Here is a 124,658-nt window from a genome sequence, read left to right as displayed (position 1 = left end):
ATTCTAACAAAAAACCAGGTAATAACAAAAAACTTCAACAAACTAAGATAAACTATTAGTATAAAGGAAATTAACACGTACAGTATATTGAAATACTTTTTAAACAACAATAATCTGGGAAAGTATTTGAACTTCTCTTTACTTCCTATTTGTCTTCTCTCTCTATGGTTTCTTACACAGTATAAGGGAAACCATGCAATATTTGAGCTTCTGTGTCTGACTTATTTCACTTAACATCATGTTCTCAAGTTGCATCCATTTAGTTATGAATACCTCAAGTTTATTTTTCTGTATGGCAATGTAATACTCCATTGTGTATAAATACCATATTTTCAATATCCATTCATCTGTCAATAGACATATCCACTGTTTCCAAGATGTAGCTGTTATCAGTTGTGCTGCTATGAACATGAGTGTGCATGCGTCACCATAATATGATGATTTTAACTCTCTTGGGAAGATTCCTAGGAGGGGAACAGCTTGATCAAGTGAAATTTCTACTTTTAGCTTTTTGAGGACTCTGCACTGATTTCCATACTAGTTGTGCTAGTTGACATTCCCACCAACAATACAGAGAGCTCCTTTTTTCCTCTCATCCTCGCCAGCATTTGTTATTATTAGATTTTTTTATGGTAGCCGTTCTTTCTGAAGTAAGATGACATTCATTTCTCTGATGGCCAGTGATGGTGAGAACTTTTTCGTGTATTTATTGGCCATTTGTACATCTTCCGAGAAGTGGCGTTCTCGTGGATGGCAGTTTTGAATGGTGTCTCATTGAGACATAGAGCATGAACATCTGGCTTTGCGGGCACTGAGGCAGGAAAAAGGCAGCTGTGACAGCTGGTGACAGAGGTGTGACAAGTGGTCATCAGGGAAGAAAACATCCCTCTGGAGGCAGACGACTGACACCAACTCAGCCATTTCACTGTGTGAGGTACAATGAGCAAAGTTGCAAGCCTTACTGTCCTCCACCTCCCACTCCATTATCGTAGGTGTAATTAGAAAGGTATCAAGCCTGTGTCTCTTGCCTCATTCTTTGCTTAAAATAGAAAATAAAACAGGAGCGTTCTGAGCCTGTACGAGGCTCAGCTGCCCCAGAGAGCTGATCAAAAATATGTTAGTATTTCTACAGAAAATATATATAATCTCACTGTACCCTGGCCACGGGGCTGCTGTATGGGAAAGGATGCTGCTGTGTCCTGTGTGATTGTAATAAACTCTTTCTTTGCTAATTCTCACTGGTCATGTTTGATTTTCATCTCTCATGAGTCAAAGAACTCATAAAGCCAGTGACAGACTTTTTGACACCCCCTGTGGGGCTGTAGGGAACAGGGGAAGGGGACGTTACCAGAACCTCTGCAGTGAGTCCTGGTCTCCTGCGAGCCACGGCAGCACACGGCGAATTACAAGAAAGGTAAAAAAATGACACTGAGAAGAAGCTGAGCTTTGGGTCTGATCAGTGCTGCTCTGGGCAGCAAAGACAAAAGCCCCCAGCTTACTGCACCTTTTATTCAGTACATGGGGAGAAACAAACGTAACATATGACTTGCAGAGAGTTCAGTACATCGGGAGAAACAAATGTAACAAATGACTTGCAGAGAGTTCAGCAGTTCACATTGGGATAAACAAGGTGTAACAAAAGGCTTGCAGAGAGTTCAGTACATCTTGGGTAAATAAGATGTTAACAGTCCAAGAACAATGAGGAACTGAGCAGATGTTTGTTCTCCCAGGATGTTTCTTGTCCTGGAGAATCACAGCATCACTGGATCACTGAAGTCTCAGTTGTGACCGGAGGCCAAACTGGAGTTATTCTGTAGCTGGGCTGTAGGCAAGAGAACTAGGCTAACCAAATGATTTTTCCCTAGAATTATGTAGCATTGCTCCCAGCATGGGGCCCACCTGGGATTTTTAGAAAAGAGCCTTTTACAGGTCAATTGCTGTATATGATCCCATTTCCTAGGGAGTAATGAGCCCCACAGGCTTCCCAATCCATTTTCTTCCATTACCCATGATTCCTCTTGGCATCTGAGAATCCCAGGAAGATCCCAGTTGTCTAGGTGATTTTCCCTATTGGACAAGGGAAATCTGGTTGAGTGCTTTGAGGGCTGGTAACTCTCCTGTAGTTTTTGGGAATACTTTGGCTCTGTTCCTGAGCATCCTGGAATTGGAATACCAATTTTTTTTTTTACGGTTCTTTGTGGCTCACAGTTTCTTGGGTTTATAGTTCATCGCCTCAGTTGTGTGTCATTTGTAAAGTCCAGATTTGCTGTGTTTGTAAAAGGCATCTTCATTGCGAATTGTTTGTTTGTTTGAGACAAGGTCTCATTATGTAGCTCAAGCTGGCCTTGAACTCACTGTATGTAGTCCAGGCTGGCCTCAAACTCACAGCAATCCTCCTGCTTCAACCTCCTGAGTGCTGGGATTATAGGCATGCACCATCACGCCTAGCATTCATCTCCAATTTTAAATATATCCTTATTTAACTCTCTTTTCTCCAAATTTCTCCCTCATTCTACCACCATTCCAAGAAAAGCAATGGATCATGAGTCCACCAAAATTTTCCAGTTAATCTATACTAGCTCTTGTTGCCATGATCGAAGAGAGGCCAAACTTTACAAGGGTCTATAGAAATTTAGTATTTAAAAAAGATTTGCTGGATTATTTGAATAAATTGATTCAAAAAACCTGGCTTATTGGCATTGCTAGAAGTTAATGCTGCTTGGTGCAAAGGTTTGTTTTCCCTTTATATCTTAACTTTGTGTCTTAAACCTGCTTTATTCTTTCATCTCTTTCATTTCTCTGATAGCGTTTGCCCCTCCCATTGATGTTACTGTGGTCTTTTAGAGGTGGAGGAACTCTTTCTAGTCCCCCCTTCCACAGGCTAGGTTGTTTAATTAAACGTCTGACTTGCTACAGGCTTTGCAAAGGAGCATGGCTCACAGGAGCGAGCTCACCTCCTGGATCTCATCTCCTCCCTGCTTTCCAGCCTGAGAATCACCATGTTCTGGATGGAGCGCCCAGTCACTACTGTAATATATCATATCACAGAGTCACTTTTAATGAGTCAGAACCAAGAACTGGGCAGTAGCCAGGTCTACCGGGGCCAGACCTAATTCACACCAAGGACAGGAGCTACAAAGAATACCTCAAGTGTCTCCTCGTTAGAGTGCATTATACAGTATTGGGATAAGTTTAATTAAGGAGGAAAATTTAAGAAGTTAAACTTCTGTAATGTGGCCTGGCCCCCTACAAGCTTGGAGAAGGAGAAATCTGGCCTCTAAATGGGTCCCTGAAATACAATAAGATCCTTCAGTTAGACTTGTTTTGCAGAAAAGAAAGTAAACGGGGTGAAATTCCCTGTGTACAAATGTTTACGGCCTTTTATTAAGAAAGACTTGCTGAATTTGCATGTTTCCCCCAGAAGAAACAAAGATGACAGCCGACCCAGATGACACAGTGAGCACCCCGAGACCTGACAGCAGCTGTGCAGAGCCTGTTTTCCCCTTGAACTTCTCTGAGCTCTCAGATGACCAGAGCCCCACATCTGCCCTGTCTGTCTGGCTCTCTGTCACCCGTCTGAGAGGTGCCCCCAGAGACCGATGAGACTGTAAGTGCAACGCCAAAACCCACTTCTGCTCCAGAGGCCAAGCCTTGCCTCAGATGGCACCCACTTGCCCCTTCTGGCTCTGCGGCCTCCTCTCCAGCTGACCAAGCCCTGGCAGCACCTGGAGCAGAGCCTCCTGTCAAGTTCTGGCCCTCTTGCCACCTCTGAGGGAAGTGGCAGGGGGAGACGGAGCCACTGTGCTCGGGGTGTGGGACCCCTGTCCAGGGCGGGAAGGTTGCAAGTTCAATCCCTGCCTGAGCAACTCAGCCATTTAATGAGACCCTGTTTCAAGAAACATTTTTTTCAAATGCTAGGGATGTGGCTCAGTATGCAAGCCCCCAGTACAAAAACAAAACCAAACCGAAAAAAGAGAACGTGTTTCTTTTTTGTGCCAGGCTTAAATTTCAGTAGAGAAAACTTCTGTCAACTTTCAGAGGACTCAGGCCATTTTACTGAAAAGTTTAAGAAAGTAACATTGATGCTTCATCTGACCCGGAGGTGGTGGGGAGACATACAAATACCACTTTCTACTGCCACACAACAGAGAAAAAGCAAAGAATTTTTCTGGCTGTCAGGGAGTATGCAGACATTCTAGTGGTCCACAATCCTAAACATATTTTCCACATAGGAAAACTGCTGTCCCCAGTGATGATCCCCATTGGAACTGCTCAGCAGGCCCTCCAGAAGGGAGCACCATACCATTTGATTACTTGCAGAAGGAATGAAAAAGTACACAACAGCCTGATTAAGTATGATAAAGTTAGGGAACCAAATAAAAACCCGCTTTATTTTAAGGTAGATTAACACAGGCCCTCAAAAAATATACTAACATAGATCCAAACACTCAGAGGAACAAACCCTCTGGCCAAGCATTGCATTTCTTAGTGTGCCCCTGATATTATGAGGAAATTACAGAAGGTGGCAGCAGGCCCTCAGGCTCCCATTAACCAGCAGTGTAATTTGGTTTGGCTGTATTTAAGATGAGGGAGAGGAGACTGAGGAGCGGAGAGAACTGAACAAGAGGCCCAGCTTTTGCCAGAGGCTCTCTCTGTGCCCAGCCGCCACCCACCTGCCCTGAGTCAAATCCTGACAAATCCAGTGGGGAAACTCAGTCCCGGGACAGCGCCTGGTCTGCAGCCCCTAAGAGTGACCGGTGGGCTTCTAGACACCAGCAGGCCCTGGAAGGATGGCATTCACCTCTCGGGTGAGGCGGGCACTCCTAACCTGTGACGGCAGCACTGTGGAAGAGGGGCCTGTGGTCCCTGCTGCTCCAGCAGAACATGATGTAGTAGCAGCCTTGGTGACTGCAGTGTGTCAGACGAGTGCTGTGGGAAGCCCCTTTAGAACACGGAGCTGCTTACCGGGGCCTAAAGGAGAGCCTCGATCCTTTAATCTCCTCTTGTTGCCATCACAGATTAAAAGCCTGACCAACTAAGACTCACCACTGTATTATGTCTGGCCCAGGCTGAGGCTTGACTTCACAGTTTTCCTGCCATGCCTGATGTCCTAGCCCACTGCTAGGGCAGGACAAGCTTACTCAGCGAGGCACTAAGGTGTATTACACAGCATGTGTGGGCTATGGACATACCCGGAAAGACTTGGACAGTTGCCCCCACTAAGACTAGGCTAAAATCTGATGCTCTGGACTCCTGGAAAAGACACTATCTGACTCAACTGGAAGCTCTTATGGGAACCACACCTGTTGCTGGGCCAGGGATTTAGCTCAGCGGTTCCGCCACCTGCCTCAAAAGCACAAGGACCCGAGTTCGATCCCCGGTACCAAAAAACAAACAAAAAAACCACCTGTTGTTAGTCATTACCTTCTGCGTGGATTGCTGAGACCCTGTCAGGAACAATGTAACACACACATATCCCAGTTAAGAAACCAGAGGGTAAATATAGGTTTGTTCAAAATTTAAGATTGAACTTTTTTATTTTTATTTATTTATGGGGGGGGCGGTGTGCCAGGGATCAAACTCAGGTCCTTGTGCTTGCACAGCAGGCGGCGAAACCACTGAGCTAAATCCCCAACCCCATGATTGAACTTTTTTAAAAGATTAAAATTTAAAAGATTAAGCCATGCCTGATGGCACAATCCTGTAATCCCTGCTACTTGGGAGGATGAGGCAGAAGGATCAGAAGTTCAAGGCTAGTCTGAGCAATTTAGTTAAGACCCCACCTAAGAATAAGGAGGGGTTGCTGGGTTTATAGCTCACCATCTCTTGGTTCAATCTCTGGCACCACAAGATAAAATATAAAATAAAATAACATCTTAGCAAGCTGAGTTTAATCAGAATTTTTTGAAGGATAATAGCTAAAGAGCAAGTGGAATTTATTTCAGTGATGCAAGCTTTTTTTTTTAACTTCTGAAATTCAGCTAAGTAATTTATTGTATTAACAGACAAAGAAAATTAATTTCCAAAAGGTGGGGAATCGTTTTTGACAAATCCAGCCTCTGCTTCTGACCAAAACTCTAGACCAGGGATGGAAGGAAATTAGGGCATACAGGGAACTTTTACCAACTTGGCCTTAGACATCCAGCCTCCTGAAAGTCTTTTACCCTTAACAGTAGGAATGAGAGACCCAACATCCCTGCCTACATTCAACATTTTACTGGAGATTTTACTCAGTAAAAAAAGGCAAGACAAAAGGCATTGCAAGTGGAAAAGAATAATGGTTTTGACTTACAAACAACATGATGAACAATGTGGAAAATCCTAGGGAATCTGTAAAAAGGCTAGTTCACTCAGGTTGCAAAATATAAAAACATGAAAATATCAATATATTTCTATATGGTAATAATGAACCCATGGAGACTAAAATTAAAGAGTCATTCAAAAATATGCTTAGGTATAAATAAATCTAACAAAACATGTGTTTTGGGACCTGTATGCTGAAAGCATACCACAAGAGAAATCAAAGAAGATCTAAATAGATGAAGAAGCAATGTTCATGGATTGAAATTTTAAATATGTAAATCTCCCCAAAATGATGTACAGCATGAGTCAAATACTTGTCAAAGTCTAGCAAACTATTGTTGATATAGACAAGCTTATTCTAAAGTTAATGGAAATACACAAAACTAGAATAGCTAAAGGCTTGAAAAAAGACCAAAATGGAGTGAATGTGTGGTACTGGTGGAGAAATAGCCACAAAGATCAAAGAAGCAGAGTAAGAACCAAGAGATGATGGGTTGCCACAGCCAGGGCCAGCTGGCTCTCAAGAAAGGCGCAAAACCCACTCAGTAAGGAAGGACAGCTCCTTCCAACCAGTGGTGCTGGAGCAATGGGATTTCACCATGGGAAAACTTTGGCATAAATCTCACAGCTTATGTAGAACTAAATACAAAAAGAATCATACCTTTAAGTGTAAAATATAAAACCAGATTCCTAGCTAGGAATGGGGAAAAAATAAGAACTAAGATGTATTATGTAAAGGTACAATTCCCAATGAGAAATGTAATTGTGTTGTATACTTACAATGTACCAATAAAAGAATTTTTAAAAAAAGAGTTGATAGAGAATAAAGAGAAAAAAATATATATAAAACCAGAGACTTTTATAAGAAAATTCAGGAGAAAATCTTTGGAATCTAAGGATTGGTAAAGAGTTCTTAGGCATGATGTCAACAGCCACACCCACCTTCAAAAATGGATGAATTGGGGCTGGGGGATTTAGCTCAGTGGTGCCACCGCCTGCAACACAAGTGCAAGGTCCCGAGTTCAATCCCTGATACCCTCCCCAAAACTGATGAATTGGATTTTACCAAAAGTTTAAAACTTTTGCTTTGTGACTGACCCTAATGGAAAGATGGCTGGGGATGGACCTCAGTAGTAGAGCACTTGCTTAACACACATAAGGTCCTGGGTTCGAGTCCTAGTACTGAAAAAAAAAAGACTAGGAGAAGATCTTTGCAAACCACATGTCTGAAAAGGGCTCGTATCTGAAAAAGTTAATGTTATGGACTGATTTACGTGCCTGAGAATTCATATATTAGAGCCCATCTGCTTGGGGGTAGAGCCCATAAAGGTTAATTAAAATTAAATGGACAATCAGAGTGGGGTCCTAAGCCAGCAAGCCTGGTGTCCTTACTATAAAAGGAAGGAACAAGGAGGCATGGGCACAGAAAAGCCATTGCGGAGGGGACCAGCTGCAGACCCCAGAGAGGGTCCTTCTCATTCATGGAAGCACCAACCTGTGTTGGCAACCTGCCTGGACTCAGCCCCCACAGCTGTGCGGAAGCAGTTACAGTGGACCCTTGAGTTTCCACTGGCCTCACATATGAACAACTTGGGTTACGACGGGAATTTTAGTTTTAACTTACAACCAGTCTTGAGTTATGACCTGAATGCCAGTCTTTCCTGGGTGGGGTTAATTGAGAAATCCTGGGCCAGTGTCTCTCTAAGGACACTGAGATCTGCCTGGAAGAAAGTGTCGCCTAAAATCACACAGGAGAGAGACATTAAAGGCTGTGTAGAGGAGCCCGAGCCTTCAATTGACCCTGTGATTGAGGACACTGTCACTACAGCAGAGTCCCCAGGCTTGCAGGTAGACAGTGGTGATGTTGAGGAGCTGGTGCAGGACCACTCAGAGGAACTGTCTACAGAGGAACTTCAGGAGCTTCCAGCTGAGCAGCAGAGAACGGCAGCTGAAGTGCTCTCCGAAGAGGAGGGGAGCATCAGCAATCAGTGCAGCAAAGTCCTTCTTCCGGGATAAAGGAAATCCTGAAAAAATGGACAGAGCTACATTTGTAGAGAAGACCCACCCAGACAGAGAAAAAGCCCATTGTTGGATTCACTTGCTTAATGACAATGTCACATCACACTACAGAAGAGTGTTAAAGACAGAAGCAGACAACCTTAGACCAGCTTTTAGTTCTGAAAAGGTTGAGCCCTAGCGAGCCAGAAGCAGGTCCAGTGGGCTACAGACTCTCCCAAGGAGAGAAAGGACACCAGGGAGCCAGATTCCCAATGTTTCTATGGAAGGGTCCTCTCCTTCCAAGCAGTAATCACCTTTTGTTTCATCCTTCCTTCCTGCCAGCCAAAGACGTCAACTTGAGCGGCGAGTACAGTATGAAATTGTTGTTTCTGGTAAACTAGGCACATTTTATAACTTTTTGGTGAATACACTAGGAAAATTATTGGTATTTCTGGTAAATTATGCACGTTTATACAACACTTTTTATTATGACAAGGTTAGTTAGGGGTGCTTTGGGAGGTTTGGAACACATTATGGGTATTTCCGTTATTTCTTATGGGAAAAATAGTCTTGACTTACAGCCAACTTGAGTTAGAATCCTCGAACGCATTGAGCTCGCAAGTGTTTAAGCTCCAGGCAGGGGAGTTTTGTGAAGGCAGCCCCAGCGAAGTCATGCCGCCTGGACCCGCTTCAGAGCAGTGCTGAGAGGACAAGCCTGGGGAGAGGGCAGGCCAGTGACCGCCAGGGTGAGGAGGGAGGGCCAGCGCCAAGGGCCTCGGGCCGCAGGCAGCTGTGTGGATGGCAGTGATGCGCGGGACCCACACTCAGACACATGCACGTCCTCCTCAGCGCGAAGCTCTTCTAAAAAGCGTACCCGCTGGGTACTGTATGAGAGGTGCATGGGACATTTTCTATTATAGAGAATGTGACTCTAGGCCAGCCATGGCGGCACAGGCCTATAATCCCAGCATGGGAAGCTAAGGCAGGAGGACACCTGAGTTTGAGGCCAACCTGGAATGCAATAGCAAGCACCATACTCAAAAAAAAGAAAAGAAAGAAATAGAGCTGTGCATTTCTCAACAGGGAGGTATGCACATTTTGAAGAACGTGAGTTGGTGAGTTTGTTATTGTGCAGACGTATGAGCTGCCCTCACTCAGCCCTCCATGGTGCAGGGCAGGCCCGTCATTCAACGCGGGCCTTTCTGCATTCAAGAGATGCAGTAAAAATCAGACGTGTGAGGGCAGCCGCAGTGTCACGTGGGCCTCTGTTGTACTCTAAGCTTTCATTATAAGTGCAGGGACTACACTAAAATAATGCTGAAGTCACTGTAACAACTAAGCCAGTAACGTGGCTGTCGTCACCAGCAAGTATCGGGAACCGCACAGAGCTGTGCGCGCTGGGCTTTCTCAAGACTCACAGCGCGGCAGCTTCCTGTAGACTGGCACGCCACGCGCCGAGCAGCACTCTGCTGAGACAGCTCTGACGGCTCTGTCACACGGTTGGGGACCGCACTGACGGAAACAGCATTACGCTGTGCCTGATTGGACTGAAGAAGAAACTTAACAGAAGGTGTAAAAGGCCTGCATGATGAAAACAAACCCTTGTTAAGAGGAATCAAAAGCTGATGTGTGAATGGAGAGATATCCCAAGTCACGGATTGACAGGGTCAACAGCATTAAGATGTCTATTCGTCCCAAAGTGGAAGTAGCTGATTCCAGTAAAAGCCCAGCACTGCCTCAGTTAATTGAGGCATGACAAAGCGTTAGACTAGATAGTTACAAACTGCTCACAGTTCCTGAGGTTGGGAAGTCCAGGAAAGGCCCTGGGAGCCCCAGTGTCTGGCAAGGCCCCTTCCTCACAGGCAGGGGCTTCCTGAGCCCCAGCCTGAGGCTGGAGGGGACTAGGCTCCCCTATCTGTCTGATGGGCACTGAGCCCACACACGGGGACTGAACCCGCAGGCCCAGTCACTTCCAGGACATGGCTGCAGAGTGCATGTGAGGCCCGAACCTCCAGCCCCACAGCAAGCAGGCTCCTTGTTTGGCCCTCGGGAGGTCAGCAGGCGGGGTCTGGGCGCTGCTGGAGGGGACGCCTATGCTGGCTGTCCCGCTGTGCCCTCACTGAGTGGCAGCTCGCCCCTCCTTCCCCCTGAGCCCGTGGCGTCACTCGGCAGGGCAGCCAAACACGGGGGCCGGGGCGGCGCAAACTCTGGATGTGGCTTTATCTTCCCTGCCTGCAGCGCCTCCCTCAGAGCCGCCACCCTCTCTGACGCTGATGCAGGAGTGACTCCTCCCTCGCTCAGCCCTTGCTATGTGATGCCAAAGCCTTTGCTCCCACTTCGCACCTTTGGGTCCTCAGGGCCCCAGTTCCTAGGAGAAGAAGGCTGCCGTGGACACAGAACCGCGATTTGAGGCTGCAGCTAGCCACTGGGATGTCCTCGCAGCGGCGTGTGGACGGGCAGGGAGCGGCACGGACCCGGCTGGGGAGGGGCTCTGACCGTCAGGGGGCTCGGAGCTGCTGCCGCCAGTGAGGGGAGGAAGGGTACACCAGGGGGCAGGAGAACCCCGGTGCCCTTCACCCCCAGGTTCTGTGAATAAAGTCATTGAAAACCGATCTCAGACCCTTCAGGAAAGACGTGAGACTGTCACCAGACAGGGTCTGAGGGGTCTCGCTAAGGAGGAAACAGCGTGTACGTTTTCCTTGTAGGCCACCACGTGCCACGCACAGTGCCCAACCCAGCAAACGTCGGCCTTACTCAAAGGGGGCGCAACTCGGGGTCTGATGTTTCTGTGCACAGCCAGCAAGGCCACCCTGCATGCTAACTGGGCAGTCAAATACTCACAGGCGGGGACATCTCCATGGCCTCCTCGCCCCTGGGGCTTGAGGTTTCCTCACTTTCACTCCTGCTCCCCTGGTCGGCCCCGGACTTCCGCTGGCCGGCCCGTCTGCTCTTGCCCTGTGTGTCGCCAGCACCTCCGGATCTGCATCCAGGCCCCTGCGCATCAGGGGCTTCTGACGTCCTCTCCTCCTGCGCTTGCAGGGCGGTGCAGTTCAGGTCGACGTGATCAGCCCCGTTCCTCTCCAAGAGACAGCCCGGAGGCTCAGAAATGCCCACGCAGTGAACACAGAAGCACTCCTCACCGTGGTCGGGGCAGATCCTGAGAGGACAAAGTGACGGAGTCTGGATGGGGAGCAGCGACCACCACTTCCAACACGCTCGGAGGCCGCGCTGCCTTTAGCGCTCTGTTCCGAGGCAGAGTGCAGCGCACGGCACTGACAGACCCACACGCTCTTTTGCCCGAGCATTCATACCCAGCCACACGCGCGCCGTCATGTTCTCCAGCACAGAACTCTAACAGTGATCGGGGGCTTCCATGTGCGTCTGCACGCGACAGCACCGCAGCCACATCCCCGGCCCGGCCCCCAGTCCTAGCAGGCCCAAGGGCGGTCGGGTCTGCACACCGGAGGCTCTGGGCCCACAGCGCCCCTCCTAGGGACCTGGGACGGCAGACGCGCTCCCGCCGCCCACGCCACAGCCCCGCGTGCCCTGAGGTCTGCGGCCCGACGCGCACCGTCAGCAGGCGTGCGGCTGGCGGCAGCGGCGTGGACAGCGTGGTGGCAGCAGCCACCTGCACTCCGGCCTCTTCCCTTCACGCAGGGACCGGGCAGCTTTTCCCAATCAACCGCTTCCCAGTCCAGCCGGCAGGGGAGGCGGGTAGCGTCCCAACAAAGGGAAAATCCTCTCGCCGCCCCCGCCATTGGCCCGTTAGCCCGTTAGCCCGTTAGCCGGCTTGGGCTCTTTGCGACCGTGAGCAGAACCAACCCCCCCCCCCGTGACCTTGACCCACCTGTTGCTGTGAGGCTGGCGGCAGAGGGCGCTGGGGGCGGAAACCTCACACTCAGGCCCAGGTTTGCCCGGGACCCCGGGGTCTTTGTCTCCAGGTCCCTGAACCGCTACTGCCTCCAACTCCCACTCTCGGTCAGACCCCCGAGCAGCCTCAGGGTCCTGCCTGCAGGGTGGTCCCTTGCGGCCGGCACTGCCTGCCTGGACCTCCACGCCTTTGCTGGGCTCCTCCTCCGGACGCGGCTTCCGTGGGCCACTGCAGACACCCTTCGGGGCCCTTTCTGCTGGTTCTTGCTCTGGCTTCCTCGGGAGGCGATTCTGAAGTCCCTCCCCAGTGAAGCCGTCGATGTCACTGTCGGCGCTGTCACCCTGCTCATCCCGACCTCTAGGCCTCACGCTCTCGGAGCCAGGCGCTGGTCCACGCTTCGTCTCAGAGCTGCTCTCGCTGCGCCCTTCCAGGGCGCTGTGCACAGGAGACCCTGGGCGGGACGCTGGCTCTCGGGAACCCTCCAGGGACACAGCCAGGGAGTCCCCTCTTCGCCACCATCCTGTGCTCTGGGGCTCTCCGACCTGCTGGGGGAGCTTCGGCCGCCTCCCGCGATGTTGCAGGGAGGGGCTGAGTGGCTGCTGCCGGGCAGGGTCCGCCTCGGTGTTCCCGGCGCCCTCCTGCTGTGTGATCATGGTCCTCCGGATGCCCCCGGTCCTCCAGAACTCTTCCCTCATGGGACTGAGGGCCTCAGGCGCATCTGCATTGCTCTCGTCCCCGGGGTCCTCCATCCCTGTGTAAAAGGCAATCACACCGTGACCACAGACCCCTGAGTGCCTCCTCATGCCCAGGAGCCGGCACCCGCTGGAGGGAAATATGAAGGGCACTGAAATAAAACAGGCTCCTTCTCACAAAGGTGCAGCTGTCCATAAACCGCGGGCTTCTGACCTCCTCTCCTAAGCTGCGGTTGAGACGACTCTAGGGGACTCCTGAACTTCAGTACACAGCAAATGCTCGGCAGAAAACTCTCCGGCCTCCAACGCCATGTACAGTGTCCCGGCTTACACGCTTAGGACCTGCCTGGCCTACCCAAGGGAAGAAGTAAGGAAGGAAGCAGCAGGCCAAACAGGGTGAGGACAGGACCGCCGCCCTGAGGCTGGCTGACGCCCGGTGTCACCTAGAAGCCCGCCCTCCGATGGCACTTGACGTGGAGCAGGCCGCCCAGTGCTGTGCCACCTCTATGCCTGCTGCAAGAGGACTGGCCAGGGCCCCGGGGCTGTGGAGCGGAGCTCGGACACACGCCCTCAGGGCCCGCACAACAGACACTGGTGGCCGAGTGTAGACACCGCCTCAGGCCGTCAAGGGAGGGGACAGCCACTGCTGACCATGCGCTGTGACATGGAAACGGGCCTTGTTTCAGTCCACTGCACTCGGATGAGGCCACAGCTTCAGCCTCTACTCCTGGTCTCTGTTTCACTTCCTTCCTACAACACTAAAGGGTGCATGCCAAACTTTAATTCTTAGTTAAAATGACAAAACTGGAAGAAAATGGTACATACCTGGATGATTCTTTCACATGCTACCCAGGTATTAGTCACACATTGATGCTAATTATGTTTCTGATTTTACTCCATGCCCCATCCTAGGGGAAGGACTGTAGAAAATGAAACCCTAAAAAGGCAAAATACGTAAAACTAAAAGTTAATAGCATCCATTTTTTTCTCCTGAGTGCATTCTGTCCTTCAGTAAGAGATGGCACAGGAGAGCGACCTCTAAGCTGTGTAACCTCGACCCACACTGGGGTCAGTCAGGAGCTGTGGGAATCAGGAGCCCACCACCGGGTCACTTCAGGGGACCCCACCACTGGAAGGACACAGCCCAGCTAAGGAAGCAGAGTGCAGGCTCGGGGGCTGAGGACCTGTGTGCAGCCTTCGGAGGGGTGCACAGCGGGCTCCTTCAGTGGCACTGAGCTGCTGTCCCCCAAGAGGGCTTGTTCACGTCCACTCTGGGAAAAGCCAAGACTGGGGACTTATACAGAGCACAGCCCACAGAACGGCAGCCACAGTTACTAGCTCATCCTCACCAGAAAGTCTTGTGAGGAGAACTTCCTCCACTCATGGAAACCAATGAATTTGTACCACACTTTTACCTTTTTAAAAATTGGTGCTGGGAATCGCACCTGGGGCCCGGAGCACACTAACCACACGTTCTACCCAAATCACACCCCATCCCAGAGGAGGCAAATCTGATAGCAGCTGGAAGAGGCTGAAGTCCTGTTCTGCACAGAGCACTGAACTTCTTCTTGAGTGCGGTTAGAGGGGCCAGCACCAGACCTCACCAAGATGGCCCGGGGCAGGCAGAGTACCCACACCTCCAGGACACCAGGAAGCTCACTGAGTACCAGCTGCCAGCCAAATGGCTTTCTGCAGAAGAATCCTCTTCTACAACACGCCCTCACCATCGAGAGAACACACAATATACAGTGTGAACACATAACACAGCCAGCAGGGGAACCAGGGAATCGAATTGGGAAGAGATGATTAGACATTCAAGTAATCACCTTGGGGTAATGTTTATGACATTGCAAATGACCAGGAAGGCTACTTGGGTCTGTTTCTTTACAAAGACTGTGACTCTGGAGGTAGGAAATACAAATACATCACATTGACTTATTGCTGCTGTTTCACAGGACTGCACTTTACCTGCCCAGCACTGAGCATGGAGACCAGGTCCTGGAACCCCGAACACAACACGAACCGAATGAAGAAGCCGCTTGGTGCCCGCAGTGGCGAGGCCTCAGCTCTCCACAGTCAGTCACCACTCACAAGCGAGAGGACAGAGTTTCTCCTGTGGAGAGCTCCTGCAGGGAGAGAAGGACCTGCTACCGATCCTAGGCAACACCAACAGTGACAAATAAAAGGAGGTACCAAGCTTTCCAAGTTCTCCGTTATTCCAGTGATGGACACACATCCAGGAGGTCTGGGAATGGCCCGCAGGGTCTTTCCAGGACTCTGGCCAATGGGAGACACGCCTGGTGCACTCGAGAGGGGATCTGGTCAGCCCAGGGCCAGCGGCAGGCTTGTTAGCCCGGGGATCTGGGTGGTGGCTCCCACAGGCTGGCCTGAAGGATCAGTAATGGGCAGCAGCTCCTTCCTGGCGATGAGCCTGCTTGTGAGGGGACCCAGCTCAGTGAAGCCCAACATGGGCGTTGGACACAGGGTCACAATTAGAGAGCACAAGTGACAAAGTGATGTTCAGAGTGACTTACAAAGTCTTGATACTGTGGCTATTTCATCACTCAATGAAGATCTGATGAGTTCAGAAAGCCCGTGTTCATGGTAACTGACCTGCAGGGTGCTGGTCACCTCTGTGTATGGAGGGACACTGGTCCTCCCAGGTCCCCTACAACAGCTCCAGTCTGAACACTCACTCAACACCCCTCTTTCCAGCCACTTCCAGAATATTTCTTTTCACCACTGGCCCCACAGCCCGAGCTCCTGAGCAGAGCCACCTCTCACCTCTGCCCCTGGGCAAACAATCCATCTCCCATTAAAGGGACAGGGACCACTCCGACCTCAGCATCCACATGAAGCCACCACAGTCACCTCAGGACCTCCCTGTGGACCTGCTCAAAATCCCTTGCTCCTGATCCCTACTTCAAGGGTTCAGCAACCAGCCAGGCATGGTAGTATACACATGCAATTCCCTACTTGGAGGGTAGGGAAAGAGAATCACAAATTCCAAGCCAGCAAGATGCTGTCTCAAAGTAACAGGCCTGGGGATGCAATCAGCCCACCCTGGGTGCTGCAATCCCCAGCAATGAAAACAACAGCCAAACCCAAAGACTTTAGAACACACTCTGCAGGGGAAACTGGAAATAAACATTGTATTTCACAACACCAGTCATTTATAAAGGCAGAAAGAAAATTAAAAGCTGGGGTTAAGGTTGAGGGTATAAACTTTATGTCTGGGTTTGGGTTTCCTTTTACTAATTAGACACAGCTGCTGGGGGTCTGGCTGCATCCCAGCCTAGAAGCAGGCTGGAGCTGGACTCCACATTTCTAGAAAGCCAAGCACAGTGTGGCACATGTGCATGCGCACACACACACATGCACACACGCATGCACACGCGTGAGTGCGCACATGCATGCTGGGTGACATCGGCTGAAGGAGCTGGGGGCTGGTCTGGGAGGGAGGTTGGGGGAGTGTGTTGGCTTGGACAGTGGGAAAGGGCAGTGGAGTAGGGTTTCCACAGGGCTGTGGGGTTGGACGAATGAGACCCAGTAACAGAGGTGTGTGTGCATGAAGGGTTGCGTTAAAGGGAAGCACACAGTATTTCTCCAGAGACTTGAGGGAAACTACTCAGAGGCACTCTGCATACCCAAAATGGCTTCGATGTTGTGTAGCTGGGTGCTGGGCCGAGCACATCTTGGTGGCAGAATTGTACTACAGTATTCAACAAAGCCTCTGACGTGGGAGCTGCCTACAGAGTGACCCTCCCCAGGTAAGGGGGAAGGGAGTCCTCGTGGTCATCTGGTGCTTGGCACATGGGCTTTCTGAGGTCGTGGGACATCATGGAGGTGGTCTCAATGTCTGCAAGTGGTCTGCAGGTGGCTGACCCCTACGCCAAGGGAGGACCCCTCCTTGTCCTTGCTTTGAGGTCCGATTTGCTGTTGGCTCAGCTGGGAAAGAGGCAGCCAGAGCCTAAGCCTCGGGATGAAACAGCCCAGCAGTTTCTGCTCATGGCAGGTTTGTGGACACAAGTGCTTGCTGAACAGCTGAGCACTCGCCTGCTACCAGCAGATGGCGCTCCAGGGCAGGCCTGTGTGTAGGCACCTGGAGCTACTACCAACTCCGCCTGATCAGTGGCTTTGACAGATTGCCCCTCTTAGGGCAGAAGCCAGGGATCAAGGGCTTGGCTTTGGGTGAAACTAATGCCAAAATGACACCTGCTCAGTCAGTCCCTCCTGTAGCTCATAACCTCTTGCTTCAACCACGTGTCACTTTTAGTGACTTGGCACTCCTGTGGCAGCCTCAGTGTTCCTGCTGGTACAGTTCATGGATTTGGCAGATGGAGCCTCTCTGTGGGTCCCTAGCTAACTCCAGGTCAGGTATGTTACTTCCCCATTCATGCAGAGCTGGGGCTGGCCTGGCAGGAAGAGGGAGGACCCAGATCTTCTGAGGTGACCCAGGGGCCCAGGCCTGGGCCCACACCCAAATTCAGGGTTGAGACCAAGTGAAGAGCTGAGACAAGAACTCTCTGTAGATATTTATTCTGCTTCAAGTAACAAAACCTATTAAGTCCTGTATTTCAATGTACAGTGATATAACACTCTGCAATACAAAATAACAATTTACAGAAATTCCTATCAAGTAAACCTAAAGAAACACACTTGATCTTAACATTTGTGTATTTAAATTAGAAAAATTTGCTTTATAATGTTAAAAAAACCTTTTCCATCAATGTTAGATGTTGGAACGTGACCCTACTTTAATTTAACCTACTGATGCTTGATTTCTAACGCCAAACACCCCAAATTTCTAAATTCTCAAGGTTTTCTTAACTTAGAAATCTGTGCTATAAAGTGAAAAATCTGTAGTGATGTACAATACAATGGATAAGACTCCAAAGAACAAATGAAACACTAATTTTATATCTGCAAAGTTTATGAAAATATAAAAAGAATTATCAAAGCGTATTTGTACAGTCAAATAAGTTAACCAGGCTTTCTCTATTCCGTATCAGAAGTACCTGACATGGGACAAGAAGCAGAACACTATTTCAGGGAGAACCTGTTTTGTTGTTGAACTGATAATAAATCACTCCTGTCCTACTCAGACTCTGTACAAATTGACTCCATTCCAGTGGCAAACGCAAGCCAACACCTGAAGTAGGCAGCCAAGGGAGTGGGAGCTCGGGATAGGGAGAGCCACTCATGGCCAGAACCTGACGTCATGTTCCTGACTGTGCACACTGAAGAGACCTCTCCTGCCCTCTTTAAGGTGGTAAAATTGAAACATGTTTGAATAAATTATTATTTCAAATGCAACAATATCTACTAGGCTAGATGTTGCTTTGAATTTCTTTTGAAAAAATTCAAAACTAAGAAAAGTATTTTTGTCTCTGGATTGAAATCTGTAAGTTAAATTTCTTCACAACGAAGCAAAGATGAATTCACAACGTTCGGGTTTCTCGACACTGCAGGGGAGCTCCTGAGACCTCCTCCCACAGCTCTGGCAGCACCCGAGCTCACCCACCTGGTCACCCTGGCCAGGTGGCTCACTGTCCCAGGCCAGCCCTGGGAGCAGCTTCAGAAACACGCCAACAGACGAGGAGCTAGCAAAGGTATGGCTCTGAGTCCACTGGAATTCCCTTAAAACTTACAACAGTCAAGCTATTGGAAAGATAACTATAATCTGAAAAAGCAATATGCTTTTGTAGATATTTTCCCACTTCTGTAATTTTAAATGGAAATACTAAGTTCTGAAGTTGTTTTTTAAAAAAGCATCAGATAAAGATGTGAAATTTTGTAAGAAACCAGTATATACAAAATTACAGCAATTTTAAGTCCAGAATATTCTTTCCGGCATCTAAGTTCATCAGAGCAATTTCAAAAACTTTGCACAATGTTTTAAGAACTTAGCTTTTTAAAAAGATCTCTACCGGGCTGAGTCTCAATGAGACTAGCCAACGCGTCTGACACCACGCCCCGGCATGGTGGCGTCTAGGCCTAAGCAGAGGTGCTGCCCGGATCAGAGGGCTTCGTGGCCTCCAGCTTCAAGTCCCTGGTGCTCTCTTTGCTCTTGCTGCGGTCCTTGCGCTCTCCGGCTCGCTCTCTGTCCCGGGCCCTCTCTCGGTCACGGTCTCGGCTCCGGGACCTATCCCGGTCCCGCCTTCTGTCTCGGTCCCGATTTCTGCTTCTCTCCCGGCTTCGGTCCCACTCCTTGGTCCGATCTGCCTGTCGCTCTTTGTCCCGGCTTGGGTTCCTCTCGTTGTTCTTGTCCCACTCGCGGCTGCAGTCTTTCTCTCTGTGTCTGTCCCACTCTCGGCTCCTCTCCCAGTCTCTTTCTCGACTCCAGTTCCGGCCACGGTCTCGATCTCGCCTCCTGTCCTCAAATGCCCGGCCCTGCCGACTCTCTGGCTCTTGGACTTCTGGCTCCTCCAGTGCTTTTTCTTTGGGCCCGGCTTCAAACCGTTCTCTCTGCCTCCCTTCAAAAGTCTGGTTCCTGTACTCATGGCCTTTGCCCTCTCGGAAGTCGGCTGCCACAGCCCACTGTCCATCAGCCTCAGGGCCCTGTCCAGACGAAGCACTAGGAGGCAGGGCTGTGGCCGGGCCAGCTTCATCCCATCGGTCCTTCCTGTGCTGCGGGGGGTGGCTTGGAAGCTCCAGGAGGGGTCTGGGGGATGGTTTCATTGCTTGAGGTGACGGGCCTGGGCCCGGAAAGTGAAATCGGGGAGGTGTCTGCTCGTTTTTTTCAGAAAAGGGCGCAGAGACCCTTGGTCCCCCAAATGGCATAGGTGCTGGTGTCCTCTGACCTGCAAACCTAGGCGGTGAGTTTACCCTCTGCTCTTCAAACTGCTGAGGCTGAAGGCCCCGGGGCCCTGGCATGAAACCTGGGGCTTGGCCTCTGGGTCCTTCAAACTGATTGGGATGGGGCCCCCGGGGGCCCACAAAATGGCCAGGGGGTGGTCCTCTCTGGCCGCCAAACTGGGCAGGTGGGGGTCCCCCTCGGGAACCTTTTAGCTGAGTCAGGAGAGGCCGTCTTTGGCCTCCAAACTGGAAAGGTGAAGGGCCCCTGTTTCCCATGAACTGAGCCTGCTCTGGTCCTTCACACTGGGCAGAGGGACCTGTCATCTCACTGTACAGGGTGTCCTGGAATTCCCTTTTCTCCCCATGGGGATCTTTGTGTTCCTCAAACTGGGCTGGTGCTCCCGCTCTGGGCCCAAGGTAAGAGGGAGAGGGACCCCTATTGTCTCCATAAGGCGGCCCATGTTGCCCCAAGAATAAGGAAGGGATGGGTGCCTTCTGGGGCCCGAATCTGGCAGGTGGAGGTGCTCTTGGCCCATCACTCTTAGGAACTACATTATCTTCTGGAAACGGAGGGACTGGTCCCCTGGGTCCTGGGAAATTTGGGCCATGAAATCCAGACATCCCAAAAGGGCGAGGAATGGATTCACGCTGGCCTGGAAACTGGGGCTGAAGGGCTCCCTTTTGCCCAGCCTGAGGGTATAGGGCAGTGCCTTCACCAGGCCTGGACAGTGGCTCTCTGTCACCCTCTGCACCACTGGCTGGGCTGTCACTCTTTCCAGCACACTGAGTGTTTCTTGGGTCCTCATACAGAGGTGGGCAAAGAGATTTTTCCTGAGATGTAAATACCAGGCCTGAGAAAGGCTCTCTTCCTCCAGCAGGATTAAAATTCTGTACATCATTGTGCAGGGTGAAGCCAGGCTGAAAGGCAGTGCTCGGAGGTGTAGGCAGCAGCACTCTCCGGGCAGGTCTGGCTGTGCTGTCTCCGGCTGCTGGGGGATGAATGTTCTCCAGGGGCTGCGGAGCGGGGTTTCCAGGGTGCTCACACCCCTGGCCATCCTGCTTGGACATCAGTGCAGCCTTTTCACCTGCACCCCAAGGAGCCGTCAACTGCTTTGATTCTGGGGCTGCTACAGGCACCTGGACTGCTGTGGCCCCACAAGGAGCCTCCCTGGTAGCCAGGGCACCCTGTACTCCTGGAACACTGCCTGCCGGACTCCTGGAGAGGGGCTCATTCTCGCTGTTCTCCGCCAGGCGTCTGGCCTGCCTAGGGTCTCTATTCTGCCTCAAGTCTGAGCTTTGGTTTGTCCCTGGGACTCCCTGATTCTGGTCTGGGGCCTGCTGCTCCTGGGGGAACAGCTCTCCCTTAGCCAGTGATGACTTTGGAGGTGGCGACATCAATGCATCTGAAACGGAGAAGTGTGCCATGGAAACCCCCACGGCAGCTCTCTGCTGCCTAAGAGCTTCTTCTTGTTCCTCTAGCTGCCGCTTCTGCTCCTCAATTTGTTTGTTTAGTTCCTCCAGCATTTTCTGCTGTTCAACCAAGGAGGGAGTGGGGACGTCAGTGGTATACTCTGTAGGCTTCTCCGTGGAGCTGCTTCTCACGTCTGCACACATCCTGTTGGGCAGGTCGTCAATGGTCACCTTGGCTTCCTCTAAAATTGTCTCATCTTCAGGGTCATAGGCCACCTCTTCCCTCTCAGCCGCGTCTGGAGCCTTTTCCACATCGTGGGACGTCCTTGTCTCAGGAAGTGGGGCGTCGAAGGCTCGTTCTGGGTCATATTCTTCTTCAGGGTCATAGGGCCTGTCATCTTCCTCTTCTTCCAGAGCCTTATCTTTTGAGAGCTGACCAAACTGCTGAACGATGGGATCTAACAGAGGAGCAGCGGACACGCCTTCCTCACCCTTGTTTTTGGAATCCTGCTGAGGAGCTAGAGGTGGCCCAGCAGAGTCTCTGGCCCGGGGTTCAAACACCTTCTTCTTTCCGAAGAGAGTCTGCAGAATGTGCTCCAAGGGGGTGGCCGTCTTGGAAGCTGATGAAGTGACAGGTGAAGCGGGAGCTGCCGTGGTAACTGCTGCTGCTGAGGCAGGTGCAGCACTGCTGGTGGCTGCCGGTGTGAGTGATGACAGCGTCTTCAGCACTGGGGGCTCAGGGAGAGGGGGCGGGGGTGGAGGAGACCCAGGGGGCGTGGTGCCCACCACTGCGTCTGCAGAGTATAGCTGGTACTTGGGGGGCTTCCTCTCAGACTGTGAGGCTGCCGTGACTTTGGGATAGACTGGAACATCCATTTCTTCCTGTTGAACTCGGGCCCGCTTCTCCTCTGTCTTGTCTGCCTCTCCAGCATTTGAAGGACGTTTTATTTTCTGACAGATCACTAACCCAAGGATTATATTTGGACGTGGAGACTCAAGACCTAAAAAACAAAATATTTGTGAATTTTTATAATCTAAATTCAATTTTCATCCTTCACACTTAAATTTTATAAAGGGAATCTCAAGGGGAATGGTAGGTGAAGAGATTCTGGGGTAAAATAAAATCACGTTTGAGAAGACCAGGTGACTGCAGTCCCTGAACCTACCTGCACATCTGCCTGTCCTGAGAGCAGGCGAGATGCACCCCCAATCACAAACTACAAAGGACACAATTCTTGAGTAAATTCATTCCATCATCAGAGATTATGCCCGATGCTCTTAAATGTATAATGCTAATACAGGTTCAAAGGACACAGAAGCCCAGAGATCACAAGGGTGGATGGACTAGGAGTTTTAACTTTTATTTCTTGCAGTACTGATAACTGAACCCAGGACCTCTCATGTACAAAGCAAGCACTGTACCACTCAGCTACATCCCCAGTCCTGTACTGGGACATTTTAAATAAAATCTGACCTGGACTCTATTTGCCCCTTGGTAGGTACCAGGAGGTAAACAACCACTTTTGTCTTTAATTTATTACTCACAACACACAAATAGAGCTAAATATACTAAGTAAAAGCTGTTCAGGAAAAAAAATGTCAGAATTATAATTAATGGGAAAAATGAAGCTGTCTGAAATGGCTAATTGATCTAGTTTAAGAACAAAATTCAGTGAGGATTAGCTTTTGAAGAACTACCTGATCCTCAAGTCTTCCTAAATACAGAGAACAGTGCTTACTTGAAACACCAAGACATCAGAATTGGGAGGCAAAGATCACATCACAGGGAGGAAACATGGGGAGGTCCAGAGCACAGTTTATTAAAGGTATTTAGTGCTTGACATAGGACTACTCCAAACATTCTAAGTTGTGTAACTTAGACCAGGAGTATTCATCTTGCAATAATGATTCTTCCATCTAGTACTCATAAATAAACCAATACCAAAAGAGGGATGAAATATCCAAGACATAAAACACTAACATAAGTTACAGTAATATAGAAGGAACAGAATGTGTTTCAGTAACATGTACACATCTAAAACTCAATGTTCAGGTAATTTAACATTGCCATGGTACACAAAAGTATTCATAGTATTTTTTCCTTATAATTAAAACCAATACTAAAAGCAGATCATGGTGGTGCACACCTGTAATCCCAGCACTCAGGAGGCTGAGGCAGGTCAGCCTGGACTACACAGCACAATCCTGTCTCAAAAAACCAAAGCAAACAAAACAAAACAAGAACCAATACTAAAGATTTTCTTCCTGTTGTAATTTTTTAAAATGGCCATTAATCATTTCAAATAGCTGTCTCTGGATACTATTATGTAGTTGTAACTGTGTGTGTTCAATCTTCTTAATCCCAGGAAGATACTTATGACAGACAGCCTGAGCACACCATGGGGTCCATCCTCTCACCCCTTCAGGGAAAAGAGCAGGCCTGCCAGATGGACCTGGCACCCACCCCCCATCCGTGCATACAATGGCTGCTCTCCCTCCCTCAAGGCCTCCTAAGGGCCTGTTCCTTCCTGGGCTAGAGTCCAAGAGCTGAGATAAGGCCTTAACTGTCATGTAAGCAAGGACCTTCCCAGGGTCCTTTCACTAGAGAAATGGCATAGTGGATCAGAGGAAAAGCTGACAGAGGAGCCACAGTAACTCAAAAGACAGGCACACCAAACATGACATTCAGATTTTTCCACACAGCAAATGTGAAATGCAATCTATCAAGTTTATTTTCTAACAACCATGAATAAAGGGTATTTTAACTTAAAACACCACCTTTCACTAATAGCTATTTACTTACTACTTTATTCAATTCTATAGTTCTGGGGTATGTTGTTAAATGGGCTACTGTGGTCTTTCGGGAACAAAGGTCTGTCTAAATTGACCACAAGGTGTGCAGAGGAGGTTGGAGTACTGAGCAATCAAAATTTAGGCCCTCAAGATGAGATTCTAAGGGAGGCCAAGCTCTCTAGAATCTGACGCCAGGAATGGAATACAAACAAGCTCTGCAGGCTGAGGCAATAGGGGAGGAGCGATGGACAGCAAGAGATGTGTGGGCTCAGGCCTGGGCAAGCCCAGGACAGATCAGTGCCAAACATTTGCCCTCAGCTCTGATGGAGTGAGCTGAAAAGCTCCAAAGGCTTGTATCAGGGCTTCTGCTACAAATCAAGTGCTCGCTCTATGAGACCCAAGGGCTCTGCCCTTGTGGAGTGTTCCTCTAACCATGGTTCATTTCCTGGATGAACTACTGAGTCCTAGGCCAGGAAAATTCTCTCGACCCTGACCTGTGTGGTCATGGTCCTCATAGTTAGATGACTGTTACATTACTTCACATCTACACTGGTACTGGGCAATGTAGATGTCTGGAGGTTGGTTCCAACCAGTAGCTGGTCTTCTGAAATGTTGTCACCTCTTGACCATCCTATCCACAGTGTGTGGGCTGATCAAGGTGTAGACAGGCCAATGTGCCTTGAATTTCCCACGAAACTTCAAGACTCTGAATTCAAACTAAGCTGTCCCATGACAGACACCCCAATTTTGAAGGGCACCCTCACCACCTGACTCAGGTATTGATGCCACTGTGGGATGCTGCAGGAATATCTGAAATAGCACCCTGGGAGCAGCTTCTATTTAAGAAATAATACAACTCACTTATTGGTAATCTTGGAAGCATCATCAGGGAGGGAAGGAGGAAGTGTATGTCTCGAATTTAAAGATGTTCCACACTGCCCTAAGAAGGGTGTCAGGCGGGAAAATGTCAAACCAGGTCAGAAGGTCACCTGAGTCTGTCCAGCTATTCCCTACACCTGGGAGAGGGGCAGTAGAGGCCTGTTTCTCAGGGCTCACTTTACAGGCTTGCCCCACTTAGCTGCCACAGGAAGAGTGCTAACCCCTGAAGCATGCGGTGCGTCCTGAGAAACAGTTGCCTCACCAGCTGTGGCAGAGACTGAGTGTGGGACAGGTGTCAGGGGCCAACACTGGCCACAAGCATGCTTACCAACTGACTTTCTTCTTGAGGGCAGTTGTGAGGTTTTCAACTATCACAGCGGGTAAAAAGAAGCAACTAGGTGTTGGGATATTGAAGTAGCAGTTGCAATTAACACGCACCCTCCTTCATTTCCACAAGTGATAAGGACACAGGTACACTAGGGACCTGTTTTCCTTCAAAATGTAGCATATGTGGTACAGCCATGTATGCAAATGAGCCTATTAAGCACCACATGTCACCCTTGAGCTTGCAGGGTAAGAGTCTAGTCCCAGACCCAGAGCTCTTAGACCAGACATACAGAGAACAGAGAAACCAGGAGAAGCCAAGTGGTGTAAACTGGAAAGGTGTGTGCCGATTAATTTCCTGGGACAGGACCAGAATTGGGACCTGTATCTAGATCAGTCAGCAATAAACTGTGAGGCATGGTGTGGCCAGGAAAGAAGGTCCCCCGTTTCTACAGACACGGGGCAGTGGCACTCTGTGAACACCCCACAAGTATCACACAGGAACTATTCATTAAGATGACAATCCTCTTAAGGTCTGAATCTGCCAGAAGAAAACATTTATACTTGCTGGAACAGAAACTGTGTGGAAGTTAACAAACAACAAATATGACTTGGACAGAGATTTGGCAAACACGGGGGAGAGGCACGATACTTTCCCCAGTGTACCAGCCACACACACGTACACCCCAGAACCCTCCCACTTTTCCACTCTGAATCCCTAAGGCTTGTAAAAAGCCCCCGGCCCAGGGTATATTTCAGGTAGGAGGAGGGCACTGTCCTTCCAGGTGCCCAGTGCAGGACCTTGCCTGAAGCAGGCCAGCCCAGAGTCCTCTGTACTATCAGAAGCAGGTTACCCCGGCTTATAAGAAGCAAAGGTAAACCAATGACAGGTGGCCAGGAGCTACGAAGTGGTGCAAGTCAAACAAACAGTGACCAGTTTCCATGTAACATTTTTATTGATTTAGAGAGAGAAATTAGTACATTTCATTCAATACTATATTCTGACTTTGATTACAATTTCTGGGCAAAACTACTGATACAAACATATGAAAACCGAAGAAGTGCTTACCTGTCAATATGTGAAGACACAGTACTTTCCAGCTAATTAAGAAGCAGTTAAAAGTGATCACAAAAAGGCACTGTAGACTCTGACACTTTTCCAAGGATGCATTCTCGAAGTAAGTCAGAGATCGCACCCTTTCTCTTAAGAGTGTTCAAGGAGGGGATGCATAGCAGAGACTGCACATCTACTTGTAACCTGGGCTACACAGCAGGTACGCATATCAAGACCAAGTCCCACTGTTCTCTCAGACTAGGTGGGCCACACGGGCCCCCAGTGAGTGCCAGGTGGGCATCTTAGCTTCAGGCCCAGCGCTGTCTGGGCCGCACAGAACAGATGAGATCCCCTTTCCCCAACTACTCTTGTTCCTGTGCTTGAGGCCCTAGACTTGCAGGCTCTGAGACCTCAAGTCCTCTCATTGAGACCATCAGTGGCTCGCTCTGAAGTCCAGCTCAACTGAGGTCTAAGTGGCGAGGACCCACATCTGGATAAGAGGACCCAGGCTTTCCTGCTGTCTTCTGAAACAATGATGATATAACTAAAGTTGTCACTGTCTCACAGAACAAGATCATCCCGTGTTTCTGTGGAGGGATCATTGCAATGCACAGAGACGAAGATTTCTAGAGGCACTCAGTAGGTTCTGCTCTGGATGTGCTCTGAACCATGTGTGAACATATGGTGTATAAGGAGCCTATGTGGAAGCAGGTCTACATGGCCATGGCTGCCACAGCGTGAGAGAATCAAGTGTGAGCCAACGGGCCAGCCAACTTGGGTATTCCATGAGGGCCCTCCCGGGGCAGCTGTGGGGTCTTTGTTGGCTTCTCCAATGTGAACAGTGAAGCTTGTGAGGATCCTGTGCTATCAGAACCTACTTTGGCTCTGAGGCACACAGATGAGTGTGGTCGACCTCTCTACCACTATCATGACCTTTTGAGTATGCCCTCCACTCGACTGGCACACCAGTCCCTGCCACAAACTGCAGCCTCCAGCCTGGATGCTACATGGCCTTTAGACTTGTGCTTCCTGCACTTCACAGAACACGGAGGGGAGCAACCTTAGCACTGAGGGCAAAGTTTTAGGTGGATGAGAAGCCCAGTCCTACTACTTCTAGGAGCACACTGGGAGCAAGTGACACCATGGGCAGTGCAAAGACCCTGGCTTGCCATGTGGCAGTTGCTTAGACAGGACCAAGGGACTGCTGAGGGGACATGGCCGCCACCTTTTGACAGGGCCTGAGCTACCCAAAGTATTCTGCTGAGACTAGACTGTGAGGACAGGAACACTGAGTTGGGAGAAGGGTTCCAGCTCAGATACACACACATGCACGTACACACACACACACACACACACACACACACACACACACACACACACTAGTTATCTCGAAAACGCCAAGCCATCAGTGTGCAGGGTATCCCAGCCACAAGCTCACCTGCCGCCAGTGTGTAAATACCACACACACATTTTCATGTCCACAGTGGTGTCAAAAGAAAAAAAAGGCACAGCGAAGTCCTTAAGTTGAAAAAAAAATCTTGCAAAGTTTGTGGCAATATTTCATTCCCTTTCTAAGATCCCCCCCTTCCTACTTTAGTAAACGCAACTGTTATTTACTGTAGACGGACTGTCTTTTGAGCACCCTCAGCAGGGTCATGGCTTCAGGATGTGCCCTGGCAGCGAGTGTGATGCCTGCGTGTTGGCACTAAGTGTGCATCTGGGTCAGTACCAATCACACTTGGTGGATGAGGTGAGCCCTGCCCCACCTAACCCGGACCATGGGAGAGCACAGCATGGCCCTTTTCCCCTGTGCTCGCCGGCTCTGCAGAAGCACTGCACTCGTGTGACTGAGTTTCACGATGGAGCCGCTACTCCTCTGGCGGCCTCCTACCTTTTTGCTGTCCTCTACTGAGAGCCTCTTTCAACTGTGCTTGACAGAAGCCAACGAGCAGCCCACAACTGCACCCACTCCAGGCATCCCCAGTGCCCCTGGCAATTGTTTCTCCTCTGGCACGCCCTAGCTGGAGACTGTGCAGACTGAGGAGCTTAAACAAGGATGAAATGCTGCTTTAATCATTCAGCATAGGGAGGCTCAGGATCTAACTCATAGTTTTCTAAGAAAAAGTACGCTTTCCACCCAAAAGAAAGGCGGTTTTTATTCTACTGAGGCTCTATTATGGGGAACCATATGCAGACACTTAACTCCTACCCACGAGCTTACTCACAACTGACCAGATGCTGCTCAGTGTCTGTGGATCTGCTTCTGCATCTTCACCTGCAGGACAACTGGACTTCTCCTGCCCCTGGTCACAAAGATGCTGGGCAGCACTCTTTCTATGGCTGCCACCAGGTACTTCCAGGGACCCATGAGGTAGCATATCTTTACCTCCAGGTTAGATTTGAAAGGACATCCCAAAGCACTTTCAAAATGTGCTTATGTTGAAGTTAAAGTAACATAATTTGTCATGTCACTTAATATTTAACCTCACAGTTATCGACACCAACCAACACTTCTGGGGCACATAACTCCAAACAGTAGGCCCAGGCGAGCCCAGGACTGGCAGTAATGACAGAATGACAGCTCCAGTTATGTTCAGGCCTGTGACTGGGGTGATGAGTTCCTGCTCCCACAGGATGACAACCTGCTTAGGGGTAGTATGAGTGGCACATGGGGTTCTGAGCTCTACATGGCTGCAGTAGGAGCTTTTGCTGAGGCTTGGTGACAGGAACCAAGGCACCAAAGTGCTGGGTCTAGGCTGCACCTGAACGCTCCCAGCATTTAGCAGATGTCACTACAGTAGAGCACTTGACAGTGCACTCAGCATGTGACAGACACATCAGCTTGTGGGAAGACCAACCCTTTGAGGACGTCATGGCCAAGGAGACACATTCAGGTACTAAGCTCCGATTCCCTACTGGAGTCACATGAACCTCCTCCATGGCTATGAAGAGCTCCAAACCAAAAGACCAGAACTATCTTGGAATCACCTCAAATGAGGAAAATTCTAGATTTCTTTTTTGGTTAATTCACAAATAACTCTTTAAACATGCTACTTTCTAAGGAAAGAGCAAACCCTAAGTAGTTTGCCAAAGTTGAAAGAACTTATGAAAACTTTAGCTGTGGTTTTCAACATAATTCTTTCAAGTGGTGCTTTTTGACATCGCTATGTTTCCTGTCCCCAGGAATCAATTCCTGCGAGAGGACCTGCAGCGGGGAGCAGCCATGCACTGAGCCCCACTCACTCCCAGCTGGGCAGGAGCCATGAGCCGCCTGGACAGCAGGGTGGGCCAGTCACCAGGTGAGCAGCTTGTTCCTCTCCCCCAGGCTGCTTCTCACCTGCTGGAGATGAGAAAGGACCACAGATCTGAGGCTGGATGGGAGCAATCAGCTTTTTCCCTTCTTCCTAAAACATCTGAAACAAATTTTGCACTGACTGTGTACTTTTACAACTATGTCTCCACATCACAGAGGATAGGACCTCCTGTTACACGTGGCTTTCTGCATGCTAATTCTGCCTACCGGGATATTCAGGGTTGGCGGAGGCAGGAGGTCTGCCTCGTGAGATCTCAGCAGGACTTTGTCAGTGGGGAGGATACACAGGGTCCAGATGTGCCTAATGACCTCCCAGAAGGTGGTCACTTACCTGGTCCCTCAAAGGGCAAGAGTTTAGGTGGCACAGGGTCCTTAGCACTCAGTGGGATCAAGTAGAGGTCCTTCACATGCCTGTTGTTATTAGCTACAACCCCAAAGCGGCCACGGCTGCTAAAATAGGAGTAGAGAGAAATGTAGGCAACCTCTTCCTCCTCTGTTGCCGGGTGGAAACGAATCAGACAGAGCTCCTGCAAGACAGAGCAAAGGGTAGAGCCTTCACCGGGGCTGCCCCAGTACAAGCACCTATTAAAGGCTATGCCTAAATTTCAAATGCAGATCTCAAAAAGGGAGGCTTTAGCAATTCTGTGATTTTCTCAGTCCCCTGGTTCAGTGTGGGAAAACAAAGCCTCAAGCTTCAGACTGCCAGAATGAGAACTCACTTTCAGCACTAGGAGCTCTTTAAATTCCTTCCCCTCAACTTCAATCTCACAGGGCTCTCAAAGCAGTGAGGGGATCTGTGTGCAGGAACAGCCAGCAGTGTGCCACACAGAGGAAACTTCACCTCCAGAGATCAGGACAAATGGCCTTTGGGACCTGCAGAGGGGTCTGGGTATCTCCCTATCAGAGGGCAGATGTGCATGGGAGGGTCAGTCCCTCCAGGGAGCCTGATGGCAATGACAGACACCCTTACTCCCCAGGAGGAAGCCACACACTTGACACCTCACAGCCACAGCTTCTTCTCAGGGTTCCAAGAATACCAAAGCTGGCTCACAGCGTCAGGGGAGCAGCCGATGCAGACTACCTACACACTCCCCTCTCCTCCCGCCGTCACAAGAAGGTAAGGCACAGTGCACATCTTCTTACTAACCCCAACTGTACACACATTATCTATCACTGTACAGCATTACTCACCCTAAAGCAGAATATCTATTAGATAAAACATTCTTAGTATGTACCATGTTACAGGGTGATAATTCAGTGTTAGCCCATCAAGAGAGGGCACAGAAAGACAGACGGAAACTCTCTGCCCCTGGGCAGAGGCCGGGCTATGGCTGCAGATACCTTAGACACGGAAGACTTGAGCTTGCCGACATAATCCCACACTGTCTTCGGAGCAATCCTCCCACCGATGTGGATCGTATCCGGCAAGTCCTAAACAGGAAGCACTCAGAGTAAATGACCAGGGAAGCTGTGATATTTACAGAGGGACTAACAGGGAAATTTTAAGGCACAAAACCAGCCAAATCTCAAGAAAATCACAACTAATTCAGGGAAAATGTACATAATTTTATTAAATGCTGACTGGTTAATTACCATGGAGGATAGGAGTGTCCTAACCTAAAGGTGGTAGGATAACCACCCGTGCCCAATGGGATCACGTTCGGAAGCTACTGCTTCAAGGTTTTATGTTCCACTTTATGGATACACAGTAATGATTCCAGCATTAGCCAGGTGGACTGAACAGCTACTGCTGGCTAAGATCACACCTAGTCACTTCAGACTCCTTTTGAAAAATAGGAGATCTGTGAAGGTGTTGAGGCATGTTACACACACCTGGTGATGCTTAGAGCATACTCATTAGGTAAAGCCCTAAAAACAACCAGAATGCCTGAGCCCCCAAATTTCTGCCACACTGCTTTCTTTACCTCCCACCTCACCTCAGCTACCTCTCCTTCACCTTGAGAGGTGCTGACATATCAGGACACACCTTGCTAAGTGTCAGGTGCTTACAGAAACTCCTAGGACACACACACACACGTGCGCGTGCGCGCGCGCACACACACAAACACGGCCTCGGTTCTAACCTCACTGAGATAATCGAAACACCCAGAGACGGGATATGCCTTAGTGACAAATTTGGCTACACTCTGCATGTTAATAAATCCTTTCCAAATGGTGTTGAGGCGAGACAAAAAGAGAGTCGTGTCTCCTTCTGGGGGAGATCGTGTCTCTGAGGCACTGTAAAACAAAACAATAAAAAAATGTTAATAATCTCTTTTTGTACAATGGGAATTACAAGAGTATAGACTTTCATATTTAGAAGCAACAGTGAGATAGTTTCCTTTAAGTTCGGCAGCTTACTTTTGCCAATAAACTATGTTCATTGCAATAAATTAGATATATATACTTACACAAAGAAGCCAAAGAGCTAACAAACCTAGATGACCATAAATTCAAATTAAAATTTTCAAGATTTGTGGCTCACTGGGCATGGTGGTGAACAACTGTAATCGCTACACTGGAGGAGAGGCTGAGACAGGAGGATCTCTGTGAGTGCACGATCAGCATGAACTACATAGCAAGACCCGTCTCAAAAAATAGAAGCTCTGTGCCTCCAAAATGGTACAGTATGACCCTAAGAAGTCACAGTTCAGAGTGTGCGGCCTCAGCTAGTCTTGGATTTTTCCTTAGAACCTATTTAATAACTGTTTCCGAAAACCACTGTAATTTCACAGATACCGCAAGTATCCCCTGCAATTGATTTTTTTGGTGGGAGGCTTGCAAGTAGCCAATCTGAGAGGATTATTCAGTTCTCCTTGCTGACTGGCTGTTGCCCTGTAACCTTCCTCTGGCAGATGTACCAGCATCTGCATCATAACAGGTTGCTGTACTCCATGTAGCTATCTCTGATGTTCCCAGTTTTGTTTTTCCTAAAGCCCTAAGATTCCTAAGGTGCTGCCAAAACGCACTGCATCTTCTTTATTTTGTTTTTTTTTGGTGCCAGGGATTGAACTCGGGACACTGCACTTGCGAGGAAGGCGGCAGAACCACTGAGCTACATTACATCCCCAGCCCCGCACTGCATCTTCTAAGGCTTTATTATTTATTAATACAGCATTTTACTAAATTACATAACTACAGGACATAGTGTATTTAGGATTTAAACTATAAAAATAGGCATTTACAGGCATTTTTCTGACTATAGCCGAAATCTGGTTTTTCACAATTTGTGGGTGCTCGAGGAATGTAACCCTTGTGTATTTTAGAGATCCACTGTAATTAGGCAATCTCAAAACAAAGCCTTTTTAGGCTACACAGGTGTGAGGTTGGATTTCGGAGTAAATCTCAGACCTGAAGTATTTCATCACCTCCTTCCCCTTGTTCATCTCGAAACAACAGGACCCCAGCCAGCTCCGACCCCGTCTCACATACCCACCTGACACTTGGTGATGGTGGAACTGACAGATGCCTGGGGTCAGAAGACGAGGACGGCTTAGCAAGTATGGACTTGGGCAGTGTCACAGAGGGCAGTGTGGGCTTTAGCAGGTCTGGCTTGGCTTCAGGCATGTGGGTGCTGTCCGGGTGGGCACAGGACCCGCCCACAGCAGTCCTGGGGTCTCGGCCTGACACCGTGACCGTGGTGACCACCCCAGCCCCGCAGGAAGCTGGACAGGGAGAAGAGCTTTCTGTCAGGGAGGGCCCTGGATGGCTGTCCTCTGGAGGCCCAGGGACACACTTTCCCTCTGGCGTTGGACCAGACGCCCTTTCCAGGTCTGGCTCCGAGGCATTTTCTGGCAGAATCTCTGCAGAGCCTTCCTCAGACAAGTGAGGAACTGGATCAGGTAGAGAGCTGTCGGGCTTGGGCTTTAGGTCTTCTTTCTTAACAGAAGTTGATAATTTTTGTTTTTTAGGAGCTGGTTCATCTTCTGACAGAACTTGACCTGAGGAATGTGAAGACAGACTCGATGAGAAACCCAGCACCCTCACAGCTTGTGGTGAGCAGGTACTGGGAATCGAACACAGGGCCTTGCACTTGCCAGGCAGGCACTGCATTGCTGAGCTACATCCTTGGCCCCAGGCACTGACTTCTTAAAGGAATCAGAAGCACAGGATGAAGGTAGGGCAAACTTCAGAAAACCACTCCTGCCTTGTTTGTCTTAACGTGTGCTGAGTATTATCACTTTTGGGAAGATACATCATTTCAGAATCCTCAAAATTTGTCTGATTTCCAAAGTTGTACCCTAGGTCAGGCTCACCTGTACAAATTTTACAGTTTAGATCAAAAAGATGGGCCCGGTGCTGACTCGTTGTGTCTTCCAACATGCTGCTGAACACATCGAGAAGGGGGGCTGTGCTTTTCTCAGGGGCAGCTCGTACGGATTCCTGCTGCTCCTAAAGGTGACAGAAAAAATGACCAGGTCATTTCCTTTCCAAATCATTTCCAAATGACGGCACATAGGATGCAGTCTCACTAGATTAAGAACCACTGCTAAAGAGAGAACACTGACTGCAGGTACTGGGAACCACTGCAGCTAGATGCCCACAGGCACCTGTTTCCAGTTCCATGTTTTAAGTGCAGACCCTGGGAGCCTTTGGAAGGAGCTGACCTCACTCTCCCTGTAATCACTAACATCCCAGGGCTCACATCTGAGTCTGACACAGGTGGAGAGTCCTCCATGTCAGGAATGGTTTCTGGCTTCATGGCAGCCTTCTTGCTTTCATTCTGCAGTTTACTTCTGGACTCCATTACCTGAAAGGAGAAAAATAACAAAGTCTTCAGCCCCAAACTCTAAGCACAAACCACATTTCCCTGCAAGCAACAGATTATTAACTTATGGAACAGTTGAGCTTCCATGGACTCAAGCTACCATTTGCCATCCGTACTCACAGGTTTCGTTGGCTTCTCTTTCCACATAGAAAGTTCTTTAGACACAAGTTCTTCTGGCTTCATTCTCACAAGTTTTGCCAAAGAAATTTCTTCACGCAGAACTCGATGGAAGAGTCCCTATAAACAAATAACTTTCAGTCAGTAATTCAAAAATATTGATGAGCACCTGCAAACACCAACATGCACAGATGTGGGTAAGCAAAGCAGCACAAGTCCTATCAGAGGGCAAGGGCCATAGGCACAGACCCTAAGTTTTGGACAGAGGGCAGCACTGGGCCACACCCTAGAAGGGAGACCCCATCCAGCTCCACAAGAGCCTGTCAGCCTCTCAGAAGGAAGCATCAGCTGGGCCCAGCTGAGAGCTGACTTCAAGGCCATGAAGCATGGACTGGGCAGAACATCCAACAGCCTCAGGAAACAGATCCCAGACTCAAGGTGGAAGACAATTCAAAAAGGGTGTTAGGAAGAAAGCAGGAAATCCATCCCTTAGGCCAGGGCTTGCTGACCATGGAGTGGTGCAGCCAGAACACTTGATCCTGATCCTAAAACACAGGCAAATAGCACTTGAGTTTTGTGGGGAAAGATGCATAGAAAGGTACAAAAAAAATGCATCCACTACTGCAGTCCAAATGTTGTCCAGGATGAGTTGATACATGTAACAAGATGATGATACTTAAGAAAATATGTGATGGGGGTAGTACTGATAATCATTACAGCTGATTCTAAGACTAATGCTTTGAAAATTAGAAAGCATAGGCCCTATGGAAAAACCCAGCTATATTGATTCAATATTCCAATCTTCATGCTATTTCAAGACAGGTTTTTTTCCCCCCCTGAAAAGAACCTATCTTGAGAATATGGGGTCCAGAGCCAAACATACATACTCCTTTGAAGGTCTGGATCATGCTTGTTTAAATTGTTAGCAGAACATTATGGAATATAAAGAACTATGTTTAAATTACATTAATGTTAGTAGAACATTAAAAGATTGACTCCACAAGTTTCATTTTAGTAAGGGTTTTGTCACTTTCAAGAGATACATAAATAATACATGGGTAAGGATTCAGAGGTGAAGGAGAGAAACCCAGACACCCTTGGGGGCAGGTGGTAGGAATGGCTGAAGCGGACTTCTCCAGGGTGGTTCACATCACATTTTAAGGAAGCCTCAGCTGAAGAGGGATGTGCATGTGATTTTATGGCAACATTTAGAAAGATTCATCTAGTAAGCTGGATAGGTGGTGGGAGCACCAATGAGATCCCTGACAGTACTGCAGGTAAAGAGGAAAGGATCCATGAATGGGGAAAAGTGTATCAATGCCTCTAAATACTGGGTCCAGTGTATTATGTTACATAGCTGACAGGAAACAGCATGTGCATCACCCCACCAGGAATGATCCCACATACACATGATAGTTCACACACCTGATTTTTAGGATCCTTGAGGTTGAACATGATACTGCGGTATTTACTCTTGTAGCGATTATCTGTTACTTGAAACAAGTTAAACATCTCCTTCTCAATGTGGAGGGCAATTTTTCCCACTTCATTTTCCGTCATGATTAAGTCATCACTGTCATTGACTCTGAACAGAATGAAAAAAGGGACCAAGTAAAGCACTTGGTATGTGTATATGTTTCATTTTCTTAAATGGTGGAACAATCCTGACATGACGTTATAAATGAAAACCCTCACTTCCACAGGTTAAGACACAACGCTGAACAGCCCACCTTTTCCATAAAATCTCTTTCAAGGAGCGTCTTATATTTTGCCGTATTTGTGAATTTGGTTGTGACTGGGCCGAGCCTGTGCCCCCGAGGCGTCCTGTGGCTGGAACAGTTGTGGGGGCAGAAGTTGCCGCTGGCTTCCTTATGGATCCGACCAAAGCAGCAGAGCCCAGTGCCTTTTTGGAAGCAGCGACCATAGCAACAGGAATTGGTCCAGCTTGCCTGGCAGCTGAGGCACCTGATGGGGCAGGCAAGAGCCAGGGCCTCTTGGGGATGGGGCCCCTGAATCCTGATGGTGATTTTTTAACAGCTGGTTTGGCTCCTGCCATGTTAGTGAAAGGAGGCAGCTTCTTTGGAACAAGAGTTCTGGACGAAGGCTGCCTGCCCACCGAGGAGCCTGGAAGGGCTGTTTTCTTCGGGCCTGTGGCTGCTCCCACCGCTCTGTCCTCCACTCTCCTGTCGTCCTTCACGGCTGCAGAGCAGAGCACAGGGACACTGGGTGAGACGGGCCAACACGAGAGTGCTGCCACCTGCCTCTGAGCACAGTCAACACTAAGTTCTAACGTACTTTCTGAGCATCACTAAAATGCACTCGGATTAAAGAATTTTAAAATCTTAAAATTCAGAAAAGGAGGTTGACTAAGGCTAGGCAGAAGTATTTATGATAGTCACAATTTATTTCAGAACTGCTTGATTATATTACTCCGTTAAACATTCTGTCTCAACTCCTAAGCTTATAGGGCTCCATTTTATCACGAAGTTGTGAAACTGAAGGACAAATCCCACATAATTAAAAATAATTTTAAAATATCACTTTCACAAGGAACTCAAAGACAAACTTGGTGAAGCATTGTTTCAAAAATTTTGTCAGAAAGGGGAAATGGGGCTGGGGATTTAGCTCAGTGGTTCCGCCTGCCTTGCAAGATCCCAAGTTCAATCCCTGGCAAAAGAAAGGGGTGGGGGGGAGATGGACAAGTCTTCCTTCCATGCACAGACAATCCCAAGGGCCGAGGAGGCTGTCAGCAGCATGGAAGTCACATGTCACTTCACTGTTTTTGTGGACAAGCCAACCAGAGACAGTATTTTCACACCAAGAAGCAGATGCTGAGAACACAGTGAGGCCATTCTACAGATGTCCACACACACAACTCTGGAGCTGAGATTTTCTCACTGTGATGAGGTGACAACTTGGTGTTTTTAATTCAAATAAGAACTGCCATTAAAACTCCCCAACTTCCACAAAAACCTCTCCATGTTAGGACAGAATCAGTTATATCAAAATCCTGTGTGGGAGCACTACTCCCAGTCATGTCTAGAAACAGGGCCCAGTGAGCACAGCAGTTCTGCCTGCCTCCCTGGTACCCTTCCGGCACAGAAAATGCCTCCTCTAGGGAGCTTTCTATTTCAGCACCCTGCAGCTCCAAGCCCACAAACCCTATATGGGGGTCAACAGGTGCTGCAACCACGCCTGTAATGTGACCAGGGATTAAAAATTATCAGCCATTCTTTGATCACCATGCCAATGACTATTCCCCATATACCAGGGAGGGTTGAAAACTCCAAAGAGCTGTGATTCCACCTGCAAGCAAGGCCTGGTGCCACAAACTGCTCCACAGTGGTTCTGAGACCAGGGGATGCAATGCAGCCTTGTCATAGACATGGCTGTGTCCACAGGAGCTGAGGGCACTAGCCTTTATCCAGCAGTCTGCAATGCTTCCATGTGGCCAATCCACCAAGTGTCAGTAAAAGGCTAGGGCTGTCAGTTTCCCTAACTTTGTAAGATAAAAATAAATCTCTCAATTTTACCAAGTGTACAAAAGTACTATGTGGACACACGGTTTGGCAGTGTTTCAGGGATCAAGGCCATTTTAGGTTTTTGTAGCCCCAAACACCCACAGTGTGGGTAAAAAAATTTATCTTCATTTCATACCACAGGACAGCTCCTTGCCAAAGACCTCTGTCCCAGACCTGTGCCCAGAAGCATTTCCAACTCCCAGCCCCCAGGTGGCTTTGGTGATGTGCACACTATGCTGGCCCCATTCATCCACAGCCACATCTCTGGAGCTTCCTCCTGAACAGAAGGAAGAGGAAAAGCCCCGAGGGACCTGGATTTGTACACAGTGCACTTCAAAGTAATGGCAATGTCTGACGAGGAAGCAGGAACACAACCGAACACTGCGAAAGTACTTTTACTGTTCAGGACACTTGGGTTTTACATTATGACATGTAAAACGCACATTCAACTTGTAACTTCCTGCCATTATTACAGTATATCAGAATACAACCTTTTCTAAGTGACAGAGCACGTGGTGATTCTGCTTGTACAGTCGCTGTACTTAAAATCTGGACATTTATTCCTAACAAGAGTTAGCCCACAGGCTCTGTTGCAGTTTGGGTTAAAAACAGTGGAGTGTACTCTTCTTAGGGGGCAGCCCTGCCCTTTCAGACCACAGTGAGGAGGAAGTGCTGTGACAACAACCCGAAGAGTTTTGAAGAGAGCAGGGGCATAATAAATCTACACTAGCTGTCAAGAGTGATGAACCTTACCACCAGCCAAAAAGCCAGCCTCCTGGCAGTCACAAAAAGCACATACCTGTCACAATTGAAGGGGAGGACAAAAACCTGTTCCACCATTGCTTTTAGATACAGAAACTTTTGAGAATTTGATATTGTACTGCTAACTCTAAACACTGGCCTTAGGCATTTTTCAGAGCCTTGACAAAACTCCTATACACCTGTGTGGTATGACCTTAAACCGTTAGCAACATTAATTTCTGCCTTGTTTCTGGTTACAAACATATGTGAGTTAAAAAACAAACTCCTATCTCTTGAAACCTTAAGCTGTAAAATGACATGTTGAAGGTGAGATCCAACCCTCTACTGATCTACCAGCATATCTGTCCTGAGGGAAAATCCAAGTTGAAAGTACTTCCAGGACATCCTCAGTACACGTGACTAAGGGCATCGATTACCATGGAATGGTCATATACCTGAATGGCATCCACTACAGCAGGCATGGCTCCCTAACCAGGTTGCAATTTTATAGACCAGTGCCTTCTGCCATCTTAAGGCCAACTTCTGTGACCCCTTGCCTGGGCTTCCAGTAGTACACAGGTATAATTACAGAAGCACACAAATTGGCCAAACAATCCTTACTAGTGGATGTTGAGAAATCTGCCTCAAGTTCACCCGTTGCTAGTGTGTTGTTATATCAAGGCCTCTCGTACTTTAAAGGGAGGTGTTAAAAATACACACAGTTCTACACAGCAAGTGCTCCAGGGCCCTCACACATCTCCGTCCCCTTGTGGAAACCAGAGTGCTGGTAATAGGCTGGGTCAACTGCTGCTAGAACGGCAATGACAATGAGAAACTTGTTTTCTTTTTTAAGTAGAACTTCAAAGGAATTTCCAAAATTCTCATCCAAATTGTGCTCCGTTGCTGATGATTGAACCCAGGGTCTTATGCATGCTAGGCAAGCTGCCGGTGAGCCTTAAAACTCAGACCCTAATTTCCCTCTTTACAGTATTATGTACTTGAAAATTCACAGAAGGGCAGAAAATAACAGCCCCCCCCCAACCCTTCAGAAAAACAGCAGCAAACCATTCAGAATATGACTGTTTGGAGCCTGTGCCACCTGCTGCTGAACTCTGCTGGTCAGCACTGCATTGTCCACGTAGCAGGCACTAGGCAGAAGAATCCACTGCACACAGAGGAGCAATGCTCAGTTCCCATACCCATGATCAACTCTCCTACAGAGGAGCCATTATGCCAGCATAGACTCCTTCAGCTCGCACGTCCTTGGCCTTGCTTGTGGGGAGGAAAAGTGCTGCTTCAGGAAGCATCACCAGCAGCCTAGGCCACTGCTCCAGGTGAAACTCATGCTGCCAGGTCTGGCCATTTGTTTGGAAATTCCATTATCTGGAGTTCAGTCCATTACAGCAGGCTGCTGTGCACAGATCAGTACCCAGCTGTAACTAGGTGTCTCATACGGGAAGGCTGACTGTGGCGCTATGCCATCACTGGTCATTGGGTGGCACTAGAGAGCCACAAAGGGAAAAGGGTGGAGAAAATCTGGCCTTCCCTGGAAAAATCACATCAATGTGTTTTCTTCAGAACTCCTACAATTGCCAAGATGGAAGCTGCAGCAGGACAAGGGGGTAGGGCCTCTGAAAGGTGCGTGAGACAAAGACTACACATCCCCAACTGCCCCAGACACCTATGACTGGTGGTGAGTGCTGTCCCCAAAGGGTCTTCACAGGCAGACTAGTGAAAACCACTGTGCTATGCACAGGACTTTCCTTTCCATCAGGCACTGATGGCCCTCCTCAGTTGCCTTAATCCTTGCCATGCATTACTGATGCAAGGACTCTGTCCATTCCCTCAATGGCATCTGCTCTCTCAGAGCCTGTGCACAATTTGGCTTTCGATTCTCAACTGTTTCTTCGGTGTTCTTTCCTACTGTGAAAAGTGAAGGTGACAGGCAGAAAATGTTCTGCTTCTGCTCCTTACTATAAGTTTCAAATGAATTATACATTAAAAAAGTGTAAGTTAATAATTTGCTTTTATATTGTACTAACATGAAACATGGAACAAGCACAGGTTACATGACAGAAGCTCCTGGGTAGATGGCCATTCTGACTGTAGTGTTTTGTAGACATCCACAGCCAAGTTGTTTTAGGGAATGAAAAAGGTTTCCCAGGCAACTTATAGTTTCCCAGTATTTTTGTGTTTTCAGTTTAATGGAGAGGTTCCTAACCCTACATAAGAAACTTGGATTGAAAAGAAAAAAAACCTGTTAAGTAAATTACCTTCCTTTGAGCAAGTTTCACATAGATTACCCTGAATAGTAAAGTAGTATAGTTCATGCTGGGTTGGTAACAGTACACAACTGGTGAAATTACACTTCAAAGTGAGCCACTCAACTGGCGTGTGATGAGGCCACGCTCATGTCCACTGTCTGCCCAGCCAAGGGGCCACTTGCATTGCGCTGCCAAACCCAAGACTCACAGGAAGTGACCAGCTGCTTCTCAGAGACTTTCCAGTCACCAGGAGGCACTACTGTGGTAATGTTAAATTTTAAGAAACATCACTTCGCTATTCCTGAGTTGTTTATTAACATAAATAGGAAGCAACCTGTTAAAATAGTCCACTTACCCTCCCCGGGAACCTCAGACCCAATGGATCATACTCAAATGTGTAAAACCACAAAGCGGATACCTGATGTAGACCCTAGGTGAGGAGTATGCTGCCCATTACCTTGTTTTTCTCACCAAGCTTTCAGGGTTGTGGCAAGATAAAGTTGCCTCAACCTTCACTGAAATAAATGAAGTAGGAAACATTCTCACTGATCTTCTAAGTTTACTTTGCTAACTTTCAGAAACTAAGAATTTAACTACATGCATGTTGATGGTAACAGCAACAAAATCCTAAGTATTTTACAAATGTATACAAATATACCTGAAGCTAGTGAGGAACTACAGCAGGCATCTTCAGAGGGGATCTTTGCACTTGATGACAACTGCAATGCTATCAAATTTTCCACGAGTATTAATCTTCAGGAAGTAACAGAGCAGATCCACAGCTCCAAAAAGTTGCAGGAAGGCCATTGGTAGGAGGTGAATTCAAAGACCAACCCCACCGGAAACTTCCACCCCTCTCACCCTTCCCCAAGGAGGCTGAGGGACACAGAGGTTAAAGGACTCAGAGGCCAGGGCAGCCGCAGGACAGACGGGAGGATAGTGCAGGATGGTGCTGAGAGGTCCACCTGGCAGGTTCAAGTTCGTAAAATGACCTCATTTTCTGAATAGGTTATTTTCTTTAAAATTATAAAAAGATAACACACTTCACAAAAATGATGTCATGCTGACAACGAAGATAATTCCAGCTATACTGATTGAAAAAGTTGTCAAGCTAAATCATTTAACCTGTATAAATTTTGATTTTTCATCAAAATGGGAGAAGACTGGTTTAGTTCCTCTCACCCTTATTTTATTGCCAATGACATCTCTTGATATAATGGCTATAATGGCTCATGTAGCTGGTATTTAAAACATCATTTTTAGATTTCTAAGAAATCTTAGATTCTAGTACCCCGTAGGTATTTATTATATGGAACTGGTTCCCCTTGTGATTTCACCGAAATGTGTGCTGGAGCCCACACTCTGAGTAAACCAGTGGAAACCCGTGTTCTCTGAAATCCAGTTCACCACACCATTGGGACCATCCGTGTGGTTATCAGCAAGAGAATTCTTCTACCTAGGTAAGGTGAACAGCAAATGGCTGGGAGCTGGATCTATAAGTGGTTGATTTTCCTTTTTAATTAGACAGATGAAATGCTTTCCCATCAAAATCTATGCAGATCCCCTGTGTTTTATGTCAGTTAATGATGATCCATTTAGGGAAACCAAAATGCTATAAATCGTGTCTATAAATATCAAAATTCCATTTATAAATGGGATGGAACCAAAAATGTATTACAAAACATTCCCTGACAAGAAATAAAATGCTGATTGGCATAAACTCAGAAAATTGTACACAAATCCTAGAAAGTAATGGTAAGGAGTGAATCACAGGCACAACTGTGCGTGAATCATATCACCTGGAGAACGGGAAGGAGCAGCAGAGCTTCCTGTGCAGTTAGGTCCACACACCTGCCCATGTCTACCCTGATGGCAACACCAGGGATGTGGGAGCAGGATGTGGCTGAGGCACCTCCAGGAGCAGCTGTGGCAGCTTGGGTCTGCCATGTGGTTCTTCTCAGACACGTGAAGCCGTAGGTGGATCAGCCCCCAAGAAAGTGGACTGGAAGCATTCCCAGTTGTCTTCCCTCCAAGCCTCATCACCCCACCCCTGCCCTAGTTGAAGTGAGCCGGGAAGGCAGGGCTGGGGGCTGTGGGTGCTGCCCGTCCCAACCCTGCCCAATCAAGTCCGGGGGAATGTGCTCTGGTACCCAAAGATGAGGAAATGTTTGGGGCAAGAGAGGTAGACATGGTACCGCTATTTGGATTGCTTTACCAATCACTCTACTGACCTCCCAATCACTGAGAAAATGACATTTCTGGGAAAAGAGAAATTATCAGAAGCAACCAGCTCCATGTTTGTCCCTTATGGATGTTGTAGTCTGGATGTCCATCAATTCTGAGATGTGTATGTGCTGGGAAGATTGTCCACTTGTTCATTTATCCCAACTTCCTGCCACTGGAGCCCATGACCTCCACTGAAGTGCCAGTGTGCAGAGTAGGACAAGTCAAAGCCAGACCTCCCACCTCTATACACAGAAACTGACCAACCGGTTGATCCTCTGAGCTCCTTCTGTTCCTCCCTCCCTGTATGCACAGGACACAGCAACTGACTGTAGATCTCACATTCTCACCTTCACCACCAGTGTTCCCTCCCCAGCACACAAGGTCTCAACCCCCTTTTGGAGTTTCAGGGATGGTTTTCCACTCTGAGGGATGAGTTGGATTGAAACCCGGCACTCAGGTATCTGGGCTGTGGTTAAACCCTCGGTATTTCCTTCTTGTATTATGTGCTTATCCTCAACTTAAAGCACTTAGCCCCCTACCATCAAGTGGCTGCCCTCTACCCATTTACACATAGACGCTGCTCATTTCTGTGTATTTGTCAGCTTTACAGATGTACTATCTTAGAGCTCTATAACTTGACATGCTAGCCATCTGCTAGCATGAAATTTGCTCCTTAACCCACCTAAGGTGTATTAAGGTCCACCAGGATGCAGCAGTTGGTTCATTCAACTTAATTGTGATTCCACTTCCTGTCTTGGGACTTGGGATCGCAAGTTAACCATATGACATCTGGCACCTACCTGCATCAGCACCTTCCTCTCATATGACGTGCTAAAGGCCCAAAGAAAGGAAAATACAGTACAGCTGTACTCTTGGAATGTAAGGCTATTTAATCTATTGGTGCTTTCAAAAAGGGACAACATGAACTGTGCAGAGCATTAATAAAAATAGAAATAAAAATCAGAGTAAGATGTTCCCTGGGGATTCTAACATAAATGTCTATGACATATCACTGGAATATGAGGCTGAGAAACAAATCCAAGTTGCATGGTCTAAGCTGGGGTTTCACACATGAACCCAAGTGTCTTCATTTCATTCACTTGAAACCAGGGGCAGTGTAACAGTCTAAACACTCCAGAGGAGAGCCAGGAAGCCACTGCCCTTGTGACCCCAGCCCACCAATCTCCCTTTAGTGAGGACAATGTTCTCAGTGTCAATGGTGCCATGTTCACTCACTGTGGAGTGTGCACAGCACCAACAAATGGCTTTCAAGATTTTAATGTCTACTCATGTGGGTGTGTAGTATGTCAACTAGATGAGAAGACAATCTCTCCCTGCAAGGTCAAAAATTGTTAACTCCTACAAGTTGTACCAAAGCTACTAGATGCAACAGTAATTTGCAGAGATGCCTGCAGCATTCCAAAGTAGTGGTGATTTTATGTGCAAAAAGTAGTAATGTGGGAAAACACAAGTTCTATGCATGGCTGTGATTAAACTAACTGGTGTTTCAATAGTGTTGAATATGGAGACTGGGCTAAGTACAAAGATGCAATCCCATTTTGCTGGAGCTAATGTAGGTACTTACCAGAGCCTCATCTTGACTGAAGCTAGATATTAAAGGACTGCACCACCGCAGTAAGCCATTTATCAGGCAGGCTCATGCAGCTCTTTGGAAAACACCAAGAAGAATGGTCACAGGCTAAGGATGGACAACCAGGTTCTGGAGAGATGTTGGACATGGGCATTTGCTTCCAACTGATGCTGACCTGGTCTCCAACATCAGCACTAAAACACAGCTGTGACTCCCCGTCCTGTTCAGGCCCAGGTGGCTATCCGGAGAGGGTAAGAAGGGACCAGAGGGGCAAACCCTCGGAGATACCTACATTTACAGAACCGTGGTGGGGAGAGTGCAGCAGTATTCTCTGGCTTCACTGCATTGTAGTTGTGGTCGCTGGCCCAGGAGGGTGTGCTGCTCTCACAGGCTGCCTCCTTCCCCACTGTGTCACTCCTAGGAGGAGTCACCATCACTTTCTTCGCCGCATTTTCTTTTCTCTCTGGAGCAGGCTTCTTGTGTATAGAGATTTTAATCCCTGCCTGGATAATTAGTGAAAACCCAATCGTTAAAGAGGCCAGAAATGACACCTTTGTCTCCTTTCACAGAGCAGTGAGCGTCATGACACTCTCCTCTTCGGGTCACCTTAAGACACCTCCTGACTGATCCAGGGGTTGCACTCTGCAGTTGTTAGTGTATGCATCCCCAAAGAGCATGCAGGATTTTAACTATTTCAACTATTCATGAATGAATGTCCCTAAAGTGACATTTTCTATTACTTTGCTGATGTATGAGCCTGCCAAGATAACACAAAATGTGAGGCAAGAGAATCAAACCAACAGCACAGTGGAATGGGCCTCTGTGCGAATGTGAGGACGTGCTGAGTACCAGATGAAGAAGGGAAGGTATTTGCATATCTGGTTCTCAATAAAGTCTGAAATTTGGATACTAAGGCAGGATCCCAGCACTCTTAGCTATGCTGTCCCCTTACTGTGTGCACCAGCCACTGCTCTTAGGCAGTTCTTGGATTCAGAATGACCATTCTTAAAAAATCAAGCCATCTAAAGCCTAAGCAAGCAATTGACAATAAACTAGAGATCATGGAATAGCAACAGGTACAATTTGCATGTCCCAAACAAGACAGGTCACTGACGGTCATTTCCAGATAAGCCTCAAGAGTAACTTCCTGGTTTCTCCAAATCACTGAGTAGAAAAATGAGGCAATTATGAGAGCTACTTTATATGAAGCATACCCCTAGCAAGAATCTATTCCACCCAAATTGTCCTGTGATTCATCTTTGCACACAAAAAACGGCTACGACTGGCCAGACTTGGGTGTGTATCCTGATGCCTTAGTTGTCCAGGGAAGCCAGTTGTCTATGCTGCTTTGCAGCATTCAACTTAAGTAGGCCCTCAGCTCAGGGCCGAAGACCACAACAAGAAGGTGATATGATCTGCAAGACAGCAACACCTGCTGCGCCCTAAATTCCTTCACTAAATTTACAGAAGCACACGGGAGAAGCACTATAATATACTCTTTCCCTTAAAGATTTTAATGGCAACTGTGGGGAGCTTACCTGAACACTACATTTTGGAAGACTGAGTTTTTCTGGCTTCATCTTGACTTTCTCCTTAGGCTTTGGTTTTTGTTCTTTACCTGAATTTAGATTTCTCATAGTAGCTGCTGCATGTTTGAGAATGCAGTCATTACTGCAGTACACCGATTCAGGCTGTGCCACACTGGAGCACCCAGGACCGATGCACCTTGAGGCGCTAGGTGTTTCCAGGACCTGCAGAGCCAAATGAATGACTTCAAACAATGGATGTGGCAATGTCAGCAGAAAAAGCACTTTTTCGTGGCACAGCTGCAGGAATAAAGTGAGGCTTTTCTTTTTTTCCGGCTATGGGGAAATGAACTCTGAGCCTTTGCACTGAGCTGTATCTCAGCCCTTTTCTGTACTTTTTGAGACAGAGTCCCCCAAAGATGCTCAACTGCCTAGACGGGGGTCACACTTGTGATCTCCCTACCTCAGCCTAAGAGTGCTGGAGTTACAAATGTGTGTCATCATGCCCAGTGCCCAAGGCCATGGTTTTCAGCTAAGGGACAATGACAGTAACACACAAAGTACTCTTAACATTCTGTACCGGGCAGGACACTAAGGTGGCCCTTGTTTTACACGCTTTGCACATTTCTTCCCCTTCAGCATGAGCGTCAATGAGGACACAGTGGGATTTCATACCCATGCCCTCTGCTGCTTCCACCAGGGACCAAATGTGCAGATTCCAGTGAGATAATCTGGAGCCAAAATGTTCAGACTTAATGAGATTCTTCAAAGAGGGACAGGATCTTTCCCAACAGGAGATTCCACATGTGGTGTGAAATAAGCTGCCCTGATTGAGAGTAGGGTCACCCTTGGTTAGGACAGGAGAGGAAGGATGCCAAATGGAACACAGGATGCTCACTTAAGAGTTTCAGGTAATCAATTAATAACCTATTATCTCTATGCCACCAAAATTTCAGGGGACATACATTAAGCAAGGTGATGGCTTCCTGGAGGAAAGTGTCCCCAACAGAGCCAATGACAAGACCACAAGCCCAGCTGCACTCTGACTAAAGTCTTTGAAGACCCCGAGCAGAGGGCTCAGTTCAGCTGGGCCAGGCTCTAACCTAGGGATACTGGGAGCTGTGTGTGTGTGATTTGTTACACATCCAACAGCAAATTAGGACACCAGCACACAATTACTCAAGTATGTTTGATGGTCAAGATTAAACACACCATGTCCATCCCTCAAATACACTCAAGCAAAACAGTTAAACATTTAGCATAATCAATTCCCGCTAATGAAATGAAGTTTTACCTAGTGTAGCATATATGTTTATGTCAAACATTGGCAATAAGGACATGAAATTGATGACTTCCCATTAAATGTGGTATTACCAGTTGATACCACATTTTCACGTCTTCTCTTAACATGTCCACACGTGGCTTAATGTGGCCAAGTCCTCAGATACTCTTACCATGCAGCTCACACAGGGCGAGAGCATCAAGATAGAGATGCTTAGACATACAACCACCTTCACACTTGCTGGAAGACAGGATGGGGGGCAGGCTAGGGACCCAGGGCCCAGGGAGACTGAGTCAGCCTCTCACACAGCTGGAGACACACAAGGCAGCTAATGGTCTCCAATGTGACAGAGAGCGATGGCTTCAGGGAAGCATCCAAACAGGTGGGGAGGAAAATGAATAAACAGCTGCTAGGCAAAGAAATGAGGTACTGAGTATAAGGACTAGGGTGTGTTCTGCCTACACACATTTTACCAAGAACCTATACAGAAAGGCAAATTTTTAAAAATATGCTAAGGACAGTTAGGAGGGCAAAAAGGTCTTTTAAAAAACATGCTGTTAGAATGCTGTGATGTGAAGACAGGATTCAAGTACAGAATGCTTTCCCGACAGGGCCCACCCCACAGCACACTGGCACTTGGCCTGGCAAAGCCTCATTTATTCAAAAGGGAAATGCATTCCTAGTCTTAGTATTTCTATCAGCAGCAAGTCTAACATCAGTAAGGCCACCCCACCTTTGTGCTCACCTTGGTAGATAAATACTTACAGGCTGGAATATCTTGAGTTTTTTCTTGCCACTGGGGTTTGCGGCTTTCTCAATTCTACCCTTGATCCCCTGATCTTCACTAGACTTTTGCTCTACTGTCCCTATGCTGGTGCAGTCTGTGCCGTCCACACTTGCAGGTCTGTATCTAGTTTCCTGCTCATCAGTGGCTTCTGCATTCGTATCCTCCTGCACTTGCAGAATGGTACAGTTTGGGCAGATGTAATCTTCCCCATTCCTCTCCAAGAGACGCCCTCGAGCCTCAGAAATTCCCACGCAGTCGCCATGGAACCACTCCTCACAGCGGTCACAACAGATCATAAACCTAAAATGAAAAAAGTATGGAATAAGGAATGAGAAGGGAGTGATGACCATCATTTCCCAACACACTGCAAGCCCAAACTGCATTTAATGTTTTATTATGAATAAAGTAAAAAAGTACTGAGTTTAATTCCCACTCAATCATATTAGTTTCATTGCTGTTTTGACCAGAGAGCTTTAAGAGTGAATTAGAGGCTTTCGTGTGTATCTCCACCCCACAGCAGTAATACCCTTATCCCCCTGACAAACCCATACACTAGCAGCACCTGGCACCTAGTCCACCCTAGCACTGGGTCCAGTTAGGTCCCAAGGAAATGGGCAGAGCCTCTCTCCCATAGGATCTGGGATGGCAGATGGGTTTTCACCACCTGCACAGCAGCCAGTTGTTACATGTGGCTCCTGCGATTTGAGGTAGTGAGCTCTTCCTCTCATTCCCTGTTGGACACCACTATGTAAATGGCACCATGAAGAGGATGGGGAGAGGCAGCCCTTTCCACACCTGGACTTGTGCATCTTTATCAATTAAAACAACTGCTAATCCAGTCCAGTCCGGAAATCTGTTACTATCCAAACAAATGGGCAACTCTCTACCCATTTTCATGCCTGGCTTTTCACTAAGAGTGAGCACTACCTCCCCTCCCATGATTTTGACCCACCTGTTATTGTGAGGCTGGCGGCAGATGCAGTACAGGGCATTGGGGTCATAAACCTCACAATCAGGTTTAGGTTTGCCCATGTCCCCAGGGTCTTCATCTTTAGGTTCCTGAGCCACTGTCCCCTCTGATTCACCCTCTCTGTCATCTTCTGCTGCCTGGTTCACAGCTCCCTCACCAGCCTCAGACTCTTGCTTACAGGGTGGCACATCGTGGCCAGCTCTGGCCACCTCAACCTCCACGGTATCACTTGAGTCCTCTTCTCGCCGTTTCTTCCTCAGGCGACTCAGGATGCCCTTCAGGGGCCTCTCTGCTGGTTCTTGTTCTCGTTTTCTTCGAAGACGATTCTGAAGTTCTTTCAAAGTGAGCCCATCACTGTCACTGTCAGAGGTGTCTTCCTGCTCATCCCCTCCTTTGGCCTTTTCAGAAGAGGTGGGGCGTTCCTTCCCCCGCTTGGAACGAGATGCAGGAACACTCTTTATCTCAGAGCTGCTCTCAACACTACCTTCCGAGGCACTTTCCACATCTGTGACTGGACAGGATGCTGCCTCGCCGGAATCCTCAAGGGAAACAGGCACATTCTTTCTTCCTCGGCGTCGAACTGTGGTCAGGAACTCTTCTACCCTCTCAGTGCGCTTTGGCTGCCTCCCACTGCGGCGCAGGGAGAGGCTGTGTGGCTGCTGCTCCACAGGGTCTACCTCAGTGTCGCCAGCACCCTCTCGCTTAGCAATTGTTGTTCTCCGGAACCCCCAAGTCTTCCTGAACTCTTTACTTGTGGGCTTAATAGCTTTAGGTGCTTCCTCATTGCTCTGGTCCCCAGGATCATCCATACCTAGAGTAAAAGGCAATCCCAGCATGAGCCGCAGACCACTGAGGCAACTCCTTATGTGCATAAAGGGGCACGTGCTCAAGGGAAATACGAACACCCCTGAAACAAGACAGGTTTCTACACACAAAAGTGGATTTCTACATAAATGATGGGCTTCTGACCTCGTTTTCTATGCTGTGGTTGAGACAACTCCAAGTCAGTCACAAAATTCATTTATATAGCAAATGCCCAGTAGGAAAGAATCCAGCCAGCAAACCCAATGTACAATGTCCCTACTTAACTGCTAAGAACCAGGCTCTACCAAGCAGGTAGGAAGCAATGAAGCAAACAGTAGGCCGTGAAGGGTGAGGCTGGATAACACCTGGGTGGCACTTAAAAGCCACACCCATCCAATGGCACTTGACATGGATCTAGGCTGGCTGCCTGAGGATGTAGGGGACACAGTGCTATGCCATTTCTATGCATGGCTACCAAAGGACAGGCCAAGTACCTCTTGGGCTTTAGAGCTCTAGCTCTGGGCACCCTCACATAGGGCCTGGCTCAGGGGTAACCCTGCCTCAGATCCTGCAAATCAGCCCAGCTGCTGGCTGAGTGTGAAGCCAGGCCCATGGCCATTAATTAAGAGGAGAGCCTACTCCTGACCACAAGCTGGGAGCCAGGAAGAGCCTTGTCTCAGTCCACTCTACCCACTGACTTGGCCACAGTTTCAGGTGTTAAGTCTTCACCTCTGTTTCACTTTCTTCCTAAATCATTAAAGAACACGTGCCAATTTTTATTTTTGTTTATAATGATAAAACTGATCTGGAGAATTCTTTTCCAAGCTAGCGAACCACCAAGTAATTATAATTGCTAATTCATTCACATGATAAAATTATTTAAGGAAAATGTTTTCTCTGTTTATGGAAACGAACAAATTTGTACCAAACTTACTTTTTTCAACTGTTGGTGAGGATAGCACCTAGGGCCTCAAGCATACTCAGCAGATGCCCTGTACCTGAGCCACACCCCTACCCCTGGAGGTAACAAAACTGACGGCATCCACAAGAGGGTCAAGTCCTATCAAACTTCTACCCAGATGAAGTTACAGGGGCTGGTACTAGACTTCCCCAAGAACACAGTGTGGTCACCGTCCTCTACTTCCAAGACCCAAGGAACCTCATGCAGAGCTGGGAAAAACCCCCTACCTGCTGCCACAGGGATGGCTTTCTGCAGGAAGGATTCTCCTCTACAATATACACATGTAAGCATTAATAAAATAACCAGTGGTAAAATGAAAAAACACAGAATCAGATTCCTAACATAGTTCAATATTCATGTAATTACCTCGAGCTAACATTTATAGTATTGGGAATGCTATATTAGATCTGTTTATTTACAAAGAATGCTACTTTAATAGTAGGAAATATAAAACTCATTATGTTAACACTTTTTTGCTACTGTTTAACTGTATTGGTGCTTTACCTGCCTTATTATCACTGATAGCTTGGACACTGTCTCCTGAAATCCTAAATATAACACAAAACCTGGCTGATGAAGCTGCTTGGTCCCGCTGTTGGCCAGCTCTCAGCACACTGCAGTCAGTCACTACTCACGAGTGAGAGGATTCAAACTTCCAGCAACCCAGACAGTCTAAAGGCTGCTCCTGGAGTGAGGTCCTACAGGAAAAGAAAAACATGTTATAGCTCTTTTAATTATGGAACTAAACTACTCACCAGTAATGGAAAAAAAAAAAGAGAGACCAAACTTTCCAAATAACCCCTTACTACAGTGACCCACAAAGACATCTGCAGGGTCAGGAAAACACTCCCACCAGGGTCTATTAAGGACTCAGGCCCAATGGCAGAAAAGGCTGGTACACTCAAGAGACAGCTCAGACTGCCAAAGGAGGAGTGGCAAGTCTGAGAGAGACCAAGGCCCAAGGATTGGTATTAGGGCATCAGTTTCTTTCCAGTTATGAGCCTACTTGTGAAGTGGACCCAGCTTAGTGAAACCCATCACTGAGTGGAGAAACACGTTCATAAAGTAGAGAGACTGAATAACAAAATTATGCATATATTTACTTAAAGACTCCTAATATTGTACCTCTATCATCATTTACTGAAAATCTAATGAATTAGGAAGATGTGTTCACATTTACTATCATCAACACAATATGGGTCATTTACATGTGTTTAAATAACACTTCTAGAACCTCTGTGAAATACCCTAATTTAAACACTAATTCAAGATTCATTTGTTTCAACAAAAGGGGGCCTCTGATTCTAGCCAGGTTCTAAATATTTATCTTTTTCTGCACAGTGGCCCTTGAGCCTGCTCTCCTAAGCAGAACCCTGGATCTTACCTCTTCCTCTCCCTGGCTTCACCTGCCAACTCCCTAGTGACCCCATACAAAGCAGACAGTGACCACACAGACCTCAGTATCCACTGTGATTACCCACAAGGTGCATGATACTAGCGTCCTCTCATCCATATAGGAAACTCATCCTCAACACGACTATTTCAAGAGTTCAGAAACCACTTCTCAGAGGAAACCAGAAATACAAATCTGTATTTCACAATGCTCAGCACTGATAAAAATAAATGTTCTCAAGAATGAAAACCCATTTCAAAAAAATTTAGGACTGGAGATGCATCTCAAGGGTAGACTGCCTGCCTAGCATGCAACAGGCCCTCTGCGTGACCCTTAGCACAAGAAAAAAAGGGGGGAGGGGCAATATCAATGTGTGTGCTAACCTGAAAAATAAAGATTTTTCTCAACATGGGTTCTCAAAAACTAATCCGGAAAGAAAGTTATTTCTGTTAAGTAGAGTGACATAAAGGAGTTTTGGACAGATCAGATCATTTACATCTGCAAAATTTTCACTTTATAATTTCACGAGTACAGAAAAATCAAACAAAATCTTAGTTAGCTTGTGAAATAAGATGTACACTCCTGTGATCCCAGCACTTTGAGGCCAGCCTGGTACATAGTTAGTCCAAGACCAACCTCAACAATTAAACATACCAAGAACCCTGACTCAAAAAGCCAAACCAAATCAAAACAAAACAAAGTAAAATACACATGTAAGGCAAAAAGAAAACATTGTGTTAAGTTTCTAACACTGCACAGACATTACAGGGGAAATAGGGTCCCCAAACTGTAATCATATCATAGTAATATCAACTTCTCTCCAAATAAACATGGGCCTCTCAGCACTTGCAGAAGTAAATGAACTAGTTTAACCCCAAATGTACTGAATTTACAGTATTTCTTTTTTTGTTTCTAAGCACATTACTTCGTCCCTAAAAACTGCTCCTACTGACTAGAAGTAGGGATAATGCTATGAAATCTTAGTCTGAAAATTTATATATATATATAAATCAACATTTCTCAACAGCTCTGTCACCAATGTAGCCTGCCATGTGACTTATGACAACTACACGGCTGAAAAGTACATCAAGAGTAGGGTATGTCACTATCACACTTCTCCAATTGCAGCTCTCAAATCCCTTATTCTCCGGCCCCTTTATATTCTTAAAGCTGAGAATCCAGGGCGGGGGATTTAGCTCAGTGGTTCCAGCGCCTACCTTACTGGAAGGTCCCGAGTTTGATCCCCGGTACCAAAAAAAAAAAAAAAAGGTTGAGAATTCAGCTGGGTACAGTGGTGTGTGTTTAAACCCCAGTAAACTGGGAGCCTGAGGCAACATGATCACAAGATGGAGGCCAGCCTGGGCAATTCAACAAGGGCATGCCTTAAAAATAAGAAGGGTCGGAGATGTACCTGAGGGGTGGACAGTTGGTGCTGAGAATTCCAAAGAGCTTTTATTTATGTGAGGTATATCTACTGGCATTTGAAGAATTAAATACTTAATTATCTATTTAAAAATAAATCCACTGAACATCAACACTTTATAATCCCAGCAATCAGGGTAGATCACAAGTTTGAGCCCAATCTGGGCAACTTAGTCACACAGTGAAACTTTGTCTCAAAATAAAAATTTTTTTTAAAAAAGGCTGGTGATGTAGCTTAGTATTGAAGGCCCAGATTCAATCCCCAGTACTGCCACCACCAAACAAACAGACAAGTAAGCAAATGAATCAATGTTAAGAATGGTGCCGTTTTATATAGAATACAGTTGAATTTTCATATGTGCTTCTGCATTCTATTACTGCCAGGTGTGGTTTTGATTTAAATATATGAAAAAGCCCAGCCTTAGACAGGTATATCTTTGGAAAATGAAAGAGTAAATAAGTTTCATAAGTTAACTACCAACATGGGATCTGAAACCAGGTCAATGAACTTTCTTATATTAAAACTCACTAGTCTGAGGGCCGGGGATTTAGCTCAGTGGTTCCAGCGCCTGCCTCGAAACTGCAAGGTCCCAAGTTCCATCCCCGGTACCAAAAAAAACACAACTCACTAGACTGTCTTGTATGTCGGATATACCTCTTACCTATGTTTGTGGGTCATTTAGAAAATATACGCAGAAAATAGAAAAGAAATGCATTTGTTAATGTCAGCTCAGATCCCACCAGAAGTCAGTTTAATTACTGGGAAGTCATTAGGCTCAAAGTGGCAGATATGATTTTTTCCAAAATCCTAATTTTTGCTTCAAATTTTATCTTGAGCAACAAATACTGTAGTTGCTTTTCTTGACGTATCATTCACTTTGGAGAAAATGCCTGCCACACACTGAGCTAAAAGCTGCTGTGAGTCTGCTCTTTCAAAAAGTGGCTGGGGCCAGGGATTTAGCTCAGTAGCACCATGCCTGCCTCATCAAGTACAGGGTCCTGAGTTCAATTCCCAATACCAAAAAAAAAAAGTGGCTGGCTCAGCTCCTAGACCCAGCCCCCAAGGGGTCCTCTCCTGGGGAGCCGTCCCAAGAAGATGCTGAAGTACTCTGGGTGGACTTCTAATTTCTTCAGAGGGAAGGTTAAGTAAATGTATATCCGAGGGTTAAGATATAAAATACTTTTACTGCTTCATCAAGAACATTAATTCGTAAGAGAAACTGGCATATAGTATTTTAAAATTAAAGGCCCAAAACATCCTGGGAAGAAAATAGTACCTCTGTCCACATGCCTGCAAATGTCAACTCAGAGGAAAAGGCTATCCTGCTAGACTATTGTAGAAAGTTTTGATTTCTTAGCTCCAGAGACAGTTTTGGGGACCTCAAGGGGATCATGGAACCCTCTTGGAGAATTTTGGCTGCTATCTCCACTAGTTTAAGAATACACTGGACATGCCCAAAGCATATCCATCCATCCTAATACCATTTGTGCTGCACATCAAGAGACTTGCAATACTTCCTCTACAATAACCTTCAGATTCCCTGACTCAGCTGCCAGAGTGAATTTATAAAAAACTAAGTAAAACATATCCTCCAAAAATTTCAGTTATATATTATTTTTAAAAACTTTTAAGTATTAGCCCACTTGCTGCACAAGCCCAAGGACCCGACGAGTTCGATCCCCAGTACCAAAAAAACCCCCCCAAAAAACCTTTTAAGTATTAGTGATACATAACTTTACAATCTCTATACATTTGAAAGTTTAGCTGCTACTATTCTAACTCTGATGGAAGTAAAGTAATAGAATCACACCCATTTAAAGATGTTTGGTTCCAGAAACTTAAGACTAACAGTTTTGGTTTTTTTAAATGGTACTGGGGATTGAACCTAAAGCCTTGCTCATTCTAGGGAGGCACTGTACCACTAAGCTACATCCACAGCTCCCTCTTTTCTTTTAAGGCAGGGTCTTGATAAGCTGCCTTGTGGATCCTGCCTCAAGCTCCTGAGTAGCTGGGAATATAGTATGTACCACCACACCCAGATGACACTAAGTTCTTAGTGATCAGTCTCTGATATACTTTAAAATACAACCATAATTAAGTTCCTATACTCATGCCATGGGCAACCTTAGGAAAACAGCCATAATGTCTGTAACTGCACATTCTGCCCCATTTGGTGGCAAAACATGATTTTTCAAACAAATTTTCCCCTGAAACTATTAAAAACTAATAATATGCCTAGTATTTTGTTGTTGCTGTTGTTACCAGGGATCGAACTCAGGACCTTGCACTTGTGAGGCAGGCGAGGCACTGCTGAGCTAAATCCCTGGCCCTACCTAGAGTTTTTAAGACAATCTCCTGAAATGGTAAAAACGTTGTACACTGTTGCCTTCAGCAGTAGCTGCTTGTGGCCCACAGGATACCTGCCACAGGCTTTTCTGCTCTTCCTGGAGACCCCAGGTCTGCCACCACAGAAAGGTTTAATCCAGAAGGGAAATGGAGACCCAACTTTTCATTTATTTTAGTATCTACACAGAATGTGACTCAACTATGCAAACTGCATTTAAATCCTTTAGATGTCAATTCAAAGTTTTGCTATTTAACAAATCAATCCTTAAAATTATTTCAATGAAACAATGGTGTTATACAGCACCTTTCTCACGAGGAAAATACAGGAGAAAAAAACCTAACAACCCCATTTGTTCTAAACTTCTTAGGTCTTAATGCTTGTGAGGATTAAGCTTAACTGTTAACTTGACTGGCCTGGGAGCCCAGTGAGGAATTAGTAAAGCTCATTTCTGGGTGTTTATGGGTGGCTCAGAGAAACTTTCCACTGGAGTCTATATCTAGTCTCTTTCCCTCCGGGGCTCTTCGGTGCTCTGCTCCCAGTCACCATAAACTATGTGGCTTTGCTCTACCATGCCCTTCCACCATGATGTTTCTGCCTTGGGGCCAGCTACCATGGACTGAAACCTCTGTGAGTATAAGCCAAATGAACTTCCTTCAAGGTGTGGGGATCATGTACTTTGTCCAGCATTGAGAAAGCCCAATTTATAGACTGATTTATAGATATAGATTTATGTATCAATTTATAGATAGCTGGAGACAAAAAGCCAAACTTGTTAGAGGAAAAACACCTGTGGACTGATGACTTAGCTAGGCCCCATGTGAGGCCTCCAAACTCAAATCTCCTAAGTGACCACCTATGCTAGGCTCTCCTGTCTCTTCCATATCATCCCAAAGATGCCAAGATCCTGAGTCAGGGTGATGATTACCCTTAATGGAAAGTCACCTCTGAGGCTCAGGAATCACTGCTGTATTCAGGTAGTTGTGCTCATCAGGAAATACGATGTTCCTAATGTGTTTCTGGGCAGGCTGACTAGGCACACATGCCTATGGGCTCATGAAGGATCCCCTCATAGACATTTCTAGGACAACTCTGCAAGCAAAATGTAGAGTTTCTGGGTCCTGTAGCTGTTAGTAATTCTGATCATCCAGGAGTCTCCCTCCCACTTCCCTACTTGCCATCCTATGCTTTTATGTCCACTTTGTATGGGCTCCAAGCGTGTTGGTCATCTGCTTAAATCCCTGTCCCTCTTAGCACCTAGGAACTTGTCCCTTTCTGTTCTCCTTGGATGGCTCCATCACAGACCTGAACCCATCTATAGCCCCAGATGCAAGCTACTCTCACCCCTTGTCTGGCCTGTTTTCACAGCTTCGATGGTTGGAATCCAGTGAGATTCTATGATACATGAAAGCACACTGGAGTAAATATAAAGTGCCAGTTTATTCACCCAATTCCAGGGCCATTCTCATGCTAGAACTCCCATGAAAGGCCACAGAAGGAACCCTGGCCTCATCCTGAACTTCTTGATACTGGCAATGCCCATTATCAAAACCTCGTGCCACTTTGAGGACTTGGGAACACCATCTTCACTGGTAGCAGCAACTCACACTTATCCTATACTTTTCCCAAAAGATAATTTGGTTACGCCCATAAACACAGTTCAAAGACACTGCCTACTCTTCATAAAGGTGATCTACTTTCTAGGTATTTAGTCAACTACTTTTTTAAACTCTCACATTTTCAACAATTACAAAGTATTTTTTGTTTTGTTTTTGGTATCAGGGATCGAACTCAGGTCCTTGCGCTTGCGAGGCAGGCGGTGGAACCACTGAGCTAAATCCCCAGCCCTCTACAAAGTATTTCTAAACATTATTGAGAGCAGTGGTTCTCAAAGAGCGGTCCAAAACACTTTCAGGTCCCCAGATTAAAGCTATCTGCACAACACTCAGACATTATGTGCCCTCTTCACTATCAGTTCTGAGAATTTTCCAGAAGCTAAATGATAGTACCACTTGAAGTGGGAGCAGATGTGAGAATCCAGCTGTTGTCAGTTAATTCACACAGATTTGTAAAAACAAAGAGTTACCTTCTTTGTGTTATTTAGACTTGGAATGTAATTTCCATAAAATATCCATGTGAACATGTAAGGGTTTATTTTAAGTGTAAGTATTTGAAATGAATAAAAACTTTAAATGACTTCATGTCAACATGGTAGCAACTGATATACCCTAAACAAAAGTCTTTTGGGGGGATCCAGGAGTTTTCAGGAGTCTAAAGAGGTCCTGAGTTCTTTTTGCAATTCGCTGGCATTTGGTCAAGAAGGAGTGTACCAAAGATGTGACCTGAAAAGGCTGCCCCTCAGTGTGCCCTTTTCATCCAGTCAGGACTCCGAGGACAGTAACGGGAATTGCTTCAGTGCTGGATTTTTCCAGCAGCCCCTGCCTTTCTCCTTCAGTTTCACCTGATTACTCAGGGAGAGGGCTTTTGATGACTGCCACCTAGGTTCTAGTTTCTCATAAGCATTTGCTCTTGAGGTGAAGCTGAACTGAATTTTACGAACCCTCAGGATCTGGGCCACAGCCTAAAGGACCTTCAAAACTCAAAAGTCAGGAATTAACCCTGTACTTCAGCAGGAATCTCCCTTCCTTCCCTGGTCGTAGTGGAGGTCAGTTTTTGTTTGTTGCTGGGTATGGGGGTTTAAATGGAAAAGTTCCAAGCTTAAGACAAAGGAGCTGTGGCATAAATATAGCAGATTTTCTTGTTTCAACCTTTTTTTTTTTTTTTTTTTTGATACCAGCGATGGAACTTGGGGCCCTGCACTTTTGAGACTGAGCTAAATCCCCGGCCCTTCTTGTTTCAACTTTTACAGATATATGCATAGTTGCATTTGATAGTCAGTGCTGTTTAAGAAACAACTTCCTGGAACTCCTCATTACAGCATGGGTGAGAACAAGGAAGGAAAAAAGATATTTCACTACTGAAGAGAAAAACACTTTCTTTTGTTGTAAAAGAGAAAACACTATTGTTTTTAAATTTTAATCTTACACATTCAGAGTCCTAGGCTCTGCCTAAGCTTCTCCATGGGGACGAAGGTCCAAAGCCTCTCAGGGAACAAGTCCTCTTCGTGCAGACTGGGCCCGGGTCTTGTCCCTGCAGCCAGCAATGCCCATCCCCCAGCACCTCAGCAAGACCCTCATCCACTAGACAGGAAGGGATCCTTGGTGAGCAGACAGGCAGGGGCTCGGTCCACTTGTGAGAAGGCAGGTTTTAGGCTCCCAATCCCAGCTGCAAGCACACTGGCAAATTCACTGGGCTGCACTTTCCTATTTGTGAGATGGGGACAATGCCTGTTTCCTAAAAGGTTTTCTGAAACAATATCCAGTGGAGCACCAAATGCAATGTCACTCACCAAAATGACAGCACCTGCTTGTCCGTAAGGATGTGGGGGTTATTTACGAAATGCCCCTTAAGCACTCGGCACAGGCAACTGAGCAAGTTTCAGGCCTGTTTTCAGAGAAGATAGGACTGCTTCCCTTCTACTTAACACAAACATATGAGGGTGTGCAAAGGAAGCTTTCCCAAAAAGTGACAAATTGAACACAAACTAATGTTCATCAGATGACAAGCTTAAAAAAATATCCACACAATGGAATCCAATAAGCCCTATACTAAAGGATGGTGCATCTCAACATTCAGTGCCATGAGAGTTCCACAACATGAGTTGAGGAGTGATGACAACCAACCTACAGTGGCCAGCCAACACACAGTTGTGTTTACATCAACTGCTGTAATGCAGGGCTCCTTTCTGGTGTTTTTACTTTCTATTTTTACACATGGTTTAAACTTCCTATATACGTTATCTTTGCAATGAAAACACACTAAAGTTACCTTCACCTTGGAAAAAAATGATTAATCTTTTTTATAAAGGTATATTAAATCTCTTATCAGCATTTAAAAACAGAACCCCAGCACCCAAGTCTGACACCTAAAGAGAAATAAAAGTATCTGCTCTATAAATTACATACAAGATAATTATTGCCTAGTAATAAGTTGTATAGTCATGGCTATAGATTTCTTAAAAATTATGTACAACTTGGGCCAGGAATTTAGCTCAGTGGTTCCGGCGCCTGCCTCGAAACCGCAAGGTCCTGAGTTTGATCCCCAGTACCAAAAAAAAAAAAAAAATTATGTATAACTAACTATTCAATTTCCTTCATCGGCTTCTCAAAATTACTACTCAAAGTAAAATGAGGCCTGGGCAACATGGACTGTCTCACAGACAAGCACTACAGTTAGACAAAATGAGCTCAATTTCTTTGTTTTGACCACCCCCCCCTTTCCTGATGAGCATGTTGACTGACTGTTAATCATATACTGTTTGTAACTGAATTAGGATACATCATTTGATACCAACCATTACATAGCCATGAGACCCTACCATTTAAATAAGAAATTCAAAAAGGAGATTCTTTAACAGAAAACTTGAATGGACTTAATGGTCCACCAGCCATATGAAAAATAGGGCCCTGGACACGGGTCATAGGGCAGGGACGCAAGGGCAACAAGAGCAAGCCGGTAAACACGTTCACCTTTCCTCTTCAAGAGTCAAATGGAAGTTACATGGCATCAATGGGCAGGTTTAAAACACAAGGTAAAACATCTCCTATCAGAAACATTAATGAAAAGCAATCCTTTGGCTACAATGCACAAACCTCCAGGGAATTAGTACGCTAAGGCCTAGAAAGCCGGTACCAACAACAAAACCTGACAAAGAAAATGTGAGGCAAAGTCCCAATCAAATACCACAGGAAGAAAACTCCACTTTGCCTTCAAGGCCCACCGGAACCATACCGAGCAAGGCAAGCGCTAGTAAGCCCCAACGCATCAGGATGCAAAGCGCGGGCCATGCGTACTAATGCGGACGCCAATTTATGCCCCCTTTCCTCATCAAACCACAACTCCTTTGCCTGAATTTAAACAAATATTAGTAAGGGGAAACTTTTGGTAGAAAATCAGAAAAAAATCCAAGATAAAGAGGGCAAAAGAGACTGTTCGGGGTAACACCTGCGGCTGTAATTCTCACTCTGGGGCTGGGTCTTCCCCCCACAACCTTCACAGGAGTATCTTCGCTGGGTTTAAAAAGCGAAAACAATGACCCAGTCACACTGACACTCTGGACTCTAAGTTCGGCTGAAGAGCTTGAGGCTTAGGACGGGCGTTAGCAAAATGGACTTCAAGAGGGGCTGGGGGTGCGCCTCCCCAGGAGCCCGGGCGCCTGCCTTGACCCGCTCTGCGGCGGACGGCGAGGCGGCTCGGGCACACGCGGCCCTGCCCGCGCAGCGTCGCGGCTCCGAGCCACCTCTCCACGCCGGGGCTGGGGGCAGACACTACACGAACGCGGCCGCCCAACTCGAGCTCTCGGCCTAGGGCGCCGACGCCAGGGCCAGCCGCCGCCCCCCACCTCAAGAACGCCAGGCCGCACCCGCCGACTCGCGGCCGCCATCTTCTTGGCGGGAGTGGCGGTGCGCGGACTCGGATCCCATCGAGAGGGCTCAAAGTCGGCCCCGCCCCGCTCCCCAGTACGGCCCGCGCGGCGCCCGCCCCTCTGCCGCGCTCCAGAGCACTCACCGCGGGCCGCCAGGGTCCCGCAGCCATTTCCTGAGCCGCAGCGGGGCTAGGGCGGTTGGCCGCGCGACGGGCGGAGGCAAGTGAAACGCCGCTGGCTAGAGCGGCGCCCTCGCCCGGCTGGCGGAGGCCAGCCACCGAGCTGGCGAGAGCCTAGAGCGGCAGTCTGAGAAGGAGCGGGAAGGTCTGGAACTGACGGCAAGCCGGCGTGCCCCGCCCCGCGCATGCTCCCGTCGCCCACACCTTTGCCCAGGGCGTATTTTCAGAGTCCGCTTTGCCCCGCGCTTAAACCTGACTGCTTCTCGCGTCGCGGCCAAGGATTCCCTGAGGTTAATGCCAGGGATGGAGTCCTCGAGAGGATTCCTCGGAACAGTCCGGGCAGAGGATAGGCGACCCCCGGGGTCCGCTACAGGGACTGCACGCTGGCCGCGCTGCACATCTAAATGCTTCGCGCCGGTGGTGCTGGCACTCCCTGGTGAACCTGCGTCAGAGGCGGGGGCGAAGAGCATCCGAAGGAACGCCCTAGGGTTCCCTTCTGCAGGCCGCACTTTTCACTCCCTTCTTCCGCGTCAGGCATACGCGAAGCAGCGAGGGGCGTCCAGCCGTCAGGGTCCCCCTAGATCTTAGACTACTCCGCGCTAGAAACGAAGCTTCCCCACCACCTCCGCTCCCCACTCAGAACTACCGAACGCAATCTCTGGGCGCGTGTGTGCAGTAGGGAGTGGGGGCTCAAGACAAGCCAGCTGCCCCGCCGCGATCCCCAGTCCCCACCGGGGTGGGGACCACTAGACATTTACTACCTAGGGCCACTAAGAGTAAGGTCTGGTCGGTATACGACATTCTGTCGGGCTTTCCTTAAGTTTGCTCAGCGGTAACCAGTGTGACGCCATGGACATTGGCCACTTGCCCTGAGCAGACGGGTTTTGCCCATTACTTGCCTCTACAGTCCCCTGCTTCTGCATCTGAGCACGACATGTTTCTTGGAGAAGGAATCCTCTGGCCTCTGGTCTTGGCCCTTCTCCAAGAGCAAAGAGGTGTCCAGCCAATTTGTACCCAGAGACCGCTGATGCTTCCATCAATGCACGGGGGGGGGGGGGGGGGGACTAGGGCAGATGTGCTTTCTAATCAACACATCCCAAGACCACAAGGCCTACCAGCTTCAAAGAACGTAGCTGTGGAATCTGGAAGGAAGAAGCCTCCCTCCCTTACTGCGCCCTCCAGGTGAAGAGGGAGGGTTCTGCCCTCAGATGTGTAGTGGGGAGTTTAGCATCCAGAGAGAAGGGGCTGAGACCAGCTTGAACAGGCAGTGGGGTTCACCGGGAAGGGAAGACTTGAGTAAGCAGGCCTCCCTGCAAAGGGCATTCTAGATGGAGCTGATATGGGGGTGCCCCTGCCTAGTTCTTTTAGCTAAGGATTTTTCCCTGATGCTGGGTATTGAACCCAAGATCTCACACTTACCAGGCAAGCACTCTACCTTAGAGCTACCCCAGTCCTCAGGATCGTAAAATGAAGATTTTTAAAAAACCCTGTGGTGCAGTTTCAAGCTGGGCATTCAGAGATAAAGGAACAGAAGATGGGGGGGCGGGGGGTGGCAAGAGAGAAGCACAGAAAATGCACACACAGCAGAGGGAAGGGAAAAGCAGAACCCCAGAGTTACTGAGAGCTCACTGGTTCACCCAGCCAGGGGGAAAACTTGCTTCCCGGTCTGACCCCTCCCCTCCAGAGTCCCCACTGGGCTCCTCCAGGGGAAGGAGGCTCAGCTCTAGGCTGCTTGCTTACAAGGCAACAGTTCCTGTAGGGGCTCATCCCCGTTCACCTGCTGTCATTCCTCCTGGCAGCAGCCAAGATACCTTAAAAGTGAAACCTAGGGCCCGGGATTTAGCTCAGCGGTTCCGAAATGCCCCAATCTACAAACAAAACAAAACCCCCATGGGGGGAGGGTGGCAGCCCGAGCCCTGGAGTTCGGAACGCGTAGGGCGAGAACTCCACAGCCTTTTAAAAACTTCCGGCCCCGGGGCCGGGGAGGTTTCGCCGCCTGCTGCGCAAGCTCAAGGACCCAAGTTCGATCCCGGTACCAAAAAAAACCCCTGCCGGCCCCAATGGCGGATCCCAAATGAAAACGCAGCTGCAGAAGCAGCGGGCGGCTGGTCCGGCCGGTCCGGTAAAGGTCTAGCAGGGGAGGGCGTGGCGCGGAGAAAAGGAGCACTGGAGCAACTCGGCTGAGACTGGAGCGCCCTCTCGGCCCCTCCTTCCAGGCCTCCTCGCAGTTCGCCCAGCCGGGCGCCTTGGAACTCGCCAGGTGGCAGGGACAGCGCCCGAAGGGCTCCTCTCACGCGGTCAGGCCCCGGACTCCCTGAGGGGCCTGCTCTCGCTTAGTCCCGCAGCCTGGTCGCCTGGCTCAGTGCTCTGAATCAAACAGTGCTTGTAGAATCAAACAGGTTCGCCGACCAGTAATGGCAAGATATGACCCAGCTTTCCCCTCGGGTAGAATGCGGATTCCCAGGGAAAGTCGAGAGCAGCAGCCCCTCCGTATTGCCAGGCAAGACTGAGTCAAGCCCTCCCATCCACGGATATCAAAGTCCTTGGATCCTCTGCTCTTATATAAAATAACGGTTCAGTATCTGCATAGAACCCACGCCCACCCTCCCATAACCTTTCAGAGGACTTACAATACAAACACAATGTAAATGCTATGCAAACAGATATTTCACTGTTGTTTAGAAAAGAACCACAAGAAAATGTTTGTACACACTCAGTAGGGACGATTTTTTTTTTTCCTTTTCTGATTTTTGTTTTTTCTGACTTTTCCTTTTGTTGAGAGTCTTGACTACGGAGTTCAGGCTGGCCTCCGACTCACAGAGATCCTATTTGTGGCTCCCATGTGCTGGAATTACAGGTGTTCACCACCATGCTTGGCTATTCCAAGTATTTTCCAAAAGAAGCAGAACATATGAAAATGGAGGACTCCATTTTATTTTCTTACTGCTAAAAAAAGCTTAAACGTTACTTTGTTTTTGAGAAAATGATGAAGACCAGCTAACTTTACTTTCATTTGTCTGTTTTGCCATACTGGGGATCAAATCCAGTACCTAAAGCATGCCTGGCAAGGGCTCTACCACTGAACCACACTCCCAGCCTCAAACGTTAACTTAGACGAATCCACTTTTAAGGACAGTCAACTCACAGTCAGACTGGCTACTGCTTCTCAAAGCTAAATGGAGCAAAGCACCTGTCTTTGGTTCCCCTCTCAAGAAAAGAGGTTACTGATCACAGCCAAGGCAAAACCGGTACTTGTGTACCACTGAGTCACAGCACTATCAGAAAAGGCAACTTCAAGGATATTACTGGGTTTGGTTGAATGCGGTTTTGATAAAACCAACTGTCACAGTGACACAGTGCACAGATGTAGTGAGTACAGTAAGGGAACCAGCAGCATGGAAAAAAGAAAAAAAAAAACTTAAGGAAAAACTTGGCAGTAGAAAGTTAACTTTGTGCTCCAGCCCCAAAGCCCTACACAAAGTCAGGTGCTGCATGTAATGCTGTCTACTGTTCAAAGGAGCAACTGAGAATCTCCACTTGGTTTTCTAGGCAAAATAGAAAAGGAAAAGGCAATGGATGGGAGAAGGGAATCACCTCCATCGGTGCCATACACAATAACGTACACACACTGAATACGTGTAACTGGCATTTGAACAACACTACTTGTGCTGTGACTTTTAATTAGAAAAGGAAGAACTGGATCTTTGGACGTGTTAGCCTCTAGGTTACTCAAGACAAGGCAGCAATGGGCTCACAACATCTACAAACAAGGCAAAAAGAACTACACTTCGGACAGGGAACTGAGTCCAGATCTGTTATTCTCAGTTCTACCATTTTCTCCTTACAGACAGTATAACAGTATTTTTATATGCCCTACTATAATAAACTCTTTAAGTTTTATCTCAACAAGAACACATTAATACCGAACTGTACTTATTACTCCTACCTGATAATGTTTTGTGGTACTCTTAAAGTTTTCAAGTTCAGTGAAAAGTAAATAAAGTCAACTTCAAAAGAAAGCAGTATTTTAATAAGTAAAAGGCATAAAAATCTCTATTTCCTATCTGATTGGTTTTATTTCTTAACAGTCTTTAAAGGATGCATCAAGTAAGAAAGCCAAAAAAATAATGCCTTTCAGAGCATAACAGAAAAGCAGTTTAAGAATAAGACATTTGCTCTTACAGGGTCATGACATCAGAGTATGGAACAGAGAAAAAGGGAAAAGCAAATTCACAACGCACTGGGTTGCTAGGCCTCCTGGGAGCACAGGAGAAACGGGCTGGACTTCCCAAAACAAGGCGACCAACTCTGAAACAGGCAGGGTATACCATTCCTAAGCCTTCCACACAACCAATGCCCCTGGAGCGTGGGGCTCAGGGACACCATAGACTACACTTGCACAAGCTACATGGAGCGGTCTTTTTTTCTCAAATGAAAATGCAGCACTTGAAAAGTGAAAGAGACTTTTTGAAGTCAGGTCTAAACAGTGATCTTCCAGAATTAGGATTTTTCTGGAATGGTGAAACAGGTAGAGGATCCCTAATGTAAAACCTAGAATGCTTCGAACTTTCTGAGCTCAGACATGAAATCCCACAGGTGACCTCATGAGATGGATCACCACATGGAACCACACTAAAAATATGATATAAAATTACCTTTAGGTATATATGAAACTTAAATGAACTTTGTGTGTAGATTTGGTTTCCTTCCCCAGAATATGTCATTATATAAGTGCAAACATTCCAAAATCTGGAAACACTTCTGGTCCTAAGCATTTTGGAAGAGGGACATTCAACCCGTAGTGGACAAATTAATCCATGTTCTTGCTTAGCTATAAAAAAGGTGAAGTGAAAAAGGAGTCTATTTGAAAGAAATACCAGCAGGAAGAAAAGAGGCTCAGCTACAGGGGCATCAAAAGGACATCTAAAAGGGAAGTTCAGTTTTTATTTGGAATTTCAACCAAAGGCATGTCCATAAATTACCCCTCCTTTTTTTGTGGTTTTTTTTGAGACAGAGTCTTGCTATGCAGTCCAGGCTGGCCTTGAACTCAGTAGTAGCCTATGATGGCCCAAATTCCTGGTTCTCCTGCCTCAGCCTCCCTCAGAGTGTTCGGTTTACAGGCGTGTGCCACCACGCCTGGCTAAATGGCCCCTCCTATACCAGAATCTTTTTGAGCTCCAAACTGAACCAACTGCTTCTAAAATTCAGAAACTGATGTGTCCACAGGAGAAATAAGATCTATATAAATCTGCCTATGGGAGGTGGGAAACCAGCGATAGTGCCTTTTATGATTGTGCAGAGAAATGTTAAACAAACAAAGGTTTCTGTCCTTCCCATAAAAAAAAAAAAGCATTTAAAGAATAAATGTAGAGAAAAAAAAGTGGAGCCAGGGTGGAACTCAGGGGCAGAGCATGTGCAAGGCCCTGGGTTCCACCCCTAGCACTGCAAAAACCAAACCAAACCAAAATAAAAACAAAGTAAACGTGTGAGGGTTTTAAAAAAAAGATAAAGAGCAAAGGAAACAAAATCTGCCTTGTCTCCACTCAGGGCTTCTACCTCCAGTCACTAATTTATGCAAAAACACACCTTTAGACACATACAGATACAGCTATGCACACAGCATCTGTGTCAAGTGTATTTATTTTTTTGTTAATTTTAAATAAAAAGATCAAATCCTAATCCAGTAAGTGTATGTCAAATCCTGACCAGCTAGGTCTGAAGGGCATACTCAAACTCAGTATGAAACCATACATGTGTGTTGCCTGGGTAAATGAAGCAACTGCTACTTAAAATGGCATCTGTTTGGACTTTTCTACTGGTCCTAGCAGGACTGTACCACCTCCCCACTGTTTCAGCCAACAGGCTGGACCCAGTTTGTGTCCCGACATCAGCTGGAGTTAAAGGTCAAAAAGAAAAAACAAAAATATTACTCTTACCCAGTCAACAAAATTTATCAGCAGAACTAAGTAACAATACAATTCTCCCAACATCTTCACTAGGAAACTTAAGGATGATAAAAAGCTAAGACAATGAAGATTGGCATATAGATATTTACTACCTGTTTGTGCTAATGACTGAGCAGCAAGAAATAATGTATTTGTAAATTATCCTGAAAAATCAGGAGATTTGCTTGGCTAAATCTCTTTAAAAGTCAGGACACTGAAGTATAGAGGTTCATCTTTTGGATTTGGAGAGTAAAACAAAGCCATCTGCCAAAATAATGTGGTTCTGTAAAACATGGCTGATGCACTGTTATTTCCACATTCTGTAATTTTTTTGGTACTGGGGATTGAACTCGGGTCCTTACGCTTGCGCAGCAGGCGGCGAAACCACTGAGCTAAATCCCCAGCCTGTTATTTCCACATTCTATAATTCGAGAATTGGAAGCATTCTATATTTTATTCTCAAAATGCTCTTCTCTTTTAAAAAACTCATTAGCTCTTTTAAGACATATACTCTTAATACCACACTTTCAAAATGAAACAACTTTTCAGGTTCAAAGCCAGACTTTGGCTTGTTGAACCTCTGATTACCTGGTGGCCCCCCCAGACGTGGGCGGGAGGGGGGGAGTTCCCTCTACCACAGGCCCATCTCCTGCACAGGGGAGCTTAGCCAGTTGACAAACCATTAGGCCGACATCTTGGTCAACCTGGAGACTGCTCCCAATGGTAACCAACGTGGCCTGTCCCTGGACCCACTCATCTCTTTTCTCCTGTCTTTGCTGCAAACACCCTCCAAGGAGACCTCATGCACATCTGGCTGTGGTTACCTTTATTTCTATCCGGATCAGGATCCATACATTCACCAGTTCCTGACACCCTCATTTGTCTGTCTCAAATGCACTTAAAACCTAATGCATACAAAAATGAGCTCACAATTTCTGACCTGCCCCCCAAATCCAGATCCTTCACTGGTGTTCCCTATTTAGTGGATGATCCCTCTCTATAAATCCAAATGCACAGGCTAGAGGCCTAGAAATGGTCCTTGACTTCCTCAGTCACCTCACCTGTCACATCAGTTTCATGTGATCACTTCTCTCCACATCTATTGCATAGCCCTAGGTATCTTCACCTCACTCCTACTCATAGCAACTGAACCCTTCTCATTCTTACTATGTCACTCGACTCCCTGGTGTCACCAACAACTCAAGTGCCAGTTTTGCGGACTGCTCCCTGAACCTTCCTGCTGGGACAACACCAATAACCACAGCTTCTTGAAACTCTATACCCTAACACTTTGGGGAGAGCCTTCTAAGTCCCTGGCTCTCTCTAGGGCTCTCTGACCACTTCTCTGTTGCTTCAATAGGCAACCTCTTTCTTAGCAACTGTACACTGCCATTCTTCTGAGCTCTAGACTTAAGCCACTCCTTATCTCTGTATCTCTCTAAATGTATTTATCAACTCTCAGTTTCAGCTCTGATCTTTACTTTGAGGTTTAGATGCATCCCATAGCACCTCAAATTCAACATGGCCCACACAGAATTCATTATCTTTCTCTCCCATTGATCTACCTCCTTTTTCATTATGATCATTCCCCTCAGTAAATGCCACCACTTGACCATCCAGGCTCCACATCTGAGCATGGTTCTGGATTTCGCTCCTGTAACTCCCTCATGGTCTGCCCACTTCCCACCTAAGTGGAGGTCTCCTCCTGCTGCTTCTGGTTAAGGCCCTCAGTACTGTTCACTCATTTATTTCTTCATCTACTCAACAAATTTTATCAGGCTCCTACTGGGTGCTGGATGACTCAGCTATAACCAGGTTTGTCCTTTCCCTCATGAAGCTTACACTTTTATGGTCAATCACACCTTACTATTAGGCATCAGTGACAAGGGATAGGGTGCAAAGAGCTATAAAGGTAGAGTTTTAGATACTGGGTGAGCACAAGGAAAAGCACTAAAATCCAGCTCTGTTTAGGGAATATTTACCAAAGAAGCTACAACTATTGAGCAGCTGAGGAAAGTGTCTTATACAGGGCTCACCATGTTAGGCCCAGAGACAAGAATACTTGGTGAATGGAGGGTTACAGAAGCTAAAAGTGGTTGGAATAGACAAAATGAGAGCATAAGAGGTGAGACTCCAGTTACACTCATGTTAAGCAGGCAACTGGAGTCCCTGAAGGGTGTCAAAAGGACAGAGATGTGAGATGCTTTATGGGGAGCTGGCAAGACTTCTAGGAGAAACATGGGTTAGGAAGACCCTGTGGCAACCCAAGGAATAGACTATGACCTCAAGGATGGGAAATACTAAACACATGCCAGTTTCTAGGCAGGATTAGAAGGAATGATAAGGTGCTGCTAACCTCTCTTGAGAGTAAATCATTCTCTCTCCTTAAGGCACTGGTTCAAACTTTCCCCTTGGGAGGCTCCTTGCACACTTTCTGAGTTGATATAAAACAATTTTTGTACTGCTAAGCACTACAAAAGATGTCACTACTGACTGCATTGCATCTGTGTTTTAAACAGGCTATGTGTCAGATCTTTGGACCTGCAGCTTTAACTCATTCAAATAATGGAAAATGTCCACCGCCAGTCGTCACTGTCCAACCTGCCCGCCTACTGAACTTACTTTTTGTGAAGCAAAGTCTGACCTCGCTTTCTGAAGATTCAGTTTACTTTTAAGCAATCACACTAAACCATCTCACCCCAATTTCTACACATTTCTTCCCGAAGTATTTTTAAATTTTTTAACATTACAACACACTATACAATGACGGAGTTTGCATTCATCTCAAGCATCCAGACAATAACCAGCAAATAAATACGCAAATATCTATTTATCACCTCCTTCCCGGCCCCCCTCCTGCTCCGTCCAGCACCCTCAGCCCTGAGCATACTGACGGCCACCAGGACCCGCTCCGGTGCAGGAGTCTCCCCGGTGAGCGTCTCGGACAGGGATCCCCTCCACGAGCACCTTGGGGCAGAGGTCTCCCTGTCCTTTCTCGAGCGTGGCCGAGGGATGCGTCACTCTGATTACTGCTCTGGCCTCGAGTGAAGACTCGATGGGTATCTTCCGCCAAGCAAACCTGGAGGAATTTGCTCGCCCACGGAAGGGCGAGCTCTCGCCCGACGGCCTTCCCTAGGCCTCTGCGACGCGAAACTGGCAGGCCGCCAGCCAGGGGACGCCCTTCACGTCTCAGGCATCAGCACCTTCCCGCCCCGTCTCATCCCTTCTGGCCTCACAAAAACGACGCTAAAAGAGCTGGGACCTCTTTGCTTCGGCTTTAGTCTAGACGTCGCCATCCAAGCACGAACGCTCCGCCCTGCAACACCTCCACAACCGCCATCTTGCCCAAAAGCAGCCGACTTCCTTTGACTCTCGCGCCAACCCGTAGAACGAGGGCGCCGCCGGGGAGTGGTGCGCAAGAGCGGAAGTTTGAAACTCCAGCTTCCGGAGATCGCCTGGCCCGCCCCCTTGCAGGAGCGCTCTATTGGCTGCCGGATCGCGATCTTGTGATCTCGCGAGAAGCGGCTGAGGGACGGCCATCGGAGTGTCTGCCCTCTCGCTCCCCGCCCCGCCCCCGCTTAGACCGCGGTTTCTGCTTCCGCCTCCTTCTGCTTGGCGCCTGCCGCCGCCGCCCCTCCCCGGCCCCGGGAGCGGCCGCGGAGCCCCCGCCATCCATACCGCGTCGCGCGGGAGGCGGGATCAGCACGGTAAGATGGCCGCGGCAGGTCCCGAGTAGCTCAGTAGGACCGGGCGGCAGGCCAGGGTCTGGGAGTCCGAGACAGTAGGTTAGGGGTCGGAGCCCGGCGTCCGACCAGGCTGCCTGCGCTGCGGGTTGGGGGCGGGAGGTCGGAGGCCAGGGGTCTGAGGTCGGGAGCCGGGGCCGGAGGCCGGCGTCGAGCCGCGCTGCCTGCGCCGGGGTCTCACGGGTCAGAGGCATGAGCAGGAGTCCGGACTTGGGCTTCCCGCTGCCCTCTTCTGCCCGGAGCGGGCGGGCTTTTCTACTCGGGCGCGGGCTAGAGGCCAGTGTTTGCGGTTAGGGCGGGCGGCGGGCAGCGCAGGGTTAGTTATTGGAGGCTTGTATCTGTCTCTGTGACAATGATTTTTATAACAAAACTGCGTTAAAACAGACTGAACTGGAGGAGTTAAGTTACTGCTTGGAGTATTTGTCGCTGTTGACCGTATAACTGCTGAAGTGCGGGGCTGCCGCGTCCTCCAGAGAAACAGAAGTGCTTTGATAACTTCGCTTAGAGCACCGAATGGCGCCGGTGTAATTGCCAAATACACGTGATAACAGAAAAAGGTGCTTTGGGAGGGGGTGCTTTTCAGATCGGCCTTTCGATTATCTGTATTCTGTAAATTGAGTTGGATCCGGGTGAGTTCTGCAGCTGATCTGTGGCTACGGGGGAAGTATCTGTCCGGGGGAAGTATCTGTCCGTGTGAAAGCGCCGCCCATTTTTACCTCGTCTTCCTGTGGCCCTTCGGCAAAGTTTCTCCTTTTGATATCTCCAACTCTGTCTTATCTCTGAAGTTATTGGTGACCTCCAACTAATGTGCTCCCTTTTCTTTCCTTATCTCCACTCTTTCCCTAGGTGGTCTTGGTTGAACTCTAGGTTTTAAGTAACTTGTGTAGGGGTGGGGTGCCTAATTATTGTTCCCAGCGTTGGGCGCTTGGCCTGTCATCCAGATGCCTGACCTGCTCTGCTCCTCCAACCTGTTCTTCTCCCAGTCTTCCCTCCTTGTTTGTGGTCCCAGCCTCCAATACTGCAAGCTTGAAACCTCTGATCTCTGATTGTCCTCAGTTCTTCCCTTTCTTTTGTCCTTTCATACTAGGTCCAGAAGCAACCACTGACTGTGGCCACAGCTTCTTAATGTAGGGTGTTTCCAATTTCTTCTGCTTTCCTCTCTGGAGCATCACCTTGCTGGACTTGACTCAGTTCTTGCCACCCAACATTTATCCCATTGTCAGCCAGGAAGCCAGAGCCAACTTTAAATTTTTTTAATTTGTTGAATCAAATTAGCTCATATTGTGCTGGGTACAGATATCCACAACGGATACGTAAGTGACAGAGTTTGACAATAGACAGTGGTGCATCAGCACCCACCTCCAGACCCAGGCAGTGCTCCCAGAGCCTGGCACAGCTGCCCCCGTGACCCCCCCACCCCACCTCCTGCTCCTCCCACAGAGATTTCATGCCCTTACTTAAAAGTACAGAACAAAAACAGTTTTGTCACTGGTAGGTATTTATTGTTAAGGCACATAGTACATAGTTTGTCTTGTATTTGGGATGGGGGACTAAGCATTAACAGGAAGAGACTTTTCATTTTGTGCCCTTTGAAAATACCTACATTTTCTATATTTGTTCTTTAAAAACTCATGGCAGGGCTGGGGATTTAGCTCAGTGGTTCCGGCGCCTGCCTTGCAAGCACAAGGTCCCGAGTTCGATCCCCGGTACCAAATGAAAATAAAAACTCATGGCACACTTGGGCCTCTGCTTTAACCTCAGCATCATTTTGTGAGTCATCCATGTGATTTTGTGCGATTTCATTCATTTCTAACTGCTTTATTAAATTTCGTTGTGTGATCACAACCACAGTCACGTCTCACATCTGAGTGTCTCTGAAACCAAAAGCCTATTTGGTGACAAAACTTGACTTAATAAAGTCTAATATCCTCCCTTCCACTTAGTGCAAATCCAAACATATTTCACTGAAGAAATAATAACCCTGATTATGGAGTGCTGGCCCAAGCTCTAGAGAGACAGTTATAGAATATATAGGAATGTTTGCCATATCACCTGTGCACAGTCTGAAAAGTTCTGAACACTGGAACCTACCTGTCCAAGAGTTTGGGACATAGGTTCTGTATGCCACAGTTCTTTTGTCTATGCTTTTGTTGCATGAACATTGGCATGAGTGGCTTGCATAATTTTTGTCCATCCAAAGAGTTCTTGTGTGAGCAGAGTTGTTGTGTTTTTTGCACTCTGATAAGTTTTTCTAGGATGTAGATTTAGCAGGACTGGAATTGCTGAGTTGTGAGGGGCAGCATGTGCAGCTTTACAAAGAACACTTGACACCTGGTCTTCTGTAACACTTGGCATTGTCAAGCTCCTTAATTTCTGTCAGTCTGATGACAGGATTGCCTCCGTTATCAAATGTCATAGCTTGCACTTGAGCTTTTAACTCTGCACTGGCTGCCTTTTGCACTCAGCCTGGAACTGTAATGCCTCCTTCTATTTGTAAGCCTTTCTCATTCTAATTCTAGCCAGCCTCTTGCCCGCTTCATTCTGAGGTTCTTTGTCACATATCCTACACGGTTGGGGTGCAGGCAGCCAGCCTTGCTGGTGTTCCCTAAACATACATTTGGGTCTCAGGCCTTTTGTGCTGTTTTCAAGATTAAAAATATTTCCCTCCCACTTCTATTTTAATTGTTGCAATACATAATATTTACATTCATTTAGGGGTATTGGTACATATATAGTCCCTCACTTCTAACTAAACTGGCTGTATTTTTTGAAGTGAACATGATGAGTATGAAATTCTCAACCAATTATTGTATTTTCTTTTAGAAATAAATCAGAATGAGTTATGCAGAAAAGCCCGATGAAATCACAAAAGATGAGTGGATGGAAAAGCTCAATAACTTACATGTCCAGCGGGCAGACATGAATCGACTCATCATGAACTATCTGGTCACAGGTAATGGCTTACTAGAAAGAATCCGCTGCTTGAACAAAATTCTTCCTTTTTGTCCAAGTGGTGCTTTACTGCTGAAGCTAGATGGCAAAGTTACAACAATGCTAATTTGACAGATTTGTCAATTGTCATATTAAAGAGAAACCTTTCTAGCGATAAAGTAATTATCCCAAGACCCTGAACCCTAATCAAGATCACTGAGACTTCTGAAATACATTTAGAGACCAAATAATTTCTGTCTTCTGGCCAGACTGGTGAAGTGTACTGGCCTATTTCCAGGTGAGCCCACCCCAAAAGAGGGAAGGGGAAAGGCAGGAATGTGTGGAAGGAAGCAGCTGTCTCCCTTCTTCTATTGAGAGGAAGGTCCTTGTTGTCTCTGGTGAGAAAATGTAGGTATTTTCAAGGGCACAAAATGAAAAGTCTCCTGTTAATGCATAGTCCCCCATCCCAAATTAATGTGTTAAAATTTTTTAGAAAGGTGATGAGGAAGGCTAGGCCAGTAGTTGTGGCAGGAGGAGGGGCATATATGCTTGCTTTGATGTTGGAGAGAATCACAGGCTTATGCTGAGCTCAGGAGTCACTGGGTCACTGCAGTTGAAGCCCAGGGAGGCGCAGCAGCCCTGTGAAGGCACATCTAGCTTGTCTGCTTCATCTGGAGCCAGACCTCAGCTCTGGCATCCAGGCCTGTAATCCCGGTCTTCTTCAAGACACTCACACTGACACTGCCTTAGCAGTCCTTCTAACCTCTGGCTGGTAGTTTAGGGCCATTTGGATGGAGCAGAAAGGAATAAAGTACAGTCTTCCTGTTCCTGCGCTTTAAGGGCTTACCTTGTTTGTAAATCACAGACAGTAATGCAAGTTTCTAAGAAAGAGGTTGATATCAGAGTATTTCTGAAGGCAGTTTTGCTTTCTAGAGATACAAAAGCTGCAGTAATTCTCTGCTACCTTTCCTAGCAGTGAAGATGGTTTTCATTTTTAGAGGGCTTTAAGGAAGCAGCCGAAAAATTTCGAATGGAATCTGGAATTGAACCAAGTGTGGATCTAGAAACACTTGATGAACGGATCAAGATTCGGGAGATGATTCTGAAGGGTCAGATTCAAGAGGCCATTGCCTTGATCAACAGCCTCCATCCAGAGCTCCTGGACACAAACCGGTATCTTTACTTTCATCTGCAGGTGAGTCTCAGCAGAGTAGTCTGGTGTGGATACCTCACAAAGACGGTTTGCAATGATTCAGAAATAAGCAGGCTAATTTGCATTAATAGACTTGTTTTAGTTTGTATGTCGACAGGATTTGAGTTCTCTGCTGTTTTATGTATTTTAGAAGCTGTTGTTTAAATGCAAATATAATAACTTGGAACTTGGAGATAGAAAAGTTTCTTCTTTGGGTTATACTTTTTTTTTTTTTTTTTGCAGTGCCAGGGATAGAGCCCAGGGCCTTGTGCATGCTAGGCAGGCAAGTGCTCCATCACTGAGCTGAGATCTCCAGTCCCATGCAGTGCACTGGTGACTGGAACCAAGTGTTTGGTATTGCTGACCATGCGCAGTGCCACTCACCTGGTGTGTGCCGCCTAAGCTTCTCTGTCTTTGCCATTGCCAGCAACAGCATTTGATTGAGCTGATCCGCCAGCGTGAGACTGAGGCGGCACTGGAGTTTGCCCAGACACAGCTGGCAGAGCAGGGCGAGGAAAGCAGAGAGTGCCTCACGGAGATGGAGCGCACACTGGCCTTGCTGGCTTTTGACAGCCCCGAGGAGTCACCCTTCGGAGACCTTCTCCACATGATGCAGAGGCAAAAGGTAGAGCTCAAAAAAAGGAATAGGTTTTTTTTCACCCTTCATAAGCGTTCAGAGTGGGATTTCCAAGAGGATGCCAGGTTTGCTACATTTGTGGCTTGGGGTGAGACATGGCTTCTGGGCTTGTGGCTTTACAGTTTGACAGCGGCGGCGCCTTCCTAAATTTTACTCTTTTTTTTTTTTTGTCACACTAGGAGCAGCAGAGTTGAGACCACTAGTACCCAAACCCTTTGCAAATTTGTTTTAATTATCTTAACATTCTTCCTGTTTGGAAACCCTTAGGAAACAGGTGTCTTAAGTGTCTTTCATGTTTGCTTCTGAAACTTTCTCTTCTCGCTGCTGCTCCTGTGTCCAGCCGAGTGTGACATCTGTTGCTTGCCCAGACACAGGTCCCCTCTCCCACATGCCAGCCCCCTCCTCTCGGAGGCTCTGCTTTGGAAGATCTGCCTGCCCTTGAAGGCCCCTCGGGTGTTTCCTAGAAGCTTGGCAGGAGGGAACCTGCACTGCCCGCCGCGCTGCCCTTGGCGCTCTGCAGACCCCTCTGCACTGTGTTCTCGAGGCTCCCGGCATCTAACCCACCTTGAGGCTGCATTGACATTTGCTGATCAGACTCTAGAAACTGTGCCCCCTGAGGGTTGCGTTTGGTACCCCTAACGTGGCTCACAGTCAGGAGCTTAATGTTCAAGTGAATAATAAGCTTCTTGTGCTAACTGGTTTCCAAGAGCATAAAATGTATATTAGTAATAGACTGCTGTTCTCTATGTGTGTGGCTGTCTTTATGGGATGTATTTATTTTCCAGGTGTGGAGTGAAGTTAACCAAGCTGTTCTAGATTATGAGAATCGTGAGTCAACACCCAAGCTGGCAAAATTACTGAAACTACTACTTTGGGCTCAGAACGAGCTGGACCAGAAGAAAGTAAAATATCCCAAAATGACAGACCTCAGCAAGGGTGTGATTGAGGAGCCCAAGTAGAGCTGGTGCAGGCAGACCCTGGCACTGCCGTGATGGCACAGGACTCACCTCCCCTCGGACTGTGACAGAAAGACTTTCCCTGCAGTAGAGAACCCTTCACCCCTTTGTACTTTTCTTTTTGACCCAGAATCTTTTTTTAAAGGGAATGTGTCCCTTTTAAATGCTGGCAAACCCACGGGAAAGACACTTTAGGAGTCTGAGCGGTCTGTGCACTGTGGTACATCCTCAGGATTTCAACACGTTGCTGGCTACTGTCCCAGTGCTCCTGGTGTTTCTGACCCCTGCAGGTTTACCTTGTCATTGAGTGCTGCATTATTAGGGAATATTGGTTAACTTAAGGCTCCCATTCAGAGCACATGAAGAGCACTGATCATTCTTTTGCTTTGTTAGCTCGCAGGCAGGCAGGATGTTTGTTAATTCTCCTCAGTCCTGTCCAGCCTTTATTTTCAGTGTTTCCTTACCCCTTGTTTTTCATTTATTTTTTGTTTTGTTTTTCATAGGAAAAAAATATATAAATTTGTAAATCCTAACTCAAAGATGACTTTTGTGCGAGGGTCTTGAGTTTGACTTGTTTTTCCCTTTTGGTCCGAGCTGTGTGGCTTTTGGGGAGATGTGTGTGTGAGGGGTGGGGCTGTGTGGTTTTTAATTTTTTAAATATATACTTTGGTGCTGTATGTGAAGAGAGACTTGTTTATAGTAGACCAGTGAACCATCTCGTAGGCATATTTGTTGGAAATAAAGGTTTCTCTTTGATTTCAAGAATGACCAAAATGGCCTCTAAAAAGCTCTCCATCATCTCTGGCAACCTCTGGTTCATGGCTTCCTCTCCCTGTGCTCACACAGTGACACCAATGTCCCTGCCGCTGGACAGGCCACTTTGCCCAGTCCATGTGTTCAGGAGTGCCGTTGGTGACAGGTAGCCCTGGTGCTGGTGATGACACTGTCTCAGAGGGACTGGGCCTTCACCCTTGCTGACCTGCACTTCAGCTTAGCGGGGTGGTTTCTCTCAGCCCCATTCAAACGCCCCACTTCTTTATTCCTCTTTGGTGGAAGGCAGGAGGGAATGCCCTGGCAAGGTGCAGTGTGACAAACAGGTCAGTGCCCTCGGTGATGAGTTCAGAGTTCAGAGTGCAAATGTATTTGGATTCCTGGCAACAGCCTGTGCATGGAGAACCTTGCTGGAGCAGTGCTGAAAGCTGGCGTTTTGGGTGGTCACAATTTTGGGGCTATGATTCAGTTGTCCCCCTACTGAGTCCTGATGCTGGCAAGGGTATTCTGGGGCCTGCCCGAGAGCAGTGTCGTTAGGGCTGAGCTGGGAATCTGCTTGTTCTGAGCTCGAGTAGACTGAGACATTCTGACCAGCAAAGTGAGGCTGGGTGCGATCAGCTGGCGGGTGCCTGGGCTGCTCGGGTGATGTGCCGTCTCGCTCACGCCCCTGCTTCCTTGGACACTGCTTGCTGTTCAGTGTCTGTTGGGCGGGTCTCTTCCCTTACTTGGAGCCTGGTGAGGTTTCCTGGCTCTTTGCTGCCATCTTCAGTGGTAAGTCTTTACTTTGACCTAGCTACTTTCTGTTACAGACACAGTGAAACTGGTGCAGTCATTACGAACCACTCCACCTCCGGACTGACCCTTCACCTGCCCCTGTGGTTTGAGGGGTCCAGAAGAGCTGCCTTGACCTGCTACACACAGCGGGCATCAGCGGGCATCATCTTCAGGTGTGGCTGACCTTTGGAATTATTTCTTCCCTTAGGTTTGAGAGTAAAAATAAGTTAGAGGGAAAGGGAGTTTTATAGAGGAAATGCAGTAACACTTTGGAAGGCTGAGACAGGAAGATCATGAGTTTGAGCTTAGCATGGGAAACTTAGTGAGACCGAGTCTCAAAAAGTTAAAAAAAAGAAAAGCTGGAAATCTAGCTCAGTGTGAAGGCTCTGGGTTCAGTCCACAGTACTATAAAAGCAAAGCAAAGAAACCTCCGCATTTGTGGAACAGCACCAGGCCGTCAGCATGTTGTCATCTTCATGTGTGTGTAAGATCGTTCCTGTGGGTTGAGGATGCATAACCACTTTGACATGTTCTTGTAGTTAGGAGGCATGTGAGGTGGATAGGGATGGGAAGTCCTCTGTGGGGTCATCTGGATACTACTGGGGCATGAATGGGGCCTGGCACACGCATGAAATATTAAGTGGTGGTGGCATTTTACTTATCAGTTCAGTCAGAGCAGCAAAGATCACCGTACCGCGCATCTGAGATGGAGGATTTCAGGTGTCACAGTCTGTCCCCTGACCTCAGAGACTGCCCCCGCCCCCCCAAGAGCACTTTACAGACTTTCCCCACTTACCCCATGCTGCAGTCTTCAGCTTCTGCGCAAGCAAATGAAGTAAAGCTGCTGTGGGATGGTGAATGTTTGGGTTTTCTTCTTTGGCTCATTTGTGTCTTACAGTTGAAATATCATACAGTTGAAATGTAGTTATATTTTATACACTTGATCTTAGCCAAAAGGCTGAGAAGCGATTGTAGTTATATTTTATAAAGTAGCTTTATTCTTCTTACACCTTTTGCTGGAAAGTGCCTTACATACATGAAATTTAAGAATATTCTAGTATTCTTCTGTATCACAAGGCTGTATGAGGAAAAATCTCTAGTTTGGAACTTTCTGAAGCATGGGAATTACAGCAGAATAAATGAGAACTTTTTTTGCACTTGAATTATTTCTGGGTTCTAGAAGAGGCAGACAGTGGCTGGGGCTGATGTGTGAGGCCAGAGTCTGTAGCACAGAGCGATGGTCTGGTGGCCCTGAGTGCACAGAAACTGCAAGCCAGAGTCCACTGAGGCAGAGGGACAGCCTGGCACCTTCCTAAGGCGAGTCGATGTCTATGTCCTTCTTTCGGTGCCCTGTTAGCTTTGGCGAGTGAAGGAAGCAAGGTGTCAGGAGGGTTCTGGATATTTTATGATAAAGACACCAACATGTCTTCAGTGTAGTGGAGCAAGGTTGCCTTCTAGGTTGGTGCTGTGCAGGCAGTAAGAACAGAGGCCAAGTTAGAAGTGTCGAGTGAGCAGTGGCCTGTCTGAGGCTCGGTTACGAGCAGCAGGACACCACGCTGTGGCTGCAGCCTATTGTCACTAGCCATTGCTCATTGCTGCTTTGTTGACGGGTTTTATTTTGATGCCTTGGTTTTGTTTTTGCTATTGCTGCAGTGGGTACATCTTTGTTTCAGACGTGTATTACTTTTTCCAGATGTATAGGAAGTTGTCAGCAGTAGGTGTGTAAAGTCACAGCAGGCTAGAGTACTGTTGGGCGTATTTGCTTCTGTAATTCCAAGGAGGTGCTTGTGCCCCCTTTACCTAGTATCTTCCGAGAAATGGAGAGTAGTTGCTTTTGTTGCCTGTTCTTAACTTGATAGTAGAACTTTTCACGTTTTTTCTGGAATGCGCATCTCAGAGCTCTTTCTTTCCTTCCAGAAAGATACATTGATAAGAACATAGGAATCCCTCTGTAACACATGTTTTATTGCAAGTTGGTATATTATAATTGGAAAGGTAGAAGGAAACTTCCATTTCATGGAACTCTGGTTTGGTTTTGATCTGTTCCCACTCCAATATTATTTATATTTTTACTAGAAAATTTCCACCGCTGCCCGTTTCTCAGCTGACAGCTGCAGTTTCTAGGCCGGGGCTGAGGCAGCTGCAGGTGCCCTGGCCTGGTGGTTCTTTGCTTTTCAGCCTTTGCAGGAGAGGCTCAGACCGGCCGGGCCGCCTGATGGAGAAGCAGAGGAAGATGCCACTGGGCCGAGCAGTAGGAACCAGAACACAGTGTCCAAGCTTAGTGTTCGGTGTTGAAGCACGGAGCATCACTGTCCCTGTGTGACACTGACGTCTTAGGGGTGGTTGTGATCCCATTGTGCCTTAGCACACTGTGGGTGTCACCAGGCCCTGGGACTGAGCCCTTGTGCACAGCAGTCAGAGGTTTGGGGACCACAGTTCCTTGACATGTGACCTCCCTGTCTTGGATACTCTGTCTCCAGGATGGGATAATCCTTGCCTTTGACATTATTTATGTAAAAGCAGAAGACAGTATTTGAATGGCTCTTGATGTGACTCGCTGTGGCGACGTTTGAGGGCCCGTGCTTCTGTGGGTGGAAGGTCCGGAGCTGGTGGCTGTTGTGGAAACCACAGAATGGCTCTGGGGTGGTGAACCCCGGGCCACGCACCCGCTGACACTGGGTGCTCAGTCAGCACAGATCTGGGGCATGTGTCGATATTTAACAGGTTCGTCTGTTGTTGGTGGGTGTCTCCTGTTTGGGGTCCAGTATGACCATAACACAGAAGAAAAAAATCATCGTTTTTTTTTTTTGATACTGGGGATCGAACTTGGGACCTTGTGCTTGTGAGGCAGGCAGTGGAAACACTGAGCTAAATCCCCGGCCCGAAAAAACCATCTTTTGAGGCTGTTGACTCTTTTGCATCTGGCTGTGAATGAGAGAAGTAACTGCTGAAGGTGAATGGAGTCTGGGGGATACATTGTACATATGCGGGTCACATTGCAGTCTCGCCTGCCCGCCACTCTGCAGTTTCAGTGGGAGACTTAGGTCTGACGCTTGGAGCTCCAGGGAAAACCGCCAGAGTGCAGTTGTGCACTGAGCTGGGTGTGACTGCACTGCCCGTATCCAGAGGCTGAGCTGTGTATACCAGGGGCCAGAGTGGCGCCCAACAGACTCTTCTCGGCTCTGACCTCGCCCTCCTACAGGGTCGCCTCCCTCCTACATCCGGTGTCTGACACTGATCATTTCACAGCTGGCTTTTGGACGGGAAGCACGCTGGTCTGTCAGTGAGGACTCTGTGTGGAGGGTCCTGGAGGAGTGGGGGAGCTGGTGGTGGCCAGACTGGTGAGGGCTGTATGCACACACCCACGTTCTCTGCTGGGCCAGACTCGTGTGACCAGCCAGTGTCTGAGGACTCCAGTTAGAAATCTGGATTAGTGGTGTTTATAAGATTCATACTGAAGTCACCAGCACCTTGAAAAGAAGGAGCTGTCCAGAGCTTCCAGGATTATTCCACCAGCAGACCCTGCACTGCAATTGTCGTTGTTAGGAAGCCTATCCTGGTTTCCAGTGGAGCCTCGTACTTCACTGTCCCACTTTTCTCTCTGCCATTACAGTGTTCAACCCACAAGGTGGACCCCCGCTCCCGTAGTCACTTCATGCAAATTGTGCCCAGCATGGAGATCTTACTTCTTACAGTTGCCTGTCAGTGACAGTGGAGAGAAATGCTAGTATTTCAGTCCTACTTGGACTTCTCTTCTTGAGATTTGAACATGTTGGGCTGGGAAGGGGTAGGGATTAGGTGGAGTCTAAGGAGGACACCCCAGCCTGATGTGGCCGTAAAATGTGTCATCTGGACCCGTACTTTCCTCTGTGTCCTCTGCAGGATGGTGCTGGAAGCTGACGAGAAGGTGATGACACAGCGAGCTGTGAGTTACCTTAGGGGAAAGCACAGCATGTCTCCCTGCAGTAGCACTGGCAGTGCGGAAGCAGGCCAGTGTGACAGGTGGGGCCACACTGGAAGTCAGAACACAGGCCCTCAGCATCCCTGGACAGCAGGTGTGACAGCTCTGTCACACAGGTCACCCTGCGTCCCAGAAACCCAGGTGTTACCTGTATGCTATCGCATACCTGTATGTTACCTGTATATGATTTTCCACCTTGAACTGCAAGTTGAATGAAGGTAAAAGGCAGCTCAGAATCAACTAGAAGCCTGGGACGTGTCCACCCTGGCCACTGCCAATGCTCACCTGCCTGCAAGGCACGGTCCTTCGGCAGCTCTGGCTGCACCTACACCTCTGGGGTAGCGAGGGCAGGGCCAGGGCGGCGTGCCGTTCTCCCCCAGACCCACCTCAGCGACCATCTGCAACCTGGTCCTGTGAGTGCCTGTGGCCCTGGGGCCTGCCACTGCCCTGGCTAACCTTGAGCTGTGCGAAGCAGCCCTGGGTGATCCTGTGACACTGGGGACTTCTGACGCAGACCCCCAAGGTGGGCTGCCATGACCCACCTGCCTCCTTCCCCTTCAGCAGCAGCCCGGTGGGCACCCACTCCCACTGTCCAGGCCTTTGTCCACCACCCGTGGCTCGCTCTTTCATGCAGACCTCAAGTACCTTGCATGTCCTTCCCAGCCCAGCCTATTTGAATAGCGTTCTCTCCCTTTCTTTGCCCATCCCAGACCATCAGCTTCGAGAAATGTCAAATGTCCACGCCAGTGTGATACTTGATCTTTATCAAAGATCTTCATGGAATGGATGACAGTATTATTGGCCATAAATTTCGGGACAATTCCCAAGCTTTCCTATGCCTGGGCTACAGCTATAGGAGTATGCCTCTTTCTGCCAACACTTTTGTATCCCATGAGCATCTGATATGGTTTGGATAGTAACCCTGCTTTTAGGTCCTAATTTTTTTTTCAGTCCTAGGGACTAAACCTAGGGCCTTGTACATGCTAAGGACTTGCTCTACCACTGAGCTACACAGCAGCTTCAGGCCCCAGTATTTTTTAACAGTATTTAGCAGGTATGTGGAGCTGGGCAGTGCAGACCTGGAGACAGATAATGTCAAAGCCCTGCGGGGCTGAGCTGTGGAAGGAACACAAATCCCTGTCCTACCCAAGGTCCGCTGCTGTGGTGTCGAGGGACTGGATCCTCCCAGGGTCCTTCTCCAAAGCCAAGAAATCCCCATGCTAAACCTCAGGGGCTGCCTCGGCTCAGGCATCCTTCCTGTGGGACAGCAAGAGGGCTCCCTGTGGTCTTCCCGGATGTCAGAGGGGTAGGGCAGGACCCAAGGTGGGGGAACTCATCCTGGGAGCAACAGACAGGCCAGAGGGAAGTGCTGCAGGGACTGACACATGGACTTGGGCGGCGCTGGTGGGTGGGGGGAGGTGGGAAGCGGGAGGCCAGGGCATTGAGAAGGCTGCGCCCACACTGTCCCAGCACCACAGCCTGACGCAGCAGCCGGCCACAGACCAGGCCTGCAGGGTCGAAGCGCAGTCGAGGATGCCCTGTGGTGGTGGTGGGGGGGTGTTTGGGGAGGGAGCTGAGGCACTGCCACCTGGTGGGCAGCCCAGTTGACAGCAGGGACCTGGAGGCTGCCGCCCTGCCCACTCTGCAGTGGGCCACCTTTCTCTCCCTGAGGCTGGCACAATCCTGCATGGCAGTGTCCACCCCTGGAAGGAGGGACCCCTCCCACCACCAAGTCCCAAAGCCCAGAAAGTGGCCCCTGAACCCTACTCCCAGCTGGTGGGTGCTGGGAGTCTCAGGCAGGGAAGCATCTCCGAGGCCTGGCAGGGGGCACCAACTCAGGCTCACCCTCAGATAGACCCTGGGAGAGTCAGGCTGGGACAAGTGCCCTGCTGTCTCCCTAATGAGGATGAGGCCAGCGGGTCACCCACCCCGCTTGTATTCTGTTTCCAGCATCCCTACTGCTCCATAGGCAGGTGACGTCCACAAAGCAGGAATGAGCTGGTGGGAGGGTCCAGGGGGGAGTCTGCACCCCACTCTTATTCTGGAAGCCAGGCCCCTCTGCCAGGGTGCTGGACCAGAGGCAGGGTCTGAAGGCCCAAGCCAGCTGAGTCCCCAGAGAGCCTACCTTGGGGTACTGGGAGAAGGGCTGGGGTGGGCCAAGGAGTGGGGCCTCCGTTGGATGCTTGGCCAGATGAGGGCACAGCAGAAGCTCAAAGAAGCTGTGCCAGGACAGGGCCTTGGGGGAGAGGCAGAGCCGCACCAATGTGGAGAACCTCGAGGCCGGGCCTTGGGTGTGCCCGGATCAGGGAGCCTCCAGGCCCACCCCATGTTTACCAAGGTGCCTCCACCTGGCCTGGCTGGCTCCTGAGGTGTGGCCTCTGCAAACCTCACTGCAGGTTGCAATGTGACAGCTCCAGCATTCACCATGTCACTTGCTCCCCTTGCCTTGGCAGGGTGGTTGCAGGAATTCTGGGGCCTTATGGGGTTGCGCCCTCCACAGTCCATTCGTGGGTTATAATCACAGCAGAGGTGCTCTTTCAGCCAGTGGGGCCTCCTCCAACAGACCTGTGTGGTTGGGAGGCAGGTCTCTGTGAATCACAGTGGCTGGCGAGGAGGGCTGGGGGCAGAATTTGGGAGAGGCTTGCTGGTCAGTGACCCCTGGTGCCCGTACGTGTCCCTTCTCTGAGTCAAGGACCACATGACCACCTGTGTACACAGCTGTGGATGCTTCTGAGGGCTGGCTGCAGGAAGCGGAGGCTGTAGAAGGCTCACAGGAAGTACCACACAGAGTCCTGCAAGTGCGCACTGGATCTTTTCAGGTGCTCCTGCCTCAAGTAAGGTGGGGCATTCTGGGCCTGGAGCCCAAGGCGCCCTCAGGCACCTTCCCTGTCTGTTGCCCCCTCCACCCAGACTTCCTTCTCTGTGTCCTCAGAGCTGTGGAGGTTGTTTCTCTCCTGCCTCCAGGGCCCAGGGAGGAAGCAGGCCTTGCCTTCACCCATGGCTCCTGCAGGTGTTTCTGCCCAGTGCCTTCGTCAGGGCATACTGGTTGCCTGGTAGCCGTTGGCTTCTCCTGTTGCTCTGTGCCCACTTAGGAGGCCAGGCAGCGCCATGCTCTCTGCCCTATACCAGCCTTTTGAAGGAGGTGGGACCCTAACTGGGCGCCCTCACAGAGAGCAGCAGGGCCAGGCCTTTGTACACGCATTTAGGGAGTGGTGGATCCTGGGCAGATCCCTGATCCCTTTCTGGTGGAGGTGACCCCTTTGCTGGTTTGACCACGTAAAGGAATAAAGCCCTTTTTTTTAGACAAGGCCTTGCTGTGTAGTTCAGGCTGGCCTTAAACTCACTGTGTAGCCCAAGCTGGCCTTAAACTCCTGGGGATCCTCCTGCCTCAGCCTCCCTAGTGCTGAGATTGCAGGCATGCACCACCACGCCCAGCTAAAGCTCCTTTTTAAAGGCACCTTTAGACTATGGCTCAGTGGGAATTTATGAGTGTCACTCCTATACCTGTGGTGTAATCCTGTGCATCCAAGTCAGGTCAGAGCAGACTCTTCCTGCACATGTTGACAGAGAACTGGCCCAGGACAGCTTTGGAGGCCAGGCAGGGCTTGGGACAGGGCTAGGCAGGCTGGGGGCCGCTGGCAGTTTGGACTCTCACCCTGTTTTCCCAGTAAACCAGTGGCAGTGTTTGCTCAGGACAATTTCCCAACAAGGGATAGAAGACAAGAAACAGGTGCACCGAGGGGGCTCTTGCAGGGCAAGGTTTTGTCAGATTCAAAGATGGACTCCAGAGGAGACGTGGGTACCTGAGACTGGGCAGTTCAGGCCACTCCCAGGGAGCAGTCCAGGGTCCCGTGTCACATTCACACTGGAGAGGGGATCAGAAACCCAGCTTCTGGTGGATTGAGAAAGCCCCAGGCTGGTCTTTAACCCATACATGCAGGCCCAGCTTAACAGAGTTAGAGCCTTCCCTGAACCAGCTGCTTTGACGTTCCCCTGTGGACCTCAGAATGATTGTGCCCACCTGGGTCCTTGCTGTCTGGAGGCTCTCTGCTCCCTGGCTGACTACCCACCCAGCTCCTTGACCTAATCTATAGAGATGATTGGTATTTGGGGACCTGGGTCTAGAGAGGCAGTGAACTGAGCCCACTTACTATGAGGCATAGCCATGCTCAGCCCTGAAGCAGGGAGCCCACTGAGACTTGGAGGGGTAGACTCAGAGCTCATGCCTCTCTGAAGAACTGGGGTCCCCAAGTGTGTGTCAAAGCACTCAGCTCTCCTTGGACCCATCACCAGCCCACTCATCAGGTCTGGACAGTCCAGGCACCACCTTAGGGTGCCGTCAGAGCTCAGAGATCTCCCCTGGGACAGGTTCCAGTGAAGGTGCCAGCACTCCTAGGGTGGAGGTGGCCTCAATATGGACCATCCTTCCCATGCCAGCCCCATACCTGGAACCTGGAGAAGGCTGGGGAGGGCGGATACCTGCCCATATGCCTACCCATCCAATCCGCTCGTTCCTCTGCCAGGTCCTCAGTACCACAGCGGTGGGCAAGCCCAAGGACCTCCTTCTGGGCAGCATGGGGTGGACTCTGCAGGGTCCCACTCATCCACCGTCTGATCCCAGTGACCCCGCTCTGTCCTGACAGCTTCTCTTTGAGAATCCATGCTGCCCTCCCCTGCTGGACATCCCTTGTCACTGATGACTTCAGTTCCTGGCTTGTGGCTTGAAGCCTCCTTTCTTGCCAAGTGTTGCCATTTTCTCAGTGACTTTGCTGTCCCCATTGGCTGTCCATCTGGCACCTTGGCCTTCATCTGGCTAGCCTGTGAGTTTGCCCTCCATCTGGGCTTCCAGCACTCATACCAGGGCCCTGTGGCTCAGTGTGGCCTGGAGCTCCAGTTGGGCCCTTCAGCATCTTCCCTTCTAGCTCTCATCCTGCCCCCAGGGCTGGAGAGTGTGTCCTGAGGTCAGTGCCCCAACCCTTCGGCAGCAGCTATGGTCCTGTCTGCCATCTACACCCCTTCAGGGCTGTCCTGCTTCAGAGCTGGACTGACTCATACCTGCCTCCCCAGATGTCCCTACTTGTCGCATCACTCACCACATGGACTGTGCTGAATCTCTCTCCTTTTTTTTTTTTTTTAAATATAAACACCTGAACTGTGTGTTTCAGAATCACTGTGAAGATAGTACACAGTTTCTGAACACTCCACCTGCTGTGTTCCCTGTTAACATCTTAAATGAGTAGAACTTGCCACCATCATGAACCGACATTGATGCGTCATTGTCAACCCAAGTCGCTGTCCCTCGGCTTCCTTCTCCCCAGTGTCCCTGTCCAGGCCCCTACCTGGCGTTTAGTGGTCACAGCTCTGGGGCTGCTGTGGGCCATGGCGGCTTCCCGGATGTCCTGTTGCTGATGGCAGTGCCCAGGGAGATGGCCAGGTCTCTGTGGACTGCCTGCCCCTACTGATGTCTCCGTTTCCTCACCTTTGGCCTGGGGCTGTGGTGGCCTAGGAATCTCATCATGACCTGCTGTTGCCAACCCTGGCCCATTTTCTCACCTTGCAGCATGCCAATTACTAAAATAGTGAGTTGTGCAAGATAAAGAGTTTGTTCACTCTGCAGCGAAGCATGGGATAGAAGAGCAAGACTTTGTCCACCTCCCCAGGACAGTGCTTGGGGAAATTCAGGGGCTGAGGTGCAGGCAAAGGCATTTGGAAGTTAGGAAGTAACAGGTGGTCTATGCTTGCATGGTCACATCCATCAGCAGTTGCATCCTGCCCCTCGCATCCACATCATTGCTACTTCCAAAGTTGGTTATTTCTAAAGTCACCTAAAGCAAGTGACTAAGAGCTAGCGAAGCAGATGAAGTCCAGAGGGCCCACTGGGGTTTCCCCCCAGGGTCTCTTATTAAGGTCCCTGCTGGATTGGCAGGGTCAATATTAATGTAAGACTCATTAACTCTGAAGAAGCAAGCGAGGGAAAAGAAAGCCCTCCTCGTAGAGTTTTCCTGCTCACCGCAGGAGCGTTAGAATGGTGGTGTCACCTTGCAAGGTGTCAGGTGGAGACCAGCACTCGGGAGGCCCCGTCCCGCACTCTGCCCAGTGGACCTTTCTGCCCTCACTGCGCCTGGAGCGCCTCCTACCCAGATGCACCCACCCCACCATCTGCTTCATATCCAGACAAAGGTCCTGGGGCCAGTGGAGTGGGCAAGTTTTCAGTTTTCTTTGGTTTCTACTGATCATTTCAGGCTGGCGGAGTCTGGGTCTGCTCAGCTCCCAAGTGTCTGTGGCCAAACCCCTCGGCAGGGCTGGGGAGGACTGAAGAACAGAAGGAAGGGAAGGTGGGGCTGGGGCTGGGGTTGCTGGGCCTGGACCCAGGGTCCTGAACTCTGAGCAGCCGGAGCTGCAGAGAGGCTCTCTCTGGAGCCTCTGTCCTGCGGATCCTGCAGCCCTGGCAGAGTTGTCGCTTGTTGGCCCGTAAACTAGTTATTTCCCAGTTTTGTGCTGAGCCAGGAACTGGAGGGTGAGAACAGCCCATGAACTCAAGGCCAGAGACTCAGGGGGAGCCCACAATGGCTGCAGGCAGAGGGTCCCTGAGGGCCCCTGCTTCACCTCGGGTTCACCTAGTGCCACACCCCAGAGGATTGCAGGACTTCTCCCAAAGGAAGTAGCCGCTCAGAAGCAGGAAGGAGCCAGCTGCCCACGTGTCCTTCCTTAGCCCTTCCTCGTCTCACAGATAAGTGTGTGCTAGGACACGGGGCTGCCATCCTGAACCCATGCTTCTCCTCTGCGGTGTGGCTGGTGAGCAGCACATGTACAGGCTGCAGAGCCCTGCAGCCGGGGTCCAGGAGACTGCCATGCCAGCCACCTGCCTGGGCCCATCCCCTCCCTTTCCTGGGCACATCAACCGCACCCCCTGTCCCCAGCCAACCCAAGACACCCCAAGCAGGGGAGGCAGAGAGACCTGTTACAAGTCACTCCAGGAATGCTGGGGTTATGGTCTGCCTTGGATGAGACCTCACTGGAGGCAACTAGGCTCCCATGGAGCAGGAGGGTCCTAGGGACCTGGGCCCCTTCGTGTTGTTCACTTTGTTGATTCACTTCCTTCCCTTGGTCTTTCAGCAGTCACAGAGCAGCACAATGAGCTGCACCTGGGGACTGTCCCTGGCTAAGTCCTTCTGAGGTCCCGACCTCGACAGCACTGCTGTGTCCTAACGTGGCCCCCACCCCGTCTACCCCAGGACCTCTGCTGCACAGGCCTGGCAGCTTCCCTGTGGGTCCCTGGGGCTCACTCTTCCACTCCTGGGCCCTCCTGCTACACCTGATCCCGGCCACCTCAAGTCCACTGCCACCTCTCAGTGGGTTGTGAGCTGTCAGTTCTACCTGACTGCCTTTCTGTGTCACTGTGGCCCACAGGAAGCTTGGGAATGGGGCACTGCAGGAGTCTGTCCTCAGTGTGGGCGCAGCTGCAGTCCTGGCACAGCACCTGCTCTGGCTATGGCAGCCCGTGCACACCCCGTTGTTCATTTAACCTGCCCCTACTATAGGCTGTTCTGGCTGTTTCCTGTCTTTTCTGTGTCCTGTCTAGTACCTGTCTGTGCTCTCCTGGGAGTCACAAGATGTTCATCAAAGAGGTGGACCCAGTTCCTAGCCTTTGCCCCTGTGTGACCATGTCCCAGGCGCCTGTGGAGGTCTCTCAGCAACCAGGGCTGCCCACGGGGCCCCTCCAGGGCCTGACCCCCTCCTCTTCCACAGGCCTCAGTGCCAGGCGTGGACGGGGACACTGCTGCTGGCCACCTGCCTGCTGTACTGCATGCGAGTTCCATGCCCGTCTGCACCGTCACCATGAGTCAAGATTTTGGCTGCTGGCTTCGTGCTCAGCAGCTTCTGGGGCCACTGCCTGGTGCAGGTGGTAGGAGGCCACCTTGGGGCCTGGTAAGTGCCTCCCCACGTCCCATCGCCCTGGCTCCAGGGGCACCTCTGGGGGAGGGTGGCCAGGAGGAAGGGCTCAGTCAGCGAGGCGCCCAGCGTCTGAGTAGCCACTCTGGGTGCACCAGGCTCAGCCTGTTGCTCAGCCCTGGGCTCCTCCTCTGCAGGGTGGAGTGTGACAGCGTCCACCCAAAGGCTGCTCTGTGAGAGGGTGCTGCCCCTCGGCCGCCGCAAGCCCCTCTCCTGTCCTGAGTCTCCTCCGGCATCGGGGGTGGGAAGATCATCCTGCTGTCAGCTGCCACCTGGGGCTGCATCACTGTCGCCACCTGATGCTCCCTCCCTCAGCAGCACCCGTCTGGTAGGTAAGGGCCGCCTGATCACTTCCCTCATGTTTCCGGCTTCAACTCTGGCACCAGACCAGGTGGAAAGGGCAGGACGTGCACATGTGTGTCTGGATGCTACCCTCTGCCCAAAAGTCTGCCCTGGGGAGGCCAAGCGATGTGGGGTGCCCTGGCATGTCTGCATATGTTATCCACAGCGCAGGTGCGTCCCGGGGCTTCCTGATCCTGTGGCTTTTCTGCATTGTGAGCATTTGCCCTCTGGAGAGATTGCAGCCCCCCAGGGGCAGGTGGCTGGCAGTGGCCCTTGAAGAACGGCACCTCCTGCCTTCTGAGCAGTCAGAAGAGACTGATAGAAAGCTCTGGGAGGGATCAGCCATTCAGTTCCCAGGTTACCTTCATGGACAAAAGTGTAGGCTCGGTGCCCTGTGGACACGGGCTGTGTGTTTCATAAGTTCCTCTCCTCATGCCCAAAGGGATCCCCCCAGAGCCTCTCTAGGCTGGGATCCAAGAACCCTCTAGAAGGAGGGGGACACGAGGTCATCTCCAAACTTTCAGGCTTCTGAGGAACCCATTGTCCAAAAGAAATCTAGGAGGGAATGGATCTGTAGAGCTACAAGTCCTGACTCCTCTCCTGGGAGAGGCGTGTGTCGGTGTATGAGCACGCAGGTGTGAGGTAGTGAGTGTGCAGGGCCCAGCCCAGAGGCTGGTGTGAGTGTGCAGGGCCCAGTGCGTGCAGCCTGGGAGCTGGTGGGGGAGGATGCCAGCCTGGGGGCGGAAGTCTTTCTCGCACGGTTCTTGCCGTGGCACCTCACATGGCTTTTGCGCAGACATTTGTTCCTCAGCCAGGTGTCATCCAAAGCCCAGCCTGATGGGTCCTAGGGCTGCTGAGGCGGTGAGGGGCCATGGGCACTGCTGGCTCCTAGCCCTAACCTGCACGGGTGGCCAGGACAGGCTCTCTTCGGGGCTTACCCACCCTCGTGGGCATTCAGGTGACTGCGGTGCCCTGCTTGCTCCAGGCGTGTGCTCCCCTGCCCTGACGGGAGGGCCAGCGGGCCTTTGCCTACAGCACTGTGGGGCTGACTCTCAGTTTGGGTAAGGCCCAGCCTCGGGGGCAGAGGAGGCCCCTGGGGTGTGGCCCTGAGGAGCAGCCTGCAGGGCTAGCAGGAGCGGGGGTTTGGTCCTTCAGTCTTGGTTGCCTCTCCAGGGCCTGTGCAGAGTATTTCTTTCATGCAGATTTCTGCCTCTCACTGTGGCTGGCGGGTGATACAGGCTGGGCCGCAGCCACTTTGTATAGCTCCTTTCATGCGTCCATGGAACCAGAGCCCATGCCAGCCTCTGCTGCTCATCCCTCCCCGAGGATCTGCAGCCCCTGAGCCCCGGTGTCCTCAGACTTGCCTTTCTTGAACCCACCCTTGGGGGCCTGGCGGCCCTCAGACTGTGGTGCCCCTGTCTGAGGGCGTGCCGGGTAGGAAGGCTGCCTGCTGGACTCATGGGAGGGTGACCAGTGCTCTCTGACACCAGGCTCAGGCCTTCAGTTTAGTTCAGCCAGGGCAGGAATCAGAGGGGCAGAGTGGCACTGAGAGTGGGCTGGAGCAGCCCTCAGGCGGAGTAGGGCGACTCCAATAGCAATGGGGTGTGCACAGCCTGCGAAGTGGGTCTGTCAGAGGAACACAGGGGAGGGGCCGAGCTCCTGGCTCACCTGCACTGGGATCCTACCTGGTGTCCTGTGGATCCTCGGGCCGTGGAGCATGGAGCAGAGAAGCTTCCATGTGGAGTACGGAGGGGCAGGGGGAGCCCTGGCCCCAAGATGGAGCCTGAGCGCCCTGTCCTGGGTGCTGTGCTGCCCCGGTGGGGAGGCCCCGGGAACAGGAAGGCAGCCTTGACGCCCGAGCCCTGTACTCTGTCTGCCATGGCAGTCACTCTCCCCTGGGCCTGCGGTCCAAGTGGGGTCTCAGCAGTTGGGGTACGCTGGGAGGGGACGATAGGACCCTCAGGACATGGGGAGGTTGGGGCTATTGGGTTGGTGGTGGCAGGGTTTTGCACCTAGAGATCTTTCTGAAATTCTGTCCTCTGTAATACAGGAAACAAGAAAATCAAAGTATATAGGTTTCACTTCAGTGTTTTAAGTCACTTTCTCTTCTCATTGCATTTTTTTGTTCAAAAGATCCACATGACAATTTGTGGGCCAATCTGAAGGCCTAGAAACAAGAAATTAAAAACAACTTGGGTCCCATAGCAGCTGTCCCTGCCCCCATCCCCAAAGCTGATTCCCACCCCGAACCCGGGATCCCCAGCCCCATGGTAGAAAATCTCTCCTGAACACTGGGAATCCTTAGGAAAACAAGCGGGGATGGGAACTTCCAGTCAGCTGCTTCCAAGGTGATGAAGATGCCTTCCTCCTTTGAGGCTCCTTGCTGGTGGAGAGTGGGTGAGGGTCACGGCCACCTCCTCCTTGTCCCCCTAGGACACTGGTGACGGGGCTGTGAGCTCCCTCCTCCTGGACCGGTGCAATTGGCAGGGTGTCCTTTACTTCTCGGGTGGCCTTGCCTTGCTCTGGCTGTGTTACGTGTACAGGTACCTGCTGAGTGAACACAGTAACTGTGGCCACGAAGGTGGGTCCTGGGGCCTCCACCCCTCAAAGCAGCCATTAAGCCAGAGGAGTCGCAGGGCCCTGGGGCTGTGGCTCTGGCCAGTTCCAAAGACTCCTCGAGCTTGCAGCCCAAGAGAAACCATGTGAGTGCTGGCTCTCAGCCTATCCGACCGTCTGATTCAATCCACCAATTCCCGTGCTAGGGACTAAGACAGATGTGGGAGACCTGTGGGCCAAGGCAAAGGTGGGTGGCAGGAGCAGCTGAGAGCTGGGCTGGCCAGGAAGGGCTCATCCCAAGGGCAATGCTGACTACTGGGGACAGGTTAGCAAGGGGCAGGGAGGTGCCCACCCTCTGGAGTGCTCCCCTCCCCAGCGACTGGTGTCAGGAATAGGCACAGGGTCACCTCATCCTGAGAGCTGTTGCTCTGAGCCCACTTGTTCCTTCAGACCTTGTCCTGCCCCTGGGCGTCCTGGTGCAAGGCCTACCCCAGGCCAGGCCCCCAAAGTGCCTTGGAGACAGCTCTTCTGGAAGCCTTCTGTCTGGTGAGCTGGGGCTGGAATGGACAAGCACAGCGTGGAGCCTCAGGGGCATGGGACTTTGGTGCCCAACAGGCCAAGGGGTGGGTAGCTCGCACAAGGAGGGTCCTGGGGCAGGTAGGACCCTGAGCCTTGTGCCCCATGCAGGGCAGCCGTCTGCTCCCAGCCGTCTTCAGCATGTGCCTTCTTCATCCTGCTATTCTGGCTGCCCATCTTCTTCAAGGAGACCTTCCCCCACTCCAAGGTGGGTCGCCCGCCCAGGCCCCATGCAGCATCAGCATCGGGAGGGCTGCAAAGCTGCCCAGGCCTGGACTGTGGGAAGACCCCATGGTCCCCGCGTGCAGCTCCAGGGGCCCTTGGCTCTGTGGTAGTTTTGACCCCTGTGGTCCCAAGCAGCAAGTGCTGGCTCTGAGGCCCTACGCTGTTCTCCTTGTGAGGCTGTAGCTTTCTGTGCCCAAGATCTTGACCTGCTGCCCAGCAGAGCCTGGCCCTTGGCCCAGCTGCTCCACCCAGGCGGTGAGCTACCCTCCCGGTTTTGGTGACCAGAATCTTGTGGGCTGCACATTCCTAGGGCAGAGGCTGCCAGCTCTGGCCCTGCCCAGTACTGGTGTGGGGAGCAGAATGGGGAATTAGGTGACAACAGCCCTGGTGGACCTGGCACTCAACCAGGGCTAGCGGTGGTCCAGGTGGGCATGGGTTGGCAGAGCCACCCTCCCCAGGCCCCTCTCCCCCCAGGGCGAGCCAGTGAGCAGGCAGAGCTCCCTGGGCAGTTGTGGACCTGGGGTGGCTGTCCTGCCTGTGCGTCCTCCGCTCTGTGGCCACCTGTGAGCCGAGTTCCTCCTTGTAGGGCAGGGTCTTCAACGTGGTGCCCTGGTTGGCTGCGATTCCCGCCAGTCTCTGCAGCGGGTTTCTCTCTGACCATCTCGTCGGTCGGGGTGAGTCCTGGAGAAAGGTGCCCACCCACAGGGCCACCCGTGCCTTTAGAGTAGAGGGTCCTGCCCTCAGAGCCAGCTCGGGGAGCGGGCACAGGCCCTTCCTCCTCAGGCTCAGGCTCCCCACTGGAGGGTTCAGGTGGACGAAGTGAGAGGACGCTGGCCTCTCGATGGGTCTGGCTCTGGATGCAGCCACATCCAGACATCTCAGGGAGTCGCTTTAGGAGTCAGCAGTACAGTGTCCTTCAGATCAGCCAGCAGGAAATGGGTCTGCAGGTTTGCGCCTGTAAACCTGCTTTCCTGTGCTTTTCCTGTCTCTAGTCTCAGGAGCAGCTTCCAGTGCTGCTTCAGCGTGAGCTGGGAGAGCTGGGGTGCACACAGGACTGTCTCCCCATAACTGACACCCTCTTCCTCGCTCTGCCAGCTCTTTCACCAGGCCCTGTGGCCACTCAGCCACCTTCTCTCCTGTTTCTCATAGCAGGTTCTGCGTTAACATCCGGGACCTGGCCCCGTCCTGTGCTGGCTTTCTGTTTGGTGAGGATGCTGCTCACACCGCAGTGGGCATTCTTGATGGCCTGTTCACAGGTGTAGCCAACACTGCAGGGCCCTTGGCAGGTGAGGGGCCTCCGTGCCCAGGAGTCCCCTGCTCTTTGGGTTGGATCCCATAGGGGAACTGGCAAGGGGCTGGGTGGGGCCTTCCTCCCCCAGATCCTCCAGCCCTGTGGGTGAGGCGTGGCAAACTTGGAGGGGTCCTGGCATCAGAGAAGGCGCAAGCCTGGAGCTGGCCCCAGAGACCACATAGCTGCCCTCTGAGGTGTCTACCTGGCTGCTGGCCAGCAGGGAGCCCCAGAAGGTAGTCAGATCCAGTAGGTTAGGGCCCCTCTGGCTCTCTGCCTCCTCTGAGTCCCAGGGCTCATTCTCACTCAGCCCCTCCTGTCACCTACCTGCTGTTCCACTTCCCTTTTGAGGGACACTGGGCGGAGGGACCCCTCTGGGGGTGATTTTCGTGGCCTACGAAGCTTCTTTCTTCTGAACCCTGCAAGTCTGAACTTGGCCCTCCCTTGGCCCAGAATTCAGAGGCCCGAATTCCCCCTGAGTGCACAGGGTGCTGGGGCCCATTCAGCCCAGCTCCGCTCCTGCCCTGCCCACAGCACTCACCTGGCTGTGCCTCCCTTAGTCCAGGTGTGGTGGGTGTGTGTCTGGACAGCTACCTGATTGACACCATGGGCTCCTGGGCCTGTGTTCATCCTGGTGGCCATCAGCAGCAGTCTGGGGCTGGGCGCCTTCCTGGTGTTCCGACAGGCCCAGAGGGTGGACCTGAGCTCTGCCCTTGAGGACCTCTAGCTTCCGACCCGCCCGACCCCAAGGGTCCTGATACCCGCAGCCCCAGGGACAGCATGCTCCATTTAAGACTCAGCTGATCTCGACCTCAAAGTGTAAGCAGAGGACAGAGACCAGCCAGTCGGTTGGCTCCTAAGGGACCCAAACAGCTGGAGGAAGGGGCTGGGCGGATGCGCATCATGAAGGCCGAGGCGGGACTGGGTTCACTGCTTCTCAGTCCCAGCGGTGGGGACGACCCTGCCTCGTCACAGTTGGTGGGGCTGCAGCCTGCCTGTGGGGACGCGTGCCTGTCTGTGCAAGGGCCACAGCGCAGGCTGAGCCTGTCCGTCCCTGACACTCGGCCTCATGTCTCCAATGGACGTACTCCACAGTGGAGGCCAGTGACCCAGCTTCCATGCCAGCAGCACCTGCCTGCCTCCCACCCCTCGTGACAATGACAAAGGTCTGCAGACCTTGCCCAGTGCTGGGGGCTCCCCATCCTCAGAGCCACAGTGCCGGGCAAGGCCGGGTCCTGCTCCCCCGCAGCCAGGCTGCTGCCACGGGAGGGCGGGCGGGCTAGATGCCCGTGACCACCTCTGGAGAGGCCCCTCAAAGCCCCTGAGAGGTGTCCTGGCTCTGTAGACCCCGGCCCCGCCTCAGGCCCTGCCCAGACACCCAGATGTCAGGGAACGTCGTGCACCCCAGAGCAAGGTGAATACTTCTCTCTGGCCTTATCCTGCCACCTCCCTTTTTATACCATGAGGAGGAGTTGGTGATTTCATGAATTAGGAGGTTCCCCAAATGGTATATGTATATGTATATGTATATACAGAGAAAAGAAACTAAAAATATGGAGAGTCACACCAAAGCTTTATTTAAATAACTATTAAACTATTTTAAAAGAAGATTACTATTTTTTAACACTTGGAAAAAATCTGGAGATTTGCACTTCATCCTCAGCACTTTTTTTAATATTTTATTTCATGATAAGTTTTCACTAAGTTGTCCCGGCTGGACTGAAACTTTCGATCCTCCTGCCTCAGTCTCCCAGAATGCTGGGATTATAGATTGAGACACCATGCCTGGCTAACACTTTTCGTTTTAAGAATAAATGTGTTAAATTACGTATCCCATTCATGATGAAGGCCCTGGGGAGTCAGAACTGGGTCAAAGGAGAATCCCTAGGTCAAGGACACTGATGTCCTGCCATGGCCCCTGTTGGTGTGGCTGGTCCTCCGAGACAGCATTTGCCTGACTAGGTAACAACTGTTGGCTGTGTACACAGCTTCCCAGAGCCCGGTGGCACCCCAGCACCAGACAGCCGGGGCGCTCTAACAGGACAGGGGTCGTGTTTCATATAAGCACCGTTTTCCCCATGGTCTCAGGTCTTGATCAAAAAGAATCTTGCAGCAAGCGTTGGTTAGGACAGGAGACTGGCCTGGGGAGGCTCCAGATGCCTCCACCCACGTAGTCCTGAGGTTGGGGAGCCCCCAAGGAGTCCCCTCCTACAGACTCCAGGGACAGGGGTTGCCCCCGATCCTCTCAACACATTTACACTGTGCAGCTGCCCATAGAACTGTCATCTTGCGAAACAAACACATCCCCCGTTAACTGCTACCCCCTCCCCTCCCCTAGCGCTTCTCACCTCCGAACCCAACTCCTCCAGGGACCGCCTAGAAGTGAACCAGTGTCTCAGGCTGGGTCCTTCTTTCCCTCCACGTGAGGTTTGCAGGTGCACTGTGCCGTAGCAGGTGACAGAACTTCCTTCCTTCCCAAGGCTGGATAATATTCCATTGTACGCATGGGCCACATTTTCTTTATCCTCTGATGTATATCTGAGTTGCTTCCTCCCCTGGGCTCTCGTGAACAATGCTGGGGAGAACGTGCGTGTGCAGTTAGTGCCTCTGTCTTTCATCCACAGCCAGTTGTGAAATCTCTGAATATGAGAGGAAGTGCCCTTCTCCCAGAACTCTGCGTCATCCGGGGTCTCAATGCCCCTGAAGCGATGCGGGTTGCTCCACATGGGCAGGCCCTGCCGGACACGCCCAGGACCTCAGGCTCCAGTGTATGCTACTGGGTCTCACAGAGCTACTGGGCCCCGGCCTGTGGACCTGCATCTGTGCTCTTCTATCATTTCCTTGAAGAGCAAGGTTGGGCGAAGCTTTCGGCGAGGGTTTGAGGCACAGGCCGAGGTGCACAGGGCCCAGTCTCTCCCTCACACTCCTCCTGGACTGTCACCCTAGAACAGGGTCCTGCCGGGAGGTGTAGGTGGCGAAGAGGGGACAGCCCAGCCCCAGCCCCAGCAGGCCATGGTCTGTGTCTCTTGTTGCTGCAGACATCCAGACTCTGCCTCGTCCCATGGGGCAGCCCTGGAGGAGGGGAGAGGCACCTGCACTCAGCGTGACCCACCGGGAGGCTGAGCCGGAAGAGCAGCACCTAGAAGTTTGTTCAGCACTGGGTCCTGACCCAGCTCCTCCGGGTCAGTCCCAGCCCAAGCAGCTGCCAGAGCCGGGGCTCTATGGCTGTCCTGAGGATGGTGTGGGTGGCAGGACAGCCCCTCCGAGGTGTTCAGATGGTGAGATGGGCCCGTGGGGCACAAGGTCTGGCAGGACAGGACTCTTCTGCATATCTGAGAGCTGGGCCGGGAGGGCAGCCACGGGGCAGGGGCAGGGCCTCCTGGGCTGCATGAGCCAAGCGGGTCTGAGCAGGACCTGCAGCCTTCAGCATGAGTGGTGAGATGCAGCTTGGCTGCCTTCTGGGGCCACTGCAGGTCCGTCAGGCTAGGAGCCCCAGCCGCGGGCCTGTACATGCACAGAGCTGACGGGCCATTGTTGGGGACCACCCTGCCTTCAATGAAGGTCTTCAGGGGCAGATCCTCAGTCTCCTGGACCCAGTACCTGGAGCCCAAAGCTCTGATTTCTGGGACAGAGCTTTCAGAGCCCGCAGTGGTTTCTTGGGCAATAGTGCTACCCAGACCAGACGAGTCCAGGGACTTGTGTTGGTACCTCTCTCCTACCAGGCCCAGACCCCCAAAGACCCTCCTCGTGCCTCCATTCCCTGGGAGCAGGGGCTCTGTGAATAAGCACAGGTCTGAGTGTGCATCGATGGACACGCATGCTCCGTGCTGTGTGCGGTGTTCGCACCGGTGTGGCCCCCAAGCTTAAGACATGGCCATTGTCATTCCTGATGAGGCCGACAGAGGGCGCCAGGGGACAGGGCTGTGCTCTCTAGGCCCAGAGGAGGCTGCTCCGTGGAAGAGCACCGGCAGAGGGAAGAGCATGGGTGATGGTGGCGGCGGAGGAGCGTTCCCCCCTGCTCACTGGGCTGGGGCAGGCGTGAGGCCGTGGATGCAGCAGAGGCCTGACCCTGGCCCTTGGTCCTCTGGGGCTGCTGTTGTGCAGGGTGGGGTGAGGGCTTTTGTGGGGCCTGATATGAAGCCAGAGGAGCCCTCCTGTGGGGTCACTGCAGTGCCCCTCCATTGGCTATCAGGGCCGGACATGTGTCTCCTAACCCCGCCTTAAAGAGAAGATAAGGAGGCTGCAACCAAGCTTTGGCAGAAGTGTCCACCTGCTGAGGGTTCTGCCTGCTCCTAGGGGTCAAGCCTTCATTGTGGGCTTGGATCCAGGCCCGCACAGGCCACAGGGAACAGGAGAGGGAGGGGTCTCGGTGCAGGGCTCCTGGGGGAGCCAGGCCACTCCAGGGTGGTGGGCTGAGGACTCAGCACCCGCTGCCTTGCCGTGGCTTGCAGGAAGGCTCCGGGGTTGCATGTGGCTTTTGCGAGTCTTAGCCTCTGGCCCTGCTGAGCTCCCTGCTGTGCCTCTGGTCATTCCCCACATTCCTGGAGATCCTGAGCCCTCCTCCCTCCCAGCCCAGCCTTCGGGGCCCAGGGCCTGTTCCTAAGCCCCGGGGGATCCCCCATGTAGGTCTCTCCATGTACCCCACCCCCATTCCCAGCTCCTATGCAGGTTGTCCCCTCCTGTCACCTTAAGTGACACCTTTCTGTCTTTTCTTCTATGCAGGGTTTTGTAGGGTTTTTGGGGGGTTTTTGGTACCGAGGATCAAACTCGGGACCTTGCGCTTGCAAGGCAGGCGGTAGAACCACTGAGCTAAATCCCCCGCCCCTATGCAGGGTTTTTAATGGCTGCTTTTTATTCATTAGTGTGTTAGTGTCCCCTCCACGTCTCTGGGCTGCCCTTGTCTGGGCCACTGTCCCTCAGCTGTAGGGTAACAATGCCCTGAGGCCCCCTTTTGCTTCCTTAGGGACTCCTGGACTGGGTCCCCTGGATGTGGCCACCCCCTCACTCGGAACAATGCCATTGGTTGTTGGGCCCCTCAGGAGCCCCCTCCATGCCCTGTCCTGCTGTCTGCCAGGGACAGGGACCAGGTAACCTGTCTCCCCCTTCCATGGTTCCTGCCAGACAGAGTGGGGGAGGAAAGATGGCCTGTAAGTTGGAAACACACTTCTGACAGGGATTTACTTTATTATGTTTAATTGAAAAGCGTTGAAGTCGGGGCATGAATATTCAGCATTGGAGGCTGCTGGCAGCGAGCCAGTTGCCTGTGGTTGGGACGTGCCCGGCAAGGGGCCTGTCCACGGGGGAGCGGTGGCGGGGAAGCTATTCATTGAAATAGCTTCATTAATTAGTAATTAACAGCAGGGTAATGACTGTGTCACACATCGTATTTCAGTGGATGCCCTTCATGTGTTATGGGGCCTTTAATTAAAGGATGTGCATTTTAATTAAAGGCCAGCTTGGCCCTTTGGCCCTTAGCATACAAAAGATGCTCCTGACTTTCAAAGAAGTTCTTGGGGAACTGGTGGTTGTGAGGGTCACAGGCCAGTGTGGAAAGGCACCCCACCCAGGAGCCACAGAGGGGAGGCACCCACCCAGCCCCTGGAGTACCCCGAGTCCTGTAGGGTGGGGAGCTGGGAGCTGGGCCTCATGGGAAGACGGAGCAAATGGGGCCAGTCTGCCCCCAGGCCCTTCCCCTTGTCCCAAGCAGATGACAGGGCAGCCGTGAGTGTTGTCCAGCCCGGCAGTCGCAGGCGGGTGCTGCGTCCTTCCACCCTGCAAGGAGGGTGCGCTCCTTACTGAGAGGGCTGGTGCCCACTCGAGGGACGGAGCAAAGCCCAGGGAGACGACCCTCCCGGCCCCTGGAGGCAGGCTGGGCAGGAGACAGGAGTCTCATCCACTGCTGTCCCCAGCGAGCCACTCTGATGGGCAAGGCCTCCCCTAGGGCTGGGCCTGTCCAGCTCTCCTTCGCCTGTCCCAGCTGCTCCCAGGTGGGCTTAAAGCAGATGACCGTGCTGGCTACTCTGGGGAGAAAGCTGCCGTGGCCAGCATGGAGGGCTTCCTGCCACGTCCTGCTCATATCTGTCATGCACGAGGGCCCCTCAGCATCCCCTGTGCCAGCCAGCTCCCTGCGGACAAAAAGTGGACAGCTGGCCTCACCCCGTCTCTCCATCTCCCTGTGTCTTACACAGAGCACATTCACACACTGCACAAACACACCAATTACACTCGCATTGTATGCATACTGCACACTGGTACACCGTAAGTCCCCGACTTACAAACAAATTCCCTTCCAGGAGAGCTTTTGTAGGTCAGATTCATTCATAAGTCCGACCACACCTTTGACACAAATATACAATGTAAAGCATGAAAAGCCAAACACACACACACAAATACGGTAAAGAAACTATTTTTACTGTCAGACATGAGCTACTTCTGTGGTTTGTTCACATCTATGAATATTGGTAATGCGAGGTCCATCTGTATTTGTGAAAGTTCTCAACTCCAGTGTTCGTAATTCAGGGACTTACTGTACCGCACAAACACGTGTCTGCACACTCATATACATGCACATGTATGCTCAACCCACCACGCACACACACAACCACACGTGTACATATGTGTGTGAGTGTGCACGTGGAAAACAAATTGCACTCACGTAAGCACACAACGCAAGGGTGCACTTGTGTCGGCCCAGCCCGTCCTCGGCTCGGCCTAGGCAGGGTAGGTCTGGAAGGCTCTGAGGGCACTGCACACAGGCGCTGGCGGCCTTGGTGGGGCCAGGGAGAGGCTTCCTGTTGGATGGGCTCATGTCACCTTCTCAGCACCCGGCTCCACCCCTTGGTGGGTATCCACGAGGAAACATGTGAGCCCCTCAGCTCCCCGCGTTCTTTCCTCCAAAAGGTGGAGTCTGGTGGCTTCTAAAGCTACGCTGCGACTTCGGAGCTGACACACGGAAGCCACCAGGAAGCCGGCCCAGGTCCTGGCTGCTTCAGCCCCAGGCCAGTGAACCCAAGACAGGGCTTCCTGGCTGAACCCTCCCCTAACTCCCAATCCACAGAAGCCATCAGAGAAAGTGCAATGACTGCGGGAAAATATAGCAGATTGGGGAGATTGCTTAAGTGCCAGCAGCCGTCCACAGATCATGCTGGGAGAGAAGATTCCTGCAGGCTGGGATGGCAGCACCAGAAGAAGCCAAAAGGGAAGGGGCGTGTAGGTCCAGGCAGGGCCCTGGCAGGAGGGTGTCAGAGCTGGGCAGGACAGACTGGGGGCAGGAGGGAACCCTGCTCCATGGGAGGGAGCAGCCCCGGGGGCCCCTTGGTGGCCAGAGGCCTTGGCAGGGTTCGGGGTAGCACTGCTCTGAGTATAGTTCTGGCCAGAGGCTGCCTAGAGTCCCCACCACCCATGTCTTCTGGTGTTTGCCCACGGCTGTTGCTTGGAGAGAATTTGACCAATGCTGACTCCTTACCCCTTCCCACAAGCAGCATCCCTCCTTTTTGAAGGTGGGTGACTGGACCTCAGTGTTGCTTTAGAAAGAGGCCTTTAACCTGTATGTCAGTGCCAAGGTCATGCCAATTGAGATGCCACGAAGCACCAGAGACACGTGACATAAAATACAGCCTGTCCAATTAAATTATTTAATGCATTTAACATCAATTACATCCTCCAACCCTGCGAGTGACTTCTGTGCTTGGAGAAACTTCAGCCAGAACTCAGGCTAGAAATGTATTTTCCTTTGCTCCCCTGCGGACAAGGGGGCCTGGGCCCCTCCTCAGCACAGGTGCCACAGGAGCCAGGCACCCAACTGCAGAGCCATTTGCGACCATGTGGCTGGGGTGGCACCCAGCAGCCCAGCCTGGCTGCACCCAGCAGGGTGTTTCACAGTTTTCCGGTCCCTCCCTTGTATTGCCTGCTTTTAGAGCTGCCCGAATGCTGCTTTCCATGGACGGAATCGGGAACTGCCACGCGGACACGGCCAGGGCCATGGCAGGACTGTCGTAGTCAACCCAGGCTCCCAGAACAAGCACCAGAGAGGGGCCCTCGGCAGCAAGCCAGCTCTCTCAAAGGCTGGAGTCCTGAGGTCCATTGTGGAGGGCTGGTTTCTCTTGAGGCCCCTGTGTTTGCTTTGCAGATTGTGTGTCCTCCCTGCGTCCTGACATGGTCACCCCCCTGTGTGTCTGTGTTTCATTTCGTCTTCTCGGGAGGACATCCGTCAGATTGGATTAGGACTCACCCTGTGACCTTGTTTTCGCCTGATGACCTCATAACCCCGGTGGCCTCATTTTAAGCTCATGACCTCCATGAGACCGATCTCCAGAGGAGTTCACTCAGGTCCTTGGGGTACCAGCGCTGGAGCTGGGGGATGCAGTCACCTCACCTGGCAGAGCTCCCCAGTCTCTCCTGCCCTTAGCCTAGGGCCTGAAGAACAAGAGGAGGCTGCCCTGGGGCCTGGAGAGATGGCTTCCATGCCCCTCAGCCCCTTAGAGACAAAGGGGTGGTGGCACCTGATGGCTCATAATTGAGACACCTTCCCCTTCAACCTGTGCCAGAGGCATGAGGGGAGTGTCTGTCCCTTGGTCTGAACTGCACAGCAGCTCCAGAACCCCCAAGGCCCCCTGCCTGTGAATCTCCACCTCAGTGCAGTCTACAGAGGCTCAGCCTAGGGCGGGACCCCAGATCCCAGGCCAGAGGGCTCCCCACAGCTGCTCAGAGCCCAGGAAAGACTGCTGCCTTCTGTTTCTGTGACAGCCGCAGGGGCCTCCTGATGCACAGCAAGCCCCGCCCCTTTGTAACAGCCTGCCGGAAGAGGGGCTCCCACCACCCCCCTCAGGGAGATGCGCCCAGTGCAGCCCACTCACTGCATGGCTAGAGCCCAAAGCCAGGTAGTGTAGGTGAGGACGTGAGACAATGGTAATCTTCAAAGGTCCCGCAGGGAGTATAAAACGGTTAAGTGCTGTGACCACGGGAAACTGTCCGGCTGTTCCCTGAAAGGTTAAACGTGTAATTACCAGGTGACCCAGCAAGTCCTCTCCTATGTGTCTGCCCAGGAGGCACAAAATAGAGACTTGCGCCAAAGTGCACCGCAGCACTGCTCACACTAGCCCACGGGGACAGTGACCACCAATGGGTGAGAGGGACTCAGATAAGTGACCGCAGTCCACCTGTGCATGGGCTGTTATTCAGCCATGAGAAGAACAAGGGACCAGCTCTGGCCCAGGTCACCTGGGAGACGAGGTGCTCAGTGAGAAGCCAGACGCAGACCGCACTCGTGAGGGTACAAACAGGTGGATCCATGGAGACAGAAGAGGCTAGGGCAGGTACAGGAGGGGCTGCATCATGTGCACAAGGTCTCCTTCGGGGTGAAGAAAGGGTTTTGGACCTGGATAGCTGTGGCTGCTGCACAAGACTGCCGAGTACGAAACACCATGGACTCGGTGCATTTCCTGCTGCGTGGACTTCTCCTCGATCATGGGAACTGCACATCTGCATTCTCCCTCAGCCGGCCAAATGCAGACCTGGCCCCTTCCCCATGGCCCTGGCTCTCTGTCCCCAGCTTGGGCAGCTGTGGGAGACTTGGGGACAAGCCCTGAGCAGCCCAGGCTGCCCTCTTCCATGGAGACCCGCCCAGGCCGGACAGGGCAGCTTATCTTCCTTCTCTGGGCCTGATCTGGGCCGAGCTCAGCGAGCGGCCGTGACCAAAGGGGCCACACAAGATTCCCCTGCTGTGGTACTCTCAGGGGTCCAGGATGCTTCCTGCCCCCCCCCCCCCGCTTCTTCCCAGAGGCCTCACACAGGGTTTAGCATTTCACGTTTCTGTGTGTCACTGGCTGAAATCATTTTCATCAGCATTAATTTTTTCTTTTTTTGTACCAGGGATTGAACTCAGGACCAAGCGCTTGCCAGGTAGGCGCTGTGTCACTGAGCTACATCCCAGCAAGGGTTAATTTTTCATGTGACAAGCTTGCAACAAAGCTTGGCTACTTGGTCCTTGTGCACATTTGCCAGTGATCCCAGCTGCTGACTTAGAGACATTGGACTTCCCAGTCAGGTTTTGCTGTCCTGTAGAATTTAATCTTCCAGGCAGGGGATTTAGCTCAGTGGTTTCACCTCCTGCTGCACAAGCACAAGGACCCAAGTTTGATCCCCGGTACCAAAAAGGGTACCAAAAAAAAGAATAAGCATTTACCCTTCCAGCCTTTAGTGGACAGCGAGTGAGACCCTGGAGCTGACAGCCCCGGGGTGGCCAAGGACAGCTGCAAAGCTGGGCCAAGATCAATGTCCTGGGGCCGACACAGCCAGGGCAGGGTCCTCTGGCTGGAGCCAGGCGCATGCCTTGGTGGGCCGTCCCTGGTCTGCCCCATGCACCCCAGAACAGAGGGCTGTGGTGGTGGCTGTGCTGTAACGGTGTCTCCTGGCCTCCTTTCCTGAAATTCCGTCCATATTGAGCAGATCTGGGCCATGAGCAGCCTCAGGCCAGGCTCCATCCTCACCCATCTGCTGGGCCGAGCAGGGTCTTGGGAGACAGATGGACACTCGTCTCCACACCCGGAGAAGAAACCTCGGCACCAGCCCGCCTCTGCTCTGGCTCCTTAACTGGCACCCCGCCCACCACCCTGGGCCCACCCTGGGCCTACCCTGGGCCTGTGGGTGTCTGTCACGAGTTGTGTCACAGCTCCTGCCAAGACTGAGGAGCCACGGTGGCGGAGAGCTCGCCTGTCCCCATCCGTGAGGCCCCAATGCTGCAGGGAACCCTGGGACAGATGGCAGCAGGCACAGCCCCTGCACAGCCTGCAGGACAGGCCACTCACCAGGGCAGGCCAGAGAAGTGTTTGCTCGAGAAGAGCAGGGGTCCCCAGGAGCAGCTTCCCTCACAGTGTCTGGCGGGCCCCATTGAGGCAGGGTCCGTGAGGCGGGACGTGTGTGCCCACCTGAGGGCCTTGCCCTGAGGAGGCTCTTGCTCTGTCGGCTGCCCCTCACTGTTCACAAACCCTGTCTTCATCCCTTGCAGGGAGCCAGTGTCTGTTTGCTTGCGGGCAAGATTCAAAGGAGTTTGAAGAAAAAATGTTTTCCTAAGTTTTAGCTGACATTCAATTTTAATGACTTTCTAAACAAAGTGATGATGGGACGCACATCGCTTTATAGTTTGCTGATGTCTGACAGGTGTTTTGCCCATGTGGAAAGCAGCTGCTGAAAGCATTTTCCTAATAGCTCATAAATAACAAGCACTTAGCATCTCCCTTTGTAGGTGGCGCTGCCAATGGCCAATTTGTTCCTCAGAAGTGGCCACGTTGGCCTGTCAATCAGCTCTTGCCGTAGGCGCTTTTTGGTGATTAGAAGCCCCTTGGAGAGTGAGAACTCCAAATTAGTTTTAAATAAAAAATAAGAATATTCATGCTGGTGAACATCTGAAGGTGAGGAATGGCAGAATCCAGGCTGGCGGCTCAGGCCCGGGTGCTGCAGAAGGAGGGGCCTCAGGCCCTGGCCCACCAGGGGTCCCCAGGGGCAGGCGCAGGCGGCACTACACAGAGTGACTGAAGTGGGTGACAAACTTGAGCTTGCTGGACCCAGAGGGCTGCGGGCAGTGCTGTGCCACCCTGAAGCACAGCAGCCACACAAGAGCTGGCCCTCCACACTCGAAGTAGTCGGCAGGCCCCAGGCGGGAGCGTTTCCTGTTGCTGTGTCTCCACGGGGACACGCCGCCCTCCCAAGGGACAGGAAGGGAATGGCACCTGTCTCCTGGACAGCAGGACAAATGCTCCCTTTGAAGAAGTCGAGGCTGGCAGTGCCAGGAGGTGCCAGGCCTGGTGGCGCGGGCTCCACCCTCCTGGGCTGCCTGCTCCTGGGGACCCTGCCTGCCACCCGGACCTTCTGCCTGGGCGGTAACTACGAGGCTCCCCAAAGCAGTCTGTTCTGTGCCGCTCAGAAGATGCAGGAGCCAGCTGTGCCTGCTTGAGTGGGGCTGGGGCTTTGCCTCTGCCCGGGGGAGGAGCTCTGCGCGTGGCTGTCAGGTGGCGCCGACCACAGGGAAGCCTCTGGAGTCTCCTGACCCTCATGGTTCTCCAGAAGGCTGTGGCAGGAGGGCTGAGGGGGATTTGGGGGCTGTTGGGGGCCCCTCCTCTCCCTGCAGAGCCTGTGGGCCCCGGGTGCGGGCAGGTGAGCGGCAGGGGTGGCCCAGTGTGGGCAGGGCTCGCAGGCTGGAGACAGGGGAGGCCTGGGGTGTCAGGAGAAGGGGACAGGCCGAGACAGGCGGCAACCGAGGTGGAGGAGCTGAGGGAGGCTGGGAGCCTCGGGCATAGGAAAGCTGGTGCTGGCCACTGGCTGGCGGGCATGATGCTCTGGGTGCTGGGCTGGCCTGTCTGGGCAGCAGCTGGAGACCCTTGCCTGGCAGGGGCCCAGCCCTGGTCTCCACCAGACGTGCTCCCTCCCCTAACCCCGAGGCCCCTGGCAGCCACCCCGCATGCCCCACAGTGACTTGCCTTCCCTTCGAGCCCAGTGTCTAGCCCTGGGTGTGGCTCGAGCCTCCACGCTGTGCTCCTGAGGCATCCCTGCTGGCTTGGCCCAGTGGTGGTGCCCAGGTGGGCTGCAGATCCTCCCCAGGATCCCCAGGCTGTGGTGGCAGGACTGGAGCCTGGGGCAGCCTAGGTTTGTGCTGGGCACAGGCCCTGCCCACTCAGCCACCCCCAGCCCGCCGTCCTCGCCTCGGCCATCACCAGCTGTTACTCCCCTCCCGGCTTTCCCACTGAAATGCTGCTCAGGGACGGCTCCACTTTACCGCCTCTCCTTCTGGCACTGGCTCCAGTAGCACCCGGGGCAGGGGCCCTGGGGTGTTCCTGAAGGAGGTCTGGAACCCAGCAGTGGCCTCCCAGGTGACTGGGAGAGGGTGTCCAGGTGCTGCCTCCTGCCCAGGCCTCATGGGGCATGGAGGTCTCTGCGCTGTGGCCCAGGCATTCAGTCTCCTCTGTGGGGACGGCAGCTCCCAGCCAGTTTCTCAGGGCTGGGTCATGCTGACTCAAGCGGTCCTCCCTGCAGCGGCTCCCTCCCACCTTCCTCAGCATGGCTTACTGCAGCCAGATGGGCTCAGTGGCACTTGAGCCTGAGGCCGTGCCTGTCCACGAAGCCTCAGACTTGGCCATGGACTGACCTGCTCTGAGTCTCAGCCCCAGAGAAGGTCAGGGTAGGCTGGTGCCTCTGCCAGGAAGAGGGCAGGGTCCAGGTGCCCCACTGGGAAGGGGGCAGGGTCCAGGAGGGCAGGTGCCCCTGTTGCCAATCAGCCATGGCTTCTCCTGATGCAGGTGGAAATTGTGAGTCGGCAAAGCACAGCTTTGCCAGCTGCCTGGATGTCCCAGATGACCCCAGGTGATGCTGGGTGCCAACAGGCAACACAGTCAGCTGCTGGCCACTGCTTCTGTGGCCACCACCATCTAATGCCAACTAGCATTGGACACTGTAGGCCGACTCTGCCGGGTGCTGGATTTCTGCCACTGGTCTTTGTTGATTACTGGCGCCTGGAGCTCCTTGGTGTTAACAGCTCTGTTGATTCACTCTGTCCACACTGCTCAAGATGAAAACCCTCAGCAGACTTACAGGGGTTCTGGAGCCCTCAGCACCTGAGAAACGGATCATGGCAGGTTTACGGGACACCAAAGTGAGTCTTCATGGGAACCGGGCTGGGCTGCCGCACGGGGTCGGCATGCAAGGGGTGCCCTCCTGGATACCCAAGGAGGGCCTGGGAAGTGCTGCTTGCAGAGCAGCTGCAGGCCCGTGCCAGTGAGACAGGCTGAAAATGGAATCTTCTGGAAGGCTTGCTGTGAGTGTTGGGTATGCAAATAAGCGGCCCAGATCCCTCTCTTCCTGATCTTAGCCACCTCAGGGTGCCTTTTCTGTTCTCAAAAAGGCACCAGTAGAAGTGTGGGGGGACTGCTGCCTGCCTGGCAGCACTCACGTTGGAGTGCAGAGGGTGGTTTGATAGCCAGGGAGGACACTGAGGCAAACTGTCCCAGTCCCTTGGGTGCAAGGGAGAGCAAAGGTGACCCAAGGGGAGGGGCAGACAGGCGCTGGCCAAGCTACACCCCCTCCAGCTGGTAGGAGAAAAATGAGTCAGGTGCTTCTCTGTGTCACCTGGTGCACCACCAGGACACCTCTGAGCATGCCCTTTGCAGCCTGGATGCTGCTGAGTCACCTCCTCCAGGAAGCCTTCCTGGTCTGAATGCTGCTGTCTGGTTCCTGCTGTGCCTGCCACCAACTGGACTCTGCCAGGACACAGCCAGCCACTCGTGCCCTTAATGGACACATGCAGTGCAGCACCCTTTGCCATCAGTTGGCTGAGGCTGCTATAGTCAACATCGACATTATTTCTCCTTTGCAACTGCTGTTTTAAAAAATGTAGGATACACATGTCCTGAGAGTGGTCACTTTAGCCCCTGTTAAGGCTGCATTTCAGCGCCACTAAGTGCATTCACAGCGTTGTGCACCCTGCACAACCACCCACTTCCAGAACTTTTTCCCCTTGCGGGAAGCAGCCCTGGAGCCACGGGACAGTCGCACCCACTCCCTTCTCCCCACAGCAGCTGGCAGCCACTGAGCCACTCTGTGCTGTGCAGCTGCTTATCCCTGACATGGTGTAGAGGTGGAATCACACAGTGTGTGGCTGCTGACTGACTTCTTCACCTGGTGCATCATTTTCAAGGTGCCTTGGTGCTGTAGCACGAGCTTCCATCTGCTGTGCGATGGGCCATGTCCTGTTTACCTGGTCAGCTGCCGGGCAATGGGCCGCCCCACCCGCGGGCGATCCCCTGTGCTGGACAGTGCATGCAGCAGTGCCGCTGCGGGAACGGGAGCCCAAGAGTCTGTCTGAGTCCCTGTTTCCAGGCGGGGCTGTCTTGATTTCACAACTTCTCCCTTGACCTTGGTTGCCAATGGCTTAGAGGGAAGTTGCAGCTGAAGGTTCATTCTGCTTCTGATGCAGCAGATGCTTTTTTTGTTGTTGATTTTTGGTACTGGGGATTGAACTCAGAACCTTGTGTTTGCCAGGCAGGTGTGGTGCCACTAAGCTAAATCTTCAGCCCTGATGAAGCAAATTCTGACCTGGCCAGAGAGAAGCCTCTCCTACCTGGACAGCATGTGGCCATCATTTGGCCTGACCTCCCTCTCTGGTCTTGGTGCACCACTTGCTAGCACGGCACCTGCAGTGCTTTGCTGGAGTGGGTGAGTGTGTGCATCTGCCGTGACAGCCCAAGTCTCCAGCTAAGCCTCTGCCGCACTACTAAATATTTTAGCAAAGGAAAAAATTTTAAAACGTGTGGCCAGATGTCCAAGTTGACAAAGTGCTTAAGGCATTTGACTGATAAAAAGCCGGAGCCCCTGGTAGATGGGGATTGAATACCCGCCCGAGGCAAGTGTGTGATATTAAAAACATCCCAGGCTGCTTTGTGCGGGCTCTGCACACGGAGGTTTGAAGCGACTGTCCATCTGTCGTCACCATGCGCCCTGATACTTAACAAAGCCAGATCGATCTTGGAGCAGCAGCAGCTGCTTTGCAGCGGGCCGAGTGGGATCCATGGCCGGGAGCTGGCGAGGCACAAAGGAGGGGTCTGAATATGCATGAGCCAGGCCTGCTGCTGGCTGGAGTTCTGCGTTTACACAGGAGCCCATAGGTGCCCCTGCAAGGGTGGGCTGCACTGACTTCGCTTTGCTCTCTGGAGAGTATCTGGTCCCTGGCAAGCTCTGTGGGATCCTCTGAAGAACAGACGGGACTGCATGGAGGCCTCAGTTCTCTCCCAACCAGCGGGTAGACCTGGGCCCAGGGCCTGTTCGAAGCCAGACATCTCCCAGATTTCGAGGCAGAAGAGGTGAGAGAAGGCTCAGGGTGGGGTGGGCCTGGAGTCAGGCTGAGTCCGTAGGAGGAGGCCAGGCACATCTTGCAAAGGAAGAGCTGAAAACCAGGCAGGACCAGAAGTCACGTCAGGATTCGTGGAAAGTCTGAGCTTAGCTGCTTTGAAAATACAGAGGGTTGATTTTCAAAGCCCTGTGTGAATGAGGCCACCTAGGGTTTCCCAAGCATTGAGGAAACTCCAAGGCACAAAGGCTAGTTCTTGGAGGGTGCGATGCTTCCCTTATTCTTAGCCAAACCATTCAAATACTGATCTCCACCGTGGTAATGGCAGCAATGACCATCGGCTGTATCGCGTCCCGGGCACTGCCCTCATCACCTCCCACGACCCTGATACAGACCCTCAAGGCTAGGCAGCATCTCCTGCCTTCCACAGACCAGCAGAGGCTGGTGGGAAGTGGACTGCACTTCTGGCAGGGCCTGGTTACGGGTGAGTCCTGGCTCCAAGAGAGGTGACTGCACACATTTCCCCCGTAGCTGCTGCAGATTCAGTGGACAGACACATCTATCCCTGAGGTCTGGTGACCAAGCGAGGGTCTAGTGTGAACCCTGGAGCTGGCCAGTGTGGGTGGGCTCAGGCCGCCCCTCTGCCCGCACAGTCCCTGAGACAGCAGCCTCTGCCATGCTCACGCATGGGGAACGAATGTATCCTTCACTCTTGGCTGCAGAATGTGGAGCCTAATAGACTCCCAGACCTGGAGGCAAGGCAGCCCCTGCTTAGGTGAGGCGCTCGCTCAGGTGAGGCCACCTCTGTCCAGGTGAGGTGACACCAGGCCAGCACCCAGGGCTTCAGGACCACAGTGTTTCCCACAAATGCACCAGTCGTGACGCCATTTAGTCCAGTCCAGTACAACAAACCCCTCTCACTGGTTCCTGCCCAGGCAGCAGGCGGGGCATCTACTCTCCTGAAGTCCCCTTCTGGGGGCACCTTGGTCATCTCATAGGAGCTGGTGCTGTGGAAGGGATGACCACCAGACCTGAATCCTGCTTTCTGCTGGGCCTCAGTGGGCTGGAGGACACCTCTCCAGGGCCTGGGCCTGCCCAGCAGCAAGGAGATCTGGGCAGACTGAGAGCAGGAAACAGGGCCACAGCTCCACTGATAGTGCTGCAGTGGAGGAAGAGCTGCAGGCACAGTGTGGTGCAGGTGGTGGGGTGCAGGTGACATGTGTGCAGCTGGCATGGGGTCGAGGTGGCAGGGGTGCAGTGGACTGAGGCACAGTGACGGCAGTCACCCATGCTGGCTAGTAGGTGACCTGCCCAGCAGCGGGGCAGCCCTCTGGTGTCATTCCCAGCTGGGAAACTGATTTCCACTAGAGAAAATGTGCTCATGCCTCAAAATCAAGATTATCTTTCCGGGGCTGGGGATTTAGCTCAGTGGTTTCGCTGCCTGCTGCACCTGCTGCGCAAGTGCAAGGACCCGAGTTCAATCCCTGGTACCAAAAAAAAAAAAAAGAAGGATTATCTTTCCTGAACATACTATGTAAATTGCTTCCCAGGAGCCTTATCTTATCAAGTATTTTCTTCCTGAACACCTGTGGGCCCAAGGTGGCAGGGCTGCTTCAGCCCAGCCTAGGATCAGAGGCTTAAAGCCATCTTGTGGACCAGGACACTGAGCTCAGGGTGCTCAGCAGCTCGTCCAGATCTCTTGGTAATTGATCCAGGCCCTGGTCCTCACCTTGCCAGAGTTACCCCAACCTCCTGCTTACATCCTGCAACCCTTGCAGTCCAGGCCAGAGGGGTGGGGAGAGAAGATTCTGCCTGGGATCATGTTTGGGATCCCAGAATATAAGGTCCTATAATTTTCCTCATGGAGGGTCTCCTTCAGAATGTTCTAGTAGAACATGTGCTTTCTTTCAGAACAATGACAACTTAATATAACTATCACAGAGGAAATGTAATATTGCTATTTTTATATGAGATACAGAATGGCCACTCTTGTGATACAAAGTCATCACTATGGTTAAGCCATTAAATTAATTAACATGAGCATTTATTACTGCTGACCAGACGGCTGGTCGGGGGATTGACGGAGTGCTCGGGCAGGCACACAGGGGACAGAGGGAGTCAGTGGAGATGGTGGGGACCAGGGGATACTCTTGCTGGGAGCTGGATAGTGCAGCCATATCTGCTTAGTGAGCACTTCTCATGCATGGCCACAACCCCAGTGGTTGGGAATGCTGTCCTGCTCCCTGTAATGCTAGATCCAGCCCCATGAGAGCCAGGCAGGCTCCCGGGGGACCCTGGACTGAAGAGGAGGCTTAAGGTTCAGATGTACCCAGAGGACAGTGGTCACTGTCTGAGGAAGTCAGCAGACTCATGGATGGGATAGTGATTGATCTTGAAAGAATGGATGAAGAACATTCCTCAGTAGATGACCCACTGGAGAGTCACACCCAACCTTGGAGATGACAGCTAATGGTTGAATTCAGGTCTTGTAACTCTTTGGGGTGTGGGGAAGAGTATATCTGAGTGATTTTCTTTAAATTACTGTCAATAAATTATCCTGGTGTGGTGTTTTAAAATAGTCTCCATGTAGACTTCCAGGAAAATGGTGGACTGGTGAACAGCAGAGAAACAGCCTCTCAGAGATTTGGTGTCCAGATGTTGGAATGTAGCAAGGTGGGGAAGAAAAGAAGAAGGGAAGTGGTCCCCAGGAGCCAGCAAAGATCTATTTTTTCCCCTGCCTCCTTTAAATTTTCTCCCCGGAGGACAAAATCACCATACTGAAGACATATTTACTGTATACAATTTTCTGGTTTGCTTTAGATTTTGATATATAACCTCAAATCTAGTTCAAATGGTTAAAGGTGACAAATCAATAGTTACCAGTTTGTCATTTTCTAGGCTGTATTTGATGTTATTGTTGTTGCTGATTATACCGCTTTAGCCAAGGTGACATAATTGTTCTAATCAGTTCTTCCTGGGATATCAAGACTGAGATTGCCTAAGGGCCATAAACAATACTATAGGCCAGTGCTAAGGAACCAGAGGTCAGGCCAAATGGGCAGCAACTTCTCAGCCCCAATAAATTAAAGAGGTAGGGTCTTGCAACAGACTCAAAATCCAAATGCCAGCTACACCTGGAAGACCTCTCTGAGAAGTAGTCATTTCCTAAGGGTTCTAAATGCTAGCAATAAAGCTACTTGCCATACACAATTTATAAGCATCAACCCAGGAATTAAAGTGAAAGAAAGAAAGAAAGAAAGAAGGAAAAAAGAAAGAAAGAAAGAAAAACTGGGAAGACACTTGAGCAAGATGCAACCCCAGACCTCCAGCTCATCAAAGGCAAAACCAGAAAGTCAGTGAGGTAGAACAATTTGAAACCCACCTACATGGACTCTCTGAAGTATTAACAGCAGAAGTGACAAAGCAGATGAATGAGGCTGTAGAAAAAAATCAAATCAGAAATAGTTTCTCAGATAACTACAGCGATGATGACCATAATGAAAGGCATGATTAGTGACTCTAGAGCAGATCCAGATAGAAAAAATAGAAGAGCTTATGAAAATGATGGAAACCATGAACACCCAACACAGGAAAGAAATGGAATCCATGAAACAGATTCAAACAGATATCCAGGAGATAAAAAATGCCATTGAAAGTGTATGAAGCAGAATGACCCAATATGAGGACAGAATATCATATATAGAAGACAGGATGGATTGCAGCTAGGAATCATTAAAAGAAAGATCTTTTAAAAATAGTAATGGACAATGAAAAATCAATCCAACAGCTGCTAGTTGATGCAAAGAAGAATAACATAAGATTAATTTGAGTCAATGAAAAAGTAGGAGATAGCACAGATGACATAAAAAATCTGTTCACAAAAGAAAGGGCAGAAAACTTCCCAAGCAGGGAAAAAGAATTTGACACACAGACAACTGAGGCATATAGAACTCCAATTATCCATGATCAAAAAAATCTACACCAAGGCATATAATAGTCACGATTCCAGAAATTCAATACAAGAACAAAATATTAAAAGGTGTTAGAGAAAAGAGAAAAATCACCTTTCAAGGTAGGCTCATCAGAATCACAGCAGACTTCTCAACACAAACCCTCAAGTTAAGGAAAGCTTGGAGTGAAGTATTTCAAGCCCTAAAAGAAAACAACCTCCAATCCAGATTGATGTACCCCACAAATTATCTTTCAAAATTGACGGAGAGGATGTGAGGGCGATCTGGCTGCGACATCTGTCACCCCATTGATTGCCAGGGTTGCTTCGGCTGATCTGGCTGGCCAGGCGGGTGTCCCCTTCCTCCCGCACCGCTCCATGTGTGTCCCTCCCAGAGCTGTGCACTCAAAGACGACCACCTCCAATAGAGGAGGGCCATTTCCTCAGTCAAGGGTATACTGTAGCTGTGCTCCCCTGCTAAAACCTCCAAACAAGCTCTCAGAATTGATGGAGAAATAAAATACTTCCATGAGCAAGAAAACCTGAAGAAATTCATGACCACCAAACCAGCACTCCAAAATGTTCTGAAGGACATTCTAGAAAGAGATAACATGGACTACAATTCCGTGACCCTCAACAGAATGAATCCACCAGGCAAAGCAAGTCATTAAACAGAGGGGGAAAAAAGGAACCAACAACATGAAAATAACATGCCAAGGAGAAGTCAGTACATATCAGTTTCAATGTAAATGGTCTCAATTCACCTTCAAAAGAAACAGAGTAGGACTGGGGATTTAGCTCAGTGGTTTTGCCGCCTGCTGCGCAAGTGCAAGGACCCGAGTTCGACCTCCAGTACCAAAAAAAGAGAGAAAGAAACAGAGTGGCAGAATGGAACAAGAAGCAAGATCCAACGATATGCTGCATACAAGAAACATATTTGATTCAAAAAGAAATTCATAGACTGAAAGTCAAAGGATGGAAAACAATACTCCATGTGATAGGAACCTGGAAAAAACCAGTGATATCTATTCTATTTGCAAACAAAGTGGATTTCAAGCCAAGACTGACTAAGAGAGACAAAGAAGGTCACTACATCCTTATAAAGGGAACAATCCAAGAGGAGGAGATAACAATTATAAATATATATGCTCCAAATACCAGCACATCCAACTATATAAAACAAATATTAATGGACATGAAAAATCAAATAAGCACTAATACAATTATAATAGGGAACCTCAATACCACACTGTCACAAATAGATTAACTAGACAAAAAAAAATCAATAAAGAAATAACAGAAATGTTCCAAACTTTTGAACAAATGGAATTATAGATATCTACAGAGTGTTCTACCCCCCAACATCTGAATACACATTCTTCTCAGATGCACATGGACATTCTCCAAGATAGACCACATATTAGCTCATGGAACATGCTTAGGTAAATGCAAAAGAATTGAAATCGTCCAATGCATATTATCAGACCATAGTGCAATGAAATTGGAAATCAATGGCAAAAGAAACCACAACAACTTCATAGACACATAGAAATTAAATAACACCTTCTTGAACAACCAATGGGTCACAGATAAAATTAAAGAAGAAATTAGACAGTTTCTACAATTAAATGATAATGCCAATACAATATACCAGAACTTTATGGGACACAATGAAAGCAGTCCTGTGAGGGAAATTTATAGCAGTGAGTCCCCATATCAGAAAAACAGTGAGCTCAAATAAACAACCTAATGTTGAACCTCAAACTTCTAGAAAAAAAAGAGCAGGTCAAGCCTAAAACTCATAGGAGGGAGAAAATTATAAAGATCAGAGCAGAAATTAATGCAATGGAGACTAAGAAAACAATACCAAAAAATCAATGAATTGAGTTGGTTCTTTGAAAAATTAAATAAAATTGACAAACCTTTAGCCAACCTTATCAAAAAGGAAAAGAAAATAGTGAAGTCCATGCAATTAGGATTGAAAAGAGTGAAATTACAACAGATCCTGCAGAAATCCAGAAGATCATCTATACCTACTTAGAGAACTTGTATTCTAATAAGATGGAAAACACAGAAAAAATGGACAGATTCCTGGATACATATGAATTATCAAAGCTGAACCAAGAAGATATAAAAATTTTAAATAATCCAATATCACTCAATGAAATTGAAAATGTAATTAAAAACTTACCAACAAAGAAAAGCCAAGGCCCTGGTAGATTCACTGCTGAATTCTACAAGAAATTTAGAGAAGACCAAATGCCACTACTTTTCAAACTCTTTAATGAAATTGAAAAGGAAGCAATACTTCCAAACTCATTCCTGGAAGCAAGCATCACCCTGATACCAAAAGGAGAGAAGAAGGATCCAACCAAAAAAGAGAACTACAGGCCAAACTCCTTAATGAACATAGATGCAAAAATCCTCAAGATACTGGCAGACAGAATGCAGCAAATCATCCAGAGGGTTATACACCGTGACCAAGTAGGATTCATCCCAGGGTTGCAGGGATGGTTCAAATCAATAAATCACATGCAAATCAATAAATGTAATACACCGTATTAACAGAGCCAAGGACAAAAACAATATTATCATCTCTATAGATGCAGAAAAAGCATTTGACAAAGTCCAGCACCCATTCAGGATAAAAAAAAACCAACCCTACAGAACATTGGGATAGAAGGTCTTTAGCTCAATCTGATCAAAGTCATCTATGATAAACAAACACTAACATTATACCTAATGGTCAAAAACTGAAAGCTTTCACTGTAAAATCAGGAACCAGACAAGAATGTCCACTGTCACCATTCTTATTCAGTATAGTTCTGGAAACATTAGCCAGAGCAATGAGATAAGAGAAAGAAAGAAAATGAATAAGGGTAGGAAAGGAAGAAATTAAATTATCTTTATTTGCAAATGACATGATATTCTTCATAGAAGACCCCAAAAACTCCACCAAAAGACTTCTAGATTTAATAATCAATTCAGCTGTATACAAAGTCAACACTCAAAAATCAATAGCATCCTTGTACACAAATAACAAACTCACTGAGTGAGAAATTAGGGAAACCACATCTTTCACAACAGCATCCAAAAAATGAAATACCTAGGAATCAATCTAGCGAAGGATGTAAAATACCTTTACATGGAAAACTACAGTATTCTGAAAAAGGAAATTGAAGAGGATATCAGAAAATGGAAAGATATCCCTGTTCTTAGGTAGAAAGAATGAATATAGTGAAAATGCCCATATTTCCAAAATTGTTATACAGATTTAATGCAATCCTGAGCAAAATACCAATACCATATCTCACAGAATTAGAGAAAACAATCCTAAAATTCATTTGAGACCAGAAGAGACCTTGAGTAGCAAAAGAATTCTGGACAACAAAGGCAAGGCAGGGGGCATCACAATCCTCAACTTGAAATTATACTACAAAGCTACTGTGATAAAAACAGCATGGTACTTGGTCAGGGATTTAGCTCAGTGGTTCTGGTGCCAGCCTTGAAAATGCAAGGTCCTGAGTTCGATCCCCAGTACCAAACAACAACAACAACAACAACAACAAAAACCCAGAATGGTACTAGCAAAAAAACACAAACAAAAAACCCAAACAAAAACAAAAAACCAGACCCTAGGATTAACAGATTAGAAGATGTAGAAACAACTCCAAACACACTCAGCCACCATGTCTTTGAAAAAAGAGCCAAACATCTGCACTGGAAGAAAGATAGCCTCTTTAATAAATGGTGCTGGAAAAACTGGCTTTCCACATGTCGAAGATTAAAACTAGACTCATATCTTTCACCATACACTAAGCTAAAATCAGAATGGATCAAAGATCTAAACATTAAAACGGTAACACTAAATGTGCTGGAAGATGGTGTAGACAAAGACTTTATGAACAAAACCCTGATCACACATGAAATATCACAAAGAATCAATAGCTGGGAACTCATCTTGTTAAAAAGCTTTTTCACAGCAAAAGAAACCACCAACAGAGTGAAGAGACAACCCACAGTGTGGGAAAAATTTTTTCCAGGTGTTCTTCAGACAAAGGGCTACTATCTAGATATATAAAGAGCTCAAAAAAATCAGACCCCCCCAAATTTAAAGACACAACATAAAAATGGGCATCTGAAATGAATAGACACTCCTCAGATGAAGAAGTAGAAATGGCAAATAAATATATGAAAAAACGTTCAACATCACTGGTCATTCAAGAGATGCAAATTAAAACAACCCTGAGATTCCACCTCGCCCCACAAAGAATGGCTGCTACCAAGAAATCAACCAATAACAAATGCTGGCGGGGCTGTGGGGAGAAAGGAACCCTTCTCCACTGTTGGTGGGAGTTCAGACTGGTGCGACCACTGTGGAAATCAAAACAAAACAAAATCCCAACAAGTTTTGAAAGTAAAAGCTCCCCGCTCTCAGAGATAAGCGCCATTCATAATTCTTGGCAAATCCTTCCTGAACTCCAAAACTCCGTATCGTGTGGTGTAGTTGTTTACACAAGAATGCTAGCTGCACCTGCTTCCCTGACATACTGCCAACTTTACTGAAACCTCTGTACCACATACATGTCCACCTGTTTTTAAATATGTTCCAACCAAACTACTATTTTGTCTCTGGCTTTTGATCACACAACAGTATGTCAGGGCCAGTTTTCTGATTCAGGACATGATGCTGTCATACTTTGTAGTGGCTTTGTCGTTTGGAGACAGTGTGAGTTTGGGTAAGTTATTTAACCTCTTTGGAACTTAGTGTGTCGAATCTTTGTGATGGGGCTAAAAATGTACTTGCTGCACAATGCTGATATGAGAATTAAATGAGTTAATCTTAAAAAAGAGAGCTTCATATTCCCCAAAGCTGCATTTACAAAGCTCTCAAAACACGGGAAAATTCAAGTCATTTTCTACACATATTTCCTTCCAGTATATTATTCATAAATACCCAGCAGAAGCTGAATTTACCTACCCCCCCAGCTAAGCCATCTGCTGCCGTAGACATCAACAATGCATGCGTCTAGTCGATTACGGTGCTCAAAAACAGACAACCAAGGGACATTAACTTTTAGGTGTTGATGCTGACATTCCAGTGGAAAAATGAAAAGATCTTAGTGTCAGGGTGGATGTGTGACAGGCTTAGCAATAAAGTCAGAAAATCTGAAAATAGAAGAAAATTATAGGTCTCGTGAAAGGAAACGTGGACGACAACACAGGTGCAAGGAATGAAACTTTAGAAGTGTCATTCATTAAATAGGGGAAAATCAATCTAAAGTTACTCAAGGAAAAGTATGGGAAACAAAATGTAATTTTCCAAAATTCCAAGTTCATCCACACAAATTTTGCCATTATAAGCCCTTCAGGACAAATGAATGTTCACAATAAATACACTTGTATTGTGGGACTGCATAACCTTTGTTCCTTTTCTCCAGCCCCATTGTGATTAAATGTGAGTTAATGGATAAAGATGCTTGTTAGTTTTGGGACACTAGATAAAAATCTGTAACAGACCTAAAGTCCCAAAGTAAACTACTCAACTCCTTGTTTGCCCGGAACTGATGTTCCGGACACCACAATCTATAAAACAAGCTGCAAATGTCTGCTGACCATCAATACGTGACAGTCGACCACTAACCTTTGTCCCCTTTTCTTTAATTCTATATGTTAACTTCCCCCTCAACCCCCTATAAGAACAGCCTCGGATTCTGAGCCAGTTGCCTCTCTAAGCTATTTTGCTTTGGGAGTGCCGTCTGGCCAGACTAATAAAGGTCTGTTTTACTTTCCAACTTGTCCGGTGTGTTCCTTCCCGGGTGTTCTTTGCTGCAGTCAGCTCCTCAGAGCATTTGGTAAGGCCCTCAGTCTTACAGTATGGATAAATCTCCACTAAAGAACAGTCCAATAAAAAATAAATAAAGTAAAATAAAAAGGTCTCCATTTTCTTACCTCCCTTCTCCCCGAAGGGAGTTTACCCTTCTCTGCACTGCGGGCTGGGCTTAACGACTTGCTCCTAATGAGTCGCAGGTGGTGGAGGGTCATCTGGTTACTTCCAGGGTAGGTGTGAAAGGCTTTGCTGGCTGTGTGGACTCTCAAGCAGCACTGTGGAGAGGTTGAGACCTCCTGCCGACAGCCCCACGAGCCCACCTTCTTGGCAGTGGACCTTCCAGCCCTGTCCAGTTTTCAGATGGCCAGAGCCCTAGCCAACATTGTGGCTGCAATCCCATGTGAGAGCCTCCCAGCTAACTGTCCTGAATTCCTGCCCACAGACACTATGAGATATAATGAATATTTACTGTTGCTCAAAGCTGCTGAGTTTGGGGTTCATTTGTTGCACAGCAACACGTAACTGACACACTTAGCAAGGACCCAATCAGATCTCAGGGTGGGAAGAAAATATGAGGGTCACTGTGGAGGATTCCATGTCTGGGATGGAGACTTCTTCCGCCCTAGTCTCTGGCCTTAATCTTCTCCCCCTGCCCCCATGTCCCCAGTGGCAGGGCCCACTGTGAACTAAGCTTGCTTTCCTGAGTTCACTGGTTGGAACCCTTGGGCTTCTCTTGGCACTGTCCTTCAGAGAACGAGGGACCTCTGCCCAGAGCCCTTCCCCAGCTGCGTGGCACTAGACTGAAGGAAGGAGACAGTGTGTGCCTTGGTTCCTAGTGTTCCTGCCAGCCTTTGTGAAAGGTGCTGCTGATTACCGCTGGGGGCAAACAAATGCTCCATGGGGCTATTTTAGTGCTCAGGGCCATCAACCCTGCAGGAGCTGGTCTGGTCCTTGGAGGGCAGGGAGGAAGTGGAGGGGCTGTTCTGGAGCCCTAAGGCACCTAGCTCCCCAGCCTCTTTCAGGGGAGTGAAGACTGGGAGAGCCAGGTCCTGCCCAGTGCTGTGTCAGCCCTGTCTGCTAGGCCTGGTCCCACCTCCCATCTGGCCAGGCCTCTCCTTGCTGCACCATGCAGGCCACTGCTCGCAGCCTCTGTGGGACGCCCCGCCGCAGGCTCATCTCGCCTGCTCCCCGAACAGCACTGTGGCACTGAAGGGGTCCTTGCTTCAGGGTCTTGGTTTATGCTGCCCCCTCCGCTGGTCACCCTCTCTGGCTCCTGCTGTGCCTGCCTCCTCGCTTCCTGGAGAGCTTCCTGCTCTCCTCTCTGAGCAACCCCATTCTTTATTCTCGGTCACTGCAGCCCTTGTTCTCAGCAGCCTGTGGACACACACGTGACAGAGCCCCACCCATGCGCAGCCGTGTTTGTCCTGGTTGACAGCCCCACCCCAGGCTGTGCTGTGTCCATCTGCCCCACCCCCGCCTGGCTCGGAGGAGGGTCCCATGGACATCTGAGTGAGCCCTCTGCTTGTGTGCTTGTGCACACCCACAGGTGGCAAAGCTCTGCCTCCTTGGGAGTGGCCTTTAGGCCCCTGGATTGCCTGCTGGCAAGGGTGCCTTGGTCTACCCTGGGAGAAGACATTAGAAACCTTATGCTTAGGGCCTTCCTGGACCCCAGCCCTATGCCTCTTCCCTGGCTGATTTTCACAGGTACCTTTTATTAAAATCAATAGTAACCGTGAGTCCGACAGCGCTCAGCATAGGCTTTGAGGCCTCCCAGCAAGTCCTCAAGCCCCAGGGAGGTTTTGGTGAACCCGAGCTTGCGGTTGGTGCCGGGAGTGAGGGCCGTGGGGATTTCCCTCTCCTGTGGTCTGGGTGTGTTTGTCCCCAGGGTCCCCAGACTGTGGGGAGGGGTAGACCTGTTAGAGGTGGGGACCCTTAGGTGGGGCCTAAGATGGCTCTCTTTAGCTCCCAGAAGAGATCTCCTTCCACATGGCTCCTGCCATTGCCCTGCCATAAGCAGACACAGCCAAGGGGGCCTCACCAGACCTGCACCTGCTTGGCCTTCGAGCCTCCACAGTGTGAGCTAAGCAGACCTCTTTAAGGCATTAAGGTCAGCTGTCCCTGGTGTTTCACTGGGAGGTAAGACTAAATTTATGTGCCCTCTGACTTCACAGTGTGCAGTGAGAGAGCCAGCAGGAGCTGTCAGCCTTCTCCTTCCTCCTCATCTATGAGGGGAGAAGGCTGGTGCCTGGCTCCCTGCTGGGAGCAGAAAAGCCTGTTGGGAAGGGAACCCTAACAGGGCTGAGCAGCCCTGGCCCTTCCTGTGACTACAGAATTCCCCCCTTTGTTGTGTCCCACTTCCATCCCCACAGTCCTGGCTGGTGGAGTTTCTGCCTACAGAACTTTCTATGGAGCTGAGGGACCCAGACTGCCAGCAGTGTAGTGTGGGTCCCTGCAGATCTTTTGCTACAGTCTCATTTCTGTTCTGGGGGTGGTTGGTGGAACAGTCTCCCCAGCCAGAGGTTTCAACCACACCACTCAGGACACAGTCACTGCATATCTAGGGCCTCTCCTCTGCTCTCTGTTGGAACCACCCCACACCACTTCTCTGAGGCCTGGGCCATCTTCCTGGCCCCAGAGATGCAGCCTGTCCTGGAAGGCCCGACTGGCCCAGCCCGTTCCTGGCATTCTCGGGGTGGCCTCCAACTTGCCTGTGACCGTCAGGAGCACCCTGTGCTCTGAGCACTGTTTGTCCTGATGTGGACAGTGCATGGTGTTTGTTTTGTGTTTTCTTAAGTACACATTTTCCTGTGCAACCAGGGTGCTGGGAGGTTTCTGAGAAACTTCCCAGGTGGCACCCAGTCTTGCCTTGACCAGGGAGGGGATGGGTCCTCTGGGGGGCGGGGTCACAAGTCAGGGAGACTCCAGGCAGCAACCGAGGGACTTGACTCAAGCCCCTCACCTTCTCTACCTGCCACCCCGCCTTCGAGATGACACCCAGAGCGAGGCCAGGCCGGGCTCCAACGGCCCCACAGCTTGGCTCCTGGGCAGGGAGCAGGAGGCCTGGGCTCATGCTCTGCTGCTCAGTTTCTGGGGCCCCCCTGGCTTCCCCTAAGGTGTCACCAGGTGTGTCAGACGTGTGGGCTTGGACACTCAGGTGGATTCCACACACAGCTGCCTGCCCCTGTCCTCTGGCTCCTCAGGCAGAGCAGAGTCCTGGGAGGACTTGGATGCACCCCAGGGAAATGACACTGCTGCCTAGCATGGGTCCTCAGGGATGCAGGCTGGCGCACTGTGACCCTGTCTCCACTGAGTTTAGAGTTTGTTTTTACCACAGGAAGTGCTGGGTGAGTCCCTGCGGGTGTCTTAACTCAGGCTACACA

At 49.9% G+C, this 124,658-nt stretch overlaps 3 protein-coding genes across 32 annotated transcripts; 1 reads left to right on the top strand and 2 right to left on the bottom strand.

Moving 5' to 3' along the window:
• Positions 1-10,719: 10,719 nt before the first annotated feature.
• Positions 10,720-14,992, bottom strand: LOC147822152 (death-inducer obliterator 1-like). The gene is made up of 6 exons (XM_087197529.1): positions 14,833-14,992; positions 13,690-13,801; positions 12,149-12,923; positions 11,763-11,948; positions 11,143-11,458; positions 10,720-10,887 (listed from the first exon to the last, which is right to left on the bottom strand). Exons 3-6 carry the CDS (start codon positions 12,919-12,921, stop codon positions 10,720-10,722), a joined length of 1,443 nt encoding a protein of 480 aa, XP_087053655.1. The 5' UTR covers positions 12,922-12,923; positions 13,690-13,801; positions 14,833-14,992.
• A 2,395-nt stretch (positions 14,993-17,387) lies between these two features.
• Positions 17,388-71,174, bottom strand: Dido1 (death inducer-obliterator 1). Of its 10 annotated transcripts, none has more exons than XM_004841031.4 (16): positions 71,025-71,174; positions 51,498-51,691; positions 49,211-50,039; positions 48,237-48,558; positions 46,202-46,414; positions 44,956-45,166; positions 36,051-36,519; positions 35,746-35,905; positions 34,324-34,440; positions 34,081-34,185; positions 33,692-33,827; positions 32,872-33,376; positions 31,520-31,673; positions 30,777-30,866; positions 29,767-29,962; positions 17,388-22,073 (listed from the first exon to the last, which is right to left on the bottom strand). In XM_004841031.4, the coding sequence occupies exons 3-16, from the start codon at positions 50,035-50,037 to the stop codon at positions 18,862-18,864; spliced, it is 6,717 nt and encodes a 2,238-aa protein (XP_004841088.1). In that variant the 5' UTR covers positions 50,038-50,039; positions 51,498-51,691; positions 71,025-71,174; the 3' UTR covers positions 17,388-18,861. The 10 variants fall into 10 exon arrangements, with proteins under 10 accessions (XP_004841088.1, XP_087053698.1, XP_012926269.1 ...); XM_087197572.1 differs by having other exon boundaries at positions 51,502-51,691; XM_013070815.3 differs by having other exon boundaries at positions 51,560-51,691.
• Positions 71,175-71,270: 96 nt separating this feature from the next.
• On the top strand, positions 71,271-101,153 carry Gid8 (GID complex subunit 8 homolog). 21 transcript variants are annotated; one of them, XM_087197595.1, is made up of 14 exons: positions 71,276-71,469; positions 71,890-72,062; positions 74,329-74,458; positions 75,435-75,631; positions 76,056-76,253; positions 77,051-78,494; positions 78,802-78,939; positions 82,649-90,656; positions 90,818-91,008; positions 94,029-94,124; positions 94,266-94,362; positions 94,966-95,053; positions 95,529-95,665; positions 96,353-101,153. In XM_087197595.1, exons 3-6 carry the CDS (start codon positions 74,341-74,343, stop codon positions 77,222-77,224), a joined length of 687 nt encoding a protein of 228 aa, XP_087053721.1. In that variant the 5' UTR covers positions 71,276-71,469; positions 71,890-72,062; positions 74,329-74,340; the 3' UTR covers positions 77,225-78,494; positions 78,802-78,939; positions 82,649-90,656; positions 90,818-91,008; positions 94,029-94,124; positions 94,266-94,362; positions 94,966-95,053; positions 95,529-95,665; positions 96,353-101,153. The 21 variants fall into 21 exon arrangements, with proteins under 21 accessions (XP_087053727.1, XP_087053721.1, XP_087053725.1 ...); XM_087197599.1 differs by lacking the exon at positions 94,029-94,124; XM_087197597.1 differs by lacking the exon at positions 94,966-95,053 and having other exon boundaries at positions 95,532-95,665.
• Positions 101,154-124,658: the final 23,505 nt, after the last annotated feature.

The sequence above is a fragment of the Heterocephalus glaber genome, unplaced genomic scaffold (genome assembly GCF_053883595.1).
Source record: "Heterocephalus glaber isolate CG9 unplaced genomic scaffold, H.glaber_assembly_v1.0 deba00001673, whole genome shotgun sequence".
NCBI classification, from domain to species: domain Eukaryota; kingdom Metazoa; phylum Chordata; class Mammalia; order Rodentia; family Bathyergidae; genus Heterocephalus; species Heterocephalus glaber.
The sequence above is the reverse complement of the archived record's forward strand: the minus strand, read 5'-3'. Positions and strand labels throughout refer to the sequence as shown.

Excerpts from the sequence above, each read along its gene's own strand:
- Dido1 (XM_004841031.4), bottom strand. The coding sequence starts at position 50,037 with ATGGATGATCCTGGGGACCAGAGCAATGAGGAAGCACCTAAAGCTATT. Across the intron at positions 48,559-49,210 it reads CGCCAGCCTCACAATAACAG|GTTTATGATCTGTTGTGACC; the intron begins GTGGGTCAAAAT and ends TTTTCATTTTAG. Across the intron at positions 35,906-36,050 it reads AAAGAGATTTTATGGAAAAG|AGTCAATGACAGTGATGACT; the intron begins GTGGGCTGTTCA and ends CATTCTGTTCAG.
- Gid8 (XM_087197601.1), top strand. The coding sequence starts at position 74,341 with ATGAGTTATGCAGAAAAGCCCGATGAAATCACAAAAGATGAGTGGATG. Across the intron at positions 74,459-75,434 it reads CATGAACTATCTGGTCACAG|AGGGCTTTAAGGAAGCAGCC; the intron begins GTAATGGCTTAC and ends TTTCATTTTTAG. Across the intron at positions 75,632-76,055 it reads ATCTTTACTTTCATCTGCAG|CAACAGCATTTGATTGAGCT; the intron begins GTGAGTCTCAGC and ends TGCCATTGCCAG.
- LOC147822152 (XM_087197529.1), bottom strand. The coding sequence starts at position 12,921 with ATGGAGGACCCCGGGGACGAGAGCAATGCAGATGCGCCTGAGGCCCTC. Across the intron at positions 11,949-12,148 it reads CGCCAGCCTCACAGCAACAG|GGAAGAGGCCGGAGTGCAGG; the intron begins GTGGGTCAAGGT and ends CCCTGCGTGAAG. Across the intron at positions 10,888-11,142 it reads CCATGGAGATGTCCCCGCCT|AACCTGGGGGTGAAGGGCAC; the intron begins GTGAGTATTTGA and ends CTTTATTCACAG.